The sequence below is a fragment of the Rissa tridactyla genome, chromosome 6 (assembly GCF_028500815.1).
Source record: "Rissa tridactyla isolate bRisTri1 chromosome 6, bRisTri1.patW.cur.20221130, whole genome shotgun sequence".
In the NCBI taxonomy this organism is placed as follows: Eukaryota; Metazoa; Chordata; class Aves; order Charadriiformes; family Laridae; genus Rissa; species Rissa tridactyla.
In genome coordinates, this window is record NC_071471.1 from 23,367,039 (window position 1) to 23,511,217 (window position 144,179).

At 38.8% G+C, this 144,179-nt stretch overlaps 2 protein-coding genes across 2 annotated transcripts; one reads left to right on the forward strand and one right to left on the reverse strand.

Moving 5' to 3' along the window:
• The first annotated feature begins 5,796 nt into the window (after nt 1–5,796).
• Nucleotides 5,797–25,798, forward strand: DAW1 (dynein assembly factor with WD repeats 1). The gene is made up of 13 exons (XM_054206329.1): nt 5,797–5,839; nt 7,103–7,175; nt 8,421–8,565; nt 11,654–11,712; nt 12,196–12,318; nt 13,820–13,919; nt 16,540–16,647; nt 17,697–17,803; nt 21,112–21,214; nt 21,610–21,724; nt 22,802–22,878; nt 24,853–25,015; nt 25,672–25,798. Exons 1-13 carry the CDS (start codon nt 5,800–5,802, stop codon nt 25,704–25,706), a joined length of 1,248 nt encoding a protein of 415 aa, XP_054062304.1. The 5' UTR covers nt 5,797–5,799; the 3' UTR covers nt 25,707–25,798.
• Nucleotides 25,799–30,419: 4,621 nt separating this feature from the next.
• Nucleotides 30,420–102,892, reverse strand: SPHKAP (SPHK1 interactor, AKAP domain containing). Its single transcript, XM_054207491.1, has 12 exons — nt 102,760–102,892; nt 81,910–82,012; nt 75,424–75,534; nt 53,670–53,729; nt 50,263–50,397; nt 47,022–47,277; nt 43,005–46,737; nt 39,433–39,612; nt 37,445–37,531; nt 35,413–35,465; nt 35,143–35,327; nt 30,420–32,531 (listed from the first exon to the last, which is right to left on the reverse strand). Exons 1-12 carry the CDS (start codon nt 102,798–102,800, stop codon nt 32,388–32,390), a joined length of 5,088 nt encoding a protein of 1,695 aa, XP_054063466.1. The 5' UTR covers nt 102,801–102,892; the 3' UTR covers nt 30,420–32,387.
• Nucleotides 102,893–144,179: the final 41,287 nt, after the last annotated feature.

Genomic DNA, 144,179 nt, shown 5'->3' on the forward strand with positions numbered 1-144,179 from the left:
AATTAGTGCAATTGGGGTACCATGATTAGTGAAGGCGTGTACGAAAGACCAAAAAGTATTTCTTATTTCTGTGTCAAACTATAGCTATATTTGTGATGCAAATTTTAACTGTCTTCTCTTCTGGCCATGTGCCCATAAGCCAAGGCAACACATTTACGCGTAGGATGGTCTAGTACAACAAAATTGTACTAGACTCCTCCTATGTCTTCTGGATGATAAAATTTAATGAAAACAGATTGTTCTTGAAGGAACATGGCTTGCAAGGGGATAAACTCTGTACCATGAATTCATATAACAAATATTGAGGTGACAGTCAATAGCATCATCAGGTACCAAGCACAGAAATATTACAAATCTGTAAGAAGCTACAGACCTGGGTTGGAAGGATAGCAAGGGGCTATGCACTGACCGGTCAAGCCATCTAATTAGAGTTGTGTCAGTGGAAATGGATTCAAGTAAGTGGTCCAATTTTCAGTGAAATTGTCAATTACGGTGTCAAGATTAAACTAGTAGTTTAATATCCTTGCAGCATCATTGGTCAGGTACAAAGCTAGTGAGAACACTATAAACTTACAAAGCAGGCAAATGGGAATTTGAGAATGATAGGCTTAATGTGGCAGATAAATCAGAGCTGTAGAGTGGTCAGTGTGGTGACTTCAACTGTTCATTCAAATGTGGCAGTACCTCATGTATGAATAAGCTTTGATATATAGCTGTACTTAAGGAATACAAATCAAAATGCTCATGTAAAAGTTTGTCATGCATATCTGAAAAATAATATTTTAGCTATAAGTCTTACTACAGTGACTTCTTTTTTCAAATGTACATTTACTAGAGCTGGTTGAAAATTAGGATTATGTGTTCCAGTGGGCATCTGAATGTTTCATATTGTTATTATAGGAACAAATGGTCAAAATATCTTTCAGAGACAATGCAAATCCCAAAGATATCTGAGATACTGCAAATCTCAAAGAGCTGCTCACTCTATAGCATCCTCCAGATTGCCACAAGAGTAGGCCAAAACATTTTATGAATTTTGAAAGTGGGTAGTGCTGTATTAATGCTAATTACAATGAATGAATGATACACGCATATATTGTTTTGCATATCCATATGAAGTACATCAAAATGATGGTAAAGAAACTTTGAATACAAGAAACACAGAGGCAATACAATAGTACTACCACACTTAGTGAAGGCATATAGATATGTAGAAAACATGATGGTTTATGTGAAATGCTTAATGAATTTTGTCATTATAAAAATGAAATATAGAAGCACAAATGAGTTATTTTGACTTTTTTTATTATTATTAAAAACAATGGTGGAGATGCATACGCTTTAAGGAAGCTGTGTTTTCTAAAACAAAGTGGCTTTCACTACTTATGTTTTCCAATTCTACTGTAGACTTACTAGAAATCCTGTTATTCGTCAGGAGCTTTCTGCTTTCTCCTGACTCAAAGTGGTTTGTCTCAATTATGTGTTAGGTATATGTAGAAGTGCTCCTCTATTTTCCTCACTAGGTGCATCCGGATAACTCGCTGGCTTTCATCTTGCAGCTCAGACAATGTGACCACAGAATACTTGCGTAATTACCCGATACCGTCAGCTTTGCTGTCTTGACTGGATGATACAGAGCTCTCCCTAACCAAAAGGTATTCAGCCCCCTCCAGTCTAGACCATGGAAAGCAAGATTAAAGGCATTTCTGAGTTCTTCTCAGAGAGGGTAAGATAAATAAATTTTATTGGTGTTTTTTTGCTTTGAGTTTTTTTTTTTGTTGTCATCAGGTCTACCCATCAGCTTGACAAGGTTAAGAGGAAAGGCGCTCCCTTAAAAAGCAGACAGCAAGGAAAACCTTTTTTCAGCCAAGTGAAAATTTGACTGAAACATGTAAAAATGTACGGAATTTACCTGGCTGCATGGGATATGTAAGCAGTCTGTCAGAAATGGAAGAAAAGTGCAAAGAAGAGAACTACTGTTCTTTTCCAGTACTTGTTATTATCTCACTGTAGGTAAACAACACATGCATCTATTCATGTGAACAGAAACCTGTAGACGACACAATTTCTAGGCAAATAGCAACTACTAATTTTTTTTCTTTATTCAAGATAGCTTTAAATGGATGAAAACAGCCATGCAAAGATGAAAAACAATCTTTGGGAAAGAGAGCACTTTGTTCTGTAACACACTGTCAGCTCTTTCTCCCAGAATAGCTCTTACCTAGCAAACAGCAAACTCCCACTAGATCATGTTCTTTATACAAGTAAAATAGTTTTAACATTTTTGATGGCTGTGGTGTCATGATTAGTATTGGAAATAACAGAGCAGAAGTGAGAAGATGCTCTAACAATGCACAGAGAAGTGTGTGTGCATAGCGGTGTCTGTTTGGGCAAGAGGAAGCAGGTTATCTACACCAGAAGCAAACAACCTTGAAAAACCATTTAATTCACCAAGCAGAAACAAGGAAATATCTGAGCACAGTCCTTCTGCAACTGAGAGACCTGACAATTATGAGAAAGGACAGCATGCGAGAAAGGACAACATGCAAAATCTCCCCTTAGTAAAAATTTGCTGCACCCATTACTAACATAGCAGAAAATAGGAAGTGGCTTTCTACATCTTTCCCTTAGCTCAGACTACTCTTGGGCTGGCCTTTCTGATTTAGTTCAGCATACCACAGACTGACCTACTTCAGAACAAGTGGGTCATGATACAACTTTAAATCAGGAAGCCTAAACCCCACTCTTCTCTGCAAGCAAGAGTGTGTTTGAGTCAGAAACACTTTCTTCTTGTTATTCTTCTCAGGACAGTACTTTGGCTCAAGAAAAGAGAGATTTCAGACCTGCGTTGGTAGGAAGAACCCAGAGCTCTCAAAAGGAAGCTCTTCATTGTAACTGTATTAATTTTGCTTTGTAGTGTCCAACACAATTGTCTCCAGCACTCTAAATAAGTCGACATTGCAGACTTTCAAAGGCTTTTGAATATTGAATGATAGTGAGGTTTATAGTATCTTAACTTTCTGCCACTCCTGCAAACTGCTGACATAAGAAAAATGCAGAGGGTACAACTGATGTATAAGTTATCTTTCCAGGCTGATAACATTGATACTGTACATAAAACCTGATTATCTCATCCAGAGATAAAAATTGCTAGAGATCCTGGCTGTATGTCTCAGCATTTAATTTTTATTTCCAGTGTAGATATTTTTGAACTTTCTACGGTGTGTATGCAGATTCTTTGAAGTTGGCCTTTCATAGCTTAAAGGCTGTGGGCAGTCTTTGGATGCTGAAAAGTATCAGGGCAATGATATTGCCCCAGTAGCCTAAAATTTTTCCTTCTAAAAGTATATACTAGTTGCCCATTTCACTGAACTTTAAAAAGAGTTAAATTTCTGCTTAACAGTCAAGGTTTAGTGGTACAGATTTCAGCTCAGTCTGATGCATCATCAGGGTACCTGCTCGATGAGTCCTCAAGGAATTAGCTGTGTTTAAGTCCTTCCCTTCACTCCCTCACTACAGCTTTTATCTTTGTTGCCTAAAGTCTCCTTGGGTAATCCCACCTGTGCTACAACTCTGGTTCTGTTTTGTCAGAAAGACATACTGTTAGTTACAATATATTTATTTTGCAGACAGGCATGTTCTGGGTGGCACTCTGGGGAAAACTTCATCTCAGCACGGTGTTAGCTCTTTGTCCCCTGCTCAGGTGGTCACCAATTTTTTCCAGTTACTATATAGGAACAGAGCAAACAATGTCATTATGCCAGTGCCTCCTTGGGACAGTCTGGATAGCAGGCCCAGAGCTAAGAGGGATTTATTTCTGACTCCACTGCTCCTGAATCTTCTGCTACAGAAGCAAGGAAAGGAGGAGAGAGTTGAGGCCTGATTTGACATATCATTTTCCAGTGTCGCTATTGATGACAAGCTGTGAGGTGTGCATGTGCAGATGGAGACTTACAGCAAGAAAGTGAGGAGAGAACGTGCCAAACCATCGGGTACTGACGTCATGGAGCTCTGCAGCCGTTCCATTTCCCTCTCTTCCGCTTAGACTGGTCTGCACTTGCCCTTTCTGTGTCTCATGAAAAGCAAACACAAAAAAAAGCTTGTTGGCATATGATATGCAAAATGATTGAAAAAATGATTGCTCAAGAATATCACAATAATTGATTCAATGATGCAAATACAACCCTGAAGTATAGAATTGAAGAGATGTTTACTATGTAAGTTATATTGGAACTGCAGATACTCATTTATGCTTTAGAGAAGTATCAAGCTTTTAAATTTGACTAAAAAAATTAAATGTAGCACTTCTAGTTGGCATTAAGTAACACTGAAGGCACCAGCAAGGCTGCATGAATGTGTGTTTATGAAGAACAAAGAAGGTGTTAATGTAGGAAGCAGTGCCTATGCCATGTTCATTGGTAACATCACCTAAGTTAAAAGAACAGAAAAATGTTTATATTCAGAAATTATAACCTGGGTGGATACACATTATGTTAAACGAATACAAAAGGCTGTTAAGAAATTGGAGACCACCAAGATTAGAGGTTGTTCAAAAAGCTATTTTTCCACATAAGTCAATTCAGTTGGAAAGCTGTTCGGATTCTTTGTTTCCAATACAAGTATTTCTTATCTGCCTCAAGACTTTCCATGTACAAATAAGACAAAAGATTAAACCAAACAAATAGGAATGAAAAACCCAGAGACCACTTTGTCCCCCAGTCATGTCCCAGAGTAAATCTGGAATTGGCCATTGTATTTTACTTCCTGGCTTTCAAAAACCAAAGGACTGTCTTCAAAGTGAAGCTGCAGGGAGCCATATGGGTGTTTTCGGAAAAGTCATGTTTTGTTAAACACTGACTGGGACTGTCTTCTGTTGACCCATTGTCAACAGTGTGGGCTATGAGATTTGCTAAATGAAAATGTGTTCACTGCTTCCCCCTGTTGATGCTCTACAGTCATTTCTGCATAAAGCTCCACTCAAATTTTGGGTTCTATTAATAATACTAATCTTTTAATGATTCCATGTTGGTCGTCTCTTTTCATATAGATTCTTTCTTCTCTTTGATGAAAGAGTATTTTCATACTCGTGTCTCTGTCCTGAGTTTCTTTTAAAAAAAATTAAGCTGATTAGGTTCTCTCTTTTCTTTTTAATCTTTGCCTTAGTCATTAAGTGACTATTTGCTTTTCAGGTACCTTTCATATATTTATTATGCCGTTACCCCTGGCTCTTTAGCACTCCGAATTTTATAATTTTTTAGTGCGCTCCGCCCTTTGAAGGTCTGCTGCTTCCCTTTCTGCGCCATAGATCAGAAGACCGTGCCAGCTCTGCATGAATTATACAGGGCGAGCCGTTCTAGCTGTCGGCATTCAGGGTAGCCAAGACGAGCCGACTGTGGAAACAGCAGAGATGCCTTGCAATACTAAGTGAAAGGATGATAAAATTCAGCGGGGATAATTATATGCCTACGCACAGGAGGCCTCAGCTGCGCGGCCGAGGCAGGAGGAGGACACGGCTGCGCAGCCGAGGCCTAGGCCTCGGCTGCGCAGCCGTGTCCTCCTCCTGCCTCGGCCGCGCAGCCACCAGGGCCGGTGCTCAGCTCTCCACACCGGCTCCCCACCATGCCCCTCCATCTGTGTGGATGCCAAAAGCCCGGCCCCAGGGGCTTGAAGAAGCACCGCCATACCCCACCCAGGCCCGAAGCGGCGCCCGGGCCTTCCCGCCTGAGGGCAGGGCGCATGCGCGGAGGCGCTGTTGGGGCGTTGCTATGGGAACGGGACGAAGCCCGGAGGAGGAGGAGGATGAAGCTGAGGCGGCTGCTGCTGCGCTACTACCCGCCGGGTGGGGAGGCCAGGACGGTTCACTGCCCTGTTCAGGGGCCGTGCCGGCTCGGTGGGGCTGGGGCCAGGCGTGGGGATCGCCGTTGGGCGGCCGCCCCTGTGAGGGAGGCGCGGGGTGTGTGCGGGGGGGTGGTGGTGGTGGTGATGGTGGTGGGGGTCTCCTGTAATGGGCGTTTTCCTCACCTGTGTCGTGGGCTAGGACAGAAGTAAGCTGGTGGATGGCGCTGGGTTGGCTTCAGGTGCGGGTATTTTGGCATCTGCGGTCGGTGGAGGGACTTCCAGCTCATCAGGGCTGTAATTAATGAATTACCCTTGCGAAATCAAGGCGGTCTTATTTGCATTGCTGTAAGGAGTTTTACAAGGTCAAAAGTGGCGGTAGTTGGCACCAAAAACAACATACATGTGTTGTCAAGAGGTCTGATTAGCAAAAAGTTGCCACATTTCTTATTTTTTCTTTCTCTGTGCTGTGAATTTTCTGAGCAGAACCATGCTTTGGAAAGCTGTGCTGCTGAGCTGCCTTCATCGTTTATCATGAACTCAGTCACGAGATTTAGTGAATTTTAAGAAGTGAAACATGACGGAGATGGCCAGCTCAGGAAGTGTATTGTAATATCGGATCTTCCTTTCAACTTAATAACTTTTCTTATGGACTTGGAAAAATGCAAAATGAGATAGAAATTCATCTAAAGCATCCTTTCCCGCAGAAAACCAAGGAGCAGCAGAACTCTTTAACAACTGTTTCAAAACAGGAAGCAATGCGGTTAAACATTTTAATGCTTCAGCTCAGTAGAAGGTGCAGAGATGCCAGAGCATACCTAGAAATGGAAAGCGTGTTATGATTTTCTGTACATTACTGCACACAGGCCTTTGCAAACACTGAAATAAATAGAACAGGTTTTGTAAAACATATTTTCCAGGCTTCTTGGAACACCAAACTACAACAAGTGTCTTCAGGACAGCTTCTTTGAAAATAGGGCTGATGAAATGATGGAGAAAGTTGGGGAAAAAAGAGTATGTTCATTTCCAGAACAGAAAATGGGTCATAAAATAATGTTTAATATCTTTTATTGTATAAACACATCGGAGTTGTTCATCACCCTGCTAACTCTCAGCAAGAACAGACAAACTCGTTCCAGTTCCAAGAACTGGTAGTAGGTCTGCTGAAGTCAGTGGAGCAATAAAAGTGGAAGCATCGCTGTCTACAGTGCCTGTTATAAAATCCCAGATACCTAATCAAGACCTTCTTCTTATTTTTTTTTTAAAGGAATTATTCTGGAATATGTACAAGGTGGTGAGCCAAAGACCAGATCTATAGATCTACTTGATCTTAGACCTGAGTAAGTATGATATTATTTCAGATAAAAGCACTCTCTGCCGTTTTGTAGCATGCTCATATACAACTCTATTTGATTGTTTTAAATATAATTGAGGTCACCTATGTCTTTGTTCACTAAAGCACTCACTAAGAAAAAAAATAACACAGTCAAATCATTCTCCTACTATTTTAAATACAGAATCTTGCATTCCAGCTGAATATTACCATCATGATTTTCTGTTCAGAGGTGAAGCCTCTTTTTGTTTATAGAGTTATGATTATCAAGATGCCTGTACAAAGCCAGCAGAAATATACAGCGCTTAATATTGTGATGAATGACAGTTAATTCTTAGGTCCTGTAATAGCGTTACTGGTCTTCAGAACATTTTCAAACAGTGGGTCTAACTCAGCCCCCTGTTACATTGGTTTAAAGGACCTCTGTTGAAATCACTGAAAGTAACAACTAGGCATCAGTTCAGATCTCTCCTGTTAGTGAATTAATCCTCATAACAGCCATAGGTAAGGCAGTGTAAGATAGGCAAGTAGGTGATTCCCTCTCACGTATTTGTGTGGAGAAACTAAGTATTTGCTTCTGTTGCAAGTAATGGAAGCTTTCTGGTTTCCTTTGTTTCAAACCTAATTGCAGTTGGCTTCTTTGAAAGAATAAGTAAGAGTGCATAATCTGATTTTCTAGTATCCTACCGATGATGAGAGAATTTGCAGGAGCTTGATATATCTAAAAATCAGGGGTTGGCCTAACTGAAGAATAAAAAATACAATGTATTTCAAGGTCAAGTTTAGATTTAAGTTTGATAAGGATATCTTTCGGTAAGATAGAAGGCAGAGGTCACTTCATGAGGAAGCAAGTAAGACTTGCTATGTGGAGGATGATACTCAAATTATCTGCCGCTGGCTTTCAGACAGTTGGAATGCACCAATCTGAAACTCCTATATGTATTCCTTGTGAGGAATAGGACAAATTTGTTGTAATGAGAATGTTGACTTAAGAAGTTATTTAGCTTTAGTACTGCTACATGTAATTTATGCACCAGTGCTTTATCCGTATTTCTTTAAGCCATTACAGAATGAGATAAATGCATATAATTTAATTGCTTACTTCAGTTTCTCGGCAAGTAAATAATATTCTTGGGTTTATATTCATAATTATTGACAGAGGATGAAATATGGTGGATTTTGGTTTTTGGGTGATGGATTTTGTTTGTTTGGTTGGTTTTTTTACACCCCCCCCCCCCCCCCCCCCAATTAGCACAGATGCCATAGCCTTAGTAGAAGAAATTGGAAAAGGAGAACCTCTCATCACAGCTTCATGTAAGGAACACGTCATACATTTAGTACGAAGATTGCAAGAGAAGCTAGAGGAAAAAGAGGATCACAAATTCTATCTTTTTAAGGTCAGAGACATCTTTAAAATAATTTGGGGCATTTTGGGGGGTTTCAGTTCTGGTGTTGCGAGTATGTTTTAACTGCTGCATATTATGCATGAGAGCAAAATTTGGACTTTATGGCCAATTTCTTGGCTCTTTTCAATCACCTCTGCACTGCTTAGAGTGACTGAGTCTGGACTGGTTATGTCAGCCAGGAATTCCCCGAAAAGTCTGGGAGGTGTAACTGTTCCGAGACACTGTTTACACAGGCTTATGGACAAGGGTGTGTTTTGGATGGAGAGAAAGAATTCTCATTTGTTAAATAAGGCCTGGGGGACAAGCAACACCCGTAGTTACGTTTAAACAAAACCTGCAAATTGATCCCAAGTAAATTAGCTGCTGGGAAAAGGCTCATCTTCAGTTTACAGACAGTAATTTAAAAATTTATTTTAAATGAGTAAGCTTTTTAAAAACAATGATTAGAGAGACCTTTCAGGGCTTCAAATCCAGGATTCAGTCTGTCAGAAAGGAATAGGTTTACTTGTATTTCATTGTGGAAATAAAAATAAAATTACTTCCAGAGATTGTATGTTGCAATCTGAAATAATTAAGTGTTGTATCTTTACTGTGTCAGCAGATGGCAATGTGTAGCTGTTAAAAATTGCTGGTCAGTCCTATGTTATTGTTACCTTACATTTAGAGGAAAGGAAGAAGTTTTGTGTTGGTTTGTTTGGCTAAAAAAAACCCCTTACATGTTGCTAGACATAACTTCGATTCTTTTGACCAACATTACACATTTGGGTGAATTCTGCAAAAATCTGTGTATTTAACCTTGAAAACAGAGCTATGTAATAAGGCATTTTAAATTTAAAAAGTTTATGTTCCGTTTTAAGGTATGCTCTCAACTGAGAAAATGCCTTGCGTTTCACAAGCTTTTAAAATTGTTTGTTCATCGCAGAGTCTGGGAAATCATCAAATATTTGTTTAAATTTCAGTGTAAATACAGTATTTGTTCTTTGTTGGTTATAGTGCCACATTTGAGCTTCCGAATTTTGAAGTACTAGAGGCAGGCAAATCCAATCAGTGCTGGCTTATTTCCTTCACTGAAGAGTAGTCAGAAGTGTCTGAAATTAACTTGTTTTATGTTTCAGTTCCATTTAAAGCTACTGAGATGCTAATAAAATATAAGAGGTGGGTGGAAGCGAGAATTTTTTTTTTTTTAAATGTGTTTGCATTGTTTGGAAAGGAATATTTTTTCCTGTTGCACTGGAGCATAATCTTAAATGAGTGTATAAACCCATCTTTTTGTTATTTCCAGTAATTGGGGTGACAGTGCTGTGTTAGGTACCCTACAGAGAAACAAGCTTTTGTAACAATTTCTCAGATTTTAAACTAATGCATAGAAATGGTATACTGTAGTGATTTGCAGATTTTTATCTAAGGGACTGCTGTAGCAGATTTTGCAGAACTGAGGTACATTTTTTAAATTTTGCCTTAGGGTTTGATTATTGTATCATTTGCACAAGCAATTCTTGCTGGCTTAGAGTTCTGTGGATGAAGCAACTGCAGCACTGGGCATTGGAAGAACAGAATTAGTCCCATGATCTGAAATTGCACATAAACCCATCTCATTTTCCTCCCTTTTTTCATAATGGTTAAACATGTTTGTTGTTCAGAGCTGCCTGCATGGAGCCCTAAAAATGTCATGGGTCAAATTTCCATAAACTTCCATGATTATCCATTCTCATGTGTAGATATTTGTATTCTGTGGCTGTTTAAAAAAAGAAAAAGGCAAAATATTTTTGTCATTCCCACTGCTGTAACTGAAAGTACAACTTGTCTTACTTTCTGGAGAGAACAGAAATTGCTGTTTCTCTAACATTAAATATGTTTTTTTTCTTTCTCTCTCAGTCCTTCACTTGACCATTGTTATTTCCATTTTATCAGTCCCTGCTCTTCTGAGTAGATGATCTCTGAGCTCCTTTCGTTTTTCTTTTGGAGACAGACAGCTGAGAAAGCTAGAGTTAAGAACAAAAAGTTGAAGCTCTGGTAATATGTCAGTGATTAAATCGCGTTGCTCATAAATCATTTCTTCTTCATTCTTACACTGTGAAGAAGACCTAGTGGACCACTGCTGTATTTTTAACATCCCTTTACTTCACTGTCAGCAGTTGCTGTGATTTTCCAGGATATGATTTTATTATGCTTTAGACTCAAGCAGAAGCCAGCTTGTAATAGGTGAAAGTTGTTCAAATGCAAACCCTGATATACAGTAGCCACCTTATTCAAACACAAACCAGATTATTATTTGTTCTTTTGTCATTTTCAAAGTATCACAGCACACTTAATTTCATTGGCAGTATCTGAAACCATTTTCACCTATGTTTAATAAACCTTACTATTATTATGGCTATGAGATAATTTACATTAAACATGTATACTGTCTGATTTTAAAGGACCTTAGAAGCAACGTTAGAAAGAGTCACCTCCATAACCTACACAATACAGGCAGACATCAAATTTGAAATTCCCTCTTTGAATTTTGTCTTGATAACTATCTTTTTTATGGTTCTGCATGCCTTTTTTGTCATGACCTCACAGGACGTAGATGTATCTTGTTTCTGTTCTTCATGTTTTTGAAAACAAAATCATATACTAGCTGAAAGCATCCCATAACCTAAAAGACTCAAAATACTCAATTCAGCTGGATCTCTTCATTCACTATATAAGGCTTAGTACTAGTTGGGATTTCTTTCATCAGTGATCTCACCAGACGTGATCTCCTCACTCATTTGTTTTTCATCTCTGGTCTAGGGTTACTTTGCTGGTCTCAGAGAAGGTGGAGAAAAAGCAAACATGGGGGAAAAGACAGTTCATTCAAGTAAAATATAAATTTCAAATCAATACTATATAATACCTTACAGTGATAACCTGTTGAGGCATGGGAGATTTTTTTAGTTAGAGGTTAATGTATTGCAGCTGTAACTGCTACTCTGACAGGAGGAGAAGAAAATATTAACCTAGTGAATATTTTAAGCAATTGTTATTGGTTCTTTTTTTTTTTTAATTTTCATCAAATGTTGTTTTCTTCTTCCTTCCCTTGCTTCTGTTTCAGGTACTTAGAGCACATATATTGCCACTGACTAATGTAGCATTTAACAAATCGGGTTCCCGGTAAGTTGTTTTCAAAGTCAAAGTACATAATCACTAATTGAAGTTTTGTATTTGTAAATTAAATTGTAAGGGAATTTCAGTGCTCTTATCTTGCTGCAAAAAGAATTCAAAGAATTCAGCTATGCTACTTCTAAGCATCTTTGACATAAATTCATTTGGGACTTTCACTGTAGTGGAATTTCATGTAAATTGATTCAACTGTGGGCACATGCCAAATCATTTTTTCTTCATGTCTTGAAAGCAACAGCTTGCTTTCTAGTTGAAATACATTAAAGATTAGAAACAATTTTTTTTATGAGTAACAGTTTAAAAAAAAAAAAGAAAAGGAATCTCTATGGTCATTAATCTGTTTTTTTGAAAGAAAGAAGATATTTAGGGTCTGAGACAGTGCTAACTGAAATCTGTGGAAATAACTCATTTGACTATGCACCAGGACCAGTAAGATATTTACTGTATTCAGAAATTAATTTCTCTTTCCTTTAGCTTTATCACTGGAAGCTATGACAGAACCTGCAAAGTATGGGATACTGCATCAGGAGAAGAGCTACGTACGCTGGAGGGACACGGAAATGTTGTCTATGCAATAGCTTTCAATAATCCCTATGGGTAAATATATTTTCTCTGGGATACATCATAATTGCTAATCATGTATTTTGCAAATACAGAACTGTTACTCAGACTTTAACATCAAATATATTATCTCAAATTGAAAGGGTTAAAATTCTGAATTTGTAAAGTTCAAGTATAACTAATCACCATGGAACAGCACTGTATATTATTTTTATGAGAGATACACTCAAGCGTGTTTTCTGCTATAATTTGTATATGATGTGAAATATAAGTACTTACTACATCTTGTGTTGCTGCAGTTAAGGAGAAAGAACGTTTCTGTCAAAATAAAAGTGGGTTTCTCCATTTGGTGTGTCACATTCATTATTATTTAGGACAGAATTTAGAAGTGTCATAGCTGTTGAGTAATTTTTATAAAATCCACAGGGTGCCGCTGTATGAATGTCAAATATGAATCTATGCATCTTTTGTTTTCTGCAATAACTGTTTGCCCTAGGTTAGAATTGCCACATGATAGGTGAAGGGAATTACATGTTAGCTACCGAAGTTTCGTTGTCATTTGCTTCTTGAGGAAGCTGTCGTGTATAAGTAAACTGTTTTGCTTCCCTGCAAAATAGGAAAAATTAATTCCTATTTTTATATTGAATCACATTACTTCTTTCACTGTCAGATGCTGGATTTATCAGTTAAGCAATACACAATCAACATCAGAAAATAATAGTTACAGACTTTTTCTTACATTATTCGGAGCATCATCATTTCCTTCTAGATGAAAAGACTTTATCTAACCTAGAACCTGCTACGTCAATGTCTTATATTCTGCTATTATTCTTAACTATTTTAAAGTAACCAATTAATGAGATTTTTATGTACTGTGAAGAAAGTAATGTATGACAAATATCTGTGCAAAGATCAATAACTAGACTGTAACATTAAAGTGGAGAAGCGATATATAGCAAGCGAAAGCTTGGTGAGAACCCTGAGCTACATTATTTAAAGTTCAGTATAAAAGAACTTTTTTTTTTTCTGCTCATCTTTAGATTTCGATACAGTGTCCTTTGCTACATTTTCTGGGTACCTCACTTCAGTCTTGCTCTAACTGCAGTTGATCACAACACTTCCACTGACTTTGGTGGGAGTGGAGTTCGACCTCTGAAATTTGGGTAAACTGCTTATAAAAGGAGTTTGTAACTGTTGATAAACAGGTGCTATCTGACAAAATGACATAACTTTTAAATACATCTGGAAGTCCAGCAGATAACTTCATCCCTAATGTAGATTAGTCATCAGTTATGAACAGTTCTGTGCTAATAGATAGGCACAGCAGCTCTTTGAAAAACTAATTATGTATGTCCGCTAATTTTTTCTACTAATGTAACTTCTGTTTGTGAAATCCTGCTTCAGTATCTTATAGTGCAGCGGAATGCACCAAAATGAATGAAAAATTCAACAGCTGGGTATTGTTTCTGTGAGTTTTACTGTCTTTGAGGTCAGAGGTTTTTTTCTAAATAAAAATGTCAGGATTTTTTCCATTTAGTGACAAGATTGCCACTGGATCTTTTGATAAAACCTGCAAACTGTGGAGTACAGAAACAGGAAAATGTTATCATACTTTCAGAGGACATAGTGCAGAAATAGTGAGTACCGATGGACACTTCTTATTCCTTTTTGTTTTCTTATTCCATCACTGACGGCTGTGCGTTCCAAGCCCCTGTGAGCTGAGACTGGAAGGGGCAGCTATTCTATTGCGTCTGTTCACACATTCAGATATTGTGAATGTTTCCGCACTACAAGAAAAAATACTCTGACAGTTCTTAAGAAATAGAATAAAACATTGTATACAGTTTGAAATTATATTTTTATTTTTAGTTTGTTCCAATTTCACTTGTTTGCTAAATGTGAAAACATTTTTGAAAAACACCATAACAATCGGAATTTTCAATTTACTGCATATATCTGTTCCTTGATTTGTTTATGCATCTAATTTTTTTTCTAGGTATCTTGCATTGTGTCTCGTATTTGCAGAACTAAATACACAAGAACGTCATTGCTTGTATTGCTGTCTTTCACATGTAGATCTGTACTTCACATAGAGGGCCAACTGGAGCCATAGAAGACTGAATTTCTGAAATTCTAAGCGTATTAGCTGGGAATATGTGGGATGCTGAAATGTCAAAGATATATGAAATGAAAATAATTTTAGCTTAAAAATGGTTAGTTTCCTTTCCAGTGCACTGAGATCCCTATTAGCATTAGTGAATATCTTGATACACAGCATTGCGATTTAAAAGATCAGGGCAAATCCACTGAAACTCTTAATGTCAATGCAGAATATATTTTTTAACAGAAATAGCTATACAATCATTATTCAATAAAGCATTTCTGGAAACATTTGGAATTTAATTTGTAGATTGTGAGGCCTATAGCTGGTGTGTTTGGTGGATGGTGGTTTACCTTGGTGGAATGTGACCTTGGTTTTAGTGGGTTTTTGATTCTCTGGATAATTCAAAACAGTTACCTCTTACACTGGAGAATGCGTTTGCTTATTGAGACAGGCTGCAGTGATTTTGCTGCCGCAAATCAGTTGGCTAAATATTTAAAGGCCTGTCAATTTCTTCTGACTTCTGGAGGCATTAGATTAGACCCAAAGTGTTATGAATTGTGCTAGCAAGTAATTAGTAGAATATAATAGCCAGCAGAAGATGATGTGTTTCTCTGAATGAGACTAGTTTCTGAAAGGCCATTATTGCATATGATACTTTGCTGGCAAGGGCATGTTCATAATTATTCAGTATGAAAAAAAAAAAAAAAGAGAAAAAGAAAGAAGTGGACATAATGAAAATGCACCAGTGACCCTAGCTACTGTTTTCCTCTTTACATGGCACCTCCTATTCTTTATTAGGAGAACAGTCATATTGAATAATTACAGAAAATGGGAAAATGACTACATGATTTTCTAATGTGAAAAATTAATTAAGGAAGTTGTTGAGCTTTTGTTCTTGCTTTTTCATAAATAAATATGATGTTGTGGCAATGCCCTCAGCAAATGGCCTAGATAATGACACCTGTAAAGAGTATGAGTGTACAAAGTGTGTTTGGGGGTACACAAAACTGTCTGGAGGGTCTTTGCCCCAAACTGATCAAGTTAAAGAGGAAGCCTACCAAATGATAGTGTTAGGGAGGACTGTCAGGCAGATTGAACAGTAACTGGAGAATCTCAAAGAGAATTTTGAAATAAAGAAGTAGAATTTTGAAGAAAGAAAAGGAAAGAAGTAGAAAAAGATGAAAGAATCAAGATAATTTATAACAGGGTGGGGGACATATTAGTCTGGAAGTTGTCACAACCTGCTCTGGTGCTTCCAGAAGTCACCGAGGGCATCACAATCTCTGCCTAGACCCGAGAGTGTAACCTTCCTTTTGGAGACACCATGAGGAGTCATCTGACTAGTGAATTGTCAGTACGGGGTTCAACAAAAAGGGCCAAATTGTCCATCGCCCCACCCCCATGAGACGTGCATATGTGAATTTGGATGCCTTCTCTCTGGTGTGTGGATCAGCAGGTTGTAGGAAGTGGCATGGGTTCAACTAAAGCTAAAGCGCTCACGTCTCCTAGGGCAGGTGTGTGTGAGTAGGGGAACACATACTGCTAGGAAATGGGGATGCGCTTGTATCCCACTCATCCCCTGAGAGAGGATGAGTGAGTGTGCGTGCAAGAGTGTGAAAGTGTGTGTGATTAAAACTTCTTGGAGTTAGAGGAGGTGGTTTAGATATTTGTAGCTGTTTATTAAGATTGCGTAAGTTTATCTTTGTATTAAAGATACTGATACTGAATACATAGTTCTCTGCCAGTTAACTATGCACTGTTAATAAATTAACAGACTGCTTCAGGCTTGCTTTTCATTAAAACTTTCAGAACTAAATAGTTGCTCCCTGTGACACAAAATGAAGCACCTAAATAGTGAATTTTAATCCAGGCTCAGAAAACAATGCAGGAAATCTTCCAGTAAGTCTTTTTAATGCATTACCATTGCAAAGCAGCCAATCAGTCCAATTGATTTGAGTAGTCATCCTATGTGATCACATGAGCTATGTGATAAGGATTTGTTGCTCTTCTAGTGAGCTGTTGGAAGAACTCTGCATAAAATATTGTCAGACTTTTGTCTTTTTTTAAAAAAAATATTAATCCTGACCCATTGTTTTTGAGAAAATGTATATAAACACTCTCCCACTTTTTCCATCCAATGTTTCTTGCTATAGGTATGTTTATCATTTAATCTTCAGAGCACATTGGTGGCAACTGGAAGCATGGATACCACTGCCAAATTATGGGATATAGAGAAAGGCGAAGAAGTAGTCACTCTAAGTGTATGTTTGCCTTCCTTACGGTTTTAAAAATGTTCCTTGCTTTCTTAGTTTTCTGAGACAAATAACAGTATAACCAACCGTTCCAATGATTTCAAAACTTGCTGAGTTTCTTTTACCAGGTGGTCCCACAGTGACTGCAGTTAAAACAGATTAAGAAAACTTGAAGGGAATGATAGAGCTATGGTATTTTATAAGAAGTCCTATTTATCAAAAGGCAGAATTTCTCATTTCAATGACATTACTGCTATAGATCAGAATGCCTTCCATCGCTTATTAAAACAGGTTGCTATACTGTAAATTATGACCACTTCTGCATTAACATAAAAGAACTCTGAGAACATTAATGTCAAACACTACATCTGTATGGATCTTCTTCTTCTAAGCATCAGCAGACAACATACATCCACTTACCTCTAGATTGTGATGTCTCTCTGCTCTACGTGGCTTACTGGGATTATACAGGTTCAGACTGGCCTGTGCTGTTTCAATGCATTTCTCGTGCATAAATCCTAAATAACAGGTAGTGCATAAGCTTCCTTTGGTGTATGTGGCCTATAGAGTGAGGAAGGCATTTTATCCTCCTTGACTTTATCTTCCTTAGAGCCCCGAACAGAGCAAAGAGCAGTGGAATGTGTGAACTTTTAGCTTATAAGTATGTGCACATTAATTTTTCCAACCCTCTCCACCAACACCAATGACAAGCTGTACTGTAGTTTACTGTAAAATGAATCATCTGGTTTCAGTATGTATTGATGAACAAATATGATTCTGTTTAAATCAAATATGGGAAATATACACTGATGACATCACTGAACAATTGTTCATTGCTTAAGTGATGTGCCTGATTTCTTTCAGTTATTGGGATATTGACTATTCCACAGTCCAGTATATCTTTCTGCAAAAGCTGTGATATATTGGACAAGACAGTAAATGATATATTGAAGGGTTATAGAAGGATTATACTGCTGGAAAAAAAGCTACATATTAAACTACATTAATGGAAAAGTTATAATTTGTGTTCTCATACTCCTTTTTTAAAATTCTCTCAGGGGCACTCAGCAGAAATTATTGCATTGTCTTTCAACAGCACCGGAGACAGGATTATCACTGGCTCCTTTGACCATACAGTAGCAGTGTGGGATGTTGGCACTGGCAGGTACTAAAGTACTAATAAATATAATTTTACATTGCATGTTTTCATGACAAATGAAAGAGACAATGTTGAGCTACAAATTACAGACCTTGTGTTTTTGCTTCATTTAGAGTATACGTTCCTTCATCTTATCATTTGTTACTCCTGTTCTCTTTGTTCTTCTGAAAAGGAATGCTGCTCATGAAGTGCTTTTGTATGTTTTTTTTTCCTAAATTTCCATCTTATGAGCACTGAGGAGGCAGACAGAATGGACAGATCTTGTGTTTGTTGCTGATGAAATCTTCAAACAGGAAAATATTTTACCAACATGGAAACTCATGGTTTGGAAGGTGTCTATAATTTCTAGATGGAACAGGCTGTTTAAGTAGAAAGAAAGTATATTTTATGTCATAGAAAAGTAGCCTGGTCACATTGTCTTTAAAAACTACAGAGGACCTGTTTTCCTTTCCACAATCCTTTAAGTCAGTATAAATTTATAGAGGAGAAAATTTGGCCCCTCTGACTACAGAGAACAGAATGTCTTGATTATGATGCCAACAAATAATAATTTAGTAGCTAAATATGAACTTCTTGTATTATCCTGACAAATTCACTTGTTTTTTCAACTGGAAACTCAGTATAAGTGGAATAATAAAATGATTGCCCTGGTGACTAACAAAGTAATTTATGAAGAAAACCATTTTATTACATTCTCAGAGGTCATGTCTTTTTTCTTTTTGTGACAGCAAGGGGAATATCTCTGAAATGTCTATATAAAAGGAAGTGTGTGTATAGTGATATCTTGGGGTAATAAACAATGCGTATCACTTCAAAATGAGAATAATCATGTGATTTAAAAAAAAAAAAAGTATACATAGTACCTAGTACATCATTTACGGCTTGATTCTGTAAGCTTTGAGCTTATTCAACACCAGAATTTTAATGTTTGGCATGGAAATACTTAGGAGGGACTCACTCAGCAAACTAGACCTTTGGATTCAACTTCATTCAGCCTGGTGTTCTTGCAAATATTTTTTGTTTGAAAACAGTTTCTTCTTCCAGCTTCTTGTCTGAGCCTGCAGCAAATTCAGTCTTGGGATTTTCATGTTGCATTCTTTTTTTCTAAGAAATGAATGTGGACTTCATGTCAGAGTCAATACCAGGAAGTGGAATATGAAGGAGAAAATTCTTGTTTAAACACTGGCAGCTCTAGTGATTGGCTAGTGGGCAACAGAATTGTGCCAGAGCCAGCATTCAGCCTTTTAGATGGCAGTTGGGGATGTATATATTTAGTAATAATGAAAAGTTGCAGTCAGAAATACTGTGAGCAAATCATACTTTGCTGTATACAGGTTCAGGTAGATTTGCAAAAATCTTGTAGGTGAGGTTGTGCATGCCCATCTTTCACCATATGAAATACATGAGAAACACTGCTTTCCAAATCTGAGTTACAACTTGAAGTTTCTTTTAATTTTGCTGGCTGACCGCTGGGTGACTGTGTTCCTCAGTTTTATTCTGGGTAGGTATCCAGAATTGTCCTGAGGGAAGTTGATGCAGGGACAAGAAATCTCAAGAATGTTCAAGAAGGCTTTCTTCATAAAATGTTAAATTTATAAAAAACCCAAAACAACCACACAACAAAAAAACGGGAGAGGGACACGCACACACAACACAGGACATGCTTTTGGAATATAGGTCTGTATTTCATCAATAATTTCTCCATGGCAGGTACGGTCAGCTACAGTTCAGCTGAAGGTGTCTTCAGTTTCATGTGACAAATCAACAGCCTGTAACTGGGGTCAGGAGTTGTGGACACCAAGATGCTGAGAGAGAGACGGTTTCTTATTTGTAATTCTAGTGCAAATATTAGAGCATCCATATATTAAGTTTCACTGGAAACTGAAAGCTAAAGAAGTATTATTATGACTGAAGCTGATTTTTTTCTATTATTATTTTTTTAAATAATTTAAATGGAATTTTTTCATGGCATTTCACAAGTCTGTTTCCTGTGTTCTTTCTAATTGTTTGTCTGATAGATAGTGGTTTCTGTGAGATGTCCCATACTTTGCTATTTATTCTGCTTATTGACCAGATATTTACGTTGAAGCTTGAAGCCTGGACTGTCTTTGTGAAATTTGGAAATTCAAGTCTTTAGATTGTAAATTAAAACTTTTTCCATTATTAGTTATTTTGGGTATTAGGTATTACAGTAACAGCAGTTTCTATGGCCAAATAATATGTTCACAAAATTAAGTTTCCTACTGTTGTTTTCTGATTGTTGATTTTTGGTTTTACTGTAAAAAGGTCTACACAATTACAATGGTGCATGCCTCATATTGTTAGAAAGTAAAAGGCAAGTAATAGTAGAATTCTATAAAATGACACAAGTTTAATCAAGTTTTTGTTATCATAAACAAATAGAAAATTCAATTGCCTAGGAGATTTGCTTTGCTGTTCATTTAGCATATATATTAATTTAGCTACCCTTACATATCTTATGCGATGAATAAAAACACTTCAGTCACTTAAACTCATTTAGTTGTTTTTCTAGTCATTAGTTTATCCATTAGTTCAAGCAGTTTTCTACTAATGATACAGTCATATTAGCATTGTGATAATAACCTAATTTAATAATCCTTTAATATATATATGGCGATTAATCATTTTCAGGGTTCATTGCCTTATAGGCCATTAACTCATAGGAAGCAATAATGGCTAATTGTACCCTCTCTATTCAGCTAAAGCTGAAGAATTTAATGGAACTAGTATTGCCAGTCTCGTGCAGCAAGAAGTTTAGGATTAATGAGGATTAGAAATCATATTTCATTTAGGCCGTCATCTGCCTGTTACTTGGGAACATGATCACATTTAGTACCTGATTAAGTTCCATCTGATCTTCAGTGGATTTTATAAATGGTTTAGATTATATGGAGCTTTAAAGATGCACTGTTTACAGTTCGTTGAAGTAGGATAATGGGAGAGAAATGTGGAAAAACTTGCGCTTTGTGCTTTGTATGTAGAAGAATACAAGAAATCTGTCTCTGGCACTGGGAAGTTATCACATTTCAGTGGAAATACATTCACTAAAATGTTTTTGGAAGAGAAGGGAGGGCGTTTCCATTTTATTCCTTACTGCCTTTCTGTCTCAAAGATAAAAAATGGAATTGATGTAGTACTAGAATGATAAATGAGCTGTACCACTCCATTTAATTGCTTTAATGGATAAAATGGTGAAGACTTGACACCTTAACTATACCATTTTACAAACTTACTTATAATTTATATGCGTATATCAAAATGCACACTAAAAATGTAAATTCTCTTTTTTGTAGGATGTTACATACCTTAATAGATCACCGAGGAGAGATTAGCAGTGTACAGTTCAACTGGGACTGTTCTCTCATTGTCACTGGATCAATGGACAAAACATGCATGGTAGGAAAGTTGACTAGGTACTGAATACAGCTACTTGATATATAAATATGTATCTTTTGTAAATGAAAGAGCATTATTTTAAACTAGTACATGTAATTCGTTAAAGAATTTACAACTAAATGCAGAAGCTATAAGCTTATTCATTTCAGTGAAGTCCAGTTAAATAACAATATAAGTTTTAAGGCTCGTTTAATCAATACACTGAAATAAAAAAATATACAGAACTTCATTAAACTGACTAAACAATGACTCTATTGATTTATATCCAGGTTTTGTGTTAATGCGTTGTCAGACTTCAGAAAGGGTTTATACAAGTTGCTTTATGGATCAACTAGATATTTATCAAGTAAATTCGTCAAAATAAGCAAAAATATCACCCTTATTTATCTATGCAGCTGTGGAATGCTATGACTGGGACACATATAGCAACGTTAACAGGTCACAGTGATGAAATACTGGATGTCTGCTTTGATTATGCTGGCCAACGTATTGCAACTGCCTCTGCTGATGGTGGGTGAAGTGACTGGGACTGCTGTAAGGATTGCAATAGTAGCATAAAACACCTTCGTCCTTTTCCGTTGGTTTTGCTTTGAATGTAGCTTGATGAAAGAGGATTATCGTGACTCCAGACTATAGATCAAGCAATGTTTGTTGCATTATAGAAAGTTTGGCATTAAACTTAAGAATTTTTCCCCAGAGAAAATTTTCTTATTTTTCACACTTTAATCAACTCAACCAGTCTTTCCCTTTTAACTTCAAATTTGCAGGGAAATATTTCACTTGTGGGTGGAAATGCATTTTAAATGCTTAGATAAGTAGTTTTTGAGTGAAGTTTGATTTGAGTGGCTCAAATTTAGGCTTAAATGAAAAAGGTAGTTGGAATTTTAATGGTGGATTTGCAACTAGGCTTTCCAAATGCACAGCAAGAGAACACACAGTAAAGAGGCAGTGAAAGATGCAATTTTGTTATTGGTATGTGGCAATTTTGCAAGCTTATTATTTTTTTAGGAAGCAGAATAAGTAGTTTTTTGTATTCACCTGCACAGTGTTATATTATACTGCATAAAGACATACCATATTATTTTTACATACTTAAGTGTTTTGATTTGCACTTCCAGAAACGGGATACCAGACTGGATGGGAGACACTATTTGGATCTGATTTGCTGTAGTTGCCAGATTTAGACATAAGACAATGTAAAAAGTTTCCTGAGATGTAAACAATAGTTTATGAAACATAATTAATAGTTCATTAAATAGAATGAATATCTGAAATATAATGAAAGCTTTCTGAATATATCGTACATGCATTCTGAAATTAAAGACTTCAGTGGTCCGTGTTCTATGTGGACATTTGTATTCACATTTTAGAAGTTTTACAGCAGAAACCATTAAGAAGCCAACCTTTTCCAACCAGATTACAGATCCTTTTTGACATACTTTATCTTTGGGGGAAACTGTGTTATGATTGTCTTCTATTTCTTTTGAAATCCTGAGGATGAGGCCCTTCCAACCTTATTAAAATGTTCTTATTGAAATGCATGCTTAAGCATAACAATCACAAATGGCTCCTAATCTACTACAACAGGATCAGCAAGAGTCTATAATGCAGAAACAAAAGAGTGCATTGCAAAGCTAGAAGGGCATGGAGGTGAAATTTCAAAGGTAAGTTGTTTGTGGTTTGCACCTTTTCTTATTCGATTACACGTGACATCCAATCCACCAGTTATTCCATGGCACAGGGATACTGTTAAAGAATGTTGTGGTAAAATCGTTGATATTTAAGATTGAGAGGTCTGGCTAAGAAGTTATCTTTACTAAAAGAACATTCCTTTCAACTAAAAGCTATCAGTCAATGGTTGTTTCCAACTCCCACTTCTGAGATACGATAATACTGGGTGTGCTCCACCAAGAGCCATCTCTCCATATTGTCATATTCTTTACTATTTGATTCCTTAGAATTGTGACAGTTAGCAAACTACTTAAGAAGTTCATCCCTCCCAGGGATACCTGGCTTTATTAACATCGAAATGATTGTTTTTCTTTACCTCTTTCCTTTTTCTGAAACACTGTACAGGTCAGGTCTCTGCAATGACTTGGCAGAGAACAGGGAGCAGAGAGGGAGATGCTGTCCAAATGTTCTCTCACTGTGATTATAGTTAATACAGCTTCTGTCTGACCTCTCCTAAATTGTACTTGTGTTATTAAGTCCTTGGAATCCCCAGATTCTCTGACAGAGCATGCACAAGTTTTTTTAGTCTCTTGAGGACATCTTAGGGCTATTGCCTCTGAGGTTTTTACCATCACCCTCATTCCTTGCTTCTGCCAGGTCTGCTCCTCTTTACTCTTTCTCATTTGTCTGCACACCCAATTTATGGAATGGAACAGAAAAAGCGTATGTCTGTGGCAAAATATATGGAAGGTCTTATTTCAAAAGTGTGTAAGAGACTTGGAAGTATAAAGCCTGTTTCACACATCACTTGGTCATGAGGAGTGTGCTCGTGTACTTTGCTGGAAGTCTTGTCTGGCTCAATTTTGAATGACAAAGTTCAGTTCCAAATACATTTAGTTACTTCCAAAATTGTACATATTTTTCAAACTTTGTTATTTAATGCTTGCACCTTCTCATCATTCTTTCAAATGGATAGTTTTCACTAGCTTCCAGGCTGGTATGATAAGTCTGTGCTGCTTTTGTTTGATGTATTTTGTAATTGGAATATTAATATTTTGAAACTAGGATGATTCTTAGTGAACAAAACTCTGGTGCTTTCATTGTATTGAGAAGGCTATTATAATCACTCTGCTGAGAGAATATTAAGGTCAGAAGGGCTGGTCTTTCCTCACTAATATACTCACTGCAATATTTCCCACTCGGTGTAGGTGCACGGAGGAACGCAGCCTGAACCCATGCTGACATGTGGGTAGGTTAGGGACAGCTTCCGCCAGGGTCCTTAGTGCTGGAACGATTTCTTTGCTGGAAGTGAGAATCTGCTCATCCAGGAGCATGTTGAAAAGTCAGTCTGTTTCTGCAGATGTTCTGTGTAGCTGTGATCACTTGGGAAGGTTATTAGTTGGAAATCAGATTTCTGGAGAAGGGGCATTTTGCCCTCAGTAATTAAGCAATTTTGCATTATATAATAAACCTGGTATTGTCTGGTTAATGCTATAAAAATATATCAGATTATTTGGAAATGCATGCAATTTTGGCAATGAATGTTTAACAAATATGAAGACATACTACAAAGTAAGTTGCCTTCAGTGGAAGTTTTGATATTACAGACATGTATGTTATTTAATGTAGAACTCTGAAATTTCTATAAATGTTACATTGGAATAATGATAACATTTAAATAAAGTTGTTACGGTTGTAGAGCAATTGTGATTTTGCTGGATAATATTCTGAAGTCTTGATCCTATAGTAAGGTCATTGTATATAGACCTTTGTACATACACAAAGTTTTCAGCCACGGAAGTTTGCTGGGGTGACTCTAGTGGACTACTGTCCTTAATTTTAGCTGAAAAGCTGAATGCAAGAGTTGCTGGTCCCTCTTTTCATCTTTTAATCACTAGGTTGGAACTTCATTTTCCAGGTATATTGACTTGCTAAGTAATATAACTCTTTTCTACATTTTTTTAAAGGTATGTTTCAACCCTAAAGGCAGTCGTATACTAACAGCCAGTTCTGATAAAACAGCTCGACTCTGGGATGCTGCTACTGGACACTGCCTTCAGATATTAGAGGGTCATACTGATGAGATATTCTCCTGTGCTTTCAATTACAAGGGTGATATAATCATTACAGGTAACTAATATATTTTTTTTTCCTTTTTTTTTGAGAGACATTTGAAATCTTGTTATGGTAAACAAAATAAGAGTCTGAGAAGTTTCCTGAGGCCATATCCCAAATACATGTACCAGCAGTGACTTAAAATATAGTCAAGAAAAGCTAAAAACTCACTTTTGAACTGAGGTTTAAGTGCATATGGCAATGAACAAATTTGTATAAAGGCAAGGGCATACCCTACCATCTCTCCTATGGGCATATACTAACACCTGACCCGTGACTAAGCCCTTTTCTCACAATGCATTGCAGCAGGGGAGGTCTGGATGAGCAAAAGGCAAAGTTTTTTAAATGGGAGCACAGCTCTCGTGTATTTGGCACTGAGCTCTGTTCAGGTTTCCTTCATTTCAGACAAAAAGTCATGGGAGTGGGAAAAGGTGTGAACAGAGTACTTGTGATTGCTTCCATCTTTTGACTAACTACCAAAATATGGGATGGAGTTGTTCTCAGATAAAAATATTGCTGTAGGTCCTGCTGTCTCTTGCTCGTTGTGGACAGGAACATACTTCTCTAGCTCCTCGGCATTCTGGGTTGATTGTTGATGTCAGTGTTAACAAAATTGGATAAATTGTGTGATACAGGTAAATGATTCCTTCACAATGTGTGTTTATTACTAGGGAGCAAGGATAACACCTGTAGAATATGGCACTGACTGAAGAGAAGGAACGATCCGGTTTGGGATATGCCTACTTTGTGAGTTTCACAGTCAATAAACTCAGTCTTTCAGATCTGATTTATTTTACCCTCTGTTCGCCTTCAGTTTTGTTGAAGTAGAAAAGTTACCTAGATTTTGATAGCTTTGACTTTGCTGATGTCTGGTAGATGTGGAATCACAGAATAGTAGAAGTTGGAAGGGACCTCTGGAGATCGTCTAGTACGACGCCCCTGCTAAAGCACTGTCAACCAAGCAGGCTGCCCACGACTGACATGGTTTTGAATATCTCCAAGGACGGAGACTCCACAGTTTCTTTGGGCAACCTGCTTAGTGTTTGATCACTCTCACAGTAAAAAGAGTTGGGATTTTTTTTCCTTATGTTTTAACGGAATGTTTTCTTGTATTTCAATCTGTGCATGTTGCCTCTTTACTGGTACCACCAAGAAGATCTGGCTCTGTTATCCCAGTCACCTGAGAGGAATCATCATTAGTGTGAATGAATTCAGTAGAATGAGTCTATTTCTTTGCGTGTAATTTTTAACCTGTAACCCTTTTAATAAAAAAAATACAGCATTATAATACCCTCAGGTGTGAAAGGGGTGGTGTTATGCACTTGCTCTGAGTACTTTTGTATTTTTTTGTTGTGTAATAAAGTATTGAATTAAAACGCCAGTTTTGCTACTTGTAATACACGGTCCCACTTGTAAGGATGATGACAGAAACTGAGAAGTGGATGAGGAGCTCCCGCAAGTTCTTTACCACTGTACAAAGAGCTCTGGCCCAGCCTCATCTCTCACCAGCAATTGCCAACAGGTTTCACCTGTGCAGAGCTCTCCCCACTGCCTAGCAGAGCACCTGGAAGCACAGTTGCTCTTTGTAGGGGAGCAGTGAAGGAGCAGAGCTGACTGGTCTCTTCTGGCTGCCTTGGAAGAAGGATGGAGAGGCAAAGAGGGTAGGATTGAACACAGTGTGTGTGTGTTGACTGAAAGAAAAAAGGAAGAGTGCAGCAGAGAATGAACTTGAAGGTATTTTGTTTATATAATACATCTCTAGGTGGTTATGGACTTGACTTCTAAATGTTGTTAAATTGAATAGGAAGTTACTAATGCGGATGCATTCTGAGTGAAGGCTTGCCAGCATCCTTGTGTGTAAACGAAGAAACAAAAGTGCCTGTCGTCACTTGGCAAATATCCTGGTTGTTTCAAGCAGTGTCGTGTTGTGGGAGCAGTGTGCTGCAGATCATTTAAAATTAAACCTTTACCAGTAGGCAAAGTGGCTGATATTAATGTTACTGTAATGCTTGTGGTGTTTCCTGTTGTCTTGTGCAAAGGCTTAGGATATTGAAAGTGTGTCTCAGTAATTCGGAATTAAAAGGGGCAGGAAGGGCAGTGTGGTTCTGTGTTACTTTAGAATTGCCCAGTGTCTCTAGATCGCTTCGCACCTGTGCTTATAGGTGTGACATGGGGGATTTCCAGCTGACAAAATCAGAGGAAAATTACTATAATGAAATGTGTACAAATACTGTTACGTTGTTAAAAACTGAAATTTGACTTGCTGTGTAACCATCAGAAAGTGAAAAAAAATCTTTGGACTGTGATTAGGAAGTATTTTTTTTTTTTCTGAATCTTTCAGGATGAGTTATTTTCTGTTGCCTTTTCCTTTATGATTTTTCTCTTATACCATGCTAGTGACTCAGTGAATCGAACATCTGTAGTAGCTTTTGGCTTTGAGCTATTGTCCTATTTTTATGTGAAATTGTGAGCGAGTCGAGGTTTTGTAGACCGAGCGTTGGACTGGGAGGCCATCTGGGCTCTATTTCTGACTCTCCCTAGATTCACTGAGTGAGTAGAATTGTTTTTCGGGCTAAGTTATCCAGGTTTCCTGCTCAAATGTGAAATACATTCACATCTGGTGCGATTCACAGTGCTGATGAAAATTGTGTTGACTTGGCGCCTCGTGAGAACTTCAATAGTACCCTAGGTACCATCATATGAATGCTTTGATGTTAGGTGCTCTGCGCCTTGGTTTACCCGTAGGTAGATTTAATAAGTTGTAAAGATGTACGTTAAAAGTGCATTGTATAGATGTATCATCCTAAAATATGTCTCTGGTAGCAGCTTGATCCCTTTCTCTTAATTCCACTTCAGTCCCTGAAACCGAAATAGCGTATGTGTGTGCTCTAACTCTATTGTCTGGTGCCTTTTTAATCTTATAAAAACATTTGGCTTCTGCATACCTTACGCTCTCCGAGCTGCCGCTTTAATCACTGGGTGGTTGGAGTGGGATGTGGCTTTCAATATCCTGAAATGCCGGCAAAATTGGTTCGCTGTCACCTTATTGAAAAGGGTTCCCTCCGGAGACTCCTGAAGTGTGCTTCAGTGAGGCCTGTCACAGTGGAAATCGTATTTGCTGTGTTGTTTCTGGCCTTTAGACCTCTGCATCCTTCCAGTATGTATCTCTGGGAATACACGAGTTTGTTTTTCTGGGAAAGCAGCCTGTAGCTTGGACCGTGTAGCTTCCTCAGGACAGAACAGGTTTTTGCAAGACACAGACAAGGATCTCCGTGAAAGCATGTGGTGTATACTTGGACTCTTGATGCATGCTTTTGGTATCTCTTAAGATTCAAATTATTTTCTGAACAGATGATAATAATACTCATATCCACTCATGTTTTAAAAGTGGCATTTTGTGAGAATTTCTTTTTTGGCTCCTTCCATGCGATCACTTGCATTTGCTGGGTAGTTCATGAAAGGATATGAACTATATCCTGCTTGGTTATATTTTTGCAGTTTGCTGCACTTCACTGTCTAATTTTCGGCCGAAGCTGTGAGGAAGGCACGTTATCCACCAGCCAGACCTGTCTTCATTGCAAATTGTTTTAATTAGCTTGATGGTCCAGCTGTCTAATTTAACTAACTATCCTGCTAAATGCTGTACAGCTGCAAGTTGCTTTCTGAGGGCCTGTTCCTCGTGATGACTGGCTTTAGAGTGGGTTTGAAAAATTGAATAGTGGCATTGTGAGTTTGCTCATACTTAGCAAAGGCTTAGGAACGGCTCTGGCTTGAAGTAAAATTCTTAAATTGGCTGGTGCGGGTGTGCTTTCCTTCTCAGCTGGAATTTGTTTTACTTAGTAAGTAGCTCAGGTGGGCTCTTTATTTCAATGGAGTGGTGATTTTTTTTTTCCCCTGACATTTTGAAAGTCAGAGTGCAGGGTTCATGGTGACGTTCTTATGCTCGTCTGTCATGCAGCTCTGCATGAACCTGGACAAGAGGAACAATAAAATCAGCCTCTCCAGAAAAGTTACCTGCTGAATTTGATAGGATAACTGTAAACAGGTGACCATTTTTATCATAAACCATTATAAAATGGTTAATTTACTTGAAGATACTGTGACAATCTTCAGTGTTATGACAAAATTGAGGAAGACTATAGTTTTTCAGCTTCTAATGATCCCAACATTAAAAGAACCCTCAACAAAACCAAACTGAAAATGAAGGTTTTAAATACTTATTTTTCAATTGGTAGTTCTCTAGTGTTTGAATCAACATATCTACAGGCCAAATTCTGCTCTCCGTTAGGTGGGTGGTGGAGTCAACACCAGGGCGGGAGGCACCTTTCCCCGGAGCCTTTCTGCAGTGACAGGGTGAGGGGCAGCCCTGGCCGGGAGCGGCACCGCAGCAGGGGCTGCGGCAAGGGGCTGCTGCTGCCATGGGTGGCCTCTGGTGGCCAGGGCATCTCCTGAGGCTCAGAGGGCTTCTCTTGTTTAGTAAATTGTGGTGCATCTCTCTCAAGTACGTATCCAGCTCCCACTTGAACCTATGTATGAGTTCTGCATCCTCTCATTTGGTGACGCGTCGCCTCTTTCTGTTTGCTTTTAATCTGGCTTGTATGAGTTTTGTTTGTTGGGTCTTAGTTTGTATTGGGAAAGACAGTGAGCAGCCACCCGCTCTGGGCCCTCGTGATATTAACTACCTGCATCTCATGTACATAGAAAGGCTGAACTGCGTGTACTTTACTCTGAGATTTTACAAAGTTCTCATTTATGTGTCATTAAAGTTGACTTTATTTTTTTTCAGCCTTTTTTAATGGTGGACAAGTCCAGTTCTGATTTGCTCAGCTAAGTGTTGGTTTCCTTTTCTGTTTAGCAGTAGAAATACCTTTTACACCTGGGGAATAGGGCAGTAAATATCTGTGCAAACTTAAGCAAGCAGAAGGAAGTCCTGAACTTGTGTCTCCCCACCTCCTGCAGGTACCTAAAGTGTCCAGAGCGAGCCCTAAATAGAGATTTGGCATTTATCTGGAGTTATTCTGGGGTTAATTCTCAGAATGAATGTGTAATTTCTCTTTATTTTACTGTGCTACTAAGAATGTTATGATTAGCCTTGCATCACTGCAATGAATTGTGGAACCCGAGTAAAGCCGGAGCTTTGGTCCTGAGGTAGGACCTGGAGCTTGCTCTGACTTGTTTTGGTCAGGCCCACGGGGCAGGCTTTTCATTCGGAAGCAGAGCTTTGAGAAGCTACAGGGATGGCAGGCAAATATTCTTTAATAGGTCAGAAAAAAACACAGCACATTCATGAACTTCTTAAGAAGGCAAAGAGGACACACATCATAACATAAATTTATTTCTGAATAAATTGCAACATTAAGAACTACTGTACAGAGAAACTGCATCACACTGTTACAACTCTGTCATGATATTTGTGCTTTGTAGGATAAGTAAACATTTATTCTATCACAGCAAAAAATTGTATACTGACAACTAACTGTACTTGGTTTAAAAATAAATACACTGTCCGGTTTATTAACTCAAACAAAGCACTTTGAGCCTATAATACTTGGTGCTTTTTATTAACTTTCAGCCTCCAACGCTGAGCATTCGGAGTTGCCGCTCGTGTGGGTGGGAGTTACGGATGTTCAGCAATTCTTAGGAGCGGGCTGCGGCACCGCACAGTTACCTTCAGTGTACGCAATAAAGTGACCTTGACAGCAAAGCGACCTTTGCTGTTTTGTTCACACTGCAGAGTAGATCTAGAATTCCTCATGTTGTTTAATGTTCCACGTTTGATTTCGATTCACTAACAGTATGTATTTTGTAACAAATGAGTGATGCAATCATGCAAGTTCAGGAATGGTTTTAAAGATAAAATTGAGAATATGGCTCTTTTTCATAAATTATTTAAAACTACTTCAAAATTTTCAAAAATATTTAGTGCAAAAGGATAGTTTGGTTTTTTTTCCCCAAGAAATATTACAGAAGCATATACTATTATATGGAAAATAAAACATCTCTTAAATATTTTATTGGGAAAAGCAGGCAGGTTTTCTATATGCTATTTGGGGTAGGGAGAGATGAAAGATAAATATTTTCAAAGAAACAAATCCCAGAAGGGCTGTGGTGTGATAAGTTATAGTTACCTTTCAATTCAAAACCAATCTCTTTGGCAGAGTCAAGAGAATGTCTCATTAAGTGCGTGATACTGACAGATCATCTCACCAAGGCGATACCATAGTATATCTTAGCAAACAGTAATATAAATGTTATAGGGATGTGAACTATCACATACGGTCCACACATTTATATCCAAAATGAACAAGTATGTCTGCTGAAATTTTAACAATCATTTTGCTTTCTTGTAAGTTACAAAAATTAATGTTAAGATTTTTATAATGAGACGGTGCTCTTTTCAGGTGTGCATTTCTTCACCTTATTAACAATTTATTTGATTAAAATTAAAATAGTTTCTTTTTTTTTTTTTCCCCCACCGCTTTTAACTGATATGTAGCATGTTACACAGCGCTTCAAACAGAAGCACTTTAGGTAACAAACGTACCATCGTTACTCCCTCTTACCAGGCGGGGACACTGAGGCACAGAGGTGAGGTGGCTGGCGGCAGGTCTGCGGTGGGACGGGGCTCGGGAACCTGCTGCCCTGACGTGCGGGGACAGACCGGGCCGAGCTGTGCGGAACTGCGCTGCCTCCCACTGAAAAGCAATGAGTTTTTTTAAGGTTAATAACTGAGAGTCTAGATTTTGTTTCCTTGAGAAGAAGACGGGAATGGGGAACAGCTATGGAAGAGAAATAATCACATGGAAAGAAACTAAACTGTGTTTTTTAGCAGCTTTTTATTGTGTTGTCTAACTGCAAAGTTGTTAAGTGTTCAAAAGGTTTTACCTCTTAGCAGACTATGGGCATTTAAAAAAAAAAAAAAAAATTATTTATCGAGGGACATGGATGTTTCTAGGTGTCCTGGAACACACTCTGGTGCTAATAGCTAAAGTGTACAAACATTGGTGTTTTACAACTGAATGTTAGTGTACTATCCCATTTTAGCTGATTGATTTAATCAAATTGATTAAAATGGAACATATTAGATACTTAAGCCTTTTCTGTGTAGTCTAAAAAGCCTTTACTGTGTAGGCTAAAAATCCATTCCCTCCTAGTACAGTACATCCTACGGCACAATATGTCATGAGTCCCTCATGATACAGAACGATACAATACACCGTGGTTTCACTTTGCTCCAGGTTCAGTTGCGGAACAGACGTGTGCTGTTTCTGTAGAGTTTGTATATCTTTGCTCGTTTTATTCAGTGATGTTCGGAAGTCAGAGCGTTACACAAACCACTGCTTATTTAAACGGGAATAAAACAAAAACGCTGCGCGGGTGAACTTTCTTAACCCAATTCGAGGAGCCAGTCAAACAGGCTGGGCGTCACCTCTCGGCCTTCCTCACTGAGCTTGCAGTACTGCACCACGGCGTGAAAGATATCCCCCACTTTCCAGGATTTCCGTTGAACTAATTCCACAACATCTAAAAACTAAATAAAAAAACCAAAACAAAGCATGCTTAGGATTTAGTTTACATTTTGCTAACGTTTTGTTAAAGAAATGCACGCAAACTGCTGTAAGACCACCCTTTGTAAAAGCGCTGCTGTAGGAGGGTGTGGACACAATTCACCGCACAGCAACATCAAGGTTCTTTCTATTTATAAAACTTCATTTCTGAAGTTCCGCAGCTCCCCAAAGACTGGTCGGATCTCATCCCACTTTCTAAATTAGCTGCTCTCATAAATTATTTCTTATTTATTGCAATGAAAGTAAGAACAGTGAAAGCGAGCTTGATAAAGATCACAATTTCCTTTGTTATCGACAGCTCGCTGTCAAAATAATGGAAGCGTGACTATCCATTTTAAAGAAAAAAAACAATCTTCCTTCATTACCATTAGCTATATTTTGACTTACATTTAACTTTCTGTATTTCCACACATACATCCCACAGTATTTGAAGTATTCACATAGTACTGGTGAGAGGGGAATTCTGGGTAAACTTCTGTCACATGAAGACATTTGCCACACTTGTGGCTGAATCACAGAGATGATCTATATTTGATTATTTTTTTTTTTTTAACTTCTAGATAAACCAGAGGTTAAATATATGTTCCTAAGCAGCTGTAAAAAAATCCTGAATTTTGTCCACTTTGTACTTAATAATGGGCTTCACAGTGTCATACATCTGGTCCTGTTTTTTTCTGAAGCACATAAATGCAAATCAAAGCTTTTCATTCCTTTGAATTTCACAATCAATATCTAATTAGCTTGCTCCTTCTACATTTCCAGTTTTAAACCACACAAGAAAATATTGTGTGTCTCTAGCTAGTGTAGCTGTTTGCTATTTACATACTGAAGCCTAAACTTTTAATATGTATTTTAATGATATTTAATAGGCACGCGATTTCCAAGAGCACTGTTGTAGGCAGGATGTGCTTCATTATTCTCTAGTGTATTTTTGCAATTGAATTAACTGTTTGCCAAAGCACATGGGTAAAGCTGACAGCTGTTTCTTTAATTAGATGCAATTTGGACTGTTGCTGCTGAATGCATTTTAAATTATGTTTATGATTCCCAAATGCATGTACTCAAGAAAATCAAACAATATCTCTGCTACTCAAAATGATCTTCCCATAGACATTATTTTAAAAGACCAAAATACTGATTTGTAACACTTTTTTCATTAATTGATTTGAATATTGTGGCACTTTTTATAAGCCCTGAGGTTTGAGCCGTTCTTGCTGCTCTTGGAAAAGGGGCTGTTTTGGTTAGTCCTGAAATGTTGTAGGTGGCATTTGGTGGTGTCTCCCATGGAGCGCTGACTAATCATTCAGGAATAGAAAGAGTCTGCACTTCTTGTGGCCGTTTTGGACTTCAGTGTTGCTCTTGGTGCTCTGGCTTGGACTGATACCTCGGAACGTTTCTCGCTTCTGGTAGTCTGTCTCTGCCTCTCTCTGGAAAGAGACTCCGGCTTTCATGGTGGTGGTTGGCAGAGCTGAGCTATACCTGAGCAGGGGCAGAAGAGTACTGGCACACACAGAACTTTTTTATTGCTAAGCCTGGGGAGGTGCTTCGTAACTTCTATACAATGATTCAAAATATTTCAATCAATCAGTCTAATTTTCCAAGTAACATTTGTGTGATTGCAAGTGTGGCTCCGCTGGAAACACTGGTTGGTCACTGCTGCGGCTAAAACTGTTTCTCAGGGTAGTAATAATCTAAGGGCATGCCTACACAGGTAGGTCCATCCTGCCTATCCTCCAAACTTTTGATCAGCTCTGGTGCAGAAGCTGAACCTGAGCTAATCCAGGTTATTTTTGTTTTGCAGTTCGTCTCTTCTGTACATTTGAGCAGCGGGCCCATTCCTTGAGGAGGAGCAATCTCTTTCTGCCAGCACAAAGTGACTATAAAGCCAATGCATTTGGCCATGGTAGAGCTCGCATAAATGTAGGAGGATCTGTCAGGCCCTCGTGGTACCCTGCTGTAGCCCTAGCTGTAGCAATTTGTGATAGCCAGGCACAAGTTCGGAGCTGCCTGAGGCTGCCCTGATCAGCGTTGCAGGCAAGGCCGAACCTGCCTAAGGACTAAGGAATTTCAAAGCTGGAAATCTTAAGTCCAATTTATGTCTTGCATCATCCTCAGCTCTTACTGTTGCTGAGTAGCAGGACTTTGTATGTGTGATGTTGATGGGAAAGTGACTTTTATTTTTATTTTTTTAAGCTTAAAATCCATGTAAGTTACCTGCAACCCTTCAAATGCAGCCATATAAAGGACTCTATTAATTCTGCTTTGGGCATTGACACAGCGCACCACTGATATGAAAAAGTGAACAGATTAATCAAAGCATGTTACAGAGGCTTTGGAGGAGGTCTCATGGTGATAGTGTTTCTTGTGCCATGGACAGTCTACTAAATATTTCACATACCTGATATTCTGACACGTTTAATCCTCTCCTCCCTTTCTGCAATAAACAGTAGCATTGCCATCTTGCTGTAATGAACAGTTTGTTGCATCTGCTTTTAAGTTCAGTAACTTCAATAAATCCTAACTGCTACTGTAATTAAAGTGAATTAATAGTATGCCTATTTCTGTAAATGCTACCTTTTCAATTCTGTTTTCCTGAGATTTCTTAAAATAGATGGTCGGAATTCCAAGTTCAGAAGCGGCTATCCACTGCAGGGTGGCTCGCAGCTCTGCATCGGGGCACTCTGGTTCCAGATCAAAGTTTATCACCAGTAGGTCCTTTTGACAATTGGCTGTTCCCACCGAAAGCCCAGAAGTACTTTCTGGAAAAAATAATCCCAGCAGTTACTGTGCAATTACTTCTGTTAACTTCAAATTGTATGCTTTAATTGATATGGTTCAACTTACCCTCTGTATTTTCTGTCTGTTCTTTAAGGAAAACCTTTTCTTCTACTAATTCACTTAGAAACAAACAACAACAAAGCTTGTTAGTGATATTTAGCAATAGTCTACAACATTGCTTCATGATGGATAAACTTATCCCTCAATGTAAGACCTAGAAAACTGCAAGAAAAAAGTTACATAGGATGAAATAATAAAATGTGGAATATATTTCATTCATTTAATCTGTAAATCAGGAAAAGCTATCGGAATTGCAGCATTATTCCCGTAATAAGATGAAGTACTTGTACTGGTTGCACTGTGTATTACATTTCATCAGGATCTGTGTATCTTTACACGATGACAAGCAAATGATGTTATGGTAAGACCCAGCAAGTCTCATAACCTGGGGGGAAATACTGAACTTCCAACGTCTGCATTTTGCAGCACTGTGCTCCCTAGCTGAATCCTTTCTAGTCTTGCTTTCTAGTTTTATCTTTCGTAGCTAAATACAATCATAGCTATCAATGACTTCAACTACTGCTGGTTTTAAATATATTAGCTGTTTGGGTAAACAAATTCTGTTTACACCTTGCAAAAATTTCCAAAGATCTTAATTTCTTATGTACCCTCTTGTTAAACTACAGGGAACAAACTGCTGGCATGTGGTCACTGCTTCAGCTTCTGTTTCTGAACACAATATCCGTGCTCGTGTATGTGTGGCAGGAGACTGTAAATTCACTATTGATGTCACAGCTATTGCATTCTTTTCATCGCTCCTGGAGGGGTGGCACTCACAGTACACCCTTCAGGCCGTCCCATCCTGCCCTCAACCAGGGGGAACGCTGCAAGTGTAAGATTTTGTTTCTAGCGTGGGAAGATGCTACTCTTACCACGCTCATTCACAGGATTTCAGAATCTCCCCCAAGGCTTCAAAGAACCAAGATTATATATACTTGTGTAGGCATTACTGCAAGATGTGAGAGGAAAGAATAAAATGGCAGCATGCAACGTATGGTGTGTCATGACTTAGAATCATAGGTGCTTAGTAACTTCCCACCAGATTTTCTCTTTGAACAGCAGATGTATTCGGTGCCTCGACTTTAATTTGTGAAAGTACAAACTTCTCACGCCTATTGGCTAACACCTGAGTATAACCCCTGAAAGGTAACAAGGGGAGACAGAAATTTATCCGTCGGAAATATAAGGGAGAGGGGTCATCTTTAAGAACGTGTGTAGGAGGTATCACTGCCTACTGAGAAGACGGGAATGTTTCAACAAGGTTAGTCTCTGAATCAGCAGCTGAGAGAGAATGCATGTACCTTTACAGAAATACGAATGCCCAGATTTCTTACAAAAAGAGAGCCTCTTGAAAGCAGGAAAGCTGTAGTATAGTCTGGTAATGAGCTGTGAAGATTTTCTGATGTCAGCGACTCCCCAGAGTTCCCATGCTCAATGCGTGATGTACAGTCCGTGCACTTCCGCAGTGGCCATGCCCTGGCTGCATCGTGACATTCACCAGCTGGCAGCTTATACCAGGTTTCAGGGTACCAGAATCTTTGGGCAGGTACTTGTACATCTCTTGATAATTTTACTGCATGCTCTGTAGAAACATGCTCAGAAACACTAGGTTAGATGTACTTTGGGCCAAATTATTATTGCTCTTGGAAAGAATGCTGTCATATTTTTTTCCTTTGACTTTAATATATCCTCATTTGCTTGACCTTACTTGCTATTGCAATAGAGTTTTGATAATATTTGAAGTTATTTGGAGAAGAAAGTTCACACAAGGGGAAACTGATACTGCAGAAACCTGTCTTTTAGGCAGAGCGGTTGGTGGATCCATATTCTCTCGAGAGATCCACCCGGGCGGGCTTTCCTATAGTCTTTCACTGTCTAGTGCTGTCAGTCTGCGCAGACACCTGCATGTGCTTTTTCCTGAAACTATCGGCAGGCTCAGCAGCAGGTGCAAAGCAGGGCTTGGCACATTTTATATGGTGTAAATGATTTGCAGTTAAAATTAGACTAGACACCAAGTCTCACTTCAGTGACTACTTACTTAATCATAGGAGAAGATGGCACGTTCTCCTGATAAATTTCCAGGTCCATAATGCCAAGACTGCTAGTTGTACTGCTGTTGCCATTGCTGACAAAGCAAAAGTTTAAATATTAGTGCCAAGCTGCACTGAACATGTCTCCATACATCTTTTTAAAATTTATTTATGTACAAAGCAAAGTGAAGAGGCTGCCCCCTGTAAGGCAGAGTTCCACAAAATCAATTGTGCTCAGCAAGTGGTTCCCAAAATGAAGCACACTAATCTGCTCAAAATAATGAGGCTTTTATTAAAATAGTTGTAGCTGGAGCATGTATCAAGTGATGCTGTAAATTGGAGGAAAAAAAAAGTGGACCATCTATTTGTGAATGGCTTATGTAATTAACGTTCGGCCTCAAACAAAAAACAAGTCAGCACGAGTCCTTGAAAAGAAGGATTATCGGGTATAGAGATGTCTTGGAAAAAACCTGCAGAGATTCAGATACCTCTGAACGTGGTGGGTTACAACAAGGCACTTGGTTGCCCATCACACTACTTACCTGCTGGGTGACTCCATGCACGTTACTGACAGCAGTTTTGGTGTTTTACATCATACCCCAAATACTATCGGGGATATGATGGAACCCACAGGTACAGTGATGGCCGCTTATGTTTCTGACTACTCTGAAAGATTGTGATTTTAATTAAAGGCAGTGCTCATTGGGACCAGTAATATGTAGAAGTGTTCTCTTTGGCTTCTTCACAAGAATTAATTATTACATCTGAAAATATTTGGAAAAAGTAGTACCAGTTCACTTTATAACATCATTATAAATTTGAAAGTGAATGTTTATGCAGGTACTGTAATAGTCTGATGAATAGGTTGTGAATTTGCTGTCTGCAAGTCAATTAGCACAAAGAAGATCTGCGTGGTGAGTCAACTTGAGACTTAATTTTTACTAGAAAAGCAACTAATAGTATTTTTCCTTACGTTAGAAGGATTGACTAGACAGTTCCTTTCCCCACCAGGTTTTCCTGAGCCAGTGTCAGTACAGCATGCGTTCAGACTCGCTGTAGCAATTTCTATTTCAACGCAGAGCCAAAAGGCACAACACATCAGCTCTCTCAGACCAAGGATTTCATTAAAGGTTGATACCATAATAATGGGATGAATGTTCACCCACATTGACAGGCAAGTTTTGTTCAGTATTTTTTCAGCCAGCTAGCAGTGCTTTCTGGCAGAGCCTCTTTCGTTTCCCTGCTTCATTGCTGTACTGTCTTCCCTCCTTGTCATCTTAATACCCAAGAGAAAGATGTAATTACTTGACAATATTTTAAAACCTAGTCTAAGAGCATGTGAAGAAAAAACCTTGCTCAATTTGAATTCGGGAAAGGGCTAAAGTCAAACTAACATCATTTTATATAAACTCTAAGGACTAGATAACATCTTTAAACACATGTCCTGACTTGAATAAGAACAAAAAGTGGCACACTGCAACGGGAGCTCTGGAATTTGTGCCTACTGAGGGGGAACTCTGTCATCCTCTGTTGATCTGCTCCCCCACGCCAGTCTAAGCAGATCAGAGCTCTATTTCTGCTCTCAATGCACAAATACCTGGTGGGAATAGCAGTCTCATCAATCTCAGCTAAGGAAATGCCAAAATAAACATTATGCAAATAGTAGCAAATAAAACAAAGGAAAGACCGTAGTAATTAGCTTGTCTGCTGTCCCTTTCACTGTAGGAGTAAGGCATTTGAGTGGTGCCAGGAATTTTCTTTATTTGTCTGAATCTAGCTGCTCACCAATAATAAAAAGACCTGTCTGAGAACAAGAATGTGGCTATTGTTTCCTTTTTTTAAAAAAATTAAGAGATGAACTTGTCATTAAGCACTTTCTTTACAGTGTTTTGAATAAATCTCGAGCTGTTGACCCTCAGTTCTCATGCATGGTAGTCAAATCATTGGCTTGGTTGATTAGACTATATTGTATACTGAGAACAGAAAATATGGGTACCTCAGGGATCGCTCGCTGAGTTGCAAGTAGCTACTTGTGTCGTCAGGATTGTCCTCATCATTAGCTAGCTGGGACCAGCTGCCAGTGCTTTCTTCACTGCTGCTGAGATGGTTTGGAAATTCTTCAGCTGTTTTTGTCTCGCCTATGATTTCAGCATCTGGTTTGCTCTGAGGACTGTTGCTGGTAGGGTGATAAGGAAGGCACACTGATATCATAATATAGGCAAACAAACTGGTACCACCGATCTTCAGGCAACGCTGCTCATTAAAGTCAACCAAGCTGCAAATTATACAGATGCAAGAGATTGGACAAGCTTATAATTTATACACAAAGTCCAGTTGAATGTATGGTCTGAGATGCTCTTAAAAAAGGATCTTACGACTGCCATAAACAAACACAAAACAAAGTAAGCCTTATACTGAAATATGCATAGAAAAGGTTTAACTTGCACAAAAAGATTTTACATGTACAAAAAGAACTGCTTACTGCATAGGCCTATTGCTTCATGCACTTCAGTCAATCTGTGGTTAAAATATATGGTATATATTAATACAGAATGACAGCATTTCTTGGAAATCTACATTGGCACTAAATCCCTGTCCTACTAATGGGTGAATCAGTTTCTTGCCAGGGTTTTCCACTCTGTTAGCACTGTAGATCCAAAAGGGGTCTAGAAGTAAAAGCAGGAAAGCATTGTGGGTTGTGAATCACTAATGACTCTTAGCCTTCTGTGTTTCTTAGGATCTTTGCTGCTTAGGTTGAGGAAGGACAAAGTATTCTTTTTCTAGGTGGGTGTGCAGCAGGTAGTCAGAAACCAGACTGAATATGGAGCCCAGACTGAGTTTAGAAAATACAGGTTAAGTGACAAATGCTTTATAATTCTGCACGCTTGACATATGTCACAAACACACATATTTATATGACACGTATATATAAACCCCACTATATTTATGGTAACTTTTCAGAGCCAAACTGGACTTTGTGAGACTTCTGTGGGACTTTTGATATGCAGGCGGAAAAGTGTATAATAATCCACACCCCCCCCCCTTATTGGATGATAAGAAAGAATTAATTATATCACTGCAGATACCAACTGTAGTTTTGTTATATTTACTGGGTGATCTGCGTCTGCAACTTTGTGATTAAAAGAGTGTAATGCACACTGGCAACCCTCTGCGGGATCCCTCTAGAGAAGTTCTTGCCTTCAGACTTTTATCTACAGCTGTGGCTGAGGCGCCCTGTCTTCAGTTGGAGCAAGAGATCCGCCCCAAAATTCTACTGCTCCCAAGTAATTAACTTTAGAATATACTGAGACATCTTGGATGTCTCTCTCTGCTGTGCTCTCGCTCTCAGGACAACTGAGAAGTTGCTGCATGAATGCTGGATGCCAGAGGGAGAGGCAGCCTCCTGTACAGGGAGAAAGGGGGTTGTTTGCCTGGGGTTTCTGCTCCAGCAGGCAGTCAACATCTGTCAAATAACTGCGCCTGTCATCCCTGACCCCTCGGGTCCAAAACTCATCATCTGTAGTAACACGGAGGCACTGAGCAGTCAGGTCGCAGGGTAGTGGTGTTATTCAGATTTTTGATACAGGGCAGGTGGCACCTAATACTTGGCCCAAAACATGAGCGATTTTTGTGTGGGATGGTCCTTGGCACTTTGGGTTTTGTTTCATTCATTATGCAATTACATCTCAGACTAGTGATGCTTTGAACTGACAGTTCCCCACTTCTGAACAGTCAGTTGGAACGGTTTCTGTGCATCTGTGACAGGACTGGGTCTGTTGCACTGCCTACGTACAAGAAAAAATTCTCTTTCCTTGCTGAAGACCTCTTCCTTAGGCCTGCAGGGCTTTTTGCTTTATTATTTTATTTTTTTCTAATTGATTATATGTCTGCTTGATATTTTGCCTGGAGTCCTGTGTGCCTGTAGCTACACTAGCAAGTAATTTCACGTGGTAGGAGCGGACCAGTGGATCAAAGCAATTGGTGCTGATACTTTTATATCTACATTATGTATATTTTCGTGTTTTCTGTTTTCACTTCAGCCTGGACTTGGTATAGACAGCCATGCCACAAGTGGTTCAAATCCATGTGAAGAACCACTGGAAGCTTTGCCTTCCCAGTTTGGGGTACGAGCGCACTTACGTAGCTTCTGGTTGAGATTCCTTTACAAGAAATCTGCACTGCATGCTGCAGGCAGAGCCGGTGCATGGAAATAGAGACAAGTTGATTCAGAACTGCGCTGCATTGCTGAACCAAAATGCTCATGTAGGTGTAGCATCTGGGAACTAATTCTGCCCTACTAATCCTATTGCTTTAAATTTCCCATAGCCACTTTGGGAACTCTGCGTCAAAGGCAGAGGAAAAGTTGTTATTAAAGGGCTCATAAACTGTACGAAAATAACTTCATTTTCAAGCAGTCAAGATTCTAAATAGGCAGATTTCTAAATGTATCTTATTAAAAGCAGGTTGCGTTCAAAGGAAGAGGAAGGTTAGGAAGGGAGAGTCAGTATGAAAGAATAGCGACACTATGATAATTATCCACCTAATTACTACCATACACTGGAAAGTACATGCTTTTTCACTTCAAGCAGAGCTTTGTCAAAAGCCAAAACAGAGCACTGCCTAGAATAAATGAGCTACAAAATGGTTTCTAACACTAGCACCTGCGCTCTTTCTATCACTCTGAGATAATGGGGTGCTGCAATGCTCCAAGTGATTGGCAGTTAGATACCATTAAAGTAACAGACACGATGAAGAAGTATAGTTAAAAATAGGCAACGCCTTGAGAGAGAACCTTGCTTTTAACCTCATAGCATCCTCTATGTTTGTGCTGCACTCTAGTACTGCAGGGCTTACCCTTTGCCTTAAACAAAGCAAGTTGCAGATTTCTCAACAAAAGGAGTACAGCTATAAGGAGAGGGTGGTAAACTGTGGTATAAACTCCATGAAATGTTATTCTTTTCTCTATCTAAATTCCAACAGAGAAATCTTGAACCAAAGGAGGTGAGAGGTGCTTTTAATTACTATTTTATTTCCTCCATAAAGAAATTTTTCCTTGTAGCTCCAGACTGTATACACAAAGCTGAACTTCAAGCTCTCAAAAGTTTAGTCTTGTTTCCAAGTACACAAAGCATTAGTTATATGAACAATCGTAGCAGAGAACTACAGGTCAAATTCTGCTATCTTCTGTTGTATGCTAACACTGATTTTTATTTATTGTTTTAAATTGAGGTATCAGTCAATGTTAAATCAAACTTTGTCCATCTTTCCTGTCTTGACTGTGGAAAACTTAAATATCTGTAAATGAAAAATTCACTTGTCTGTGCAGTATTAGATTTGAGTGTCAGAACCATCGTATTGTCATATTCAGTGTAAGTTTGCTCCAGAAATCATCACTGTAATGTATGATTGGGTGATTTTATGCCTTTAGAAACCTGTAGTCAGAAGTTAGCTTGTTTATTTCTCTAAAAGTACTTTTCTTCTTACCTGCTTCCTTTATCAAAATAATTTTTACTGGGAAGTAAAAACAAAGATCAAAGCAATACACTGATTTGCTGTTTTGTCACTTACCTATTTAGTAGGGAACTGGAAACTGCATGTTTCCCATCAAAAGCTTCTGGAGGCTTTTCTTTGCCTTGATGCTCCTTTCCAGAAGGGCCCCATGAAGTTAAGGACTCTGTGTCTTTATCTGGCTCATCTCGTTGATCGGTTTCTATCTGAATTAAAGGCACTTCCCTGTGCTGACCTGCAGGGAGGCATCCAGGGCTCTTCATATGCTCTTTTTTCTCATTCAAATTTACTCCATCGCTTTTGGGTTTTGATTGAATCGGAGTTGTGCTTTGGGGATGTTTGCTTTCCAGCATGTGTTCTCGGCTTGTATAATCAAAGGAATCCTGCTGGACAACAATCGAATTTTTACCACTTTCAACGATATTTGCAGCCAGTCTGTTTGCATATTGTTCCACATGTGGTGGGGAATCACTGTGAAACTGGTCTGCCTCTTCAGCCTCTGCCTCACCTGCTATGATCTTGTTCTTGCGCATTAGAGACTCAATAGAACTTGCCCACGTCTCGTGAATCAACATATCTGTTATCTGGTCGGTCTTGCATCTTTGGTACAGGCATGAGTCAGACTTGCAAAGACCTGAAGCCACAGTACTGACTGGCTGTACACTTAAGGAATCTTGGTGATGGTGGGCAAATCCATCTAATGAATTTGCCTTAACTGGGACGTTAACTGTTAGCCTAGAGCCTGATAATCTGCTGTCAGGCACTGACGACTGCCTAAAGCAAAAAGGTGATCGTAGGGTGGGTGATAGCAAACTGCCGCACCAGTCCTTTGAATTCCGAGGAGAAGATGCATTATCTTTATTTTCTTTTTCTATTTCTCTTAACATATACCTATAAAATTCTTCTGTTATGCTTTCTGTACTGGACTGTTTGGATGGGCAACTTGGCCTTACATTAAGATGACCATTTTTCTTGGCTACCTGTTGTAAAGCAGAAGTTAAGATGTTGTTTGCATTTTTTCCTGCATAGTAATCAAGTAACAAATCAAAACCTCTTCCTTCGTTTTCCATCTGGTTCACCATAAATCTTGAAAATTCATCTGTAATGCTTTCACAGCTAGACTGCTTTGAGACAGAACTTGTCTGGCTTACAGACTGACCAAAGGCGTTTATTAGGCCGAGGGTATTGAAAGAGGCTTTGGAATCCAAGTCCTCCTCCGGTATGCTCTCACAGCTTGAGGCCTTGGCTCGGCTCCATCTGTCACAGTGCAGCCTGTTCCTGGGGTGGTTTGGACCTTGCCAGAGGCTGTCAACCATGGAGAGTTCGGTGAGGTTCATGATTTTGGCAGCCACTTCATTTGCAAAGATATTGACTGAATCTGGCGTGTCCTCAAGGTTTATAGATTCATCTACTACTCGATTCATCAATCTTTCCTTTAGCTCAGGGTGCTCATCTGTTTTTCTTTTGATCTCACTGAGTCTAGGTGCCCTGTGCTTCCGAACAACTGAACCATTAGTGTGGGTTTCCTTCTTCCTTTTCATGGTTCTGCATGATAAACTCTGGGTCACCAGATACTCATTGCCTCTCTTCCATGCACAGAACCATGGTTGCTTTCCATTTGAATTTTCAAGACAAATGGCAGCTATTTCTGTTGCCATAGAGACAACTGTTTCTGCCAATTCTTCTGCAAAATCCGTTATACAGTATTTGTCCCTTGAATGTTTCACCTGTAGCACAGGCTGAGAAGGAAGCAAGACATGGTTTCCTAATAAAGACAAGCTAACCTGAACGTCGTTATTTAGCACGGCATCACACTTATGCTTGGCCTGGTTTTCTGCATTCATGGTGGCACTGGAAGACAGCTGCTCTTGAACACCATGCCTGCATTCGTTGTTTGCAAAGGTATTTTCTCTGTCTGAAAATGATCTGTAGTCTTTCTTCTTCTGATGATTGTTACTCTGATTTGGGGATTTGTAACAGTCTCGCGTGGTTCTTTTCAGGTATCTTTTCTTGGGAGAAGTTTTCGCAACAAGTGCGTTATGCCTACTTGTTGGTTCTGAATTCAGTGTGGCACCTTCCTTGCTATTTACCTCTTTCATATTACTTTTACTAGTGTTTGTGATGTTTCCAAGATCTTTGCTAGTGCTTGTGCTGTAGGATGTACCAAATGGCTTAACAGCAGAGTGATCAAGGGAGCTGGGTGAAGTTCCGTGTGTAATTGCTTGTGTTGACCATCCTTCTGCTCTTGTTACTTTCTCTGCTTTTGTGACTTCGGAAAAGAGAGGAGAACACTCTTCAACTTGTCTTATGTCATTCATCTTCTTGCAAGTGAAATATATTACGTTAAAAAGCAACTTGTTTGCAGTCTCCATGAAAATATCTTGTGTGCTTGAGCCGTTTTCTGAACGGGGGTGTAGCTGTTTCTTCTTCCTAACCTCTTCAATAGAATGTCGTAGAATAATGTTGGATAAGTTTTGTGCAAGCTCATCCCTGATTGCTTCATCAGTGTGTGGAATCCGTGGCCTTGCTGCTGTTTCAATAATTTTTCCATTTATGGATTCCATAAAATGCCCTACATTTTTGTATGTGTTGGGTTTTGTCAAAATTATTGATGTCTCTTTGAGAAGTGCCTCTGCAATGCTGTCATTTAGCTTCTCCATGCTACTTCCTATAGCTATGCTACAATGAAGGGTAATGGCTGCAGAAGTCTGAGCAGCAGACAGAAGTCCACTCGAAGTTGCGGGGTACTTCTCTTCCTTCGTTTCCCCCAGACCGCAGACAGCTACAGCACTTGCTACTTGAGTCATGCCACACAGCGCAGATGGAAATGAATATTCTGTGCCAGCGCAGTCATCAAGTAGCTGTGAAGATACTGTGGGTAGCTCTTCATTATCAACCCCTCCGCTTTTAGAGTCTGTGGCTTCTTGATCCCTTTTGAATTTTTCTGCAGCCTGGGGACTGGAAATGGTTCCAATAACAGTGGCTGCACAAGCCAGAGCCACTTCCAGTGCGCTCTGGCCATGTCCATTTGAATATTCTTCCTCAAAGTAATCTGAAACTTCAGCAGAACTTTCTGATTCAGTCCAGTGGCACAGGTTGGGGAAGGCAGACCCGGGCCAGTCAGATACATTCTCAGAACTGTCTGGACTTTGCACTATGACGATCTTTGGAAGTTCATTCCACGATCGGGAAACAGATACATCTTCTGACTTACAGGAGCTTCCTACGGAGATGCTGACTGCAGCCTCCTCACTGAAAGTGGGTTGAGACTGTGACAGTCTAATGAACGCATCTTGCAGAACAGTTTCTGCTAAATTTGTGGCATATTGACCTGTAGTCACCTGCTCATCTTGAGAGGGAGGATCCATTTTCCCGATACCTGCGCAGTCCTCTCCATCTGTCTGACTGTCGTGCTTTGCTGTTGGGTCATGCAGAGGCCTCAGCTCCCCGTTAGCCATTTTGGTTAAAGATACATCTTCTAACACACGTGCTGAGCAGGAATTTCCAACCTCACTAATCAAATTGGTGGTACTAAAAGATGAAGTAGCTTTTCCAGCTAATTCCTTCTGCCACGGTATTTCCTGGTCTGACTTATCTTCAGGTTGTGAGATGCCATCTTCAGACACAATATTCACAGATTCAGAGAGTCTAGTAGCTGCATTATCTTTACTAACGCAGTTCCCTTCAGGAATTAATGGCAACCTGGCTTTTCTGTAGTGGAGATTTTCAGATCCCTTTCCTTTATTTTTTTTGACATCTGAAGATGCTTCAGAAACGCTTATTTTTTCATGACCTATTAAAAGAAAAATAAGAAATTAGTTTTTGCACAGTACCCTGTAAGTTTAAAAAGAAAATGGCTGCATATCTGTGTAACACTTTACCGCTCTGTAAAACTACTGCACAGCCTTGTATCCTTGACTTTGAACAACAATTTAAAAATATGAATGGCTGTCCATTTTCTAAATTACAAATAAATATATGCATGAATTGACATCAAGTGCAATTTCTGTGAGCATTGCCATGGCTGTTTTGCAGTATGAACAATAGCAGAATTATGCTCAGTCCCGTTGCTTTTACCAGTTTTATATTCATCACCCTCGTTGTCATCCTCGAGGTGCTCAGATGCTGTGAGGAAATCTTCTTCTATTGAGGACACTGAGCAGTTTGTGTCATCCTCGGGCTTTAAGACATGAGCTTCTAGCTGCAGCTGTTTCTCCTGAACAAGCTCAAGTCCAATCAGAAACTTGTTTATTTCAAAAATGATGCAGCTTGCGCTGTTTTTCCTGTCCCCCCTCGCACACTGAACCAAGCAGACATCTGCCAGCCAAGGACACTAGAGGGGAAAAGAATCTCAAATAGTTATTTAATCAAAAAATAAAACTTACTTTAAGTTTCCTTCTCTATAAATCTCTCAGGTATGCTCTGTTGCAAAGATGCAATACAGTTTTCATTTAGATGTTTGTAATACAGTGTGCAGGTACATATGTGCCAAAATAGGACTGCTTGGACTGACGGCTTTTGTTATACAAGCATTTTAGTAGCGAACCCAACTATGCCACAGGGGCATCTGTATTTTGTTGAAATTACTAAGTTGTTTGTTTTCAATCAACTTCTTGTTTTAATGACAGAGACCTACATGCTTTTATCTGTGTCAGAGTTAGCCATCTGACATACTGTTATTAATGGCCTCAAAGCACCCGGTATTACCTGTCTCTTGAGGGAATTGTTTGTGGGCATGAATTCCTTGTCAGGATAATATCTGTTGCAACGCTCATTTGAAGGCAGCCCTGTAAATAGTGGCTGGCGAGATTGTTAAGAGCAAGTCACCTTTAGGTGTTCCTACAGGCTGTTTTAAAACAGCATTTTGTTTTGTTTCTTTGCTCTTCTTTCTCTCATTCCTTATTTGCCCAAAGCCCCATTATTTCAGACCAGTATAACCTCCAACTGGAAATGGGGCTCCACTGTGCTCTGTGCTGAGCCTTTATATAAAACTGCCTTACCCAGAGAAGCTGTACAATTAAGTTGAAAGTTGGAGAGAAACTGAGAGAAAAGAACTCTTGTTACCCTCATTTTATTGGTATTAAAACTGTTGGATATTTATACAACCACAGAGCTAAGTTGCTATCTCTGCATGGGACTACGTTTGTGGTGTGGATGTCCTCTGAAGAAAAGCTAAGCTTTTGCAGCTTGTGATCTTGTGCTTTAACTCCAGGTCCAGGAAGGAGGCAGCTTGAGTGGAACCCAAAAAATGGTATATTTTAAGCTGTGCAAAAGGTGCCTCGGACCCCCCGTGCATTTGCACGGTATCTAGCACAATGTAATTGCATCCTAGATCTTTTGTCTTTGAGTGTGAATGTAAAGCAAATATCTAGTAATAAAGGGAGTGGGATGAGTATTATATTGGAATTGCATGTTTTATTAGCCTCCACTTCCTTTCCACCTAAAAACATGTCTGAACAGAAAACCAAATAAATTAGTGTGTTAAAACAGAAAAGATAGATTATTTTTTATTTTTTTAACTAGCTGCTAAGAAATTGTTGCTGAATCAGACTTGAGGATACACCGTATGGTGAAAAATGTTATTAAAAACAGATGCAGCCTTAGATCAAACGTTCCCCTGCTGTTTCTCCAGTCCAGAGTTTGCAGGGTTGTACTTGTGAAAAAGGCCGAGGGGGAGCAGAAAATCCTTGTATGAAAACTATGTGAGTCTCCTTACAAATGAAATTCTCTGGAAAGCCAAACAAATGTAAGGATAAACGTAGCACGTGCTTATCTGTCCAATAAATCTCACCCAGTCTTAATGCAAAGCTTTACTTGTCTTACAAGACAGAAATTGAGGTTAGTTCCTGTTTGTCTCCTGCCTGCTCTCTCTGGGAAGGCTGCCAGTCTCAGTGGCTGCAGTCTGTCGGAGATGGGGGGGACTTGGGTACGTGAGTCCTCTTGTTTGGGCCTCAAAACAGCCTAGTGTGTATTGCAGCAGCTTCCCCCTAGGGAAGGGGGGTTTGGAGCTCCGCTGCTCCTACCACAGGCTTATGCTCTTTTTTTTTTTTTTTTTTTTTTTTTAAATCTTTCTAAATTCAGCCATTAGTCGTAAGTGTCAAGAAAGCTCAATAACCAGGCATTTCTTTATTTAAAAATCAGCTTGTTGGTGTAATGTAAAATTCAAGGATCTTTGCAATACAGCTGTTCAAACGCCTGCTTCATGAAGACTTTTGTATGCAAGTTAATTTCAGTGAAAGAAAGTTTTCTGCTTTGTTTTTCTGCAGCAGATAAAACAGGAGATACCTGTTCATGTTTTAAGCTTGCTGAGACAGTTTTGTACTCCAGGATAACTCTACAGTTTTAATGAAGTTGTTCCCAATTCACGCTTGGCCAAATGAGATCAGAATCGGGCTGAAAAATACTGCAGTATTTTTTTTTTATGCAGACATGAACGGGCATACAGTATGATAAAAATGGAAAGGAAGAAAAACATTTTTATTACAATAAGGAGTTAAGCTTCTGGAACTTCTGTGTTAAAATGCCTTTAAGCAAATGTTAGCAATTGTTTCCTTTCTCTATGTGGTGCTGGTAGGAGGAATTCTTGGCCTCCAGATCACAGATAGGGAATGTTCCATTGGCAATAATGGGAGTGAAGGAGTTACCATGAGAACTTTGCCTTTAGCTTCTTTAAATGTTAAGTTTTAATTAATGTATTAATTACTTTTTAAGCTGACACAAGCTAAATGAGGTATTAGCTCTGATATGGTTAATGTTGCTTGATATTTTCCATTGTCACATTCAGGCTTACTGTAGCCTCTAGGATCTTCAAGGCCTATTGTCGGCTCTTTTCCAAGGTGCATGCGTGGGAGAAGATGGATTTGGAACACAAGTGGGAAGTAGCAAGACTTCACTTGAAAGGGAATCTGTAGGAGCTGTGCCCCGATCTAGCCATGTGCACAAAAAAGTGTTACATCTTTCCTTTCCCCCACCCTGTGCTGCCCTTCTGACTCCTGGTACTCTTGAAAGCTGGGCTTATGAATCATCTCTGCCACCAATGCCTGCCTTCCCTGAAGGACCAACTGCTAATATGGCTTAAAGCATTATCAGCTGCAACCCAGACATCCATGGGATCTAGAGGGAATAGCAGGATTTCTCTCCTATCTTTGTGTCACCTCCTCCCCCTGTGTTCTGTTGGACAGACTTATTTTTTGTTTGCAAACTCCCACTCATCTCTTAAACTGGTGCAAGATCTTTGCTTTCAGCTCCCTTTTTCCCATTTTCCAAATTCCATCCTACACAGGTGTGATGTGATTTTAAAGATAAGTTTGATTCCTACCTGGGGAACTTCATAATCGGCCTGAAGGTTTCCTGATGCTAATCCACTCAGCAGGACTATTTCATTTTCCTTTGGTGGCTGTACGTTCATCGAACTGATGAGTTTGGGGAGATTTGGAGAGACGCTGATCAATCTCTGAAAGATAGATTTTACTCTCGTAATGAAGTCTGTGTTGCACAGTTATATTCATAAATACCAAAATGAAATACCACTTACAGGCATCCATTTAGAAATCTTGCTTGAACTTATTGCTTTGAGTCTATTTAAAAATAGAACTGGCAGCATTAAAATGCACATTCTTTCTTTTGAGCCACCAGGCAAGGCAACAGTGGCAGTATAAACCTCTGCGCAACTGTCCAGCAGGACAATCTGTCATCCCTTACGTTGCCACGTGCTAAACAGCTAGATTGTATTTGTGCATCTAAGAGCTTGGCCTTCATATTAGGAGTGAGTTCCTGAGGCGGAGAACACTGTGTCTGCTATTGTCTAAAACAGAAAAGACTCAGTAAGTATGGTAATGAAAATAGGGCAGATCTTCTAGTTTTCCTCCAGGCATATGGTAAGCAAGAAACCAAAGGGAAAGATAGCTGGAAATTGCTGATCAAGTTGATGTAATGCTAATCCTGGAATAGCGAAAGTATTTAATACACAGATTAAATACACGTTTTGTTGCTGTTCCACTGGACACCTTCATGACCTTTCATTTGTACTGATATGATCATTTTCTACCTATTATGTATTTGCTAGAGCCAAAAGTGGTAATAGTCACAACATCAACGACGCTATGTAACGTAGGAGATCTGTATGGCGATGCTGCTAGGAGTCCCCAGTGGTGTGCAGGGACGTCTGTGCTCGTTTGTGTACAAAGGCCAGACCAAAAGGATGATACCTACTCTAAGAGCGCTTGCAGTTCTTTTCGGCCAAGGATCTCAGTGTTCTTGCTTTATGAACAGGGAATCAAGGACGATCCCTTACAGAGGGAGTAAATCCACCTCCATTTTATGCACTGAAACAGCCCATCAAATGGCAAAGCCATTAAAGGAATGCAGATCTTGGGCACCCAGCTGTATGCTTTAGTTACTCTGCAATTCAATGATACTTTGCTTTTTCCTTGTCGTCTTCAAAATAATAAGCTTGCAGTACTGTTATTTTTCCTCAGAGTCAATTAGATATAATAAAACTTTCTGGCTTAGCAAATCTAATTCAATTTTGGGGAACAATTCACTTTTCAGTAGACTGATCTTCAGATGAAGCTAAGTATTTATATTTGACATAACTAAATTCAGTGCTTCGATTCAATTTGACATTTCAGTATAGTACAAAAAAGTTCTCATCCTTTTCTTTTTTCAAATTATAACCTTTCTGTTATCACACACATTTTTCTACATATCTCTATTTTTCTACTGCCTAAACTGCCACGTTTTATCTGATTTCTTAGGTAGGAAACCATGGCATTTTGTATATCTTTTACTTCAGTTCCTTACCTTTTGTTCGGAATAAAAAAGGAAAAGTCTGGAAAGATGGTTCTTTTACACCCCAAAAACCTAATTTAACCCATTCCAAGGTTCAAAGGGTAATGCAAAATCCTAACAGTACCTATTAGTAAATAGCTATATATTTCATCTGAACAACAGCTATGCTAGCATCTTTAAAATTCTTCTATGAAATGCTTTCACCACACCAGTGTGTTGTGTAAAAATCCACCCAGCTCAAAGCTAATTTACACAAACTGCATATTATACACAAAAATTGTGATGAGCTAGTTTCCTCTTAGCAAAGAATACACAGTGCCTGTGCTAGCAGTGAATTTTTATTACCTATGCTGAAAAGTAAATGAAAAATATCATCTTGCAGTCATGGCTAATAAATATATTGACTTTGCACCAGAAACTGCCTTTCTAAAATGCTGCCAAACGTGGCAGTCTCTCCGATAGGGTCCCTCCGTGTGCCAGGCGGGGAGAGCCGGCTGTGGGCATGTCGGGGTGCAGCCCTCTGGGGAGCTGACGGGGCCCTGCTGCAGAGGGAGAGCTCGGGGCTACGCGAAGCGCATGGGTGGTGAATGCACCACTGCCGTAGGGCCGATAGGCCAAAATCAGGCAGCTGCTTTCAAAAGGTGATTTGTGCTTGTGAGGGAGTAATCTCATCTCCGGGCATTGTAAAGGGGAGCTGCATGAAGCTAATTTAAGTTGGCTTCTACAGACATAAAGTTCTAAGACTGAGGGAGAAACTTTTGGTATTTCCTCATGACTTGCTATAGCTTTTGTTCCTTAATAAATACTGTAAACAACAATGAAACCATTGCTTATTAGAAAACAACCAGTGCTTCTGTGGATTCAGTAAGTTAAGCCTCTCAAGCTGTTCTGCACAGTTAACATGCTGATTCAACAGAAAAACCATTTTGCTGCAAGAAGACGTAGTTATTTTTGACATCTGAATTTTCACAGATCCAGGGTGCAGAAAACAGCATAGAAAAACAGCTCCTGCTAATGAATGACTTGCAGGAGGCAACAAGGTCCCAGCATTCATTGTCCTCCCATGAGCTAAAAGTGGTTTCAGCAAGCTAACTGTAGTATTTTTCTGAGGGAACTCCCTGGGTATTGTCAGTAGATCCTACCTTTGTTCACTTACCAGATATTGCTGCTATATTGCTGTGTTGATGATAGGCACCAAGCCAGGATGATGAAAATAAACTGATAAAGGAAGATGTAAACTCAAAACTGACACTAGGCCATATCTTTAAAATGTAACTTCCTCATATTTGAGGGGTTTTTGGTATGGTATGTATTTTAAATAGCATTTCATGATGTAGTTTGTCTTAGTGTTTGTAAAATAACCAAGCTTTTCTTTCTTTCTTTCTTTTTTTTTTTTTTTAATCCTTCTTTTCTACCCTCCAAACCTTTAGTTAAACAGGTAAAACACACCTTCAGTTCTGTTTTATTTAGACCCTTCCTCAAGACCACATAATCAAACTATCTGGAGTTTGACTGAGTAAGATTGGTCAGCTGAACAAGACTGAAATGAATAGAAGATTCTCAAAGGCTTTTTGAAAGCAGGAGAGAGAGACATCAGAAATTACTTTTGTTAAATTAAAAAATGGAATGTATGACATATCCAAGTTCATTTCTCTGATAAAACCAAGGCTGAGCAAGTCCACTGCATGACAACTGCTGTGAATTCACAGGCTGCAACAATTTGTTATATATTTCTAGGACGGGAGTAAGAAAAGCTATAAAATATGTCCTGGTGTTGAGATAATTTCGGATCCCTGATGCGTTGCTCTCTGTAAGGGTTAAAAATCTAGGGCTGGCTTTGATTTCTCCATAGAATTTTGATCTGGGTTTGTATTGGAGAGTCCTGGTGTACCTGACTAGACCCACTGTGCATCTTATTAAGAACTAAACTGTTACCTGTTTCACTTGCTCGTCACTGCAGTCATCTCTGTTTGCATCTAAATTCACAAAACAAACCTGTAGTAAGAGAGAAAAAGAAACAGTAGCTTACAAAGTCATATTAGAATGGCAGCAACCCCTTAAAAGTCACTATTTGTTCCTTTCCTAGACTTGTAGCTGAATATGTGAATATGTGAAGCATTTTCCTAGTACAAGAGAGGTTGAAAGGTTAGCAAAGAGAATAGCAGAGTAGATATAAAGAAAAGAGGAAAAAAGGGAAGAGTCAGGACTTATCTGCTCTTACAACTAGCTTGCCTGATGAATGGGCAAATGTTGCCAATAAACTGTAATACAGAGGATATTAGAAAACATAGAGGAAATGTTAAAAATGCATTTGATTGTATATCAGATAAACACGTCTTGCTTTTCCAATGATTTCTTCTTTTCGGGCGCTTGTTGCTAAATAAGTGCAAGTACTGATATGTGCACAAATTGTGGGCTGCTTTTAGTTTTCTCCACATCACATAAATATTGTAGTATTTTTTCTAACTTGCCAAACTTCCTAAGTAGAAGTTTAAGACTTTATGGAAAAATTTTGTCTTTTTTTAACCTCGGTTCATGAATCAATATACAAGCAGACATTTTCAGCAGTGCTAACTGGGCATTACAATAAGTGACAGAACTTACTATTTAGTAAGTTTACATGTGATTCACTGGAAAGTACTACTTTTAATGGCAAGGTCTTTTGCCCCTTCTTTGATCATTATGAGTCTCAGCAACTATTTAATGGTAGTGAAATTGACTTAAATAGAAACTTCAGATCTAAAGACCGTTTCATGTCTGAAGACTTTTATTTTTTTTCCATGTCTGGAAGACCATTTTCTAATTTTCAGAAATAAGAAAATCCCTCCTCCAGCTTTATTTCCAAGTCAGAAGCAGGCACTCCAATGCTAGGCTGGCTGTCTTACTTCTGAGCGCTGCAGCTATCTCTTTAGAGAGATGTTTGTGAGATTTTGGTGTTGTCTTGATTTAAACCAAAACCTGGCACAGATTCAGAGCTGAGCTGAAGCCAGCATCTAAATCCAAATAAATTGCAGATCCAGAATTTACCTTCTAAAAGCTGAGTGATTTTTTTTTTCCCCCCCTTTTCCAGAAAACAGTAAATATTTCTTTCCCTAATTGTGTGGAAATTTCTCCTAGAAAAATAAAATGCCCTAAATTATCCCCTTCACCAATATTCTTGTTTTAGGCATCTGAGCTCCTGTTGTGTGCCTGCTTTTACCCCAAGACAACACTGATTTCAGTTTATATATGCACGTACCATATGTACAGATTATGACCATCTGCAGTAACAGCCAGCACAGCAGATGGAAAGATCCAGCCAGACCTCCCATTGTAAACCAAAAAAAAAACCACTTAAAAAGAAAGCTTTCTGCCCTTTTAAATAGTTTAATGGCATCTTTATATGAACTTACAAAGATATTATCCAACATTTTTATGATTTTACGAAAAATATTTCTCTGCCTGACAATGTCAACAACCAGGATATGCCGTTGTCATCTGTTTTTTATGTCTGTCTAGCTTTTAAGAAATAGTTATAAAAATTTCTAAGCTATAAAGTATTAAAAATACCCTCTAGCAATATAATGTTGTAGTTATGTAATGTCCTAAACATATTACAGTTAATTATACAGACAAAAATTTGGCTTACTTTCCACTGGGATCTTACTTGTAGGCATTTTACCTATCAGCAATAGGTGGTTATTAAAAAGCATTAGAAAATTGTGCTCTTGATTCTCACGTGTCCTTGCCCAGTGCCCGTAGTGATATGCGGTTATGAGGCCGCAGGTGCATGGAGGTGTGTTGCTTAGGCGACTATTAATTTGGCAACCAGGGTAGGAGCGCCGGAAGGTATGGGTCCAGTTTCTAGTCCTCTCAAGCATGTTCACCACCGTACCAAAGGTAGGGCTGTTACTTAGGACCTTTGTTTCCAAGCCTCCATGCCAGAGGAGTATGGTCTAGTTTTGTACTGGATTCAGGGTGAAAGCTTTGTGAAAACGCTGTGTAGGAGCAGTCGTGTCCACATGGACGTTCCAGCCAAACACAGCACCCCCTGGTAAACCTTGTTTTGTTGTTTGCTACCTACATGTTGGTACAACGGTACATATCTTTGCTGTGTTACACTGGCGCTCCTGCCAGTGGCACCAACTACCATCCTAAAGGTTTGCCCTTTCCAAGCAGCCAAAAAATCATCATCTCTATTTCACATGGTATGGATGGCATATAACTCACCAATGCCTCAGTAGAAGAAATAACAGTACAAGCAGGAATATCTATTATTTAAAGTTGTACTCTCTTCTTTCATCTATTTTTTAAATTTATTTTCAGAACCAAATGATTCTGAATCCACTTTCCAAATACACTTGTCAAATTCCATTGACACTGATTAATTACATTGTCAGTGCAGTCTCTTAGTGTTCCGTGGATTTTGCAGTTTTAATTATAGGCAATTTTTACTCAAAAATAGTTTTGCACTGGTGAAAGGCACCGAGGAACTCATTTACTTTTTCCGTTTTGCTGTTTCCTTTCAGATTAGCCTTGCTTTGAGCAGGAGGTGGGGCTAGATGGCTACTGTACTCATAAATTAACTCTACAGCTCCATCCGGGCAGCCTCTGCACTACTGCTACCTTCTAGGAAGTTCACTGTGAAGATAATTTTCTTGGAGATACCTCAATTGAGGCGCTCCAAGAGAAGAAGAGCCATCTGAAAAATCTCTCACGGTTTTCTGCTTATGTAATGCAAAATTTAATCTCTCACTAGCTTGCATTGCTTGATGAACTTCTATTAATTGTCACCTCCATCAAAACAAGGCAAAACAACACTACAGAATAATTCTTAATCTGTAGGAGGGAAATATTGCATAAATTATGAAGAAAGATCCAAGGTCAGGTCAGCATTTGCTAACCTCAATTTAATTCTGATCTCTTTCCTTTCGATAAAATGAGGTTAATGTATTTTAGCTTAGTTTAGCTAACTGTGTCCTAATCAAAGTATCTTTAAACATCAGTCCTTTCCCATACACTTCTCCTTTACACCTCACATCCTTGTCTTCCCACAAACATCTTTTCATTTCCAAAATGTGTCTGCTCTCCACTCATACTGAGCTAACTGGGAACCATGCAGAAATGTTGAGATATTGACTTTTTTTTCTGGTTTAGAAAACATTTATTTTGGGGAGAGAAAACAACAAAAATTGAATGGTGTAACATAATGCAAAAAGGAAAAAAAATACCACCCAAATTCTGGCTTTACATAGTGAGGTAGTCACCCGCAACTTCCCTGTAAGATGCTAATATCTTCTTTTGGTTCACTAGTGTTTCCAGTGTATTTGCTCAAGTGAGAACAGTACTTTTCTTTAGGTGAACATGTATGACTGCACTCAAATTCAGAGTCTCAATACTGGCAGAAAGCAGAACGCTACATATCCAGAAACCATTTAATACACAAACACATTGTAAATAACAACCCTTTTACTACGTAGATTCTTGTACATGAATAAAATGAATTGGTGTCTGACCCCCAAGCCTCCTCTTCATAAAACTCTCCAAGTGTTTTTACAAGGACAGAACCAGTCAGATTATCATCACTAACTTACTGAGCTTTGATCTTGAAGAGGCCTTTACTTTCCAGGGTCATATAAAAAACTAATAGAAAAAAATTCTTTTTTCTTTTTTTCTTCCCTATTTTGCATGATAATTTCTGTGACTGGTAAGAGGTGTACAGAGTAAATTCTCTAGGTCAACTGTTTCAAGTCCTAAAATCTACTCTTGAGTCAGTGTAGAAATTATGCAGACACCTCAGCATCCAGCAATTAAGACTATTACTTCTTAAAAGAAATATACGTTAAGAAACAATTTGTTTATAAAGCACTTAGGGATATAATGTACTGTACACACAATATATTTTACTCATTGACAGATGGCCTCAGGGAATTGCTAAAAGCATAACACTGTTCTCACTTCAGAAGAGTAAAGCAATTTCATTTTTTTCAGAGTACTGATGGTGGCAAACAGCTGAATGACAAGCAAAGAAATATATTATTGTCTATGTTTTCCTTATTGCTTTAATTTCAGCTTGTATTAACCAAGGTTGGTATTAATGGCATTTTAATATTCCCTAGATAAAAAAGCACACTGACGGTAAGAAAAAACCACTGTCTCAGAGGTATAATACTAACAACAGTGATTTAAAAAAACAACTGTGTATTTTTCCTAAGTGTCTGTTGTAGGGTGAAATCAATTTCAGTTCTGTACTATTTTTCCTAGATAAGAGATTGCCAAACTACTTTTTTCTGTTTGTTTTCCAAAGTGCTAACACCTCTTTCTATCATCTGTATCAATGCCTGACAGTAAGGGAAAGCTTTTTCTTTGTCCTATGAAATATCTTACAGCTTTTAGTGGGATTAAAACAAGCCCTAGCTTGTTGTTTTTTTTTTTTTTTTTTTTAATTAAACTATTATTTTTTTAATTAAGAAAATCTATTTGCTTTCCAGTCCTTTTCTATGACAAAATACTAACTCAGTAGAGATGTTTGAAGGCTGGGCTCACCCTGTGACAGTAGTAGTAGCTCTTGCACAGTGCTGTAATGGCTAGGAGTTGCTAGCAGCTTTTGAGAAGAGAAAAAAGCTTTGGGATGCTTGCTCCCTTTTCTCCCATGAAGCATAACTTCTACCAGCTGCTTCTTAGGAAAGAGGTTGAACTGAAAATCCACCATATTCCTCCCTCTCACTGGGATAATAGCTGTCCATTGCACTTAACTGGTATAGTTACTCTGGTAAGTGAAGTGAGAGCCATAGTCTTGTGTTCTGCACTGTAAATGACTGTAATCAATACTTGTTTAAAGTGCTGCAGGCCATGTTTATCCCCCCCCCCCCCCAAAATCCAAACACATATACATTATATACGATCCTCCCCAATAAATTTCAACATTTTAAAAGAAAGGAATTTAAACTGAAGAGACAAGACTTGAAAATTAGAACTATATACAGATGGCTTATGCAACCTTATTTCTATCTCGTATGCCCACATTTATGCAATGCAGGATCTCTGCCTGATTCAGTGAACAGGAAGAATGCAAACAGGTGCAGAATTACGAAGAAGCAGAGAACTGTGTGTCTGCCATTTTCTAACATTTGAGTTTATGACTTTGTAACTTAAAGGACACTCCTAAATGCAATTTCTTTGTTTCCAATCTATGTCAGTTGGTGGATTACAACCATGCAGTTAAAGACACTGTCAAAATGCCAAAATGGCGGCAGGACAACATTCAGGTGGCACAAACCACTTCATCCCTGTCACTCTCCCACTGTATCCATACAGCTGATCCTCACCAGCTATGGGCTAGGTGTCGCTAGCAGGCTGGGTCTGGTGCCATATAACTCAGCATAGACTAAACTTCTGCGCCTGTATTGGGATTTGCAGGGGAATCGTGCAGAACACACCGTGTTCTGTGCTGTCCTGGTTGGTGTGCCCGTAAATGCTGTCTGGAAACTGAGCTTATAGGGTCTTTACATCCCAGGTCTGTGCGCTCTGCTTTCTCCATCCTCTCTCCTGTCTTCTGTCACAGCACCAAGTCTACTTAGACATGCAAGGTGCCAATTCAGACAGCTCAGGGGAGAGTCAGAGGAAATAACTGGTCTGGGACTGCACTGCAATCTGCCTGTCAAACTCAGGTTTAATTTCCTACAAACAGAAGTGAAAAAGATAATTGGCCTCAGGAGAGGTCACAGGAGAAAATAATTCTGAGCAGGCAGTTCCTGGGTGCAAAGGAAAAACATAGTTTAAATGCCTAAGCCTGAGGACGTGTGGGATACAACCGTGTGGCGTAGGAAGGCAGAGTGACTGCTGAGCCCGAGACTGAGAGTAGCTTTGTATATAAAACCAGCCGAAGCGCTGATGAGAATGCAATCCTTAAGGGCAAAGAACTGCGGCAGCAACTGTATCTCCACAGCAGGAAAGGCAAGTTCAAACTGTGCCGTTCCTTGCACTTTAAGCTTTCCCATGACACTCGGTAGTTATTATGTTTACTTTAGATGTTAGCATCTGTAGCTGACAGGAGTCCAGTGGTGGGAGCAGAAGGTAGCTGTGTGTCAGGGCAGCTGTCTCTCTCTTCTTGCCCTGGTTTGGGTGATGCAGGTATGAAACTATCACAATGTGACTTTTAAATCAATATGTATCTGGCTGTGCTTGTTTGTATCTTCTTTTGCTCCTTGTGCCCAATGTTAGTAACATGCATCTTACATTAATGTAGTGACATCCTGATCATTTAGCATTATCCTTTGAGAAACTGAAGGCTTGGCACTTATTTCCACGTTGTTTCCTCTCTGTATTTTGGGCAGGTATTGTTTGTTCTCAGGATGTATGTTGTTTGTTATACGCTATTATGGTACTGAACACTTTATCCCTTTTTTAAATGTAGAAGCGTGAAGATACAGTTTGTGAAGAGGCTTGTGAAATTTTACAGCAACTATGATTGCTATGACAGTTGTTTTTAAGGATTTAACAGAGTGTCTGACCTCATTCATTTCTGCTCTCAGCAAAAACTCTGTGATGGGATGGCAGTTTTGGAATTCTGAGCTCTATTCTCATCCTAATTTCATCTGTGCAAAAGTCGAAAAACAATAGAGTTACTCTAAACTTTTATTAGGCCAAAGTCAGAGTCTCCTGGCTTTAGAAAGATAGTTTAGGTTGCCGTTGATTTCCCCACAGCACAATAACCAAATATAGCTACTCCAAGGCATCACTCACTGGAATGGTAAATGTCTGTTTCATAGAACGTACAGCTGCATGTCGCGCTCCCTTAGGAGCAGAGTCAGAGAAAGCCCTTGGAAAAAATATTGTTTTACTCCATGCCTCTGAGACAAAGCAAACTGTAACCCACAGGAAACATCAAAGGAGTAGCAATGTTGCCATACTTTGTCCAGAAATTTTCTGTGAGCTTTGTCTCTTTGAAAATGACCAGCAACATTCACATATTTTTGACTTATATTAGGATGGTATAAAATGCCTTTTCCAGCAGATTCTAGCAATGCAGCCATCTGTTTTTTCTGTCTGTATGACAAGATAATTTATTTTGATGGTTATAAAAATGCTGATTCGCAAAGCTCCCAAAAAGAACCTTGCATTTATTTTCACTTGAATTATTTATGCTAATGTGAAGGCTAAATAAAAACTCTTGGACTTCTTGTGATATATGTGTATATGTGTGTGTATATGTATATATATAGCCTGTCTGTAAGGACCCATAATTATTGACACCTCTGTTCTTTAAACTTGCAGATTGTTGAGTCTTGTAATGCCAATAGATTTTCAGGTATGATTTATTTATTCTTTTTAGAAAGACAAACAAAATAGCTGTAAAATGATGATTTCTAAATAAACATTCTAAAATGTTATTTTCAAGGAGGATTTGTTCCTGGGCAAAATAATAAGTATGAACCTAAGACCAGTTTGTGGGTTGCACAGAAGCCAGTCCTGGTCCTTCCCCTTTTCCTGCATCATTTGATTTGCTCAGCAGGGCAGGCAGATGCCTGCTACGCAAGTATCAGCACAGTCTGGAACAATATGTCAGTAACCAGGCTGCTCCAGAAAGACAAAGATAAAACTTTATAAAATAGTACTTCCAAATTTTAGACACCTCTAGGGAGAAGATTTCATAAAATTGTTGAAACTTTCAGTTGTCAAAATGGCACGAAGTTTTAACCGTTGTGGTTAACTATAGGCCAGATTCTTCTAAGTAGCTGCACCAAAGAATATAAAATATCTAATGGTTTGGAAAAATGAGCTATTTAACAATGAAAGCAAGGTGAAAGACTGACTCCCTGCAGACCTAAATTCCGATTGTCTTGGCAGTCTCTGCCCAGGCCAGTCTTGGTAAGCCAAGAAATGTAACTGCTTGTAGTCCACAAAGCCAAACAGATGCATAATTTAATCTTATAAGCAACTGAAGCAGGGAATCAGTACGACGTTAGATATATGGAGAAGAGAACATTGACGGTGCATTACTAAACGAATGTTCAGATTTCTGGGACAGTTGAGTATTTGCCTACTATTTTTTTTAACACCCCTAGATAGTCTCATTTGGCAGTGTTGCTCTAAACTACTATAAAAATCAATTCTTTTTCCCAAAGATATTTGTATCTCATGTACAAGCAGAAAAAAGGAGATTATAAAATTATAAGTACTTAAATCCATTCTGCTTATCTGTGCATGTCAAACAGTTCTATGGTGCTCTATAGGCATTTCCAGTACTTGAGAGGGATGAGGAAGTAAATGCTGCTAAGCCTAATTTAAAAATGCAAATGATTTTCCTAAACAAAGATGTCAAGTGAAAATATTCCATAGCAGTAACTACGAGAGAAGGGTTAGACTCAAATTCCACCTGTTCCAGGTCTCTGGGGTTTGTGAATGAGCAGGTATTATCAAAGCATAAGCTTGGATAGAGGGAGGAAATTGTGCATTATACAACCAGATATAAGCTGTTAGATCAGAAGCCAAAGCAGCAATGTCTGGAAAAATGTATTTTTATTTTTTTTTTAAACTGAGTGAGCTAGTTCTTCTTACTTGCTTCTACTACTCAATAATGCTTATCACTTCATTATGATACCCAATATGTTTTTTCCCCCCTTTTTGTAGTATAACATTAGCATGCATAACAGTTTAGACCATGTTTCTCATTTTCATACCGTCTTTCATGCAGTGTGGCATGTCTGCTATGTATTGGTTCCCCCCCTTGTTCTGGACTACAGTGGGGGAAGAAGGAATGGGGAGGTGGTACTTTGCAGGGCAGCAGACAAAATCAGCTGCTCCGTGGTTGTCACACTTCCTGAAATATGTCTCCTGATAAATCTCGACTCAAAGTCTTCTGTGGAAGGGATTTAAGGACTGGATCCAATGGATCAGAAACTATTGTCTCTAGACTAAAAAGAGGCCCCTTGGATCTCACTAACCAGTGGAGCATTCTGTAGCAAAAGCACACCATTCTGTAAATTCTCTCTGCTTTTGAGAAAATGAGGTGGGAACTAAGGAAGGAAACATGCAGGTCTGATGATGGGTTTTGACTGAGCTCAGTTGTATGACAAATATGCATCAAAATACACATTAAGAATAAAAAAGCAGGTTTGTAAAATTTGACTAATTAGGATAATGCCCTAAACTCTTCCTTGTCCCCGCCAAGCCAATTTTGTCCCCAGCGCTTCATCTTCCTTCCTGGGTCATAACACTAAATTTTAAACCAAGACCATCATTTTTCCTCCCCTCTGAAGAGGAATGCTTCATCCTGCCCTTAACAGTATTTGCATTCGGCACACAAAAGATCCAGCTACAGCTGACCAATGTTACAAGCAACAGAAATTACAGCTTTGTAATGGGTATGGTTTGGTGACAGTGTTCTTAGCTCCATATGCTTTATTGTCAATATCTAACAGTCACCCTGTAGACATCTCTAGGTTAAGTTAAAGTAAAATAAAAAAAAGTTAAGTTAAATAAAAAAATCCACTTATTCTGTGACTGAACCAGCTTGTTCTTTAGAGACTTTTTTAGAGACATAAAACAAGTTCTTAGCAACTAGCTAGTGGTTTCCACTAGCAATTCGGAAGATAATGTACCGTGTTCTAAACATAGAGTTCACAACACATGGCATAGCCTCTAAATTCAGCAATTCATAGCCTCTAAACGCAGTCTTAAATATACTAACCTACATTAGTTCAGTTACACAAAGGACAATGAAGATAAGACACAAACTACTAGGAAAACAGCAACAAGAAAGCAGAAAAACAGAAATGTCAGTGCCAGACTTGTTAAAGTGGAGGATTAGCCCAGAACAGCAGTGATGCCCTCTGCTTTGTGTGTCCCCTCTTAACAGTAGGCTTCAAACAAAAAGCTAATTGCCCAACTTCACTGGCTCAGTCTTCCACTGTGGGCTTTGCTCCTGCTGTGGCTCACCAATCTCTCTTTTCATCATTTCTGACTAAAGTCCTATAATAAAGATAACATGGTTGCCAATGGCTTCAGTCATTTTAAACTAAACATTTAGGGACTGACCTCTATTTCTGTTGAAGGAGACTTGCATAGCATCTGTCTGCTCACATGTCCCAGGGCAGCTCTGCCCCAGCTGTTAGACAGGTTATAAATAGGTAAAGCTCTGAAGCAGCAAGATTACTTGAAAAAGAAGAAATATTACATGTTCTTGTGCTTATGATGTGGTCTGGAAAACAGCTGTTTTTCTGATTTGCTATGTGAGTGAGAAAAGCCTGCTTACCTACGTATTAACATTTCAAGGTTAACTTTTCAGGATCTTGAGGTGTACCCTCTGACTGACACTTTCCCTTCAGTAGAGTGTTTATGAAGATGTGGCTTTGTCTTGTTTCTCTGTTGCATAAGCAAGGTTTGAGTTCGCACTCGGCTGTTGCACTTAAAATCTCCCAGTTTTGTCTATATTCATGAAACCTGTAGGAACTTTTACCTCTGGGACCTCTGGCCTGTTGTCAAATTAGGTAGATATGATCCAGCAAGTTTGAAAGTGACTACAGATTGTCACATGGAGATCTTGACCACGTGTGCTTGTAAGATATGTTTTAATTGGAAATTAAGATCTTATCTCTAGTATGTGGAATGGTAGCTTTGTGTGGTACATCAGGCACGTCAGATACCAGATCCTGCAAACTGCAGAGAAGTCACAAGAACACTGCTGGGGCAGAAGCACCAGTTCCTCCTTCTCCCACTGTCAGCACTGGTGGCAACACGGTCTGTCTCCTTATCAAAAATACCCACCCTCTAGCCTTTTTTGTTCTTCTCACCTGCCTCCCACAGACCATCAGGACTTAAAATTTGGCTTGAAGAAAGCTGAAGCCCAGTGCTCAACTTCTGCTGATGGAGTCTGTTGTTGTGGGAGGTTGTTTGACATGGCTCTGTCAAGACACTGGACTTCTCTGTCTTTCTATTTAAGTGCCTCCGAGCCACTGGGGGAGGCTCTGTTGCCAAATGTGTCCCTGGAAGGAGTGGGCCTGTAGGTCTGTCTGCTTTTGCATAAGTAGGGGTTTGCTTTGGTGCTGCCCTCTCTTTCTCTCTGCCTATTTTTAGAGAACTGCTTTGTGTTGGCATCCATAAAAAAGAAAAAAAAAGTGTCTTCTATGATACAACCATCTCAGATCCCCCAAATTTTTTGAAAATGAAATCATGAATCACCATGCCTACCATGCTTGCAGAATGTGTTGTTCAGTCACATTAAAAAGATTCAAGTCAGTTAATTTGACATCCTAAATATACGCTCTCAAACCCCTAAATGCCACTGCATAATTAGAAAGAAAGCCTTAACTGAACTTTGAAATTTCCTTTTTCCCCCACTTCTCCTTTATTTTCTCTCCCCTCAACTCGAATTTGCTCTTTCATTGCTCTCAGTTGAGCCTGAAATTATTTCTGTTGGTAAACAAGCAACCGGAAACCATAATTATGCTTTTTTTACTGAGGCTGTAATCCTAGGTATTCTCTTGATTCTTAAAAAAAATATTTAATCAAAGTAATTTAAATCTAATTCAACTAGTTTGTCAAACTGTTTTTGTGCACACAAATCCACAGCTGCTTTGGGACAATGTTTTGCCTAATTACATGTAGTTTTTGACAGATTTGGGTCTTGCCCCAGTTGAAGACTGATCTATTGATTTCCAGAATCCAGTATGAAATAGCGAATATAAATAATTTCCTCTCACAGGTTTAAGCACCTTTCAGAGAAAAAAAAAAAGCAGGGGGAGAATGGGACATGTGCATCTGAAAGGACTTATATTACTCAAATACACTGTTTAAGAATAAAGCTGGGAAGTTCTTTAAACTGCTCAGAATACATAAAGTGATTTTAACTGGGAAACCTCATTTTGGTGGATTTGATACTGATTCTTCCCAAATGCTTAGAAAAATTACTTAGAAAAATATTACTCTAGCCAGATTTGCCTACCATCAGTTAAAAAGAGCATGGAATGTCTCAGTTAAACACCTTCTGCTGGAATTTGGAGGAGGTAGCCACTGCATCAGAATTATTGAAACCATCCCTAATCTCTGTGTGTCAGGCAGAAGTACCTGTACTTCTGAGCACTCAGCCCTTCTCACAGGCTCTGCATTCCCAGAGGCAGACCACACAGCTGCTGAAATCATGGATGTTTTTCTACTAAGTTAAATAGCAGTAGACAGAAATAAAGATATTTCTGTCCATAAGTCAGTTGGATTATCAGCTTTATCATTACCATTTTTAAACTCTGCAGCTTAAAAAAAAAATAAATTGTTCATTCCACGTACTTACTTGTATATGTGGCTGGAGAAAAAATATCTGAATAATGCTTTTGAGGGGTTTAGAACAAACCCCTTAAATAAAGCAAGAATCTCCTACATTTCAATTTCTCATATCTGAAATGATGAAACAGGAAATTAAAAAGATTTTCTGGTCTGAAGTTTCTTCTTCCCCTACACAAGCTTCTACCAGGACAACATCTGCTTTCTTCACTGCCTTAAACCTGCAGGTCCAGAGTGGTGGTGCAAACGGGACTGTGAAGCTTCCTGACATGCTTTCTGTGGCATCATCCCTAAATTGGGCTCATATTACAGAAAGTGGTCTGGAAGCTCTTACAGTGGTGAGTAAAGTCAGGGCTTTTGTAGCTCCCAGTTTCTTTGCAGAAGGGCAAAGAGATGTGAGAAATCCTGGCATCCGGTCAAGGATTGGATTGGATCTTTTTGGAAAAGGAGATAGAAAGCTCAGCCTGAGCCAGTTTCCTGGAATACTATTAGGAGTGGTGTTATAATGCTGTTGCTTTGAGAAGGTAAATACCTCTAGAAAACAGAACCCCCTATCCCTGCTTTTGCTTACTCCATGTAACTTGTTCTTAGTGTAGCTAGGGAAAAAAAAAGAAGCTGTATGTTAACACTATGATGGAAAAATGGATGATGTGTGGAGAGCTATAGTGAATCTTCCAGTTCAGAGTGCACGTGAACATACACTTTGTTTATACGAGGTCCTGAGTTCTGGTGAAGAAAACACCTATGGCAAAACACTCGACTGCAATAAGTTTCAACTTACAGTGGAAGTTAGATTTCATGCTTTGAATGCTAAGAGCACGAAGCTATGTGGAATGTACCCCAGGTACGTTCTTCAAGTTCTCACACTGTCATTGGGCATGTGTGTTTATCTGTGTAATAAACAACTGCTCATTTGACTTAATAGAAGCTCTTCTGCTGCAGCCAGCAGCAGACTGAACTGGAACAGAGGCAATTAGATGAGCTGCTTGGGGTCAGATGGTCTTTGCACTCACTCAAGCCTTCTCAAACATTTCTCAGCTATTTAAAGGTGTAACTGTGCAGTCATGCACACCTAATGAAGAGGAAATGTGGATTATCTAAAGTACGAGTGTGCACATGTGGCTTTCTTGTGCTTACAGTTTCATAATGCCTAATGTGTGATCTTCATTCAGCTTCCTTTTGGTTTTATACTGTGCTTTAAAATGCCTTCACACAGAGCAGGGAGGCTTGCGACACCTACATAATAAAGGATGTAAAGGAAAAGACGCTTTCTTGTGATTTCTGGGAGGGAGAGATCCCAACTTTTCATAAATTGCTAGGTTAAAATTTGTTGAGTTTCAGGTAATATTCTATGGAGTGTTCTCCCACCTTTCTTTTTTTTTTTGTCATTACTATTATTTATTCTCCTATGGCTCCACCTCTGAGTAGCTTTGGGAAGCAGGTGGGATTTTGTTTCTGACCTTGCTATTGAATTGGTGTGCTGTCATGGAATGGAAGACCATAATCGGATAATTCCCAAGTGTTTCTCTTCCCTGAGCATAGACATAAGTGCCTACTGAAGAAGGATGTATTATAAGAATTAGCATCTCCTTTTTGTAGAGATCTGAGATATTTCATAAGAAATAAGGAAACTGAAAATTACCAGTTACTGCTTTTATGTTGCTGTTATTTGCTGTTATATTACAATTTCCTTTCTCCCACTGACTAAATTTTAGTGACTTATTTTCACTACCATTGGTTCTCATAACTTCTTTTTGGAGTCATTAACAGTTATAACTAACATCATAGCTCAAATTTTTGGTAGATAGGAGACTGAGAATGGTATAAGAGGTGTAGGTCTCTCTTCCACACGTGGTCAAATTTGATCCTTTATATTTAAATGCTTAAAGAGGATCTTGAGTTGGAGTATATCTTATATGAGGTGTTTGGAATAGCCTGACAGTGACTCAAAATAAAATAGCATCTTCTGGAAGACAGAGCTAATTATCCATTAACACTTGGATGCAATGCTTGTCTCACATTAATTTCCATGCTTGCCAAAATGATTCTGGCAAGGGGACCAGCTGTGAGATGTATAAATAAAAATATTAGTTTGGAAGTACTATATATACCACGTAGCTGCTTGCAAAAGGATGCATACGAATGGAAGTGTGAGGCAACAGTATTACACCCGTGGGAGAATTTATAAGTGATAACCTCAGAGGATGGGGAAGCTCAGGCACACCTTCTGCGCTGTAATCTAAATAACTCAAAAGGCTTTATGACAGGCATATCTCAGCTATACCGTGATACCTTCCTTACTTCATCAGGCTACTGTGAACCATCAAAAAACCCATCCTTGTCAAAGTAGGACCATGGCACTCTACTGACAGTTTCTCTGCCCAGGACTGCAACAGAGTGCAGGACAGGTTCGGGAAACATCAACTTGAAGCCAAGTCTGGGCCTGCCTTCTGTTGTACAGTCCTTCACATGATTAGAGAGTGACAATTTCTGTCTCTAGCTGAGAGCGGAGAAAGTATTTTTCCCTTTCTTCCCCTGTATTTTCATTCAGATGGCCACAAAAATCATGTTACTCCTGTCAGATTCTATGTAAAAATCTCTCCCATGAGCTGCACAACAGATGTCTAACATGCAGATGACGTTCCCAACCGCTGTCCCTGCAAGCCGTAATGGAGTGTTTCCAAAAGCAGACAACCCGGTATATGTTTTCTTTCATGAGTCACTCAAGTTCACCTAAATAAGGTTCAGACGTGACTTCTGTGTCTCCCCAGCCCAGCCACAATTCTTTTTTAGGTACGCGTTGTATGTTGTCAGATGGATGTGTTATACTGCTCTCCCTCCAGCACTTTTAGCAGTAATGTGCCTGAAATTTAGTCCCAATTACTCTTCAGAGGTGCATATCTCAAATGACTTGGGGGGTCTTGGTATTTTAGAGACTCTCCCTATTTTAATCGCTGGACTGCATTAATGAATCATCCCGAGTCATCTCTTCATAGCCCATTGCTTCAAAACCAGCTGTGAATATGTTCTTCCCATTAAGGCTTATTCCTTTGGGTTTGATGTAATTAATTGTCACTTATGACTTAAAGAAAATATGCCAATAAATATTTATGCCACGTGCACCATCTGCTTCCTCCAGTACCCTGTATACTTAATGTTTAACAAATTTCTATAAGCCTCACACAGCAATTCATGTTAGAGGGAGCCTGTGGTTATAACAGCAGCAAGCAGTTACAGGTGTCCACTTTGGAGGTAGCACAAGAATCCCACTTCTTGATAAAGCACACTATGGAGGCACTGAGAATATGCGAGTGTGAAATGCTGAAGGGGATACAGCTGCAATATCATGCTTGATCCTCCTGGTGTTTATTTATAGTTTCGTCAGAGCAAGACTAAGCATCCAGTTCTCTTAAATACAGACAGAAAAACACTGCTGTATGAGAGTATCACAGAGGCACAGGAAAGATGATGGTAGATCTAGACAGAAGATTAAAGAGTGTCCAAGTCTGAAGTTACAAGGAAAGAGAAGAAAATCTATTGTCAGTCTTCCCCGCCCTGAAATTCATGAGGCAGCTTTTGGCTGCTGTATAAAATACATGTGTGGTACTGAAAATGTGGAAATACAACCCTGTAAGGGTATATTTAATTTCTGTCTTAACATTAGCTCATATGTGAAGACATATTTTTCAGAGCCAAATATGTACAAGAGTAAAAAGAAACATATTTTACAGATTATACAAGTAATCCTTTCAGTGTTCTTTTAAACTAATGCTCAGTCTGCCTGCGCTGGGCTCCATAAGGCAGAGAATAATTGATGAAGAGGAGGGTTTCTTATTTCTCTGAGCAAGCGAGAGAAGGGTTCTCTGGAAGGTACAATTCCTTACCACAGCAGCATGAACACCCACACATGCCACAGAAAGGACTAAGCCTCAATGCCACAATTTAGCCTGCAGCTGTTGATTCCTGCTCCCTGTCAGGATGTAATTAAGGTATCGTCAGGCTGAATAGCAAGATGGGACTTAAAACTAAAAATACCTCTAATAATTATGGCTTAGATCTGGAAAGCAATGGATGGATTTTGATTTCTGAAAGAGACAATGCTGTTCTTGAAGACGGTTGAGTAATTACTGAGTGAAAGGTGAAATAAACACTCTTGTAACCTCCTGTCTACATGACATACTGCTGAGGAGGGTTTGTATGCACCCTCACGAGGGAGGACAAACAGCTTAGTATGTCTATTTATGCAGGCAAATAGGGCTTTGCTACGTTTACTAGGAAATGTAAATCTTCATTCAAACACAATAAAACAAAACAGTTGTTTCAGCTATGTGTGGTCACTATTCAGGAACACACACATGATTTTGATTTAAAAAACCCCAACAAACAAAAAACTACTTTGGGATTCAAGATTGCACTTCCCTACTTATCTGTATAAAGAACCTTGTTGACTGCTACTAATCCTGGGAAGAATCATCCTCCTTTCTGAACTTCTGTAAGACTAGATCTCCACCCTTCAGTAAGGGCATGCTTTCATTCTTTGGAGACTCTGGAAAAAGTACTGGAGATAGGGGACCAGATTAAGAGATACAAAATGTCCTGCTGCTTAGATTTCAACACCCTGACCCAGTGTCCGCACTATTGTTAGCAAGTTACCTGGAAGTAAGTCTACTATCAAAGACTGATGTAACATATAAATCTGTATATTTGTACCTAGGTTTCTAAAGATATGTAGTGTCAAATCTTTAAAAAGACTTGGGTGTAGAAATGAATGAAAACCACTCATATTCTACTTCAACTGAAAGCTGTTCTTTTTCTTCAAAATACACTTTGCCAAGGATTTTCCCTTTCTGCATATGCTATCATTCAGTTTGAATTAATTTGTGGGAGCTGTTTCCTGGAAGTTTTTGTTCCATCATTTCAGTGAGCACTGGCATTTGTCTATGAAGACTTTCATAATTAAACTACCTGTAATATTTAGACCATCTAATTATGATATTAGCGTGAAACTAGGTATCGTGATTTGCAGCAAACTGCTGCTAAACAGTATCATTATTAATTTAACTAGTTTTAATTTAATGTTTAGCAAATACTTAAATATTCTCTGAAGAGGAAAAAAACACTTATCAGCATAGAAGTTGTTCTTTGAGGGAATTTAACTTTTTAAGCAGACAGCATGGAAAAATCAGATAGGGTCATCTGAAATAAGGAGAGTAGCACACTTCAACCCAGGGATGTTTTAAAGAGAGGTGGTAGGATGTTTTAGTCCAATACAGAAATGAAAATAAACAGTGCTGCTACCTAGGATTTACCTTCACTCTCTCCCACTGTGTCTTCATTTCAAGCACACAGAAATCTCTTTCAGCTGCCCTTTCCTGACTGGCCTCTGCGGGAAGTCTCTCTAGAAAGCCCTAATAACCTAAGACAGTTAGTGCTGTCCCTCTGGACTCAATTCCAGTGTATCTAATCCGATTTCCTAAATGTAAACACAGAGAATTGGACAAAAATAGTATGTACAGAAAGTAGAAAAGGAAAGTAAGGACAAGATAATCTTTCAAACGCTCTTCACATCATGTTCACTCATTATACATATAACACTTCTTTTCATAGACAACTTGCCAATGTACTGCTAAATTGGCATAAAAATGGAGATCAAACACCGCATCTTGCTATTATTTCTCCCTATGATTTCTGTTGTTCATCCTTGCAGATGACCAGAAACATTGGATTAAATATGGACACACTAGCATTTCTTCTATTATGGTGGGGTACCAGAATTTGAAATAATGATTTTCAGAGCTCAGGAGAAGATTCCCAACTTAAGAAAATAGGAAATACTGTTCCTCTAACACAATTTCTTATTTTCATATCATAATGGCTACATTTTCATTAACCAGTTTGGAAATGAATGGATTATTAAATGTAGCAAAATGCCTGTTCCGCTTAAAAGGAATTCTCGTTGTAAAAGTAGTCTGCTATAACTGAGGTAAATGTTTAGTGTTTTAAAAAATCAATGTTAGTATACTTGGTGAGCATACGTAGGACAGCCATGAGTCTATTTTTACTTGTACTAACTGTGCTAATCTGTAATGGGATATAATGAATATAACATTTATGAAAGCTACATTCATATGGTCTTGTTGCATTTATAGTTACAGTAAGATTAGACCCCCTATAACTAAACGTGACTCTTCCAAATGAAAACTGAACACTATAGCTAAATGTATTACCAGCTATCTTTGGGAAAAGAAACCATTAATGATATAGTCCTTTTGATATTTCTTTTTTTCTTCTGCAAATCCAATGACAACTTCCAGAGGCAGTTGGATTAACACATCACTGGCACCATTGGCAACAGCAATTTATGAAATCTTCCATATGAAAGAGAAGATAGAACATATTTTCTGCTAAGGGCAGACTGGTTTCCGTGCTAATTGAGAAGCTGGGAAAACTATTCCAAGTTCATATCCTTCTGCCTTCCTCATTCCTGTAGCTTTTGTTTGTTTAATGTCTGTCACTGGAAAGGACTTGGAATGAAATACTTTGCAGGTTCCGAGTATGAGACTGAACTAATACTTAATCTCTGCACAGTGGTTGAGTATTCCCTGTTCTCTGTTTTGCTCGTGTGCTGTGCACAGCCAAATGTACCACCCATGTATCTAAAGGTGGGGAGTGCAAGTCTGAAAAAAAATACCACTCAGAATGAATTAACCAGGAATTTGAACAAAACTTCAGTTCTGCTCATAACAGTTTATGAGTAACTAGTTAACAGTAACTCAAAAACATAACTTCCAGGGACAGATCAAGAGCAAAGCTTCCAGGCCAGGCCACCCACACACCTTTTGTCTTGTAGCAATGTTACAAAATAATATCTAACTTCTTATCTTCTAAATTAATGGTCTCTATATGTGATATTTTAATTTCACTCAATACATTATTGTACATTCCACTTCAATCTTGTTAATACAAAATTCTTTCAATATAATCTCTTTTCTTCTATGGTGATAACTGTAAACTGCAGAATCAACTAGGTACTAAAATTTTCTTTTGAAAATCGAGAAACTTTTAGTGCGTGTTGAGTTGACACTGTGTTCAGAAAGCCATACAGGGAAAGCTGACAGTCCTACATGCACACTACACAAGGAGTAGGCAATGGGAAAAGATGACTTGGCAGATCTTGCTTCAAAGCGTATCCTAATATTCCTCCCATGTAAGAAAGGGGTCTGTCAGGGTCTTGTAGTTTAGGATAGCATTAGAACCGTGGGGCAGTTCTGTATCCCTGCAGCCTCATGGAGCGCCTTTGCCCACCCTCTTCCCACAAGCAGAACTACGTGATCACACTATAGTAGCACAAGCTGTTTCCTTATGGAAGAGCTTTGTCGTGTTTGTCTTCTCTTTGACAAAGAGGGGATTAAAAGAAAATTACCTACTTGTGTAACTTTGCTGGGGAATATTGTGGGCATTCAGCAGATTTGGGTCTGTGACTTGCTGAAACCCCTTATCTCAGAATCTCCTTTTGGGATTTTAATGAAAAGTCATTTCAGTACTTTTGCCTCTTCCCTCATATCTGCAGAATGGTAAAAGTAATGCTTATCTTCCCTACAAGGTGACTGACCAGGGCTAGATAAAACCTAATCTGTGCTTTCAAGAGGAAAAGCATGTATCAAGCAGCTATACTGGTTATTTTAAGTCAAAGCCTAGTATAGTCTTGCTTTAACAAGCTATCTTTTCTTGGTAGCTCCATTCTATTGGAGGTAGATATAATTTCCTATAAGATTCAAAGAAACATGAAGAATAAAGCCAGAGCTCAACATATCAAAAAGCAAGTCATAATTCATTTTAATATTATTCTTTGGAGTAAACATTTCCTCTGAGAAAATAAGCCTTATTTTAGATATGAACTACTAAATTACTAAAACCCAAGTGACTGTGGTCAGTGGTTTTTGCATTAAAAGCAATCCTTTCCTATATCAAACAACAAGGATACCCCCGATTACCCACCTGATGACCCCGTTCTGGTTAAGAATGTTTTCATGATCCAGTTCAGAAAGCACTTCAGCTGCAATTGAACAACGTTTGTATTTCCTAATACTGTGACCCTTTTGCTTGGGAGAATACATGCAGAATGCTCAAAGAACAGCAAACTGCTGTCTGTCTAGTTTTGGGAGTCTAGGAAATTAGCACCACGAAACATTACTCCTTAATATTCCCTTCCTTGTTTCACCCAGCATCATCCAAAATACACACAGGAGTCTGTTTATTTTCTCACCTTATACCTTGTATGGTTGCTTCCTAGCACACTCGGATTAGGTTGTGTATTTTGCTCACTCTGTCTTGTGGAAACTGATAGTCCAGTGGACAGCATAACAGTGAATTGAGCCCTATAATCTTTGACCATATTCCAAACTTTTAACTGCTGCAATTACACTGTTGTATCACTCCAGTTGCTCTCAGTGTGCTTCATCACCCCCAGGCAAGGCACAAAGCCTTGCCAAGACACAAAGTCATCGCCACCATGGGATGGAGATTTTGTTTCTTGACAGCAGGTGTCTGGGTTCATCAGCTAAAGCTGAAATGTCCATGTCCTTGAGGGAATACCAGCAGACTCCATGAGTGCCCTCAGCTGGTCTTTAGGTTGTGTGCAGCACAAGCAATGCTGGAAATCTTTTGCCTGCGACAAAACTGCTCTTTTCTAAAGCCCTTGTTGGCTCACTGGGGCCAGGGAGTAGCAATCAAATGGGATTCCAAGACAGGATCTGCTCTCCCGAGTCCTTTATCAAATAAAAAACTATTACAATTGTAGCAATCTACTTCTCTCCAGTTTCATGCAGATAGTATGTAAAGCAACATAACAACTCCTATTTCTTCATAGACACTCTTAATCAAAAGCTGTTCTTAATTGCAATATAACCCACAATAGTGAGACTTAAATTTCATTTCAAATGTAAAATAATTCTGTTTGAGTTCTTTAGCAGCTCCTCCTCATCTAGTATGGAAAGAGTTTTCTCTTTAATTGTATCTCTGTGCCTTCAAGAATATTGAGCAGCCTTTTAAATATCTGCTGTTTCCAACCTGCCACTTAACAAGTTATGGTTTGGAATAATTTTCTCTTTGGTTTATTTTTCTGTCTTGTAAGTCACAGACTATGAACATAAAAAAATGGAGGGCCACAAAGTCTGAAGGCCAAATGTGGGGAAACCTCTGCAGTAATCTTTATAAATGTGCTCTGTATAGAAATCTGTATGCATTTTTGCTTTGTATGTTTGCTTTTAACAGAAAGCTGGAAATTACAGAAACTATAGACAGATTGCTATAATTTCAGTGTCGGTTAGTCATTGACTTTTTTTAATTTAACATGTACTATGGTCAGCCCCACACCCTACCCAGATAATTCTCAATAGACTTTTCCCCAGAGGAGATTACAGGGAGTACTTACTGAGGCACAGTTGCTTTCTGACTTGTCTTCCAGAAAGCCAATTTGGCATGGTGTCCTCTGATTCTGCAGCCAGTAGTCTGTTGATTCTAGCAGACTGTTACTGCAGAGAATCTGTTAAAATAGTTAAAAGTAGTTAAAATAATTAAAAAATTTACTCAGTCCTACTGTGTTTTGGGGTCCTGAACTCTATTGTTGTAACTCAAAGGAAATCTTGCCTACAAAATTTTTGGGGGGGCAAGACTAGGACCCCTGTTGCTTTGGGACCTGTCCAGTTAAGGCACCTTAAATCAAGTGATTTATATATCCCCTAAAGTATTAGCCTGTTATCTTTCAGAATTGAAAGTCCTTGGAGATACTTGAAGGAGATGCCTAAACCCAACACTTTTATTGGAAAATATTATTAGGAGTTTTGTTCTGTGTTAAAGTGATAAACATAGATGTTGGGAAAAATAATTACTTAATTATATGAGAGTGCACAAACTTGCAGCCTTTTTGATTTACCGTCTCTCTCCACGATAGATCAGTACAATTCATTCTTCCAGCAGCCTCATTTCTGGGACTGCCTAGGCTACAAACTCTTTCTTCTTGAACACATTTTTCTGCTTGCTGAGAAGCTGACGTACCTAAGACCTGCTATAATGAGTACTGAGCTCAGTCAGTACCCTGAGACCAAAACTTTGCGTGTAATCTCTCTGTGTTGACTCAGTCCTACAGCTTATGCCACCAGCTTTGCTCAAACAAAACCAAAATGAGGCTACAGATATCTGTAGACTATAAAGAGGCAAAGCCAGTTTTGCAAGTCTGATGCTTAGACTGAACTGAATTCCTTACTTGCTGCCTCTGTACTAATAGTCTTCCATGAAAAAGAGGGACCCTTAGTATTTTTAAGGCAACTAGGTAACAGCAGAAAAAGGAATAGCTGCAACAATGATATTTCTTTTGAACATCTTATATGGCTTATTGTCTTCCCGAGGCAGCAATGTTAAGAAACATGTTTGCGAAATGGATGTACATTTTCTTTGTACTTCTGGCAATTCTGGTTTTACATGGAAATAAGCTGTAGTCTGGCTCTTTAGCCTTTTATTTTAATAACAATATTTTAAAGCATAAATTTGTTGCCCTACCTGGAAAAAAATAATGTATCCACAATATTTTCCTTTATCTTACTGCATGTTTTTCATTGACACACCTTTGTCCTACTTCAGGAACACTTGAACTGTAAGCCTAGATCTCTCCCTTAGGAAGAGAAGTGAGAAGAACTTGTGACATTTCTCAGGGAAGATGAATGACTGTAGAAAGCTGATCTGGCCAGCTGACACAATTTTCTAGTACTCAGGGGCAATCCAGAAGTAACTTATTATCACCCACAGACTAACACCCACTCTAATTTTTATCTTTCTGGTAGAAAGCCAGTTAGATAGCTAATACTGCATTCCCTGTATTATTCTATATTGATTTCTGAATAAAAGTCAGAGGAAGATGGATGAGGTACACCACAATCCATAAGTTTGGCCTGCTTCAGTGCCCTTCTTTGGTACCCTCCACAAAGGCTTTGCACCTTTGTAGTAGTTGTTTCTCAGTACTCCAGCCCTGCTATGGAATTTCTTCCAAAGAGCTTCTGAATACAAATTTAGGGTTCACAAAATACTCAGAAAAAGCACTGTGCCCAAAGACTTTGTTCTGAGAACGACAAAGGCTCATGAATGCTTCACATCAACACCAGTCTCCTCTTGGGGGTTGCTAGCTAATTTGTTTACCAGTTGAATGACTCTTCACTCAATAAATTTTATAACCTCCTGTCACAGTGCAAAAAGATTCCTGCCACCATAACTAACTCTGGGACTAGATGGGGAAAATAATATATTTCATATCCCAAAGAAACAATTTCCTGTTAGTCTTAAAAACTGTTCTTTTTCTTTTTCTTTTTTTTTTTTTTAAAGAAATATTTTCAAATGTGGAAGTACTGAACTACTATAAACTGGTTGGTAAAATCTAAATCAAGCAAATTTTCCTCTTTTCCAAAAATTACCATCCTCTGAGGCTTTTATGAAGACATAAAGAATTGAACATATACATATATGCACACACACATATATATCTACATATTTATATATGAATACAGATTTCATCTCATTCTAGATTTTCTCATCCACAAGGGTTGAAGTCCTAATTACCTGTTAAGACATAATTTTGCATACACAGGAAACAGTTCTCTTTAGCTCAAACAGCTTTTACTGTAACAAGCAGTCTTCTTTCATTTCATTAAAAATCACGGTGAATTTGTCTTCAGTCTTAATCACTTTATATCTTTCTTTCCCAAATCTCAGACAGTTTCTGAGAAACTGGAATAGGCAGAAAATTATCATGTAGAAACAAGCTTCAGAAATCCTTGGTACTACTCGTTTTTTTCTCATAAGGACTTGGTGTGCACACCCAACATTTCAGAACAACTAAATCAGAGCAGATGTATATTGTAGATGAAAAACCCATGAAATGAGCTGGGCAGTCTAAATTTCACCTAGTTTTCCTCCTGTGGGACCCTTGGTATCTCTGTCTTTCTTTCAGAGGATGTTTTTGTCAGGAAGCAAATACTGGTAAAGCACCAACAGAATAACTCTTCTTAACAAATGTTTCAGTTAGGTTAGGTTGTAGCTGCCAAGCTTGAGTCACTCCAGGATGTTTATGAGTTGCAAGGCTTTATAGTACATTTAATTTTTGTATGCAGCTTTTCATAATAGACTTTGAAGTCAAGGGTAGAAATTATTACATGGAAGTTTTGGACAGCATGTGATTTTTAGGTAACCTCAAGGAGATGAACAATATTAGTAGGACGATGTTTTCCCTGGGCAAGATTCTGCTCTCATGTGTGCATAAGTAGTTCTGCACGTGCATAGGAGAATGCAGCCAGAAATGTGAAGAAGGGTGCAATAGGCATAACATTTTTACTCCTGGAGGTTGGAGAAAATACTTTGCAGCAATTTGGATTTGAAGATGACAGGTGAAAAAGACAAAACCAGATATGCTTGAGTCCACACAGCAGAAGCTGGCAGAGGTCAGCAATGTAAGGAATACAGGCTGACCAAAAGTCATCTGGAAAGCCTTTGGAAATTACTCAGAAAACACAGCACTGTGGGAAAGGGAGGCATGCAGGAACATGTAGGGGAGGCCTCCTTGCATATGGTCTAGTTTTACATATGTCTGAACAGTGTTCAGGAGACGGAAGGTGACATTTGAGTAAGCGGTAGCAGGAATGAAGGCTAAACTTTAGATGAGTTTAAACTCTACCTTATGAAATGCAAGTTTCTGCATTAGAACCTTTGCAGACATGCTGTTGCTCATAACCTTCCCATTAGTACTTCTTTGGAGGAAGGAAAGTCTGGACCACCCCATAATGCTGATCACAGCAGGGTTACACACACCTGCTATGCAAAAATGCATATATAGAAGCCATGTGAACTTTTGGGCATATTTCTTTGGTAACAGAGAGCAATATTATCACAGTCAAAGACATAAACGTACGATAAGAGCTAATATAATATTTCTTACAGCACCTTGGGGTTGTAAGACAATTCTCCCCGTTAACTAGGTGCATGTGTTTATATAAAGTGGGAGTTTGCATATGTATTAAAAATTGCTGGGATATTCATGTTTTTAAAGAAATATACTGAAGTCCTTGTAGTATAATAATGTACGGTTGTGATGATCAAAAGTGTATAAGCTTGAAGGAGCTGGCCTAAATTAACAGAGCTAATTAATTAATCAAATGCATTGTGAGAACTGATATTCCTCAGAGATGTAACTCTACCAGTATATTCTGATTGACATTTTTGCATTTAAGCATATTTTCAAAATATACTGAGCTGGTCTGTACCAAAGGATAAGAAACTTAAACCTGTACTACTTCAGCTGTCAGTCAGCATCCTTCTTTTATATAGCCTGCACTTTTAAGGCAAACAGTATCACTTGTCAAAATTTCCTCCTCCTATCTTCTCTTCATTCTTACCTAATTGAGACAAGTTCTGGGCCAGTTCAATGCACTGATGTGCATTGTTAGCAATTTTGCTGAATTCAGCAAGGTTGCTTCTGATTTGCAATGGTACAATTGAGAGCAGAACTTGATTCATTGACCATACTTATGTGTAACAGCTGCACACACTATACTGCTGTATATCTGGTTCAGAGCAGGATCATCACACTCAGAAAATAATTCAGGATGAATTTGCATCATGCACGAAATGTGAAATCAGCAGTAATTCATGGTTCTAAAAAAAAAGTTTTCCACTCATCTAGAGACTCAGCCGTCAGCATTACTCAGTGTGTTGTGAATCAATGAACTAAATCAGCCTCTAGCAGAGTGTGGATTAGAAAAGTCACTCTTTCCCAGAGGAAAATATTGTGTATGAGTTTAGTGTAACAGCTTCCTGCTCCTTGATTTAGATCATAAGACATTTAAATACAGTAAATATCTATAACCAAGACAACATTAAAAAGGCTCTGCTCCACAAATGAAACATCTGCGACTTCATGGCTGATCATCTTAATTGCTTTGCTTAATTACTACTCATCAAAAAAGATATGAAAGTGGGACATACAGAATAAGATGAGATATCAAGGGGCACATCTTCTGCCTTTGTGCAGATTTGTCTGTGTAGTAACAGGCCACATCTCATATGGTTCCTGACAGGAGCCATTCAACTCAAATACCAATTACACATCTAACTTAGAAATCACTGTAACTTAAAGAGTCTAAAAGAGAAGGTAATGGCCTATTTTTGGTACTTCTTTATCCTTTTCCACACAAAAAAATAATGGTAACGCATTCTGTGACAATGCTGTAAAGAAGCCCAAAATACCCTGCTGTTTGTCAGAAGTGTTGGCAGAAGTGAATCACTTCTAGTGTGCTGACAATCATAAAATCAAGTCGTGTTACAATGAAAAGTTCAAATGCAAGGGATCAGGCCAGTGAAGCAGCTTTAAATCATGTGGTAAAGGCTAGCCTTTAAAAGCGAGTAGTGCTTCTGAAGGTGACCAAGCTGGGAGCATTTGTAAACACTGTGCTATGCCACTGTCCTTCAGTCTTATATAAATACATAAAATACAACCAAAAAAAACCAACAAAAGACAACTCTGAGATTAAATGAAATTTTAAGATGTTTGCTCACACAATAGATTTTCTGCCTATTTCTTTCTATATGAAGATTCCAATTACAATCAGCAGCATTTTTTAAAAATCAGGTATTTTTTTGCAAATAAACAAACCCTTTGATCAAATGAAATACTGATACTTTGTCTTAGCCATGTTGGTGTGAGATGGAGAAGCCCAGTCCTAGCATACACATCAGACTATTGAGTTCTTTTTTTATAACAATGATTTTATATTTAACAAAATTTCTGTAGACGGACAATACTCACCTCTCCCCACACTCACAGTGTGATTTTCAGGATGTGGAAAATAAATCTTTGTCTTCTATATGTTTTATCTTTCTCTCTCTATGCTTACGTATATAAATATATATTGTTATTTTGAAAAAGAAAATTCCAAAAGGAAAGTTTTATTAGTAGTAGTGGAAGGAAAAGAAAAAAAAAAAGTAATAATTATGGGAAAACTGAATGAGCTGTGAAGTTTTATAACATTTCTGTGTCAGAACAAATGCTTTTTTATCGGGTCTAGAATTATGCCTGTGGGAGACAGTAGAGCTCTGAGGGTTATTGCAGAGTGAGAGATGAAAGATAGCCTGCCCTCCTCAATAAGTCTTTGGTAGTACCCCCTTCCCTTGGACTGTACTGCCATAATCTGGCCCCAGGGAGGAAGAATAAAAGGAAGCATCCATGGTCTTCACCTGTATATTCTCAGTTGTACTGAAATTATCTACATACATAAAATAATGTCAGTCATATCTGACTCCTAATTACATACATACACACAGAGGCACTGTTTTTTTCCCCTCACCCACAACCTCTAAAATAAATAACTACATATAAACCCATTTTGAGGCAACAAAACCAGCAGTGGTCAAATCTATACTACCTCCTGGGTTGCTGAAACCCTTCCAGTCAAATACTAGGGAAGGCAGAAGAGCTGTTTCATGAAAGACCCTCCATTGTATTGACCCGAGAGTAGCAAAGCTCTGGAACCTCAGGCTGGGTCCCAGAAACTTGCCATCTATTGGAGAACAGTCATGAAGGTATTCACACTATGCACTGCTTTAATTTCATATTGTCAGATAACGAGGAGAAATAAAAACGCTCTGGGGGAGTTTATTTCCCATATATGCATAATATGTTTTGGAACCAGACAAGTATACACCAGGCAGACAAAACTGCAAGATACTATAACAGCACCCAGAATTTATTTCTCTGTATCAGTCCTTTTCTATTTTAGGTATCAGTTAAATTTTGTATTCCCCAATAAAGACAAAAGCTAAAAAGCAAAGCTATAACCTGGGAAATATCTGCCTTTAAATATAACATAAACTTGGAAGTTACCTTCTTACATGCTGTGACAGAGCTTCCCAAACTGCTTGCTGAACTGTCTGTGCTGCTGCCTTGGTGCTCTGGGACTTCATGCATCAGTGGAGCTTCAAAGTTGCTGAAAAACAAAAAAAAACCACAACCGCCCAAAAAACCTTTTTAGTGACTCAGCTACATAGATAACTCAAATGAAACCAAAATACAGTTCAGTAAAGAGATGTAACTTAGATCGCAAGAAGCGGTCTATACTCTCCTTGCTGATTTACTAGTCTATTTACTATCTTAATTTTCCCTTTTTGGAAGGCTCTCCTGAGCTACATACTTTGGATATAAAATAGCAGACCAATGTAATTTGAAGACTAGAGTATAGCATATAGCTGCCTATGATCATATCCACCTGTCTTGAATGCACTATAAAAAGTGACACTACCTTGTTTTCATAAGCAGGCAGCTTGGAGCAGCAAATGAAATACTTGCTGCGTTAATTCAGCTTGGTAGACAAAAGAAAAGTTTGTTGCATTTTTACCTGCCTGGCAGTGATTAAAATGTAAAAAAACACAATAGGAGTGGTTGAATTCCATAATCCAGATGGAATAGTTTGATACATTGTAGGTTTACAGCAAAGGTAAGTCATGCATATACTATGTTTTGTGAGTCAGTTGTACAAAACAGAACTATATTTACTTTGGGACTGTGCAGATGTGAAATACAAAACCATAAAAACGAGCTCCCCCAGCCAAGTCATTTGCATGCACAACTGGTACTACCTCTCATGCTTTTCTTTTGGAATAGTTCAGGCCAGTCTTGAAAGATTTCCCTCCATATAATAGTCAAGTTGTCACAAGCTGTGTGAAGCTTCTTTGTCTGGATGTTATGTGATTGCTATTAAAGATCACACAGTGCTAAAGGGCTTTTTCTCCAGAAATATACTAAGGAAAGCGTATCCTACATGATGAAGTTCTGCTTCCCAAATTTGGTCTCTAGAGTGCTTTTAATTTATTGCAAGCCATCTATGAGAAGAGGTGGAATGCGTTGTGATAGACCATAACAAGCAACAATCTTTCATCAGATCCATCAGGATAACAGACCATGTGCAATTTCCTGGTACGCTCAATTAAAAACTAAAATGCATTTTCATAAGTCACCTTCACTGGAGTTTAAGACAATATGTTACGAGGAGGCTACTTTCACTTTTTGCCCAAATCCACAGTCAAATATCAATAAGGCTACCTTTTTCTCAAAGATTCACACATGTATATTTCACTTGATACTGCTAAGGACCAGTTATGAATATATCCCCTCACATTGATAAGTAACTTTGTCAATAAGAATTTTGCTGATGTGTGTGGTGCTATTCTATAATTATTAAAAAAAAAAAAAAGTATCTATATGCACTGGAATTAGAGGAATGAATTAAAAGTATAAAACTAACTTAGCACTTATTAACTGCTAACTGGAGGGATGCTACATGAATTGCAGGAGAGGACTGAATACAGATGCACAAGTGAGACCAGCAGGTTAACTGACTTTGCTTGAAAAGTGTGATACCGCTTAATACCTTCTAAGATACCAGCATAATTTGTATCTAGAAGGGAAACTTCTGTCTGTTTGCAAAATTCTGTTCCATTGCTCAGATTATATTATTTCTGGGCAGTAATTTCTCTGGCATTTGACAAAGCAAAATAGCATTTTTATAGGCCTTATACCAAGTTCTTTAAAAGAACGAGGGACATTAAACATACGAAGTCATTCTGGTTTTGTATCTTCATTAAACATAAGAACCTCATATTCAGGGGGTCAAATATTGTAGAAGTTAAATACCCTCCTCAATAAATCCACATTTAGATGCAGCATAGGTACAACTCGGCACTCCCAGCAGAAGCTGTGCACTGCCTCTTTTTGTAAGATGCATCACTTCTTCAATCTAGTAGTAAATTTCAAATCAAGTCTGACCTGCAGGTTGAGGTACAAGGTCCATTGTTTTCTCCTGCTCTTCACTGGAAGGCAGACTGAGTGGCTTTGCCACTGCTTTGCCCTACAGGGAGCTGATATGCTGATGATTATTTGCTCTCAGTTACACTGCGTGCAGGGAACTGAACTTCTAGTGCATGAAGTGTTGCTGAGTCTAAAAGCAACAAAGATGATACTGTGGCCACTAACTGAAGGCCTTTTTGGATCTTAATTAAACAGTACAAATAGAACAGTACATAGCTGGAAAATATAGTTAAAGAGTCATATTCTGGAGCATTAACAAATTTGTGCTGTCTCCAGTAAGAGGCAGCACATTACGTGTTCCATACAGAAAGCATGTCATGTGGAAAAGTCATGTGGAAAGCAAAAAGATCTGTAAAATCTTCTTAATCTTTTAAAATCTATGTTCTTTCCAAAAGAAGCCCGCTTTTCATTTGTAAATATACACAAGCTTGTTAAAACTACATGATAAGTGAAATAAATGTAGAATACCATTAAATGTTTTGAATGAGAAAAGGCTCCATCTCAGACTGAAGTTCAGACAGGCAACAACAACTGCCTTTGGTGTTACTGTAATCTCGTAAACCAAATTGTCTTGTCAGCTACCCCAGTCCTGAGCGCTGTACTTCACATCCATCTAGTTACTCAGATGGTACTCAGATAAATTCAGCAGCTGTGTTTCATAGGACAAGGGACAACACATCTAGGAGTATTTGTAACGCTTTCAGAGCTTCTTTTTTGTCTTAGGGTCCACTTTTCCTGTGCTATAACTGTAGAGCCAGAACCCTTAATCTCATGCTGCATTGCAGTTCAACTCTAGAGTTGGGCTAGTGGTATGAACTCCAGGCTCCCACCTTTTGCAAACTGTTTGCAAACAGGTTCACAGAGTCAGAGTTCACAATCACTGAAAAGTGGAATAATTCTAATAAACAAATGCTAAATTATGAGAGCTATGTTTCGCAACAGTTTTAGACTACACAGTCTTTTCATCAGTGAGTTTATGGGTGTGCAATTTCTAAAAGTACGGAGAAATACATACCCCCACACCACGGCCACCATTGATGGTCAGCTACATGAACACCTCTAGGTTCCATGCAAAGTAGATATGTAGAGGTACACACTAACTGATGGAAAAATGAGCACCTAGCTGAGCATCTTCAGGTCAGGTCACAAACTTCTTCAGGTCACAAACCTGAGTCTTCCACAACTCAAGAAGGTGCAGTGTATGAGATTCTGTCTATATACCTTCAGATTCATAGGTCTTTCTTTCAAGTGGAAAAGGGGTTTGGTGTTTCAACACCTCTTTTTCAATTATCTCATCTCTCAGTTAGATCAAAGTTTCCTCTTATCTTTCTTTATCCTGTGGGCACCTTTTCTAAGCTTTAATTTTCAACATGGATGTGATTTCTTAAGAGACCCTCCTCAGGCCGTACAGCTCTGCCACCTTCGCTCTGTAGCAAAGCCAGTAAGATAAACCTACTTTTCATTAACTCCCCAGGAAAAAAAAAAAAGTTCTGTCTTTGGGAAGCTGTCTGCTCTCATTAGTTTCGCAATAGCAAGAAGCTGAAAGAAACTGCTGCAGAGATGTAGCCATCTCATCTTCAAATGATAGCCATGCATTCACTTACTATACTATACTTGTTACTTCACATTAAGAGTTTACAGAAAGCACTAGTCTTTCAAGGCACCTGGCACAGATCGGAGCCTTTTCACTGCAAGATAAAGCAAGCTGTTGAAGGTTTCAGGTCCTAATTCTCACCTTTGCTTGGCTCCCCTTGTTTATTACGTGGTGGAGAATGCACATCTGACTTAGATGTGCTCATCTGATTTAGAGCTACCACGGAAGGACACAGGCATAACAAGGAATCTCTGTTAAGTGATGGCTCATTTGGGGATTTTTTCCTTTGGTGTAAGAAATCCTACTTTACAATTCACCTTTTGAAACTAAAGCTGGGAACCTGGATCTATGACCCAGTGTTAAGAAGTACACCATTTTCACTTTAATGTTTCCATTAACAGAAGAGTTTCCACAGTCACTTATTTGCCACCAGGTGCTGTTTTACTGATTCATGAATCATGACTGATACTTTTTTCCTACAAAGCTAAATGCTCTCACAAAGAATGAGAACAAATTTCTTGGAAATTAGAGGACTGCAGTAAATAGCTATGAATTTTATGTCACTAACTGTAATAACAATGTCTCATTTATTATTGACCAGAATGCAAAACAGTTGCTTCTATTTTTCTACATTGAATAATTCAAAAATGCTGACCTTGAGGACTCAAGACTTAATCAAAAAGACACAGCTGCTCTTAAAAATAACTGTCTTTGCAGATGTGGCAGATGGTGCTACATCAACTAAGAAGAGGTAATTTAAAGAATTCCCCTGGTTATCACTAAAGAAAATTAATCTTATGAAACAATATCAGAAACTTCAATTCCTACCACCTTGAACCAAGTATAACCAGCTTCCAAAAACTTGTTGTTCAATAATCATTCCTAAGGAGCAATTTCAATAAATAAAAAGTGACCTTTATATATATATTTTGAACCAATCGTATTATAGCCTAGTGCTTTTCATCTTTTTGTTATGATTCCTAATCTCAGCATTTTGAACATACAAAACATACTGATCCATGAAAAAGATAATCTTGATGAGGAAAGTGAACTGAATGAATACCGTGAGGTTTCTCAGTGCAATTAACTCCAAGCTATAGTTGGCTACATTTCTAATGTTTTGCTGATATTTGTACTGAACACCATGAACAACAAAAAAAGGAATGAATCTCATTTTGAAATAGAAATATGAGACAAGTGAAAGCATGGCAAAATACTTTAGCATATTCTTACCTTTACACTAGCAAATAAACCCAAAAGCTACTCAGAAATTTAGGAAGCTTAATCCAAACTCTAAGCATGTAGCAGTTCTGAAAAGCATGCAGCGTTCAAACAGCATCCCTTAACTTCAAAGCCTTTTTGAAGTGGACACACTTTGAAGAGTCTCACTCTTCATGTTGCTGTTTAGATTTTACAGTTTTAAAATTTACCTTTACATGTAAACAGGTCAACAAAGTCACTAGCAGAAAAATCTTCAGACGTAACACTGTCAAAGTTACTATTTTAATCCATAGAATTGGTTTTTATTCAGTCTGGACCATGTGTATACTTCAATCAGAGCACAGATGGTTAGTCAAACAGACGTTCTATAAATACCTCAAACAAATGTCTTTCTGATTTTGTTATGGATTTGGAACCCATGTGCAGAATAAAATCACTGGCAATACCAGGGTTTGATCTTGTCAGGTATTCGTAGACTCATTTCATTCTCCCTTGTCTGCTACTGACTTCACTGGGAACTGAAAATACTGAATACTTCCCATCATTATCAGACCTGAGTGTCTATGCCGTCTAATAAGTACAGGATTTGGTTGCTAGTTTTACGGATCAGCGCACTAAAAAGACTAAAAGTTTAAGTGCTTTTATATTTAATTCCTCATTTAATAACGTCTGCTGGGTACTCTTGATTTACATTTCATTTTTATCAGTGATAGAGCTGCAAGAAGACCAGGTCTTTTGCTACATGCTAACGAAAAATAGGAGCAGAGAAAAATACCCCATATTATGGTACACCACACAATAAAAAAAGCCTTTTCCTTCCATGTTCACAGAGCCCTGAATGCTCTTTATTTGGCTCCAAATTTAAGAAAGCGAACAAATGTAGAAGCCGCTGCAAGCATTAGCAATGATCAGCCCTCTTTCAAATCATGTTTTAAAACTATTATAAAAGAATGTGCAAGTTTTACTGAAGAATAAATGTAAACCAAACTAACTAAATTTTATACCATCTACTTAGAAATATTCCTTCCTTCCTTTATTTACTGATTGAATTATTAAAGGAAAAATGGCAAGGTTTTATCTACAAGTCTGACAAACTTCTCCACATTCAGTAGTTATGGCAGGGTATACTCAGATGAAAGACTCGACAATCAAATCAAAGAGTTGACAGTCGGGAACTGAATGACAGATGATCGGGTTGGGAGTGTTTTTTTGGTGATTAACTATATTTCAGTAGTTTACTGACAGAGAGTCAACCCAATATAAACTGGGCTTTTGCAGACAGCTGATAGGCATCCTGCCTTTTTCCCACCTACCCCTGGATTTGACATGAGTTTAGGAAAAAAAGAACAATTCCAGGTGGACCTTTGTTATGCTGTTTAGAATGGCTACTTACTAAGGAAACCTAGAAAGGACAGGCTTGGACCTTGGTCAGAAGAGACTACAGAAAAAGCATATGAGGAACCATGGGATTTCTTCCTGGTAGGGTGTATAAGACAATGAAAGAAAATGCCTAGAATGATATGTAGGATGCAGTATTGGCAACAATATTTTTTTTAAGAGTTCCTGATTTGGCGGATTTTTAGAAGGTGTGAAAATAAGCCCTGGATCAACAACTAGGGACCAGACAAGGTCTGATGAGGAAGAATGATTGAACTGGGGAAAGATTAAGGAACTGACCCTTATATTCAGGGAGGGCTAAAGGACTGCACCTTATGGAGATGGACTGAAAGATAGCCAAGACTGGTTTTCTCCCCTAACAGCGAGGAGTCTAGACTCAGCTCTGGAGTGCCAGCTAGGTGGGAAACTAAGGCACCGTTGAGGATTTGATTGCAGGAAAGAAAAGAAATATTGTTAAAGAAAGGATTCTTCAAAGTAATTAGTCTGTATGTACATAACTTAAATGGGCAGTACTGATCAGGAAGATGATTTTAGAGAGATGCAGACTGAATTCACTATAACCAGGCACAGGTATTAACAGGAACAACAGAATAAGGCAGTTTCATTTCTTACATAGCAAAGCAATAGACTTGCTACTATTTAAGCCTACTAAGTCAGCAAGAAGCAACCTAAAATCAAAAATAGTCTTAAAAGATGCCCCACAAAAAATTCTTTATTCATTTAGCATATGTAGATGTACTGTACAATAGCACTTGTCCTTGTGCTGTAGAAAGAAGGACAAAGAGGAAACACTTGTTTTTCCTCTCAAACAAGAATGTTCATGACTGTGTATTTATTAAGCAACTTATATTATTACTGCACTTCTGATGGCAAAGCTTATTCTTAATACAGATTATGCTGTTAGTGTAGCACGGTATAATATTCCAAGCGTGTGGTGTTATCTGATCTTATTTCTTTTAAAGACAAGGGAAAAAAAACATTGTGACACAGCTGGAATCTGGTGAAATTTGGTCCAAATTAAATACATAACAAACGTGCAAGCAGCTCCCACAGATTTTAGCTAGAAATGGAAATTCTCAGCATTTTTCAAGATGAAGTCAAAGATGTTTCAAATTAGGCTTTCATGCCATAAACCACTGGGTAATTTTTAAAAGTCTGTTTTAAATGTTTCTTGTATCTAACAAACAACTTGTGTTCTCTGCTCCTCTCCTCCCTTTGCTATGCATAAACTGTCAGGTGGGCATTTCTGGAAAATCAGTGGAATACGACATAGGAAGAAACAGGTGATTTCATGTGGAGGATGTTAATCTTGGTTTAAATAGTTTGATAAGTGTTTTGGACATCTTGTTTATATTATAGCTAAACAGTCAAGCTTCTTAACTGGCTTTTGTCATCAACCCATGCAATGTGTTTCTGATTCTAAGAATTAGAGCAACAAGAGTCAACTACTGACAAATAGGCCTCAAAGTGCAGCACGTGCAATTAAGTATTTCACTCTGACAACTTTTCTTAAAGATTACCTTCTAAAGATCTCAAATCTACTCTATAAAAGCTTTTTATTAATTAAATTCAAGACAGATAGTGAGTATTTCCAAAAGGAAGAGAAATGTGACAAAGATGTTTGTAACTTAAAAGTAAATGCATATGTCATGATTTTATTTGAATAGAAAATGTATGTAGCAATCAAAACTTGCCAGCTGTTCCCATGTTTTCCTTTTTAGAATGATCACAAATCAAATAGACTGTAAAAGTGTAATTGAAATGCAGTAGGTACTCAGGATTATGTGTGTGATAGGAAGGTGAACATTGCTTTCATGTTTTGAATGGTGTGTTTCTAATGTTCAGCAGACTTTCTGAAATTCTCTCCACCAGCTCTCCTCAGAAATAATAAATCTGGCTTTGGAAATCTGAGATTAACAAAGGGCTAAATCGTCCCCAGATATTTAAAGGACAACCTTGGGAATTTTCTACTATCATAGAATCACTTTCAGCTACTTTAAAAAAGGTAAAGGATAAAGTTGTTAGTGAAGAGGGACTGGTGATACTGTAAAACCAAAATTTTAAATGCAGAATCTCAATTATAGAACAGCTTGGGGTCTTGGGAAAAAAAGCATGTGTATGACTAGCTGAGAGGCCATAATATCATGCTGAACAGTGTTCTTCATTACAAATCATGAGATCCTAGAATTAATGTCAGCATACTGTAGTTGAAGATGCAGTTTTCCATATCACAGAAGTTAATGTTTCTGAATACTAAAGGAAATTGTAACAATATATTTATTCCAAATTCCTGAAGACTCCCCAGCCACTAGTAAGCACAGAACTAATCAGTAAAGCCTGACAACCTCTGTTTTCTTTTCCTTTTTTTTTTTTTTTTTTTCTTTTTTTGGGGCATTTCTGAGATACAAGTCAATCAGAGCAGAGGGAGAACCAATCAGGAATCTGTGTGGCATACAACTAGCTAAGCTGGTGTTATGCCAAGCCTTTTAAAACACGGGGACAGTGCTACTGTAGAATGATGCTTCCTACCACCAAATAACCATGCTAGCTTGCGTGGTTGTTCTAATTCATGAAGGAGGTAGTGTGTTAAGTGGAATGGTCAGATTACCCTCATATTCAACGTAATGGTGGTTTACAGACATTTTGGCAAGCCACCAAATACATTTTGATCTTCTGTTTGGCAGAACAGAAGATCTAAGCAGGTATTTTGAACCTGTCTGCTTGAATTCCTCCCTTCTACCCACCCCTGAAAGAAACGAGACTTTGCCATTGTGAGCAAAGCTGGAAGCTTTGGTAGATATTCTTCCACGGAGAGGCTACCCTCTTTCCACAGTTCTCAGAAATAATGTTACCCAATTGTAAAATCATTTCTACAGCTGTAAAGATGAAGGCAAATCATAGATTATTGTAATTAATTTCCTTGGACAGGCAGCTTCACCAATACATCTGTATATTCAAAAAACAATTGGTCAAAACCACTCTATGCAGTTGTGATGTTGGTCCCTACTAAACTTCATTTGATTATGGTAAATATTTTACTTTATATCTATATATATATCTAAACAATATCTAACAATATCTAAAGTACTTTCAAAAGTACCTGTCTGGTAATTGTATTATTTCTTCAACTCTATTCTGGTTTCCATCCCTTTTTATTTGAAAGAAAACCAAATTGGTTTAGATGCCTGCTAAATCTTTCAAAACTTTGCTTAGCATTATAACAGTGTTCAGAAACCAATATGGTTTTACCTTAACTAATGATACCAGAAAAGTAAAACAATAGTCTAAAATAAGTATCTTCATCTAAAATATTCACAGAAATTTCCTATTCTCTTTAATCCAGTATTGTTTCTATGACCACCTGCGGTTATATTCACAAAGTATCTCATTAAAATGTCAGGGTACATTCTGAAGTTATTTTAATGCCAAAGAATACATTCTGTTATTGCTTATTCACAACAAATCTTATTTTAACATAATTTACATGCCTGAAATATTACTGAACAATTCTGATTTGCTACTAATATCCCAAAGAAACACAAATCCTATCAATTTTGATGCTAAATTATTATGTCAATAAATAGCAATCTGTGATAATTTATAGTAAACAAGGCCTCAAAACACACTTGTTTAAAAGTATGGGTTTTTTAAAAAAGCATAACAACATTGTCAGAGATGTGAACAAAATGAAGCTACCTCTAATTATCTTGGCTTCTAATATGATAAAACATGATCTTGTATAATTCTATCAAGACGCTACAAACATTGTCTTCTGTTTAGCTTGCTTGAATTTGTGAAACTTTTTTTCCATGGACTGTAATGTGATTAACAGGATTGAGTGGTAGGTATAAAGGCAACATTCTCATTTTTTTCCTAGTTTATACCAGCATAAGGAAAGCATGAGATTTCAGTCCAAGAAATTATGATTGAGGATTTTTTGGCAAGATGAATCCTTCTTCTTTCTACCCCCTAAAATCTACTGCTTTTCTAACTATATATAAGGAACACAGGACGTTATCTCTGAGAGTTTAAAGGTGGATCAGATCAATGAGTTATTAATTTAATTAATCTAATTTTTTTCCTTGGTGGCATTATGTAGATAAAATGCAGAGCTTCTTCAGCCACTGCTTTGCAATGAACTTGTGATAACTGGGCTTGAAAAGCTTGACTTGTTCTTGCTGGGTTGCACAAGGTCCAGCAGGAATATCAGCACCACCAACTGAGCCCAGCTTAAACTTTCAGATAACCTTATCATTACCTGCAGTGTGATTATGTGAGTACTTGCTAAGTTAGTATTCTTGCATTTACACCTAATGCAAAAATATAGACCAGACTATGTGTAGATATGGATTTTCAGTTATTCAGTCAGAAATCAAGAGGAGATTTGGTTGCAGAGAATCTGAGAGAGATTAAATTGCTCTTTGATGCCACTTTCCCTTTTTCATGCTTGCTCCTTGCAGACAGAAGTGTTTCTATTAGATGTTAGTTCAGATACAGACAAGTTGACTTCTACCACAGTCTAGGAATGATCCTACAATAAATCCTTCAGTGAAGCTGACCGTGTGGTTGGATCACACATGATGAACAGAAAGGGTATCTAAATTGACCATCTGTATCCCAACCATTAGATTGTCCAGGCTTCTTTTTTAAAAAATAAAAATAATTTGGCAGCGTGAAATTTATGTATTTTCCAATGAAGCCAAAAGTGCCAAATGACCATAACTCACAGTACAAAGGCAGCTGAAGGTCCTCACTGTCTCTGGGGCAGGGATATTACCCTTCTTCAGCAGAGCCCAGCAGCAGCCATGCTCTTCCTATTAACTTCATTAAGAGCAGAGGTTGTCTCTTGCTTCATGTCTGATCAGAACTGCAAAGTCCAAGTTCTTTTGATTCAAAGGAACAAAAAAAGAGGTATGCACTTAAATCCAGGTTTTTCAAAATTACTATTGTTTTATGAGTGGCGGATCACTGTAACAACTTCAGCTTGAGAAAGATGCAGTACAATAGAGAGGTCTAGTTCAGTGTATACAAAAGCAATCCACGCCAAAGTAAACCTGGTCTTATGGCTTCTTTTTTTGTTGTTTTTAATTAATGGATTTGGATTTTTATTTGTATTTGGTTTTTTTGTTTATGGTGCATCTCTATTTTTTCAGTGGTTACTCTATTTTCCTAATATATGATACCTTAAAAGCCATGCCTTCTGAAGGAGAAAATGATCTGTTGCACTCAGCAAATATGTGCTTACCTATGAATTCATTTTGCCTGTATGAAATAAAAATCTGCGACTGATGGTAGTACCCAAAGATATCCTTCTCTTACACTTGGATGCGCTGTTCCATAATGTACAGTATTGATTTCCATAATCTTAGAAATATCGCTGTACTTTTAAAAGTGTCAAAAGTTTGTATTTTGTAACTACACTAACATTTAAATTACATAATGCAAACCACTGATACAGTTCATATATGCTACTTACTTTTAAGAACGTGAGTAATGTGACCATTGGATTTCACTGAATTTATGGCAGATATCATGCTTAGGATTAAATTTATTGGCAGGTACATGTGACCATATAACTAAGCTCCTTAATAGCTGTTCTATTAGTTCTGTATTTTTACAAATTCAAGAAACAATTTTTTTTTTTTCTAGTTGAGGGGAGGGTCTTATTCCAGAATTTGTGTGAGGATGATGGATTTTTCATTTCAATATCACAACATGCAAATCTTTTCCTTTTAAAAATAAATGAGCTGTTCATTTTTTGGGATGTCTACAATGGTAATATACATTTTTCACTGAGAATGAAGACATTGCCTTGACAACATCGAAGAAGAAAAATCTATTAGGAAGTTGTTGAACTGTTACCCTACTGATTTAATCTCTTCCCTTTTCAAATTGAAATAGCATAGACAGTTATAAATTAATCTTGGGGGGAAAGGATTCAGACCTAATTTAAACACAGTTCTAAAAACTAAGAGGCACCTATTTCTCCTTTTAATATTCTGAAGATCCACAGCATGTAATGAGCAGTTCCACTGCTGGTGAAGATGCGCTGCGCCTGGTATATGAAATTCTGATACCTGTATAATCTCTCAAAGAGTACATGAGGACCACCTGAGTTTTTTTATTGCTGAAAGAAAATACAAATCCAGTCCCATGGGACATTCTAAGTAAATTGAGCCTTTGTTGAAGTGAAACTACAGTACCCAAGTAACTTAAGGTTACTGTACAGGAAAGCGTGGCAGTCCCCATTGGCCTGCTGAAATGCTCTTACTTTTACAACAGTTCTGTGCGTGGGCTGAAGGGTTACACTCAAGCTTTTGGGGTTTACCTAGCCCACACACACAGTGCTGCCACTCCAGCAAGAAAATTAACTCTATGCAAGAAAAAAGCCTACAAATCTAACCGGTTACATAGTTGCCACTAAGTAACTAATTCTATACAATATCCCACCACATGGGTGCCTGGTGTGTCTTTGGGAAAGCCAATCATCATGTTTAAAAAGTTTTAAATGTAACACAAAGCTGTCTTAGGTCAATGAATTTCAGCTTTTCAGCAATTCCTATCAATTTTTTTCCAGAAAACAAAAAGCTCCTGTAATACTTGGAAGCTGGTTATTGTAAGTGCACGGATTCAGCTCAGAATACAGCATGGAGTGTAGATCCCAGCCTTAAAAGTGAGCACTGAGGGTTGTACCGGATTTATTGACCAGTTTTGAATTCTACTAGCTGGGAAATGTGCACTGCAGCATCAGGTTCTGTGTTAGAATTTTTTAAAAAGTCCTCTTCCCCCTTCCCCCCCGCCTCCCCTCCCAAGCTGTAAATTGAATTAAATTAAGATTTAGAAAGGAAACTTTCTTATATAGCAGTCAAAAATAATTAGATATATAATAAATTGTGATGTCACAACCAAGAAAAAACGTAGCTTTCATAAAAAACCACTGACTACCTATTATGTGTCATGGGCATTGGCAGCAGCCAGATATTTAATAATAATCAGGCAAGTCTTGAAGTGAAGAAAATTAATGAGGGAAACTAAAGAGATTAATGAAAATAATCCAAGGTTGACAAGATTAAAAAAGAAGGTTTCAAATTTATACTGGGCACCAAATAAATCCTAGCAATCATAGTAATTAATCTGCACATACTAAATTTGTACTTGTTATTAAAAGAAAAACAGAAATATCCAGTATAATTTTTCCCCTCTGTGAAGAAGGAGGAAGGTAAGGTGTACTGTACATGCAGACTGAAGCACTATATAATCCACTGATAAGCAAAGCGGTGGTTAAAAAATCAGGGAAACAACCCCATAAGTTTCTGACACTGAGCTCCTGATGTATGTAAGGTGTTTCAAAGCGCATTGTCCCTAGCAGTGCTAGGCAGGCTTTCCCCTCCTGCTGCTCCCCGGAGAGCACAGCCAGCACCATCCAGGAGCCGGCACAACACGCAGGGAGAGGGGGAGCTGCTGCTGCATTTTATTCAGTGAGTAGGTAATTAAAGCTATTGTTTTGATTAGAAGTTTAACTCATTTTTCTTCTGAGAGAAAGCTAAAGCTGTGTTTTCCACTTCTGGGTGAATGTTCAAAACTACTTGGCTATTAGTACTTGGGTTCCTGGTCCTTCATGTTGAAGCTGTTTCCCCATTGTTAAATAACTAAATACTGTCTGAGAGGCAGCTGCAGCATTCCAGCTGAGTTTGAATGAATGTGATACAGAGCAGTGTACTTGGAGGGACCACTGCTGGGATCCCTGTGATCCCAGGTTGGTATCCTCACCAGAGTGAGCTCTCAGCCTCTACTATCAGCCTGTTCCTGCTCCTCAGCACCTCCAGCACACAAGACACTCTGCTGTCTGAATATGGGACTTACTGTTCTGATTTCTGGCTGTTCAGGTGCCAATCATGGCTTAAAATACTGTTCTGTAGAGGATGCTCTAATCTACAATGTTCATAGACCCAAGTCAGGGAATGACAGGTGCACGAGGGAGTGACCTGACGCAGGTTTTAGAGCTAAGGTTTCTTATCCACAGTGCAGATAGAGGCTCACACCAGCCTAACTGTGCCTCTTTGCCTCCTACTCAGGGTGTAGCCTCACAAACTACATGTAACAAGAGTCAAGTCTTTAACATAGGGCTGAGAAAGAAGATGGCAAAACCCTGCTAACCTATTAAGTGTGCTTACAATGATTACCAGAAAAGAGCTCATAGCCTATATCATATACAAAATAAACAGCATAGGAACAAATTATGGACATATCAAACTGTTATTACTAGTAATTGTTAGGGTTTCTCAAGTCACTCCTGGTGGAAGGAAGTTTGAAGGAGAACTGAATGATGAAGAAGAAGGGTTGGTACATATAGGCAGAACCGTGAACACAGTGACTGACATTATAACAGCCACTGCAGTCAGGAAGGGAAGAAGTGATGTACGGGAGTAAAGCAGGAACCAAAAGAGGAGATTAATGGATGTTTTTAGGAAAAGAAGTGTGAAGTTCATGTGGGAGGCTAGAGTAGCCCAGATTAAAGAATTCAAAACAGATGAGATTGGTAAAATGAAGAAGTGGAGGTGCGAGTCTGGAAATAAGCAATAGTTTTTTGTCACTATAGTGCGTACTGTGTTAGTGAAACAAAGCATGGAAATTATGTAGTTCTTTTCTTCATTACTTCTGCAAGTCTCCCTCTTCCTGTCACCCACAGTCCCACTCCTCAAAGGATCAGATTCCTCATCCACAGACTTATGACCATTGACAATTTAAGTTCCTTCTGGTTTTAGCTAAATTTTTTCTCCCCTAACCTCACTGAAGGAAAACATCTTTGAGAATTGTTGCCTATGTTTGATAACATAGGTTAGCCAGGTTAATGAACTGTTTAAAGTCATTCCCCATGAAAACAGGATGCAGCATGTCATTTCAAGAATTCCCACCACTGACAATCAAACTGACGTTGTAAGAAGGTAGTGAATATCCAAAATGATTACATTGCATTAGATAAATTTTCTGGCCACTCCACTCAAAACATCTGGTAAATTTACCTGCTAATTTGCAAATGAAAAGCATACCCAGCAAGTATCAAAGTGATTGCTCTGGTCGGGCTGCAGTACTGGTTCTGCACGAGTGCAGGAATGCTAATTTCATCCTCATATATGACACCAGCTACTGTTCTAATGCATGCAGTTGTCTTGATAACGAAAGTTCTAGCATTACAGTCTTGTTCAGGGGATATCTTTATTTGCCCTCTTTAATTTAAATAAGATTTGTAATAAATTTCTTTTCCTTTTACTCACAGAGGTGGAAAAATACGGAGAACAGATCTGTAAGTTATGTGGTCAGTATTACCAAATATCACCCCTCACCCCCTAAGTAGCTGTCTTTGCATATTTCATTCCACTCATCATTGTTACTGTGGTTCTGATTTTTAGGGTTTTTTTAATTGGAGTTTTGTTTTAAAAATTTTATTATTTTTTAATTTTTTAGTGATTTCTTCAAAGAAACTGTTATATCTATCTTAGTCCCATGACTGTTGAACTTCATAATTTGGGTCTTTGCCTGCAATTTTGTCTCCTTAAAGGATCAAAGTTTTATTTCATTCATTCCTAAAAGCATCTTAGTACCATGCCACCAAATCTGTTTTCTCTGTTATACAAGATCTGGGCTGCTTTGCTGGACCACAAGAGCAGCTGTCAGCTCAAGTCTGTGACATTAGTGTTACTCTCTAAGTTACCAACAGCAACAAGTGCATGCTACATGCCTACCATCTGTAAGAAATGTCTGATATAGCCACAGCTTTTGGATCTCTTCTTAGTTTGAATATCTTAGAATCATAGAATAATTTGTGTTGGAAGGGACATTTAAAAGTCATCTGTAATAAAGGTCATCTCCAACCCCTCTGCAATGTGCAGGGACATCTTCAACTAGATCAGGTTGCTCAGAGGCCCGTCCAACCTGACCTTGAATGTTTCCAGGGATCGGGCATCTGCCACCTCTCTGGGCAACCTGTGCCAATGTTTCACCGCCCTTATTGTAAAAAAATTTCTTCCTGATATATAGTCTAGTTCTTCCTTCTTTTAGTTTAAAACTATTATCCCTTGTCCTATCGCAACAGGCCCTGCTAAAAAGTTTGTCCCCATCTTTCTTATAAGCCCCCTTTAGGTACTGAAAGGCCTCAATTAGACTTCCTCGGAGCCTTCTCTTCTCCAGGCTGAACAAGCCCAACTCTCTCAGCCTGTCTTTATAGGAGAGGTGCTCCAGCCCTCTGATCATCTTCGTGGCCCTCCTCTGGACTCTCTCCAACAGGTCCATGTCCTTTCTGAGCTGAGGACCAGAGAGCTGGACACAGAATTCCAGGTGGGATCTCACCAGTGCGGAGCATAGGAGCAGAATTACCTCCCTCGACCTGCTGGCCACGCTTCTTTTGATGCAGCCCAGGTCTTAACTTAGCTCTTTGCATCTGTGGTCAGCCCTAGCATATTCATCAAATGGAATAAATGCTTGGTTTCCAACAGGACCCTATAAAATCAGAAAGGCTTATCTAAGCCATTCACTGTGCCCTATGTGCCTAAGTTTTCTGCCATACCAGGTATTACTGAGGTGTAGCAAAGATATTTCATTTTGTGTTGGTGATAAAAAACTTTTCGTACTAGCGTGGAGAGCAAGTTTCTTAGTAATAGCCAGAAATTCTTTGGCATTCTCTTTTCAATGTTTAAAATATAAAACCTGCTACTTCTCATCTCTGTTGGGTAGATATGCATTTTAATTCTTTTTAATTACTGTTCAGTCTAATGTTGCTTCTAAGCCCAGTGCTGCTTCTAATTCTGAATTGAAGAACACTTATTATTTCTCCTTTTCTTTCCAGTATTCACACAAAAGGTGTGTTGAGAGCATGTGCCAGTCCACAAGACACGTCTGAAGATTTATTTGTCAGCTCAGATTACTTTCAGATATACAAGGTTGGCCAAAAAATTATATATGTGTATATGTTTAGTTTCATAAGCTCGAGCAGAGAAACTGCAGTTTTACCGAAAAGGGTGTTGTAACTCCTTAGGCAGCTGTGCAAAAGCATCCCAGATAGTCACTCGCTTACACAGGGGACAGAAGCACAGAAGTTCCTGACTTGTATGTAAAAAATTCAAGTATTTTTCCTCCTACCTTTCACCTGGAGAGGCAAAGTGTAAGCTGGTATGTTTAAGGTGTTAATGTGGTTTTGTTTCTCTACCATAAATAAAGCAGTAAATCATTATAGACCACAGTTTTAGCTTCCCAACTGTGTTGTGCACCAAAAATGTCTTTTGGCTGGTTGAAGAAAAACTGACAGCTACCAGTTCTGTGCAGTTCTCTCCAGCTGCTCATCTGATCCCCAGGGGAAATGTTGTCTGCAAGAAGCTACTGCCAGAAACATTAATTTATCAGTGGATGCCCAAAGGCCACTAGCCTGCTCTGCTGTGCTCCACAGTGGCTGCAGACGTCAAGACCCAGGGCTTATGTTTTTGCCTTCAGATATGGAAGCCAAAGCAAGGCAAGGTATTGAGCAGGAATTAACATGCATCCTGAGTTTCTGCTGAACTCGGGTAGCAGTCATATTGTGTGATAGGAGAGTCAGCAAGGTGGGCAGAGCTGTGGCCTTGGTTTAGGGAGTTGGGTGTACATGAGTAAGACCAGGCAAGAACAGCCACAGAAACAGGCCAGTGCCTGAAATTATTCTGTAGGGAAGATGCAAAATACTATTTGATTTATAACAGTTTGACAGTGAAAACTTTCTTTGGTAAGGTCTGTAAAGCTAATTCCTAAATGCTAACATTCATTGTTTGTATTTCTTGACAGCCACTGTAACTAGATCCCAATTAAAGTTGCCCAAATACTATATAGTGGGCATGATGAGCTGAAGGTGTATGAGGACAAGTTATCTGTTCTGTGACTTCCCAGCTGTGCTATTTTCCCAAGGTTTCCTGGTGAATACAGGAATGGCCTGAATAAATTACTCACTGTTCTGGTCACCTTCTTCCCTAGAGACTTCTGACCCTTATTCACAGACAGAAAGTATGAAGCTTACATAGATGTTCAGCAAAGAAAGGGTTACCTCGATTAACAAATAATAAGCAGCTGTCAACATACCAGCTGCAGGAGATAAAAGAGATGAAAAAGTGGACTGCAGTTCTTGGTGTGAGGAAGTTTGACTTGCTTAAACTACAGGAAGAAAATCTCTCACTCTTCAGGAAGAAGAAAGAGGTATGTCGCTCATGGGAGCAAGATTAAGTCTTGTCTATTTCTGTAGCAAGGCCAAGGTTTTCTGGTTAACAGGCCTAGCTGGGGTGAAGAGATGGGTAGATGGCAGAGCTCTGGAGCAGAGTAGGACTGGTTTCCTCAAGAGATGTTTTATACAATGATGAAAAACCTTGTAACAATTGTGTGGAGTTGGAAGGTGGTTGTATGCCTATGAGGAGTTTGATGTTTAACAATGAAAACAAGACAACAAGCAAGAAAGGCAGCAGCTTATCTAATTCTTAATATCTTTCAGACTGACTCTTTAGAATATCTGTTTGTGTTTTTCTTTCTTAACCCTAGTTACTGAGGTCAAGACTGCATTCTACCTAATTTCTTTTGTAGAGTGTGGAATATAGGATATCAGATTGGATAGCCTAAAAGTCTCTCTGGCCTTAAACTCTGAGTCCCTCTCTTGCTTTCAGATTGTGGCTTCCCATAAAAGACTAAAGCTTGTAAAATCACCTTGGTATTCAGGGTGTACAAGTTGCATATAGTACCTACTAGCTATGATTAAAAAAAAAAAATAAAAAAAAAAGAAGGTAAAACCTGCTCATTTCATCCTGAAATGCCAAGGGAAAAAATGCGAAGGGATAGTTCTAGATCAGGCAATTCAGATCAAAGTGCAAAAACACTATTAAGCTTTGGTCAGTAAATGTTTATTGATATGAAACGCTATTCTGTCAAGGCTCTTTGAGGGGTTGCTTTAAAGCTTTTTGTTTCCTTCAACTAAATAAAAGCAACTTCTCCTGTAATTATCACCCACTTAAGTGTTGTTGTCTCTCCCTCCCCCAACCAGTTCCTCTTGAGTATTCAGACAGTTACATATCGTTTCACTATCGTCCTTTTAAGGCTGTGTTTTCTCCGAACTTTATTTCCATCATTTTTACCACTCATCTCTCACTGGGACGCTGCACTGGAAGAAGCTAAACCAAAACGAATTGTAATAATTTGTAACCTATGCTTTTTATCTCTGATAGTCTGTATCATACTTAAACGGTACAATTTCTATAATACTTTTGTCTGCTTGCTATCATCAAAATCCAATTTACTTGTGATTCTTGAAAACTATGCTTAACCACATCTTGCATCTCCGGTTGGCTACTCCTATCTATGCAACGATTTCCGTCTTGAAGGAAGTTTTGCTCTAATCCGTTGTTCATAAGTGCTATAAATATATGTTTGGTGGAGCTAGGATAATAAAAGTACAGTGATTTTTTTTTTTTATTTTAGGTTTTCTTTCATTGTGAGAGAATATGATTTACTAGGGTAGTGTACATGCATCGAAGGGAGTTAAGCACAATATCCTAAAGGTATTTTATTAAGCACTATTTAACTTACAGATTGTCTTAAGATGCTACGGTATGAAAACCAGCCGTTATAGCAAAATTAGCTGACAAAGTCTATACTTTTTTTCCCTATTTTAAGAAAAGCCCTTTAATTTCTGCTTTTCGTGTAGGAGTAAAGTCATGGCGCTTGACCACCTTCTGGCAGGTAGCAGCACATCCCCAGCCCCTCTGCAGCCGAAAGCGAATTCGCAGTGCCCCGTTTTCCGCTCCCGAGCTCCGGCCCGGACGCTCCCGCCGGCCTCCACCCACCCTCCCGGCCGCGCTCCCCCTCGGCTACCGCAGAAGCCGAGCCCGGCGCCTCCGCGACCGCCCCGCCGCTGCGTCCCCGCTCCTCCATGACCGCCCTTAGGCGGGGGGAGCCCGCAGGGAAGGGGTCCCCGCCTCCCGTGGCAGGGTAAGCCCAGGCGGGGGTCCCCGGTACCGAGGCGGCGGGCGCCCAGCGCGGCTCCTCACCGGGCCGGGGACCGGCGGGCGCCCAGAGCCGTTGCTCGGGGAGGACGGGCGGGCGGGCGGGCGGCCAGCGCCGCTCCTCAGCGGGCCGGGCGGGCGAGCGGCCAGCACCGTTACTCACCGTGCCGGCGGCGGGGACGGGCGGGCGCCCAGCGCGGCTCCTCAGCGGGCGGGGAGCGCGGCACCCGCAGCCGTTACTCACCACAGGCGGCGGCAGCCCCTCACGACGCGGCGCAGCCCCACGCGCGCAGGCGGCGGCGCGCGGGGAGGAGAGGGGCGGGGGAGCGGGCCCTACCTGGGCTGGGCGGGCGGGGGGCGGCCGGCCATGGCGGGCGCGGCGGCGGGACCCTCCGCTCCGACGGCGTCCGGACGCCGAGAGCCCGGTCCCGGCGCGCTGCGGAGCGGCTCCCGCCGGCCCTGCCCTCTGCCTCACTCCTCCCCTACCCGCCCCGGCAGCCTCCCCCGTCCCTCCCTCACGGCCGGGCCCCAGCGGTGGCGGCGGGCCGGGGGCTGCGCTCCCCGGGGCAGCGGTCGGTCTGGCTCCCCTCCCCGTGGCCGTGCGGGCTGCGGCGGGTCCGAAAGCGGCACCTGAGAGTACTGGACCCTTCGCACCTGCAAAGCGTTGTCGGGGAGCTGGGGCCCGGGCGGGACATGGCGGGCGGCGGGTCGGGGCAGCCGGCCGGGGTTACCGCTGCCTCGCTGAAGCGCGGTGGAGGGATGCGGCGGGCTCGGGACGGCTGAGGAAGTTGCTGGTGTCCTGCTGTCTTTGTGGTGCGGGAACTGGGACGCGACAGCGAGGTGTTGGGTGACTCCGGCGAGAAACGGGCGGTCGTTGCCGAGTCCTCGTTATCAATGTCATGATGTTCTTGCAGCCCCAGCCCCGTGAACCATGTGATTTAAGCGACAGGGCTTTCGTTCTTTCCGCCTTAGATGCAAGACTCGGGAATTTAGAAAACGAGCCTGCTTAGTTAACTACAACTTATGTCTTGTTTTGAGCTCCTTTAGACTGTTTTATATGGTTACTTGCAGCAGGTTTTTTTTGGTTGTTTTTTTTTTGCCTCTTTTCAAGGAAATACTACATGTCTTGTGGCTTGGCTTTGTCGTGTTTGGACGCCCACGTCTGAGAATCTGTGCAGTACAAATTATTAGAATTGGTCTCTAGTCATGGAGAGGTGAGACTAAAAGCATCTGAGTCACAGGTGATGCACGGTGCAAGCGTAAGTTATTTGTGAACCCGGAGCTAGAGCATACGCAGAGCCTCCTGGGTTCGGCAGGAGTCCTTTGGCTCAGGTGTGAAATTTGCAGGGCTGGAGACAACTGTCATCACCTTGTAGTGGCTGGCAAGATCCCCCTTTTGCTGAGATTTGTTTTCAATACATTAGTGATCTAGGTCAGAGCCCAAGGTCTGCTCTCTCCAGTTAGGTGATGAGTATTTTGCTTCTGTCAGTTGCATAGCGAACACTGTACTCAACAGAGGAATTCATCAGTAAAACCATGGCAAAAACTTATACATATCCACAAATACTGCTGGAAGCTTGACTGATGTATGGTGAGCCCTGCTCTTTAGTCATTGCTGTGTTCAGAGATTTGCTGAGTAAATTCAAAGACAAAGAGGAAGAGCAGGTGGCAAAGGCAACTAAATCCACACTTTGAGAACCACCTTTTTCTTCTGCAATAAAGATTCAGTGTTTCTCATCTTTAAATGCGTCATTCCTGTGTCTTTTCTACACCTTGCTATTCCCTTTAGTTGGCACAGCATTACGAAATCATGAAGTTTAGTGAGTTTTGGAAGGGCCTGGGGCATGTGGAGGGAATTAGTTTATATATTAAATCAGGTTTTGTTCTCTGTTCCAATTTACAGTGCAGAAATTTCTTAAACCAACTTTGCAGCCAGAGGCATGGTATCATTTAACTATTGAACCAACATTTTTCATTGTTAAGAAAGGCTACCTGAAGCGTTTGCTTTTGGTGACTTTTGCATAACCAAAGAGGAGAAAGTTTCATGTTAAATTTTAAATACCTCTTCAGACTTTGTGCTAAGGATATGGATTATCCCTGCTGTTATAGCAGTCATCTGTCCACTTGTGAAGTGACAAACCGAGAGATGGCAAGGCTGATAGCTACATCGTGGTGGTTAAGAGTAAATGGGAATCAAAGCAACAGGAAGTGTCGTGTTTTAAATGGAAAGTGGAGAAGCTGAGAAAACTGAGACACAGCAGCCTCTTAGTGGAGCGCTTGAAATATGCTGGTCTAAAGCCAGCCCACCTAACACCATAGAGACCTGAGGAAACTTTCCAGGCTCTGAGTGAATAGAATGTCCTGAAATCCAGACCCAGGCAAACCAGAGACTTTGCCTGCTTAAATGCAAGCCCAGGTTAGTACTGAAACTGGTTGTCTGCATGTGATGTTACCCACTCTGTTTAATACTTCAATGTCAGCTCCTCTGATATGACTCCCTCAGCACTGTGCTATACCTTTCTCATGCTCTTCCAATGTTCTAGCATCCCTTCATTCCTGGAAACAGGCTGTAATGCCCTTTCCTCCTTCCCAGTTCTCACCATGCATGATCAGTGTTTTGGGGTTACTCAGCCTTCTGGGTCTGTTGTGTCCCTCAGCCCTGCTGAGACTGTTTCTCATCAGCTCTTCTCTAATACACACCGTTGCCGTGCCCACGTAGTGCTTAGTGTTTTCTACCAACTTCCGCTTGATCAGTTACTTCAATTTCATCTGTCGTCTTTAAGTAATTTTTACGTGAGTTTGCATCAGATCTCCAGTTTTGTTTTTTAAGTGTCCTGTTTTCTCTTCCTTGTCATGGCATTCCCTTTCTGATAAAGTCAATCCTGTTGCCACCAAGCTTCTAGTCTTTCACACGTTCTTTCTCGTTCAGTAGCTTTTCTGTTCCTCCTTTGCTGTCATTATCTTACCTTTTTTCTGTCACTGCCAATGTTAAAGCATTTCTTCTGCCCCAGATATTTACTGTTACCTCAGTTTAAGTCCACAGGCGACTTTGCCTGGGTGTCTCTTAGGTTGATTTAGGCTACTAATTAAAGCTGATCAAGGCCTGCTAGCTGGTCCCATAAGCATAGGGTAGGGCATGGCTCATGTCTAAACTCCTGTCATTTTTCAAGCAGTGTGACCTCATCCAGGCTGCTGTTTGGTTTTGTTTTTTTGAACAGAAAACACTAACAATTAAAGAGTACAGCTGATTGTGGGGCTGTGCCTGGCTCTGACACACATAGACATAGCACACACAGACACTACCAGTCACGCAATGTGTCTGTCTATATTAGTCATTAATATGCTCAAATTTTTTATCTAACCTTTCTGCTGCCTTCTCTTGGACACATCCTGAGCATTACAGCCTCTCTGCATTCTCCGTATGCCATGCTTTAGTTCCGTGGTTTTATGGTACTTAAACCTTGTCACCACCAAGGGTAAGGCAGTTAATATTAACATATCCCTGTGATATTATATTTTATTTATCTCCTTCATAGATTTTGGAGAAGAGGCTCAGACATTACTTGCCTACAGATGTTCCGTTTGACTGCCTCACACCATTTCTCATCCTTAACTCTTCTGTCACCCTCCTTTTCCCTAGCAGTGTGCAATTCTTTTCTCTCGGTATCTTTTCTGTTTTCTCCCTTACTACTACTACTTTTACTTTTACTCCCCCTCTCCCCCCTTCTTTTTTTTGCCCTCACTTTCATTTTGCCCTCTCAACTATTCTGCTCTAAGATAAACAGTTGCGGTTTTCACATTCCTCTTCCTGGGATTCGGAACAGCCTCTTCAGTATCGTTGAGGTGCATTGCTTCTGTTGTGAAGGAAAAGGACAGAGAGACCTTCAGTTAGGGACAATTCAGGGAAAGGAAATGACCATTTCCTGTCAGTGATGTTTGCACTCCAGAAGTTCATAACAGGTTTTCTATACTCTAATTTCAGATTGTCTGCTTTTGTGAGTTGTCAGGGGGAAAAGCTCTGTGACAAAAAAAGAAAGAAGGAGAGGTGGGGATATTTGTTGCTCAGCCTCACCTTTACATTTGGTCTTTGTTCCCAGACCTGATATGGCTCTGAACCATTGTTTTTCCACCATAGACACTGCCACTCATCTGTCCCTGACTCCAGCAGATAGCACTGAGATTATGCGTGTACTGGTTCTTGCTTTGATTTTTATCACGTTCTTACAGTTCTTCTGAAGCCCTCTGATTTTCATCTTGTAATTTTGTTCCTTCTCTCTTTTTTGCATTAGTTGTTCCTTATTGTCTGGCTCCACCATCCTGCAAAAACTCCACAAACCTGCTTTGTACGGACATGGGATCTTCCATTGCTTCTTCTCACCATTTTGAAGCCCCTCTTTGAGCCAGCCATTATCTCTTGATTTCATCACAATCTACCAGAAACTTCCTCATTTCAGGTAGTCAACTCTCCTCTTCTCTGAAACTCCATAGTCTTTATTTCCAAAGGCAAATAGCCGAAATAGCCAAGTACTACTTTGTGCCATTGTTCTTATTCCTTGACAATGTTGGCACACGGCCTAAAAAACCTATTCTTTTTCCTGGAACCCGACTTGACAGAAGAGAACTGATTACTGTCATACATTGACTTATTTCAGAGCTGTCACTGGGAGTGTATTTTTCCCTCAGCTTTTAGACATGAATTGGCAACAGGCAGAGAATGCTGTGGCATTTTAGTTAGCTCAGTCTGTCTTTTACGTGTCAGCTGAGGACACTGTTCCTGTACTGGAAAGCAGAAAGTCACGACCAGAGAATATAATACTCTTATGTTTTAAGGATACAGACTATTCTAGTGGTTTGCCTTAAGATTTTGAGGGTTTAGACTGTTGTAAAAATTCCAAGGGGCTACTTAAAAATAAATAATCAGCTCTTCTGATGGGAAGATAGGCAGAATAGAGCACACTGCTGCCGAGTTGTAAGTTGGAGCTGACAGAAATGGAAACAATAGCACCAAACAGAGCTGACTGTCACATGAGAAAATATGTCAATCATTCCTGAAAAGGCAGAGGGAGCCAAACTTACACCGAGACTTTGATTTGGATCCAGCCATTCAAAACCCCTCTGGACATAGTCCTGGACAACCTGCAGTAGCTGGCCCTGCTGAGTGCGGGGGTTGGATTAAGTGATCTCAAGAGGTCCCTTCCAATCCAAGCAATTCTGTGCTTTGTGGGATTTTGTGCTTCTATGGCTTTGAAGTTCTGTTTACTTGCAGTAAAAAACTGTCCTCAAAAAGTGTGCTTATGCCTGATTTGGTTTGTACCAAGAAATCTAAACAGGCCATACTGATTCTGTAACTGAATGGTATTTTCAGGAATAGATCAATGTTGTAAGGGACTGTGGAAAATGGTGATTTGCTTTTTGACTTCCCTTTGCTTGTCCTATGAGCTGCTGCTTACAAAACTCTCCTAATTAGAAATACGGAGGTGGAAAGCTTAGCATGTGGTGCGTGTTTACAAAAGGAGGACCAAAAAGCTCTCAACTTCTTAGCATTTTCTGGACAGAGGCATAATATTTCCAGAATAAATACGATATCCCCAATACAGGGACCATCTCTCTTACATAATAAAAAATTTAATCCAGTTGGGACAACTGGGTCCTAATCCTAATAGAGGTCTTTGGGCACTAGTGTTAATCAAGCGATATTTTTGGTGCACCTCTATTTATCCTCCTTGTCCATGTTTGCTGTGCAGTTGGTGTGTTCACAGACATTACTGTCTTGATGGATGTGTAACTGTTCGTTTACAACTAAAGTAACTCCCTTTCCTAATGAATGTAAAAGGGGTGCTACACGGTTTTTGTGTAGTTATTTTGAAAAGCTTTTTTTAAATAGAGATCATCTAACATAATTTATGTTTGTCTACTAGATGTTTGTGTACTGAAATGGATATTACAGTTTGCTGTATTACTGTGCAGTTGATTATCATGCAAAATTTATTACCTCATGTGCCATTAGGTTATTGAGGTTGCATAATTCTCTGTATGTAGTTGTTCGATACATTGGTTGAGTTCTGACACCATAGATGGATGCATAACTTTTACCCAAAATATCAGCTGCATTTGGCTCGTAGAGTTACGTTGGTTAAACTGTTCTCATTGAAGATTAGGTAGTTAGCTTTAATATGTTTTGGATGTCTGTGTGGTTTTTTGTTTTTTGTTTTTTTTTTTTTTTTTTTTTTTTTTTACAGTTTTGGTGATCTAATTACAAAATCTTGTTCTGTCAGTCAAAGTCCTTTTCCCTTTGAGATGGGTATTTGGGCTGTGACTAAAGCACCGTCCGTTAACAAACCGTTGTTGAAGAGGTGTCATAATGTGTTGCAACTAATAAATAGTGTGACTTATTTTAATTTATATTAGAACAGATGTAGCTCACGAGGTTCTCACTGGCAATGGCCAGAAGCTTGAGAAGAAGATGGTCTGATAAAGATAGCTGTTGGATGTAGTCAAAAGAAAATGATCAGTGTTGTTCGCCACTTAGCTCCAGACTGCACGAGATGGCTCCCTATTTAATAAATGCAGACCATTACCATAGAACATGGGTGGTAACTGTATTTATTTTTCATCTATACATATATCTATAACTACAAAGATCATTTTTTCTAGCATAACTTCAAAAATTTTGAGTTAATATACAAGTTTAAATACTGAACCTACTCATTCAGTCTGTCTGTCTCTCTCTACCTCCCAAACCTACACTCTATTTTCAGCCTACCTGCATTCCCAGAAAAGATGGGAGAAAAGGAGACAGGAGATCACATTTAAATTCTGGAAGATAAGTCAAGAATATTAAGTTCTTCCCAGATTTTTTAAATTCTGAATAGTTTGTTGTTAGTCTCATTCCAGTAAACTAGAGAGCTCCTCCAATTGAGTGTTTCAGCTGATCTCAACTGTGTTATTTCACAGGGAAAGAAGCTGGTGTTTCCAATAAACTCAAACTGAGCCATTTTGTTTCTCTTAGGTCAAAAATAATGCACTCTTATTTAGAATTGGGCTAGAAGCTGATAATAATAACCAGCTGGTAGGCAATGAGACATGGTTTGTAGCATTAACTGAAATCTTTTAGGCATCTAAAAGTGATGGTGCATATAGAGTAGACAGAAGGAGACGCATTCACAAATACACACTTTGAGTTCATCTATGTTGTCCTGGGTTTTTGGATAAAGATGAAAAAATGCTTTTGGCTTCCGCCTGTTCTCTGAGCCTCTAAACTTAATGTCGTATGAGCTGCGAGAAAATATATTGTACAACTGCTGCATGGACACCCTTGTCCCTTCCTACAACTCCAGAGGTTGTTCAAAGTGCTGCTGCTTACATAAAATATTGTCACTATATGGGTCACCTTTGTTTTGAGAATACATATAGAATATTAAAATTCTTCTGAATAATTATTGCAAATGGGATCTGGAATTCTGAGTCTTCCTGAAAATCACTGGAATTTTTCATTATCAAATTATTTTTAGAAGTTTTATCTTAATTCTAGCTGCGATCCTCCAGTGCAGTGTTTCCCTCGGTCTCCCTATTTTTGATTGTTCTCTTGGGTGAAATTTTCAAGTGCTGTGAGCAGTTAGTTTTTAAATAGGAATTATATTTTGTATGTCCCTAGAAGAAGAGGTCAAGTCAAAAGACATACTATAAAGGCCTTATCGCAGCTATAAAAACTATCCCTTTTTCCTCACGTGGACGGGCAAGCAGAAAACAAGCAAAATTGGAAGAGGTCAGAAAAAAAGGCTGAAAAAAGAAATTCAAAGACCAATGCAAACATTAAGGCAGAAAGTCTGATTTGATAGGGTTCTCCTATCAAAGAGAAATTGCTCATGCAATCTATTTGAATAAATGACAGGATATACTGGCAACGAAACGCAGGGCATCTACTACCAGTAAAAAAAAAAAAAAGTATAAAAATTCTTCTTGACTGTGCACTGTCCTTCAATCTCATTTTGACATCTCTGGCTGAACTCTCAAGCGAATAACAAAAAGCTAGCAACCATCATGCAAGCCAGAAGGACTTAAGTAAATGTGAAAACACTGACCTTTCTTCTTTTTTGATACTTTCTGCTGCTAAATTACCATGTACAGTTTAAACAGCCACAGGAGGGGAGATTGTAAATAGATGCCTACAGTCATGTACAAAATCCTATGGAGTTAAAAGTTTGTCTCAAAATCACCATGAAATCAATTTGCATCCCCATAGTAGCTAATGGTATTTCCAGAATCATAAATACCAGTTGTTAAACTGAAATGCGTGTTTTTATTGTAACAGGTACAGTTGAGCCACAGACATGAAAGCCTTTCTGCACAGCCCCTTTAACGTAGGTCAGACCTACTCTATTTTCTGAGGAAATTTAAATAAGACAGTCCTTGCACCAGTAGTTCTCAGGAAGCTTGTAATGTTGCCAATTGTAGGATAACTTTTTAGATATCCATGAGAACTGGGATTGCATCAGAGACTAAACTTGCAAGACTTCATTCACTTGTGAATGAAAATTTGCTTGTAGGGCAACCTAGGAATAAGACAGATGCATAACTTCAACAGTAAGGCATACTTTGGGAAGGTTTCAAGAAGGCAAAGCCAATTTCCTTTATAGCTCTGAAGGAGCACAGAAAGAGTTTATCTAGATTTGTGGAGAATGAAGGAGTGTTTAGAGCTTGATGAGGTCCTGAAATAATTTTTCTGTTTTATGAGGAAAAATGACTGCATGAGAAGGCAGGCATTTCATTGCACAAATCTCTGCTTTTGAATATATGCTTTTTGACTTCTGTCAGTGAATTTACAGTTCAGTGTTTGAGTTACTTATGTTTTGATATAGGAAACTAATAAAAATGAAGCAAGGAACATGTACTTCTTCCATGTATATGACTTATAATTTTTAAACGCAGAATTAGCTGGAGCCAGAGAGATGCTTCATTTAAAAATATAATTGAAGACTCATCGAGGGAATGATACATTTGAGAAATGAGTGATTCATGTGAATGCTCAATGCAACTTCACTTGAATAGGATGAACTGGTTATGATTGTAAGACGAATGGGTGAAATAATAAAGTTCATCTTTTCATGAACAATTTTGAAAAACCTTATTTTCTCCCCACCCCCACTTGTTGGTAAAGAGGAAGAGGGGGATACAAAGGGAAATGTTAAATCACAATTTTTTTTTTTTTTGTCTGCAGAGAGTTTTGGACTGCAATAAATTCAGAGTGCTTTTAGAATGCTAGTTGTAATTGTTTGTCAGAAGTCTTGATCACATTGTATGTTGTGAATTTGTGGGGGACAAAGGAATGAGAAACACAACAGGACAAAATCAGAAGATTTCTGGCATAGCTAAGTATTTCCAGGAATGGGTAAGTTTGCAGTAAATATTTAGTGAGTCCTATTTTGTGATGGTTTGCCTGGTTTTTTTTTCAGGTCTATCTTTTTTTCATTTGTTTGTTTTCTTTTATTTTCCACCAAATTTTTTTTATTCATGGTTACGTTAAGGCATTATCAAGATCTGCTGTCCTGGCAGGTAACAGTATTTAGGAATTCTCAGAGTCTTAAGAAATTTGGTTTAATTGAAGGACTGTAAGTCTAACGACAGTTAATCACTGGAATAAATTATTGTGAGATCTGTGACTTTTCTATCACAGGATGTTCTTGGGAGTGGCTGGGAGGCCATCAGTAAGCAATGGGGTTGGTATTACACTGATGCTACAGTATGGACTGGATGACTTCTTTAGTGTCTTTCCAGTCCCATTTTCTATACGAAAAGCAAAAAAATTGGTAATGGATTCTGTTTTTTTGGAAAAAAATCCCCAAACCCCAACTATATTAGCGTAATAAGAGAAGGAATCATGCTTTAATGAACTCTCTTATGAGATTATCCTCTCACTGCTATAAATGAGCTCTGACATTGAATTAATATATGGTAAACAAATATGAAGGAAGGATCAGGCCCTTACCGTGTAGTTGTTATATTAAAAATTGGTCCAGATAGTAACGTCTGTGCTACTGGACTATTAAATTATACAAATATAATGCTGATACTGTTTTGAAATGTAAGATTATGATATTCTGATGTGAAAATCACAAGATGGGATTAATGTAACATTTTCTGCTGTAAACTAGAGTTCACCTTTTTGTGGTGTAGTAAAATGTCGTCTGCAAGGTATATGATTTGATACGGAAAACTGCTCTGCAAAGCTCTAAGCATTTACAAGTTGTTTTGGCTTTGGGGTGTATTTGTGTGTATATTTTTGTAGCACTCAACTATTTATATCTCAAAAATTGAAATGAAATGAAATTTAATTGAAAATTCATTACTTAGCCTCACAGACTCATGATTGTAAGCTTAGAGGCAGCATATAAATAAAGACATTCTTTGAATAAAATGCATAATTAACTTGGGAGTATGGAATGGAGTCAAGGCTGTACTTTCCCAGGTGAGTTTTTCTCCCTTTCTGGTATTTTTGTACCCCATTGATTCTCAAAATCTTTTCCAAGAAATGGCATAGCTTCATCAGGGAAGATGTTTTTTGCAGTCTCAGGCTAGCGCATCCACCTGGCAGATTGCATTTATGGCTATGAACCTTCTGAAGGATATTAGACCCAGGTTTTTCATTTTTTGGATTACCGTTCTAATTAGCAGGCTATAATATATTAAAGGATTACACTCATTTGACGAGCTTCATCCACTAGGTATGTAGCTGAGTGAACAGCTTCTTCTGAGTCCTTTCTCAGAGAAGGGTGAAAAGTGCATAAATAGATCAGGGCAGGAGGTGGACATGAAGCTAGTCTAATAGGCGGTTGGTTCTCTCAGAGAACTGTCAGGGCTTTCAACCTCGCTTCCAGATGTGTGTGCATTGATTTTGCTTTGGAATCTCCCCAGGGCTGCTGCTTTTTGTCTGGGTGGATTCACCATTTGTCTAATATTTCTGCATGTCAAGCAGTCCAGCAAGAACTGCTGCACTGAGCTGCTTCTGGGCTGCTGCTTGCTGGAAACTCCAGGTTTTCCTGCAGTGCACGTGTTGAGAAACATGTAGTTTATTGAAAACGTACTACACAGTTGATCACTACGCTTGGAGTATGTGTAATGTGTGACAACATCAGATGAACACTGTATGCCCAGACTACGTGCATGGCACAGGTGTGGTATGTCTGGTTCTCGCTGTAAGGGTTGCATTTCTACTGCCCGCACCAAGAAATTCTAGTTGAAAGCATGATGAGCCTCATCTAGCCCTCAGTTCCAACAGGTTACCGAGAGAGAACATATTAATGCAGGCCCTTCTGCTTCAGGAATGACAATTGCAGGATTTACGGCTAATATTTAGCCTAATTTTTCTTTTTGTAGTGAAATGGTAATGTTAAAAATAGTAGACTTCATCCTTTGGCTTATGGGTACAGTCTTTCTAATTGCTGAAGATATTGTTACCAATTTTTGACCGACTCCTAGTAGCTGCTTATTGGTTATCCATGTGAAATAATTATTGTATCTTGGAAGCATCTCTAAAACTGTCTTAATACAATGGATTAGATTCTGCTCACCGTTGCACCAATGCATTTCTGAAGTGCTATGACCAGGTAATAGCATCTTTGGCCATCATCATGGAGGGCCATATTGCAGAATTGGCAAAATGACTGTTGCTTAGCGGTGAGAAAATACGCTTTGTATGAAATTTTGTTTTGCAAGAGCTAATGCTTTTTGATTGTTGTCCAGAATGAATTTTTGTCTTTAGTATAGAGTGAATAATTCTTTGAAAAGGAACATAATGTTTAATGTCAAAGACCTCCAATAACAAATGCATTTCTGAGGTTTAACTCATATCTATAAGCTATTAATTTAAAGGACTATAATTTACATGTATGTTCAAGAATCCATTTTCTTTTCTAGTGTTTTAGGAATACAGCAATGCCAATGCCATTGTTATCCTCTCTGATGCAAATATAAAAATTGGTGAGTGTGCATTAGCAGATCCTGGTTCGTGTTTTCAGTTGCTGTAGAAGGGGATCTGTCGCAGGTTTGGAGAGGCTGGTTTGTCACTACTTTGCTCTAGTACGAACAAACAAGATAAAGCCAAAAACTGGAGAAAGCCATTGCAAATGTTGGGATTTTTTATTGCACTTTGGCAGTTACTGTAGTACAACTGAAACTGGTTATGTGAGAAAGAAGCTATTCAAATTGATGAAATGAAGCTCTGAAAGACAGAGGTCTTAGAAGTCCTCTGAAGAAATTCTAAGTATTGATAATCAAGATCTGTGTAATTTTTAATTTAACTTCATTAGGTGGTGGATTTTTGTTGTTGTGTGGTGGTTTGGGATTTTTTTGTTTAGTTGGTGGGTTTTTTTTTGTTTTGTTTTGTTCTTTTAGCTTTCTGGGACCAGCAGCCTCCTGAGCAGTGTGTGAATAACATCACAGACTCAGGCTGCACCGCATGTCTTTAGAGAAGGCAGAGCTTCTAATTTGCCACTGTACAGCTTCTGCTTTTATACACTTTTAGCAGTTCCGCTGTCTTTGAAACTTAGATGGGTCTGTCAGTAAGTGATAGTCTCTAGAGACTCATCACCAGAGTAGCCATGTCATTAAACATTAATCAGGCCACAGTAATTCAGTGACAATAAAGATGTGTAATAAGCTTTCAGTCTGAAAAAGTGGAGACTGAGTCTGTTTAAGGAGCTACAGATAACATGATGATTGTTATTAAGAAGTTTATTCTTGCATGTTGGTATTCTGATGGTGAAAGTACATAACAATATGGCAAAGGGTCTGGCAGAAAAGGAAATGTTTTATTATACTGATAAAGACTTTTATAAGGATTAGATTTCATGGTGCCTCTCACTAACCTCTTAATTTCTCAAAGCTGAGCTGTATTTATTTTCAAGTAGATAAGCAATGGCTAGTTATTTTTTATTTATTTTGAAATAGGAAGGATTAGAGTTTAGATTGCTTAAAAAAATAAACTAATCAGTAGGTATTTATTTTTGAAACTAAAATATTGTATCTAAGGAAAAGCATTTTGCAGAATTAACAGAAATCAAGACCACAAATGAGAAGAGAATGAATCTGTAAAAATATCTGTCATGCATATCTCATTTTAAGCCTATTAAAATCAGGAAGAGGTTTTGTTATTCTTTAAGAATTAGTTTAAACTTAAAATGTTGCAGTTGCTACCTACTGAATTTTGTAACAAGTTACTGCATAATTCATTTGAAAATGATGATAATTTAAAATTTAAGATGCACTGCAAAAGTCCAGTTTATTCCAGTTTGAATGGCTCAGAAGAGTTGTGTGAAGATCCTATACAAAACCACAGAATTCTGCCACACTCATATTTTGCATTCAGTATTTATCACATGGCTTTTACCAACATGCCTGATGACTTTTCCTACATTTCCTGTATTAAATTTTCAATGGGTAAGATTTTTTCAAAAGCAGTTAGCATTATCCACGTTCTCCATAGTGTCTGTCACATTGCCCCAGTGGGATTTTTAGGAGTTCAGCTGTCAGTCAGTAACTGATAATCCAGGAATCTTAAAAACTCTCTCATCTTTCTCTTTCTCCATAGATTTTTCTTTGCCATTCTGTCATACTTACTCTCCTGATCATTTAAAAGCATGAAAAATACTGTGCCAGCTCCCTACTTTTTGCAGAGTGAAGCTGGACTTCAATTATAACCTTCAGAATTCAAATTGCCAATTGGTTTGGAATCTGGAAAATGTTTTATTCTATGCAAGCCATTTGATAGGCACAGCAGACGAATTTCGGTATTCTGCAGGATTAAAGTTTTTCTTCTTCATAAATTGCACCTCTTCTCTCTTCTGATTGCATCTCCCGCACCATAGAACTGCTCTGTGTATGTGGACATGCTCTGTATCTGTACAGGAGTACAGTGCATGCATGAGAAATGTAACTCTTTCCAAATTTTGAATTTATTCCTTATAAGTTCTGCTACGCTTGCATGCCAGCAAATCCTTTTGCACTCTGCTTTTGCCCTAGGAAAGAGATGATTTTTTTTTTTTTTTTGAGGAGACAGATGTTACCAGTGTAATTAATCCAGTCTACATCTTTCTCCCTGGGTGCTCTTGAGATGTCCTCCGAAAAGAGAATGGACAGCAAACAGACTCCATTTGCATTGACTTCTCCTTACACTTTAAACCCATCCAAATGGCAGCTATGTTCTGGGTTTGGGTGTGCGTACGTAGATGTGCTAACACTGACTTTGAACTTTTTGTCCTTCATGACCATGCCACCTGTTGGGGATATTTTGGCCAAAGTTCACTGTATAGCTCCTGACATTAATTATCATGTGTAACTTTTGAGTTTTAACTTGTGGTGGTGTTGTCTGAAAATTTTGCACTAACATCTCAACTTCCAGCTCTTGTTGACATCCATAGAGTCTTTCCAAACGTATCTGTTGCTGAGGGTGGCTGAGTAGGGACAGCGTGCTGATGTTCCTTTCTTCTCATTTTTAATGTCATTCATAACTCCTGCCAGAGAGCTGGAGCGTACAATAGGACAGAGCTTCTATTTGACTTCTGCAGCTTTTTGGCTTGTCGCAACACTTATACTTCAGAAATAAGTGGGCTATTTCACTGCACCTTTCCAGGGACCCCGTTTTCAATTCAGTATTGATTATCGGTTAGAGAGGGAAATGCAAGAAGCCTAGACAGGACTGTAATAAATGCAGCATGACTAGCAATCTGAATGCAGGGTGGAAGGCTGAGCCTATTCTGATCCCTGATTTTTCATACTGAAGGTCCTCTCCTCCTCTTACTGAAGTCAGTTTCTTTCGTTTCTGTTCAAATCTGAGTACCACCCGCTTTCAGATTCCTAAAATTTATAGCCAATTTTAGACTTAAAATTTCCTGCCAAACGCACCAGAGACTCCACTCATGCAGCTCTCTGACATCTGCCATGTTAATAGTTCAGCATATTTCTGGATGCAATTCAAACAACCCGAATATCCACCAAGCAGCTCAAACCTCTAGCTCAGCAGCAGTGGAGCTCTTTGTGTGATTGTCCAAGTGGGAATAGGTCTAGACTGGTATTTGGGTTTCAGTTTTCAGATACAGTGTGTTTTGTTTTGGTTTATGTTTTTTTTAAGCATTTATTCAATCAGCCTTCAACATGATACTATAAAGCATGTATAGATCTCATTAAGGGTAGTCTATTGTTACAACTAAGGTAAGTTTAAATAATTTCCTGAATGTAGGCCTTGCATTTCACTTTTATTACAAAAAAAGTCAAAATGGAATAACAGTAGAGCCATAAAAAACCAGCTTTGTTACATTGACTTAGTAGTTCCATAATTTAATTAGAGCTTGATAAAATTAGACCTACTTTGATGTTTTTTTTCCCATGGCTCTCAATTACAGGTTCTTAAACCTTAGGGAAAGGCTAAGCTAATGGTAATTATACCGTGTCTTGCTTCTCTGAATGATTTACTTCCTTATTTTACGCCACGCTAACGATGTATCTTTTTGCTTGAGCTTTATATAGACATGCCATAAAATATTTGGAATAGACCTCAGGAGCATGCACTTACACACTGCTCCATGGTATACGCTCAGATTTCTTTATCATCAGTCTTCCAAGCTGAAATCAAGGCAACCATTCCCCTACTCCTTATATAAAGCTGAGCACTAGGTAATGTTACCAGGCCCTGCGCTTTTTAGGATTATTTTTTTGTTGTTGAACCCACTTTAACATCCAGTCTTGCTCTCTCCAACACCAATGGCAGAACTCTCTTGAATTTGCCTGATACAATTTGAGTCTTCTAAGTAAATACTCCCTACTTGGATATATCAGTCTGCTTTATGAAATTCTTGGGACAGCCATGCTATTTATACTTTATAGGCTGCATTTAAACATGTGGTGGGGGCGGAGGAGGGAAGAGAGTAGGGAAACAGGTGTCATTCCACTTCCTTCAAACACCATTAAAAAATGCACAGTAATATGTGGTGCCTAATATGAAGGTCACACGTCAATAAGTTTCTGGATAAATACAAATATACATATGCATATATACTATCTGATACCCGGTATAATTATCTTCAAATCCAACATTCACACTATGACTTCATCATGCTTGTTGGAGCAAATATTTCCAGTTTGGTTGTAGTTTATTGATCTTGTTTCTCAGTGAAACATCAAAATGTTTTGTGAGTTGCCTAAACTCTTCTGTGTCAGATGTTAGGTATCAAAAGTTTAGAAGCCCTTGCGATGAGGGGTTCTCACTACATATTTATGCACACGAGGGCTTGATTTTCACATCACCTTTGATATGATGTTAAAGGGCGAGACATTGGTCAAAGCATGTTGTTTGGTTGGGGGTTTTTTGGGTTTTTTTGTTTGTTTTTTTTTTTTTTTCATCAAAAGGACAACTACAGGGGAAAAAGAGTCCCCCTTATATTCTAGGTGTAAATTGATTGCTTTCATCAAGAATGGTCCTATCATAATACAGTTTTTATATCATGTTCCTCATGATGGAATTTAAACATTTATACTTAATTATGGTTTCTCTAGGAACAACCCTGTGTTTTAGTCTGTCAACATGTTGTACAAATGCTTTTAAAGACTCAAATGATATGGTCATAATTCTCAGTCCTGTGAGGTTAGATTGACTTTCCTAGTGACTAGCATTTGGGAAGGATGTTTGCAAACCTGGTGAGTATGGTTGTCCTGGTGTCCGGAAAGGTTTTCTGAAAGATTAGTATATCTCTACATGTGGAATCATCCATGGATGCAAACCCCTAAGCCACTTATTAAAGCAGTGGAACCAGCAGTTTCATGGTTTGTATTTCTAATTCAGTTTGTTCTTAAAAATTCTTTCTACTGCTTTCACCTAAAAATTCCGTTCTTTTTCCTTTCAAGTGTGGCCATGAGTTTAAACTGAGAATTCATTTCCTTTTATGAAATAACTCCAAAAAATGTGCTGTTCTGTCTTAATAAAGTAATTTAAAGCTTGTCAAGACACTTACATTAAAAGTCTTTAAAGTCTTTACCAATTGGCTTTTATTCATTCTTGTAGGTGGACTCACAAGATAATTGTTTTGGCATATTTCTCTAAAATCATAATATACAGGGAAATCGAAATAGAGCTTTTCCATTAAAAATACTTTCATTCAGTAACTTTGGTTTCAGTTTTGAATATTTTAAATGCATGTAACACCACACAACTATGCAGGTGCCTAGATCCTGCATTCACTGAACAAAAAAGCAGTGCTGACACACGTCATATATGCCAGTGGGATCAGGAGAGGGCTCAGCTCTGTGTGCGATACTGGAATTTTGGCTTGTAAGTTTGGTTTGTGTGTTTGTGGTGTGTAGTGGTTGGGTGTTTTGTTTTTTGGGGTTTTTTTTTTTTGGAGGGGGGTTGTTGTTTTCTTTTTATTTATTTATTTTACCTTTTATTTAACAAATCTAAAGACAAGCACTGCTTTCATTCCTAATTTCTCATTGATTTAAAGGAAAACAGCAGGAAATAAACATAAGACTGAACTGACTGTTCAGACTTGGCTGATTTGTGACTGAAATACAAAGGCTACTGATGCCATATGATTTAGAGGGAACTCCTCTTCTACTCCCCGGCTTGTATGAACAAGGGCAGTTCACGTGAACCTCTCAAACTTGACCGAGTTCTGTTTTGTATGAAGTATGGTGTTTTGCACATTTTTCACATCTCAATTCAGTTCTCGCCAAATCCTTCTTAACTTAAGGAGTGAAAAACCAGAAATAATAATAATAAGGGAAGAATAAAATTGATTTTAATTTGTCTTTGGGATATCAGCTATGTAGTCTTTAAGTTTTAGAACAAAAAATAGACTAGCTTTACAGTTTTAATGGTTCTTTGGGCATAGCTAAATTTTGTCTGTCACCAGAAGCAATTTCCAAATGTTCTCGTTCTGGTGGAGTCATGAAGCTGTTTTTCTTGTCAGAAAACTCTTGCTAAGAAGCAAATTCTAGAGAAAGAAATAAAATTATCGCGTGGGTTTATAACATGCTGTAAGTACACATAAATTACGCCATTTATCCAAAGCTCATTTATACTAGGCAGATTATGAAGCTGTTACACTGAAGATCGAACTCAGGAATGTTGCATTTTTTCTAAGGTGATAATTTCTTTGCGTTTTTTCTTTATTTCTGTATTGAGATCTTACAGCCAACTCAATGTATTACATACTCATAATCCATTATTTATAAGCAAAAGTGTTTACTGCCTCACAAAGTTAGTTACATAAAAGTTTATTGCTGTAGCAGCCAAGTTGTTACTTTTACTGCAGATTAAAATCCAAACAAATATTATTTTTTTTTCATTGTTCTGAGTGTTCATCTGTAAATACAGCTCAGTTAGATGTGAAGATCTTTCAGAATGACAGGAAATTTTGGACAAATTCTAAACACATAGAAGTATCCACTGAAATTCTTAGAATGTGGTAACATATATGTTACCAGTCTCCTCTGTAGTTCTCCATATTTTATGCTTTGACCTCTAAAATCACAGTGGTGTACAGAGGGGAACAGTTTGCTATACAGCAACCTATGTAGCTACACAGAGAGTCAGAGGATAATACAGGCTGGAAGGAACTTCAGAAGGCCATATAGTCACACCAAATCCCAGAGTATCCGAACTGTTGCTGTTTTATAAATTTGTGCTGTGGTTTAAATGTTGCTATGCCATGAAAATTCTACAAAATAGGTCTGGGAAAAAACATGAAAGATAATCCCCTTGTCTGAAAGCAATGTCAACTATACTTAAGCAACTGTCAGAAGCAGTTTGTCCAACATGTTCTTAAAAATTCTCACCGCTAGACATTTCCATAACTGCTGCAGGTAATCTATTCCTGTGCTTTAGAGCATTGGACAGGCAATGTGCTTCAGCATTACGGCAGTTTAAGATGCCCTTGTAGCACAATTCAGAAGCACAGAGTACTCACTAAACTAAAACAGCAGGAGACAAGTAGGCATAACTTCATTTTTCTAACTACCAAGTTCAAGGTATTATGTATTAATGTCGTGTTCCCAAACAGGTAAATTCTGCAACATTTATGACGGGCTTTGAATTGTCTCTTTTCATAGCAGTCACGAGAGTATTTATCTTAGGATGCTTCAGCTGGAAACATTTAAATTCAGCCTAATTTAGAGAGACTGAAAAAAAAGTCATAATAAAAGGACTGATCTGAAAACAATTAAGTGTATACTTGGATAATTATGAACCTACATTAATTCAAGGACTTTTAGAAGAGGAATTGAGTGGAATTGTGTGAAGTATTTGCCTGGATTATGATACGAGTGTTGTTATGCTTGTGAAAGTTAGGTAACCATTAGCTGAAGTGGTTCATACAGCTGTGAAAACAGCTAATCCATGCAATTTATATTTGGTCAGAAGGACAGAAGGCAAAGGTTGCTGAATGATAGTAACACTGGGAGAATATCTGCATAGAGGTTTTTATTTTGTGAATACAGGTGCAGAATTCAGTCCATTAAGCCCTGTGTAAATAAGCCCCTCCAGGCTTTCCAGAGCTGCAGAGTAAGTAGTTCAGTTAACACCAGCATTTTGCTGAAGGAAGGTTGCTCTATTATGCTAAAAAAATGCCATCTGATTTGCATAGAGTGGCAGTGTAATGAAGTCAGTAATGCTGCAAAAGCCTCTATGCGAAAGTCTCATCTTTAATCCTTGTTGCTGCTTGGGGTTATCACGACTTGCTACTTTCATGACGATGTAGGCAAAAATATGCACTACTAGATTATCTATTATCACTGTCACAGCCCAGCCCTCTCTGTTTCTAACATAAAATGGAATTATAAGCATCAAAGAGAAATGAAAAATCAAATCAAATTGCCCACTGAGTGACTCAATTGCATTTTCTGTTTATTAGATGTGATGACATGATAAAATACCATCATTCCTGGGCACTATAAAAGCAATCACTAGCAATTTACTTGATAGTTTGCTCTTTAGCCTCTGCCTTTATTTCCAATCTGCACAAGAAGGGGTATTTATCTCCCTAATTTTAGCCGTTTTGCTTGGATTTCTGTGTTTGCCAGCTTGTCTCCTAGTCTGCCTAGTAGAGATGGAAACACCTTCAGCGGATTTTTGAGTAGGTGTTGAACTCTGAATCACTGTCTGGGAGAAACTACTGAAGCCTCTTTTTTTCCTTGTTTTGTTTGGCAAATTGCCTCCTTTACATAACAGTTAAAAGTTAGGTAGAATGACTTTCCCTCTTGATACAACCTGACCCCTCTGGGTGTAAGCTGACAAACTGCATGCCACGCTTCTCCTTTCCTCCTTATTGTTCACGGGACTAGGGTATGTACACAAGGAGCAAAGTCAGGACAGACCAGCCTCTGGTAAGAATAAAAAATATGAGATGATACAAACCAGGACTCTATTAGATGTCCTCCGAGACCTGTCTAATTTGGGTCTTCTTTAAATCTCTAGGACTTCACAAACAGACACATTGCTTGTTCTTTATGGTTTACAGTCACTTGAGAGATAACAGCATGGAAATAACTGTATAGAGGGATTTTTTTCCAAGTTTTAAATTTTATTTTATTTTTTAAATAATAAAAACTATAGCTCAAGGTCCTGCCTCCAACAGAATTTAAAAGCAAACATCTAGGATAGAGCATGAAAACAGGACAAACATATCTGACCCACATCCTCTAGTCTTTTCCCCAGCTCCATGTACTTTTAATGCAGAAACATCCTGAGGTGGTATGGTGTAACTGCTGACTGATATCTGTTCTGTGATTTTGTCTAGTTTCTCTTTAATCCATATAAACTTTCAGTGTCCTATAACAAGGAGATCCATAGCTCTACTACTTTTGTATGAAAAAAACAATCCCTTTTGTTTGTTTTCAGTTTGTCACTTGCTAGCTTCATCTGAGGGCACTTGGTTCTTGCACTGAAAGAGAGATGGTGAATAGGTCATCTCACCATACTATCTCTGTATCATTCGTAATTTTGAAGATCTATCTCATATGTCTGTTATTTGTTTTTTCCAGATTTCAAAGTCTTGGTCATTTATGACAGGCGTTCCCTGTCTTTTAAGCAACTTTGTTTCCTCTCCGTGAATTTTGTCTAGCCCTGCTTTTTGAGAGGAGACCAGAACTGCGCACAACATTTCCCACTGCCCCCTTACCCCCTTTACCCTGTCCAACAGCTTTTAGGCTTCATTTACATGATATTTTTCAAAAGTTTAGTATTTATGCAAATTTGGAACAGCATAAAGGATATGCACAAACATGCTATTCTTACAAATTTCAGGTACCTGTTCTAAAGCCTCGGAGCACTGAAGACTGGCAATGGAAACGTCACCAGGATTTTCTTGGGGGGTGGGGTGTTTTTGTTGTTGTTCTTTTGTTTTTTAGTAGCTATTACATGTTTCGTTTTAGGAAAAATGTCAAGAAAGGTTGAAATAGAAAATGGAAAAATTCAGCCATGTGCAGAGTCTAGCAAATTTCTGTGAAGGTTTGTGGATTGAAATGCGCCGCAGGAAGCACTTCATTTGCTGCTCTGAAATGGAGCTGCATGTAGAGATGAGCTGCCAAATATAGGCTTCCTGCTTACTTTGTCTAACTTCTTGGCTGCAGTATTTTTTGTTCAGTGGGTGAGGAAGCTGGTGAGAGAGTTCCTATGCTCTCCCCCTTTCATCAGGTTCCTGCAATGCAGTTTGAATTTGCTAGAACACGTGTGCTTTTTATAGGAATAATAATCATGTTCATATGACCTCTTGCAAATCAATGCTGAACCTGGGTACTCTTCGTGCTTTTGCTGCATTTGAAATGTACTGCAGTGAAATGATATGCCAGTTTATTTTCCCATAGTCAAAGCCCTCTGGATTGAATTTACAGGCTCCTATGCAAACTGCTGCAGAAGGGTAAACCCTGTTATGGGATTTCTGAAGCCAGAGTGAAGAGCTGACAAAAAGATGGGTCAGTTCAACTAATCGGCTTTTTAAATGTATCAACATTTCATTCAGGAGAGACGACCCAGAATGGTCAGCTGCCTGTAGCGTCCATAGGACTGAAAGGACCAAAGCTGGGGAGTCTGTTCTTGCAGGAGTGTGGCATGGTCTTGGGCAGGCAGGGTGCCCGTCCACATCTCTGGGTTATGGGCATAAGAGATGAGCGCAGTGACTTCACAGCTCAGTTACACGTGCATATCTTGCTTTATCCTGTGATTTGACTGGACAGGCATCTCCAAAAGGATTTTATCCGGAGATCTTTCTGCAGAGGGTCTATGTGAAAAATGCCTAATACTTGCAGATGCATAGCTGCTGTCCTAATTGTAACATAGCTGCAGCACAAAGCATGCAGCAGCTGTTGTGTTCACATGACAGTGTAAGATGGCTACAAGCATTTTAATTACTCTGTTGATCAGACCTTAACTGGTGATTTAGTAGAGGCCCTGATTGGGCATGGTTTGGAGCTAATTAGCTATGTCAAAGCCAACTTCATAGAAATCAGAACAACCACTGTTTGGAATGCATGTGTTTGTGTAGAGCTGGGACACAAGTGATTAAATAACTACAGGTTTCCCTCCTAATTTTACTCCACTGGGCTACTGCCTATGAATTTCAACAGTCATTTATTAGATCACAGTGGCTATACAAGCTGCAGAAATGCAAGTATAAACTCGTAAAAGAACTATGACCCTCTGATTTTGAAAATGGAAGTGCTAAGGGTTAATGAAAAAAGGGCTGCTTCCTAGAAGCAGTAGATGATGAGCAACGAGGCAAGTCCTTAGCAGCAGTTCCCAGGTGCTTAAAGATGGTCTGGTGCCTTCGATGATGGTGTTGCTCAGAGCTACTGCTGCTAGTGTAAATAGAGATGTCAGAAAGAATATTTGAGTATACAAAGGATTTGTTGGGTTATTACTTGTAAAACAGCAAAAACACACTGGATTTTCATATCCGGGGTCATTATCCTTTTATTTAGGCCAATATCAAACCCAAAGGGAAGGACGAATGAGGCAAAAGATGGCAAATTCTGGTCAAGAACAAGTATGTGTGTGTGGGCTTTTTGGTTTCTCATTTTTTGGGGGGGTGAGAGGACGGCATGATGTATCAAGTGGGTATATATAGTGCTGTTAGTCATTTATATAATTGCATTGACTCACTGTTTTTGATGCACCGAGTTTTCCTTCCAAATGCATGAAGATGAAGAAGATCGGGGTATATGATGTGGCACTCAAAAAGAAGTTAGAGTGAGTGAGGTGTATTGAAGAGTGGCTCCATAGAATTCACTGGTCTTGGGAGAAATGAGGAACTGTGCCAAACCCAATTTTACATAGTTACATCATAGTTACTTGTATTGGCACAGATCCCTTTAAAGCTAGACGTGTGAGCTGAAGGAAAAATGGGTTTATATTGTAGACTAAATCTAGTTAGAGTTGAAGTTAATAATCTGCTGCTTCAACATCATGAATGTCAGTCATGTTAGTCAAATACTTATCTGGAGTGCATGTGCGTTTCCAGTGGGTTAGTGATGCCAAGGTCTAGAAAAGGATTTCAGTGCAGAAGTACCATTTCATTCTTCATTCGTCCTGTCTATATGATCTGTTGTCCCGAATGATAGGAAGCCATTGCACATCACAGCTACCACACAAAAGATGTTTACATCTAAAAAGGAGTACTGTTAGGGATACGTAGTTCTCCTCTTGAACTATCATTGCTTATATGTTGTTACTTTATACTGAAAACTTTTATTAAGCATGGACACATACAAGTTTGTTTTTTTTTTTTAACCAAGAGCACTGCAGATTCCTACATATGATGAGTTTTGTGCACATTCACAGTGGCACATAAAGACATGATTATTTAAATGGTCATCTTGTCCCGTAAGTCAGAGAATGCACAGATAAATATAGACCAAGAAAAGAAATCTAGTAAAACATTTGACTTCATAACACAAAAGCTATGCAGGAGGACAGTAAGGTTACAAACTTAGCAAAGACAGTAGAAACAAAAAACCCTACAGTTACTTTGTGGTTTTAGTCTTCCACCTGCAGCTTCCTTGTTTTAGTCTGTACTTCCTTACACCCTCTCGTCCTGGCTCTTGTCCCACCTGCCAGTCTGCGTTCCTCCCCATATTGCCTGGGTGAGAGGAGCGGAAGCATTGAAACCCAGGAGTGAGAGACTGTTTCTGCTTGTGTTTCTGTCCCTCTTGCCTGAACAGCCTAGGCTGGAGCTGCTCAGTGCCAGGAGAGTAAACATTCAGGCATTGCATGGGAACAGCAAAGTAGTATTTTTCACAGAAATGGTGAAAAATAAGTTCCTGATGACAAGGAACACTCACACATAGCAAGCTGCTTAAGAAAATAGTTGTGTAGTGAATTTTCTTAATAGGGGCAAAAGAGAAGCTTCTACTAATGCTAATTTTTACAAAAGACTGAAGTACTTCTGATACAATGTCCCCAAAAAAGCCCCAGTAAAAATTACCAGTGTGGGACAGACAATGTGGGAAATCTTCAGCTCCATTTCTTCAAGTATGACAAAGTTCTAAAATTGCCAGAACCTTCCATTATAACAGTTATACATTATAATGCTAGACACCATAGTGTTACCTGTAGGCAGCATTGCTTGCTTGGATTATTTTCATTTACATCCCTCTGTTACAACTTATCTCGTGGGCTTTCCCAAAGTTTTTCAGCCACGTGAATAGACTCTGTTTCACCTATTCCCAGGCTGCCTTGTTTTTTTCCTATTGCCATTGTCTCTACTGATGGGAATCTCTACAAATTTGCAGTCTGCTGCATAGGTCTGAGCATTGCTTGAGAACATTGTATGGTACAGTACTGCAAATAAGACGTTAGAATAAATTACATTGATGCTTATTAGGCATTATTTGCTTAATGCTATTTACTGGTTTGCTTATAATCAAGAATTTTGGCATTAGAAAGTGAATATAGTTATGTTTCATCTTTTTGGGGAGGTTTAAGGACACAGTTTTCTCTGTACATATGATTGTATATCAAACAATTTGTTGAAAGAAAGCAAGGTTTGTTTGCTAACATTCTCATGACCAGCAAGATAAAAATAACCAATATGTGACTGCGTGTAGAGTCTTGTTTTGTTTGTTTTTAGTGGCAAGCTGTTGTTTTTGGCGAGTTAAACTACTCTATGAACGTTCCTTTGAGTAACTGCTGGAGTCTGTTGTGTTTGTTACATGAAGAGCAGTGCAAAATAACAAAACTCTTGAAGACAAAGGGATCTCTCCAATTTTTGAGATATGGTCATCCACGCTGACAAGTGAATTGAATTGTATTCATACTAGTTCTGCTGGAAAGGATCTGCAATAAAAGTGCCAAGTAAAAATTTCAGCATTAGCTACTTCAGGGATTAAAAAAAACCCATCTAAGTATACAAGATTGTGTAAACAAGTAGGAGATAATGAAAAAAAAAAGTGTTTTTCTTCTTATATTCAACTCTAGATTATCTTTGTGTCTTTGAAGTTTACTTTTTCTCTCAGTCATGAATATTTTGTTTTTAATGAAAGCTAAGATTCTCAGTGCCTCATGTCAGAAGCTGAACCTTTTAGAAACAAACCAAATAGGACAAAACTTGAAGCAGAATAGAGAATAAGCAATGCTATCTTGACATTGTACAGAAGTGTTTATTAAACAACTCCATCAATATCATGCTTCTAGCCTTGCTCTACACTCCTGAGTTAGTGGTAGTGTTTAAAACCTCAAGGTTTTAGCTCAGCTGTATATGTTGTTTACGTTTCACAGAAATAGAACAATCCTGCTTGTATTAAATGACTGAAGTATGAATTCAGGATTGCAAGATGAGATGTGAAGGAAACAAAGATATTTTATCAAAAAAAGGTCCCTTTTCCTTGTGTTCTCTCCAATTGAGGCTTGCATCTATTAGTGAAGAATTCTAGTCTATCAAATGACAATTCAAATTCAAAGCTTTATCTTTAGATAACTGGCCTCCTCCTCAGAATACCCTCATATGCAGTATTTATTTTGCTATTTAGGTTGATTTTACAGAGATCCAAATCTTGTCAGGCTGAGCTCCAGTCTCCTTCAGCTTTATGGAAAATTTCCAGAGGAAATGTTGAAATGGAAAGATTTCATGTCTCAGTTGCTTGCACCCTAGTAATCATTACCAGGTCTCATTGCTTGGTCGTAAATTAACTTGGTACTTTTAGATATCTGTATATTTCTTCTGTGATCCTGTTCTGCATTTTTGACCTAACTGAAGTTTTCATAGTCTTTTTGTGGAAGAAAATCTTGTAGAATTTTTGTGGAAGTATGCATATGCCAGTTTTTTTTCTCAGCAATTTCTAGTAGGAATAACTATTTAAAATGCATCTGATCTAGTTCTCGTCTAAATTTGGTGTTGTGTGTGTTGTTTTTTTTATAAATAATTTATTTTCATGTGAGCAGGGCCATAAACCAGAGCTTAAATATTTGCATGTCCTTTCCCTCCATGCCCTCACCCTCCCTCCCAAAAGGTCCTACCCTCATTAGCAGAGAATGATCACAAGCAACGGTGTAGGTTTGTAAGTACATGTACGTAGCGGGTGTCAAGTTAATTTGCAAAGCCTTTAGTCTCCTTCACAGTGGTGGGGCTGCAAATTGCATATTCCCTGCATTAAACCATGGCTTTGCTTCAGGGATCTGTAAAGGGATCCTGTATTTCCAATTCCCTGGGATGGACTTTGAGTTACCAGCATCTTCCCCTTCACCCCGGGGCCGCGTCCACTCCTGCATATCAAAAGGTGCGAGTGTGATCCCTTTGGGTACGTATAGTGTGCGAGACTAAAGGACTGTGCTCTTCTTTGAAGGAGAAAAATAACACGTGATTGTCCAAGCTGGGAGCAACTTCATCAGAATATAGCTTAGTCAGGACAGAGTTTGTTTATAGGTTCATAATGAAAATTAATCTACATAAAAAAAAGTTTGCAGAAAAGACATGGGAAATTAAAGTGTTACCAAATTACAGAATCACAGAATGGTTTGGGTTGGAAGGCCACTATAAGGTCTCCTTGGAGCCTTCTCTTCTCCAGGCTGAACAATCCCAGCTCTCTCAGCCTGTCCTCATGTCCTTCTCGTGCTGAGGACTCCAGAGCTGGATGCAGTACTCCAGGTGGGATCTCACCAGAGCAGAGTAGATGGGCAGAATCACCTCCCTCGATCTACTGGCCACGCTTCTTTTAGTGCAGCCCAGGATGCAGTTGGCTTTTTGGGCTGCAAGTGCACATAAGATCAGATCTTTAGTGAATGTTTTGAGGCCAACACTTGTCTGATATTCAAAATGCATTGGGCAAAAATACATCCGTTACAGAAGAGTTTCCATTCCATGTCCTTGGACTTGTGTCAGCAGAAAATGGGTTGTGCAGGGACTGTATTGGTCAAATGATGCCTAGAGATGTAACGGCAGCAACCGCAGTGGCCCAGGGCCTTCACAGCGCTGCCACCCCCGTGGCACTGGGCCCTGCCTGCCCTCAAGCCCCCTCAGTGGCCGCGCTGGGGCCATCTCCCCGCTCTGCTGACCCCTTCCCACCTCCCGAGTGACCGGAGGCCGGCCCGGCCGTGGCCCGCAGGTCCTCACAGCCGCCTTGGGCCTGAGGTCTGAGGCCGCCCCTTCAGGGGGGTCCCTGAGGTCTCATAAATCCTACTGATTTATAAAGTTATTTCTAGAATAACAAAGTCTTTCTCTTACCTAGAAGTGAGCCCCTGCTTGCTTTGTTTTTTTTATTTTTAAAATTCTTTTAAAAATCCAACCTAGAGTTGCCTACTCGGTTCTCCTGGAAACTTGAGAGGAAACGTGCTTTCCCTGAGTCACAAACAAGTTTGGTGAGTGGGTGAAAGGCATTATTTAGATAAATAAATCATTCCCTCCCTTAATTACAAGGGGGAAAGCCGTGCGTGTTTCTTTTGTAAACAATCAACAACAAAACCATGTAATATTATCAGAAAAGGCTTAAAATAGGTGGGATTTTAGTGCAATTAAAGGAACATGGCTGAACATAATGACAGAAAGGGTATTAAAATGCTTTTCATTAAGGAAATATTAATTCTTTGCTTTTCTACTTTGTTGTATAAAACTTGCAAATAGTAGGCAGTTAGGTACTGGCAAGGAATCTGTGACGAGCTGCTCGACCGTCAGTGTGACTGCAGAGCTGGCAAATGGGATAACATCAAGGCACACAGCTACATGACTTACAGCTGCAAACTGCGGCCAAGAGTAAAGAACACCTGCTGACAACTGCAGCTTCTGTGAAACTTCTCTCAGGTAATTCAACGGCTAGAAAGGCAGATTACCAATATTGCTGCCATGAGGTAAAAGTTCTGCTTTTCTACTCCAGAAGATACCAGAGATCCACAAATATCTCCTGGCAGGTGGCAAGAATGAGATGGTAACTTGAAGCTAACTCTGAAAAGCCTGAGCATGATTCAAAAATGCTGTGGACTTAATTCCCTTAAAGCTTAAGGGAGATTTCTATCTTCATATTGACGCCCTCATTAGTGAATATATGGGAGTTTTACATGTAGAGGCAGAAGTTACCTGGTACAGGTCATACTCTGAAACATCCCTCAGGCCCATCAGCCACCAGCCTCGGTGCTCGTGGCAAGTGCTGCTATGGTATGTTGATTTTTTTTTTTTTTTTTTTTTTTTTACATCTGTAAAATATTTTCTTCCCTTAGGATATTGTTCTTAAATGTGTTGAAGTCTTATCAGAGGAAACAATCTTAAAGACAAAATAGCTCTAGGTGTTTTCGTTTGTTGGGGTTTTTTTTATTTTTTGAGTGGAAGGTTTTGGCACAAAGTTTCGTGATTTCACAACTTCAGAAGAGCTCAGTAGGCAGCCTTTAATTTTTTTAATTTGATTTTTTTTGCTGTTGCTGTGGTAGTTGAATCTGTTGTGTTCCATACAGAAAGAGATACTACACTTATCCAAAGTATTGCCTCAAACTGGCATCTGCATCAATGTCAGTTAGGAATTTCAGACCTGACTTCTGAAATTGTTTGGTGTTTGGTCTGGAACTATTTTATGAAGAAAAGAGCTTACCTACTCTTTCTGCAGTCACCTATGAGACTCCTCAATCACTTATTCCTCTTTATGCAGGAAATAACTCTTAAAGAGACATTTATAACTTTTCATTATTGTAAATGATATACCTGTCTCTGTGTTCAGAGTGTACATCTCAGCTGAAATGTTGGCAGTCAGCTGCTCTAATAATACCTACCTGTTAAACTCTGTCTAGCTAAAACCACAATTGCTTTATTTTTGATGTAGCCCACAATTTTAATGAAACAAGCTAATTATAGGCCACAATTACGTAAATTTATTTCTTCCAGTTTGTTACTGATTTTGGGACAGCATCTCAGACAATGTTTGTCACAATTGTGCATTCAATTCTGATCGTGCACTTGCTAGGTATGCAAGATGATCTTCAACAATGAAATGAAGTAGAGGTCAGATACAGTGAAGATTATTTATGTTCTTTAGCAAGGAAGTGCTTTAGCAGAGCCCTTAGTGATGGATCAAACAGTGGGAATATGTCATTAACACAAGGTTCATCCAGAAAAGAAAAAAACCCAAACAAAACCAACATTTTTTTATCAGAGGTTGGACAGCTGTGGATTAAGGAAAAAGTGACAGTGATAGGGACGTGTGATTTCTAACATAATGGAAGGAATAACCTCAATACAAAGTGCTCTAGGTTTATGCAATGCATGATGGTAAGATTAAGACACATCTTGTTGCTTTATTATATGGGATTCAGATTGTGGCATGCACTGGAGAAATGGGATTAGCTGCACCAAAAAGAAACATGGATCAAAAAAATTAGCCCAGCTTTTCATGCTTTATTGGTCTTAAAAGGTTTTCATATATTCAAGGAGAAGTACTAATAGAAGAGCAAAAAAGGAGGACTGGGGAAAAAAAAATGATCTCTTACCAACAGGCTGAAGCCATGGACTTGGGCCTTCCTGGCAGGATGGGAAGGAATCTGGGTGCAGAACTCTTCATGGCAGTCGGGCATCCCATAATTTTGCTTCTTTGACCAGATGTGGTCAACTTGGTCCTTTGTCAGAAAGGCTGCTAAGTGCATAAGGAGCACTCTGACGCTGAATGGAGAACGCGTTTTAAAGAATCTGAGAAGTAAGCTTGGAGAGATTAATTCAAACACGTACCCCTCTTCTTTGGAGTGATAGTGTGATGAGAGGAGACTTAAGAGAATATGTTTAGTGCTGCTTCTCTAGAAGCAGATGCAAGTTCCTGATATGGAAGATGGCTTGTTTGACTTGAGGAGGAGGACCTGTGTTTTATGATGCTTCTCTCAGTCTTTCTATTCTGATCTTTCACTCTAAGAATGCAGTGCAGAGGGAGGTGACCTGCTAGGCTTCTCCCAGTTTGCTATGCTATCCTTTTTTTAAGAATTGCATCAAAAAGGAAGTGATATGTTTAGCCCATAGCTGCTGTTGAGTCATCATTAAGAATCCCTTGCTTCTCCATATTAAAAGTTCTATTATTTTCCAAATGTACTTGATTTAATTTACATGTTGACTTCTGGTTTAACTGCACTTGCAGGGGCATCTTAGTATCTCTCCATGCCTAATGGCTTCAGGAGAATTTACACAGTTCTTGTTACTGCTTCAAAGAAACAAGATGCTACAAGTTGATTTAAATGAAAATATTAATGCACTAGAGAGTTGCCTATGTAGAATTTGCTGTGACTTCTGTAATACCTGTATTTATTTTTTCATATGGAGAATTTGATCTATTCACACTTCATTTATCAGCATGTTCAATATAATCCACAAAGGTTATAGTACTTGGATTTTTATTTTTGAGCATGACTCCTGTTTCTGCTATTACTTGAAAATTTGTCTGTACATAATTTCTTTTAAATTTCTTTCCATCAGAATCAGATGTACCATTTTAAAGGAACAAGCCCAGAGGGTTTCCAGATTTTGTCAATGTGCAGCAAGAAATTTCATGAGCAATGTCTTTAATATCAAATCTCTGCTCACGTATTTTAATATTCTAAAATTCTGCTGTTTGATACAATAACATTTCTGACAAGAGTGATTACGTCTTTGGCATTAGGAAAAAAGGGACAGTTTACATTTCCTGCTGTATTTTGTCTGTTACTTCTAGCTCAAGAAGGAGTAAAACATGCTCTGTGTAGGATCATCTAAGAACTTATTCTGACAGTTTGAGGGAGATTTTTAAAATTCTCTTTTATTTAAGTAAAATTTTTAGTTCATAAGAACATTAAGAAAGCCCCGCTTTTCCATGGAGGCATCTGACTTTTTGTGATGAATTTCTGTAGCAGAGTGATACTGCTCTAAATTTTTCTCTGCTGTGGAGAAAGAGAGAATCTGAAGGTATACCATCCATCATAGCTTGCATGACAGACATTTATACTTTTTTACTTTGACTAGTCCAATAAAAGCTTGAAGAAAAAAATAATTAAATTAAGTGGTTCAAACATGCATGCTTAAACCTAAAAATGCTGTCAATTAAGAATGTGGTTCTTCAGTTGTTTGTTTGTTTGGTTTTTTTAAAGTATCCAGTGTCCTTGGAAGGCAGGACTAAACAGTTTTCAAGTACTGAAGTTCCCTCAGAGTTGTTAAGCATATGCAACTAATAGTGGTTCTAGACATGTACCTTTCTGATTTTAAGCATCTGCTTTGAATAACACACTCTAATTGATCCAGCAAGGTAGTTGTAGAGCCAATCTTAGACAGAAACTTGTGGGTTCCCTGTGTCATGTCTTACCACCATTGAGACTAACGAGTACTGCTGCTCTGATCTATTTGCAAAATGTTATATTGGGGACTAATATCTCATTTGAGCAGAGGGAGGTAGTAAAGTTACAAAAGGCATTGGCATGCAGGAATCGAAGCCAAACTGTGGGAAAGACTTGTAAATAAAAGGCCGTTTTGATTTAATTGGTATTGCAGGAAAAGTCAGGTAGAAATGCTGCATGTGACCCCATATGTGTGGAACACTTTAATGCTTCAGACCCTCCGAGAATGATCTTGCACATACAACATAGACCTTATTAATGTGTTTAATAATTCTGAAACCAAGTCCACCTTTTGGCACTTGTAGTATTAGTAGAGAAGACTATCTTTTATAGCTTGACAATGCTATTGTTATAGAAGATTCCTTCTGTTCTTCCCTTTTCCTGCAATGTTTGAGGAACTTAAACTGCTCAGATAGTTTCTCTGCAATGATCAGTATGAAGGTACACACATCGTCTTTCCTATTATAAGTTTCTCCAGTTTACTGGACTGCAGCAGCCTTGTTCCTTGATGTGGGGCAGGTGCATGGAGGAAGTTGGAGTGTTATTTTTCCACAGAGAAGGGAGAAATGGCTGCAATGATATGTAACACAACAGGCTGTTTCTGTATTAGATCATGTGCATCCATCCACATGAGCCTGATGTTTCCTGTTGATGATCATACTAGTGATGTTCCAATCAAGTGCCCATTCTAGCCCTTAAGAACAAAGCAGGTCATGTATAACTGCAGTGCTTCCCTGAACCGTAAAACATTGAGCACAAATCTTTTTCCGAGATTGCGTTTACGTTTGTCGATTGGTTGACTCCCTCATGTATTTTGTTTGGCATTTTGTCTCTCTTCCATGTTGCAGGTAGGAGTGTTTTAAAAGTTGCACAAAAACGGGTGCCCTAACTGTCAACTTTATGGTGGCTAGCTCTTTCACAGTCTTCTTTTCTTCTCAACAAAAGGAAGCAGTTGCCCTGAGTAACACAGGAAAACTGGCAGGAGTTACAGATGGCACTGTCAAATAACCAAAGGAGAAATAATGTCCCATCTACTGTGATTTGTCTGGCAGAACTTAGGACGCTTCTGTCATTTCCCTGACACTATGGTATACTTATCCATGGCACATGGACAAGACTTGTCATTTAGATAAGAGCTAAAGTAAAGTTATTAGTTTGGATTGAATTCAGAAGAAAAACTGCTGTTGAGAATTTTGATATTCACTTTATGTGATTCTGCACTTGCTGTAAACTATAGCAGTTCGACCCAACAAAGGTGTTTCTGGTTTTTTGAACATACCTTCCTCTGAAGTTAAAATGCAGTATCTCTCTGTGTGCCTTGTAAATGGCTCACCTATATTGGTTCTAAATCTATGTATGACACAGTTGTGGCATCAACCTTTGTTCATTCTTGCTTTTAAAAAAACACCCAAATAAATGGAACAACCAAGGCAGTCTGTATTGTTAGATGCACAGAGTCAATTCCCCATCTTCTAGCCTACACTAGTTCTACACTATGTTCTGTAGAGCAGCCATAGGTCATTTAAAACAGTGTGTTGCTGTTTCAGATGTAATTGGGTTTACATTGTGTTTATTCTCAGCAGGCTTTTCTTTGGTCTATACAGGACCCTGAGATCACTTCAAGGTGGCTTGCACGGTGCCCTAAATCTTTAATAATTAAAAACCCAAACCAAAACAAAAAAACTACCACCAAACTGGAAGTGAAGTGAAGATTCTCTTCTCATTTACATTGGAATATATCCAGAATATGTCAGTGGAGAGCACTATTGAAAGGACTTGTGAAGAAGCAGGTTAACAGTTCTGGGGAAGGAAACAGAAATAGGAAAGCCCAGGAGACAGGCTGTTAACACAGGTCTGAGGATCCACCCTTTGTTTTTCGGATCCTGAGCAGTCCAAGCAGTCTGAGGAGAACTCACTTGTTCTCTGTGCCTTTTTCTGCTTCCCCTCTGTGCTCTCTATATACCAAGACTGTTGGTTGGTCAGATGTCATCTGTCAGAGGTCCACATGGCATTGCTGTGCTCAAATCCTTTAAATATGAATGACTGGGAAAAAGTGGTTTGGAGAGTAAATGGTTTGGTCGGTAGTAGAATATGCTGAATTTACCTTGTTGCATGTTGTTTCTTCGTTTTCTGTTTTAAATGTTTTCTTGGCATTGACCCAGTGATAGCTGCTCTCATAAGAGGTACCACTTTGACACAATAGCCTTGGATGCTTCTCTTGTAAGATCCGTATATTTAAAAGGAATAAGTCACTTTGAAAGAGTTACCGGAGGCTCTCCTGAGCGCTAGCCTTTTTATGCTGCCCTGGCATTGTGGTGGTGGTGAATTCCATGGACATAGGAGGGCCCTGGTGTGGTGCAGAGCCAGTGTGGCTGGGTAGTGCATCTCTTCCATGTCTGTATCCCATCATAAGTAGCAGGCAGTTATTGCTGGCTTGCAGCAACTTTTTAGGATCTTTACAAACAATGTATATTTGAGGCACTGGTGTGGGGTGAGAAGGGGACTGGTGTTCATCACCTGTGTGAGGAAGCAATTGAAAGCTTCTGCACTTTCCCACTGAAGAGTATGAATCACAGTGGCAACTGGTATTTTTCTTTTCTCCAAAGGGCATTTTTTTTTCCTCCAAAGAACTTGCATAATGACTTAATATCTTCCTTACTCTTTAATTTGTTCTTAAGTTTGTAGAATACTAACTTCCTAGAGCTAAAAACTAGTATATACTGGTAGGTTTGGTCATAACAAAGATTGGGCCTTGGAGAAATTGTGTAGTGTGGGTGGAATTAAGTCACTATAGTTCAATATTGAAAACAATAAAGGGAGTAAGTATGTAGTGGGAAATAGCTTGAGAGCACATCATTAGCTGGAACAAATGTAAGATGATGAGGACATAAATCCAGAAGTGCTGAGAAAATAGAAAGGAATAAATCAAGCAACTCGGTTTCTAGATACAATACTACTATTTTTTTTTTTTCTACTGCACTCTAAAGGGTGATGTGAACATAGTAACAGGCTGATGTGGGGCTATATCTTTCTTTAGAGTGCTCTCACTGGAGTCGAAGTGAAAAGCGTTATGTATATTAAAAGGAAGAATTTGAGCCAGAATTTTCAGACCTTTATTTAGATTCATTAAAACGTATCAATGCAACTAAAAGAAGTGACTCAACTGAAATATGTGACCAGACTTCTGAAATAACCTCTGTTTATCTACATTTCTTCCACATAAAATCCAGTATACCCGTAGAAAAATTAGAATCTTAATTAAACCTGACTTGGGGGGAGAGGAACACCAAATGGAAGTTTGCTATTACTCTTCAGGAAAACCGACACTCTGGACCTTGGGAGAGGAGAGACGGGGGGAATTCATGCTGCGACTTAAAGATGTTATCTGAGGAAGAAATAAATGCAAATTTTGCTCCTGGTTCCCTGTGTGGACATGATGAGCCCATATGTAGGTAGATGGCAGGGAAGGCTGCCTGGCTACCTGTCATGCCTGCCTCCGCTCTGGTACGTGTCTAGACAAAATAAATGAGTCCTTTGGAGTAAGCGTTTTCTAGAGTGTTCTGCTATAAAGGTTTTACACTGGCTTTTGTAATCTGAAAAGAGAAATTTTATGGAAGTCAGTGTGCATTCAAGTAGAGAGAAAATGCTGATTAGGAATTAACATTTATTTTTGCAGTGGACAAAAGTTGTCAGTAAGGGTTTGGCAGGAAAAGCTATCTAGCAAGTGAATGTTGTGTTTCAGCCATATACTTGGTAGTAATAATAATATGACTGCAATTCTCTGTTACTCTTCAGATTTGGTGAGTTATTTCAATAAAGGGGTGGCATCATCTTCCACTAGTATAATCTAAGTTGTGAGTCCCATCTCACTGGCAAATTTGCCAATTCCTCTTAGTGTGTTGGGGCATGCAACAGGCTAATTTAATCTTAAAAATAGATAGCATATGGCTAAAAGGTTGTGGTGTTGCTTAATTAAAAGCCACTGCCTATAAGGCTCCACTTCAAGCAAGAAACATTTCCTCTACAGAAAAGCATCAATACTATCACTTTTCCTAGGAAGGAGTTATTTTTCCAGAATGTAATAGTACTTCAAGAACATTAAAGGAAAATACAGGAGCAATTTTACTGTGCCAGACCAAATGTCTGTTTAGTCTTCTTTTGGCTTCCACTATGGAAGTAGTGAATAGATGTAAAAGCAGGACAAGTGGAGAGCGATCCACTCCCGTAGTCTGTGGAAATCTGCAGTCAAAGCACTACCAAAATTGAAGGCTGCATGAATTGTGCTAATGTCCATCAATAGAACTATTGTCCATAAAACTGTTTAATTCCTTTTTAAACTTGTGTATGTTACTGGTCACCCAGGTATCCTGTGGCAAAATAATCAATGAAGCTTGATTTATTCTTCTGTGCTTTTAAGAGTAGCACTAAATAACTTGGCTCAGGTAATTATGGTGTTCAGTCAATAATCACTTCCTATTTATCTTCTCCGTATTGATAAAGATGCATGAAATAAGCATACTCCATCTATATTGTAAGGTTTCAACTCTGAAAAGTCCTTTTCTATCGAATCTTTATTTTTAGAAAATAATTTTGTACTTCTAATCATCCTTTGTTGGCCTTTTCTACTATGTGTGTTATGAGGTGAGGTTACTAAAATTGCACTCAAGATTCAAAATGCAGGCACCCAAAGGATTTATATAAAAGCATAATGATGTTTTATGTTTTGTTCTCTGTTCTTTTCCTAACAATTTCTAGCATCTTATTTACATTCGGACTACTGGGCATTGAAATAATATTTTTGTAGAAGTAACTTATTTTTGAGCAATATCAGAGATGCCAGATTACTTTTTGAGTAGGAACGGATTATCTGGAGCACACCACTTTGTACTTATGTTTTCCCCATGCACATTTTTTCATTTATTGATTATGAATTTTATCTGCCTTTTAATTATTCACTCATACAGCATTGTCAGGTCTTTCTGGAATGCTTGTGGGCTTTGCTTTTGGTTTTTGTTTTTTTGGTGTGTGGTGTTTGGGTTTTTTTTTTTTATTTGTTTGCTTTTTTAGACACTGGGCCTTTTCATTGTACTGCATATAGAGGAAATACAAATTTTAAAGCACTATTATATAGTAAGAAACATTCTCTTGCTTATGATAACTACCGAAGTTTTCCCCTGGTAGTTTTAAATTTATTTTAGTTAGAATTTTCAAAGAAAACTTCACATTAATATCGGAATGTTTTTAAACTTCCAGTTAGAATTTGAGATTGTAAAGGTACTATTTTCAAAATAACTGTTGGGAGGAAAAGAAGAAGTGAAGTTATTTCAACAGGAAAGTACCACATGCTGTTCTTCCAGAGGTATGCCAGCAAATGTTTTATTTGCTTGGTATTTCTCACACTGTTTTGTACCTGAAGTTAGTACTTGAATGTTTCCTTCTTCTCCCAGCCCACTGTTTCCTGTACTCCTCTTTACTTTTTCCACATTAAAGTTGGCATTGGCAGCGCTTCCAATATCTATTAGTTTCATATTTCTTCCTGTAAATTGTCTTTCACTGAATCAGTTATAGGTAAGTGTGGGGGTGACGGTCAGGTTGAAGCAAGAAGCATCCCCATGACTGAACACCATTGATTTTTGTAGCCTCTGGCTGCACAAAGACTAACTGTCCTTCCTTCCAGCTGTCTGTTGCTTTTGCTTCACTTCCTTTCTCAAGGCTAAATTAATTGTGCAAAACTCGAGGAGCACATTTTACAAGGAATTGCATTTCTTCCTTCTGTATCCTTTGGGCTAGCTTTAGTAGCAAAGGGTGGGTGCTCATCAGGGTATTTTTCATTAAATGCATCTTTGCTGGCTCTTTTCCTCCTTTTTGTCTTTAGAAATCTGCCCTCATTGGCGACATTTAAATAAGGTGTATTTATGAAATACGCAATCTACTTTCAAATATTGGAGAGGAGAAAGAAAAGAGAACTAAAATTAGATACATTTATGAATTGCTTCCTTAGCTATAATTAACGCTTTTTTTTTATACATATTTGGACAAAAATGAGTGAGTGAATTCCCTTTTTCATTTTTCTTTCCCTTTGCAATGGAATACAGAATAGACTTAGCTATAGCCGGTTGACAAGTTGCTATATAAGTAGTAATGTGGAGGCAGAGTACTACTGGAGATACGCAAGGCAGGATTAAATCCATATATAGTAATAAGCAAGTCCAGTCTGCAGTAGGAGGTAAATAATAGGTCTTGAAGCTCTGGCCTTATAGACAATATAAATGAGAGAAAGCTACTCTAAAAGTACTTAGAACACTAGAAAAGTCCCTCTGCAATCTGTACTAAAAGTAAGGTATTATTAACATTCCCCCAAAGAAGTCAGATAGAAACTTCAAGATGAAGCACAGATTTCATTTAGAAATATCAGGCAGAATATTTAAAGAGGCCAGCAGTAAAGTCTGAAAAGAAACCTGCAATGGCTATTGGCTCAAAGAAATGCATAAATAAGTTAAACAGTTTTAGGGGCATAGTCAATAAGTTTCTGGAAAAAGCAAAGTAATGTTTTTAGCTATTACTTTATTAATATATAATTACTTGTCTTAAAAGTACTGGTATGGATTTCAGACTGAGTTTACTGGGGAAAAAAAGGACAAGAGGTGGAACACAGCTCTACTCTATTTTAATGAAACTTTTCAATTGAATAATAGAATATTGCATATATGAATAGGTGACTCTTCCTTGGTTCAACACTACTTTGCTCTCTACCAAACATCTGACGTGGGTACCAGCACAAAATTGGAATCTCCTTTGTTAATAGCATTTGACAATTAACTCCACTGACATTTCATTATTCTAAATAGAAGTTTAGGATGCTGCTATACTGTATCCTTGAATCATTATCTCCAAAAAAGAATTAACAGTAGTAACTGGATAGTGTATCCAGTGAACGGCATAATGCTGCTGAATTTATCTAAAATGCTATCATAAACTGGTAAATGCAATGGGTTTTCAACATGCCAGTTTCAGTTTTTTCACCACTGGAAAAATAAATAGCCATATTTTCAAGTTTTGAAACATATTAAAATAATCACCCACCCACCCACACTTTATTCGCAAACCTTAACTACTCAAAATCCTTTCCTTGACAACATATCCTGCTTCTTGATGTGGACAGAGAGTTCATATCAGCTAATAGTGTGGAAGAGGTTCCATTTGAAGGGGAGGCTTTGGCACAGGTCATTTATTTCTGCACTTCATTAACTCACCTTTCAAGGAAGGAACACTTTTATCTTGCAACAAAAGCCTCATTTCATGCGGCGTACAATGAGGATTCACAACTCAGTCACCAAAATGCAATTGGCAGGGGGCAGGAATCACATATCACTTCAATAAACTGTTCATTTTTAACAGGTTCGGTGTGGTTAGATTACTCATAAAAGAAACCTCTGAAGCCAGAAATTAGGCAAGTTACCTAAGCTAGTACTGAGTGAATGAGAATTGTGAACTTTTTTATTAAGTTGATATGAAACATTTATATGTAAAGTGTACTTTACTTAATATTGGCAGCATAAATAATTCAGCTAAGAAAGGAGACAGAGATGCTTAGAATAGTAGACTCGACAAGCCTGATTGTGCTCATGAAAGTGTATGAACACACAGCTTAAAAATAATATGCTCAGAACGGGGATCCTAACGTCACCATTCTCACAAATTACTGAAATGGAAGAAAAGCAGCCTTAGGATTTTTTTGCTAATAAGGTTTGGCTAGTAGCAGCAGCAACAAAACCATCCAGTCCCCTGTGCCCTTTAGTCACATTTATTGTATAACAACAGTATTTGATTACCAGACTGATTACTTGTGAAGTGCCTATGTGTGTGTGAGCACATATCTAGGGACTGACTGCAAGTACCTGATTGCCAGACAAGTCATGTCAGGTTGTTTGGGTTTTGTTCCTAATTGGATGAAGAACTTGTGGGCACTTGTGCAAATAACTGCAGTGAAAGTCCATTTTAGAGTCTCCCTGGTTGAACCAGAATATATACCTTGTTGCTTTTTCTTGTTTTGTCACAGGGGCTAGACCTAAAACAGCTGAAATCATAGCAAACTCATTTGTATGTTTATCTATATTTTAAAAAACCCAAAACCTTCAATTTTTTCCATTTCTTGTGTTTTGTTAAGTTCTCCTGTTGTTGTTAATTGTGCTCATGAAGAGGAGTTAATGAGAAAGATTAACCCACATCAGAAGTTTTGGTGGAAAAAAGAGATGCTGCCTTCTGCAAAATAGTCCCAAACATGATGTTAAAAATGTATGTGTGTAGTTTGCGCCCTAAAAAAATTGTTATAAGGAATTATGCCTTTTTCTATCTGGCATATGCAGGTTTTGACTTCATATACATATGGTTCGTATACATTTGGTTTTGACTTCAGTAAGTCTGCAGATGGGCTTCACTTGCTAAGCATGGCTTCAAGAGGGAGCAGCCAGACACTGGTGCTCCTGCAGTCTTAGAAGTGGGCTAGAGAGAAGTGGGAAGTGCGTCCAGCAAGGCAGAGCTTCTATTACCCTCCTCTGCCTGTGGGGTAGGAGGGCTGCTGTGGCAAAACAAAAAGCAGAACTCATCAGCGCACGTTAGTTTCAGGCAGTCGTTTCAGACTCTTTCTAAAAGAGCAGAACTTCTTGGTTTGGTTGGTTTGGGTTTAATACAGATTTCAAAGAAACTGTTCAGGCTTCCCCAGTGTGGGGAGAGGAAAATACAGTTTTTACCATTTTCCTATTGAATTTTGATTTCAGTTTGGCTCCCTGTATTGTACCAGAATACCTGTGACTATTAGTATTTTATTCCTTCCATCTCCCCCTCAGAGCTCCACAGCCCATCTGGAATAGGCAGGGAGACAGATTTTTAGCCCCAGGTCTGTCAAAGAGGAAGCTGTTCAAGTAACACTAACATGCTGAACCTGTAGTTGTGTCCTAACTTGACCCCTCTTTATGCAGTTTCTGTTCGCCAGCTGTCTCTGTCACCTCTCTCCTGTGGTCTTAGTCACACACTCAGGGCCAGGGCATGGTCAGCACATGGACTGATGTGGGGCTCACTTCCTCACACTGCATGTATGGGGACACCTGCATGGAGGAGGAGGACGGAAGGAATGACCTCCTGCCTGGGAACGATGAACTGTATCTTCCTCTCAATTACTTTAAAACGTTAGAGAAAAGTTTACTGTTCAGCTTTCTAGAACACCTACCCTGAGATGAAGGCCAGCACAGAGATGATGTAAGGTTTCTTTGCATGAAAAATTACAATTTACTCTGTTTATTGCTATCGCCCACAAACATTAGACTGGGAATTGTTTCACTGCAAAGTAAAAAAAGAGATGAAACATTAGAAACACTCTCATTACAGCCTGAAGTGTTAGGAAACGAAGCACTGAAGAATATAAACAACCCGACTTTATTTAAGTCTCTAAGGTCTCTTTCTGAAGCTCGTTTTTTTTAAGTAACAGGATTATTTTACCTGGGTTTGTGGTTTTGCAATAAAGAATAATTAGCGCATTTTTCTAGCAACCTTGTCTTTCTTAAATATGGGAAAACACTGTGTTTTTACAGTAAGCAAGGTTGTTTTTCCTCTTCTGTGACAATAGAATTAAGAGTTGTGACTTTCTGTTGCCTAACTTTATTGCTTGGACTCTAAGATAGTAACTGCTCAAGGATGATACTTCTGAGTATATTGTATGTTTGTGTTAACTGAAGGCTGGAAAGGAGTTTAAAAAACCCAAGTAATACGTGTAAATCCAAACACTTTTAAGTCATCAGGGCTTTCAATTAAAAGGATTTGAAAATAGCGCATATTCCCCAGCTACTTGGATCGTCCATATCTTATAGTGTCAGTTACCTTTCCTCCCTTAGAAAATTTTAAAAAGATAAACTTTGCTACAGTGATCATGAAAATGAAGTTCAGGTGTAGTTGTTATATATATTAGATAAAATATATTATATTAAACCAATATTCTGTACAAATAATTTATTTCTTTTGGCCAAGGGGAAACAAAATATTTTAAAGAAGCAGTTGCGTGATGTGAATAATATGGTAAAAATTTATAGTCCAAACACACAGACTCAAGTGTTCACTGAAACAAAATACAACCAAATTCTGGAGAATTTGGGCTCAAGACTGGTGGCAAAGGCTCACAAAACAGAGCATATTGGTCATACAGTATTGGCATATCTTGAATTTAGCCACAAGTCATACAGGACATCTCTAAATGGATCTTGCGCCCTGAGAATTGAATGCTACT

Excerpts from the sequence above, each read along its gene's own strand:
- DAW1 (XM_054206329.1), top strand. The coding sequence starts at position 5,800 with ATGAAGCTGAGGCGGCTGCTGCTGCGCTACTACCCGCCGG. Across the intron at positions 17,804-21,111 it reads TGGGATGTTGGCACTGGCAG|GATGTTACATACCTTAATAG; the intron begins GTACTAAAGTAC and ends TCTTTTTTGTAG. Across the intron at positions 21,725-22,801 it reads TGCAACTGCCTCTGCTGATG|GATCAGCAAGAGTCTATAAT; the intron begins GTGGGTGAAGTG and ends CTACTACAACAG.
- SPHKAP (XM_054207491.1), bottom strand. The coding sequence starts at position 102,800 with ATGTCCCGCCCGGGCCCCAGCTCCCCGACAACGCTTTGCAG. Across the intron at positions 35,466-37,444 it reads CCATCTTCTCCTATGATTAA|TGAATTAGTAGAAGAAAAGG; the intron begins GTAAGTAGTCAC and ends TTTGTTTCTAAG. Across the intron at positions 35,328-35,412 it reads ACAGACAGAAAATACAGAGG|AAAGTACTTCTGGGCTTTCG; the intron begins GTAAGTTGAACC and ends TATTTTTTCCAG.